The sequence below is a fragment of the Loxodonta africana genome, chromosome 3, assembly GCF_030014295.1.
Source record: "Loxodonta africana isolate mLoxAfr1 chromosome 3, mLoxAfr1.hap2, whole genome shotgun sequence".
NCBI lineage: Eukaryota > Metazoa > Chordata > Mammalia > Proboscidea > Elephantidae > Loxodonta > Loxodonta africana.
Window position 1 is genome coordinate 34,645,839 of NC_087344.1, and position 102,613 is coordinate 34,748,451.

At 56.9% G+C, this 102,613-nt stretch overlaps 5 protein-coding genes across 10 annotated transcripts; 3 read left to right on the plus strand and 2 right to left on the minus strand.

Annotated features, from left to right (window-relative positions):
• The first annotated feature begins 25,445 nt into the window (after positions 1 to 25,445).
• On the plus strand, positions 25,446 to 44,101 carry SAMD11 (sterile alpha motif domain containing 11). The gene is made up of 14 exons (XM_064281040.1): positions 25,446 to 25,962; positions 26,954 to 27,045; positions 30,897 to 31,078; positions 31,759 to 31,809; positions 35,251 to 35,375; positions 38,105 to 38,194; positions 38,384 to 38,518; positions 40,696 to 40,852; positions 42,002 to 42,117; positions 42,295 to 42,373; positions 42,445 to 42,947; positions 43,132 to 43,256; positions 43,569 to 43,679; positions 43,835 to 44,101. Exons 1-14 carry the CDS (start codon positions 25,446 to 25,448, stop codon positions 44,057 to 44,059), a joined length of 2,508 nt encoding a protein of 835 aa, XP_064137110.1. The 3' UTR covers positions 44,060 to 44,101.
• A 52-nt stretch (positions 44,102 to 44,153) lies between these two features.
• Positions 44,154 to 56,432, minus strand: NOC2L (NOC2 like nucleolar associated transcriptional repressor). Of its 4 annotated transcripts, none has more exons than XM_064281044.1 (19): positions 56,375 to 56,432; positions 56,072 to 56,224; positions 54,531 to 54,705; positions 54,307 to 54,438; positions 53,626 to 53,743; positions 53,440 to 53,530; positions 52,911 to 52,989; positions 52,719 to 52,829; positions 52,128 to 52,238; positions 51,693 to 51,881; positions 51,368 to 51,507; positions 50,428 to 50,539; positions 48,441 to 48,554; positions 47,999 to 48,100; positions 46,710 to 46,853; positions 46,505 to 46,618; positions 45,433 to 45,568; positions 44,935 to 45,039; positions 44,154 to 44,702 (listed from the first exon to the last, which is right to left on the minus strand). In XM_064281044.1, exons 1-19 carry the CDS (start codon positions 56,398 to 56,400, stop codon positions 44,593 to 44,595), a joined length of 2,262 nt encoding a protein of 753 aa, XP_064137114.1. In that variant the 5' UTR covers positions 56,401 to 56,432; the 3' UTR covers positions 44,154 to 44,592. The 4 variants fall into 4 exon arrangements, with proteins under 4 accessions (XP_064137114.1, XP_064137112.1, XP_064137111.1 ...); XM_064281042.1 differs by having other exon boundaries at positions 44,154 to 44,699; positions 53,626 to 53,746; XM_064281041.1 differs by having other exon boundaries at positions 53,626 to 53,746.
• Positions 56,433 to 57,658: 1,226 nt separating this feature from the next.
• KLHL17 (kelch like family member 17) lies at positions 57,659 to 63,865 on the plus strand. 3 transcript variants are annotated; one of them, XM_064281047.1, is made up of 12 exons: positions 57,659 to 57,863; positions 58,904 to 59,163; positions 59,250 to 59,371; positions 59,655 to 59,876; positions 60,147 to 60,263; positions 60,497 to 60,710; positions 61,486 to 61,630; positions 61,709 to 61,876; positions 62,126 to 62,214; positions 62,315 to 62,388; positions 62,625 to 62,806; positions 63,024 to 63,865. In XM_064281047.1, the coding sequence occupies exons 1-12, from the start codon at positions 57,754 to 57,756 to the stop codon at positions 63,250 to 63,252; spliced, it is 1,932 nt and encodes a 643-aa protein (XP_064137117.1). In that variant the 5' UTR covers positions 57,659 to 57,753; the 3' UTR covers positions 63,253 to 63,865. The 3 variants fall into 3 exon arrangements, with proteins under 3 accessions (XP_064137117.1, XP_064137118.1, XP_064137119.1); XM_064281048.1 differs by having other exon boundaries at positions 61,486 to 61,556; positions 61,677 to 61,876; XM_064281049.1 differs by lacking the exon at positions 61,709 to 61,876.
• A 417-nt stretch (positions 63,866 to 64,282) lies between these two features.
• PLEKHN1 (pleckstrin homology domain containing N1) lies at positions 64,283 to 75,855 on the plus strand. The gene is made up of 16 exons (XM_064281046.1): positions 64,283 to 65,030; positions 65,127 to 65,226; positions 68,241 to 68,387; positions 68,471 to 68,551; positions 68,729 to 68,801; positions 69,098 to 69,225; positions 69,298 to 69,429; positions 69,559 to 69,639; positions 70,761 to 70,836; positions 70,959 to 71,095; positions 71,268 to 71,417; positions 71,612 to 71,758; positions 71,928 to 72,059; positions 72,311 to 72,529; positions 72,952 to 73,000; positions 73,090 to 75,855. Exons 1-16 carry the CDS (start codon positions 64,867 to 64,869, stop codon positions 73,221 to 73,223), a joined length of 1,950 nt encoding a protein of 649 aa, XP_064137116.1. The 5' UTR covers positions 64,283 to 64,866; the 3' UTR covers positions 73,224 to 75,855.
• PERM1 (PPARGC1 and ESRR induced regulator, muscle 1) lies at positions 74,160 to 79,506 on the minus strand. Its single transcript, XM_064279912.1, has 3 exons — positions 75,862 to 79,506; positions 75,148 to 75,422; positions 74,160 to 74,898 (listed from the first exon to the last, which is right to left on the minus strand). Exons 1-3 carry the CDS (start codon positions 78,036 to 78,038, stop codon positions 74,741 to 74,743), a joined length of 2,610 nt encoding a protein of 869 aa, XP_064135982.1. The 5' UTR covers positions 78,039 to 79,506; the 3' UTR covers positions 74,160 to 74,740.
• Between the last annotated feature and the right edge of the window lie 23,107 nt (positions 79,507 to 102,613).

The following is a 102,613-nucleotide window of genomic DNA, read 5'->3' on the forward strand; positions in this document are numbered from 1 at the left end:
AAATAAATTTCTCTTTGTTGAAGCTATCCACTTGTGGTATTTCTGTTATAGCAGCACTAGATGACTAAGACAGTATGTAACCACAGATGGGGCAGGGTCCCTGGTGACCAGGGTACTCGTTTTTGAGATCAGGTCTCTGGATGGGGCCCAGGTGGAGGGAGTGCCTGTGGGTGACCATGTGTGAGGCAGGTGTTAGGGCAGCCCCTGGAGCATGACTTCCTGTCTACAGGAGCCTGGAGAGCAGACAGCAGGAGTCCTGGGGTCATCTTCAGGAGGCCAAGGTCCAGCCTGTCTAAGAGGAGGACTTGACCTGCCCACCCAGGACCCTACAGCCCACAGAGCCACCTCCTGCTCACCTGCAAGGGCAGAGGTGAGGTGGGGTGTTCAGGTGGGGCACGGCTGTATGGCCCCTGCACTCCCCTTAAGGTGGACCTGCTGGGACTCCCAGGGAGAGTCCTGAACCACCTGAAAAGGAGACAGAAACCATCAATGTTCAGAATTTCTGCCTTTGAAAGGTGACCCAGTTGGAGAAAGTGGTGTGTGTAGAGTGAGAAAAAGTCCAGTGTGACCACACCAGGCTCACACATAGGTTGCTGAGCTGAGAGTCCCTGGACAGCAAGTATGCACTGGTGGGCGGGACAGAGATGAAAAGCGCCTGTAGCCCAGGGCCCAGTCATCCTCAGTGGCCCTCCCTGGGGGCAGGAGGGGGTGTGGCCCCTACAGAGGGGCCGCAGGTACACAGCCCCCGGCTTCTTGTCAGTGTGTGGTCTCAGGGTGAGCCTTGTTCTTTGAACAGAGATCTCACTGCCCTGCACCAGGCCTGGCTCTGCCCCTCAGGGCCCAAGCCTCCGAACAGACCAGCCTCTGCCAAGCCATTAGCACACTGGCACTCCTTCATGAGGCAAGGGGGCCATGAGGAAGAGGCAAGAAATGGGGCTGAGTGGGGCACAGACAATCTCCTGCCTCCTAGATCACACAGGCTCTGGAAACGGATTGATCTCCTTTTAGCCCTTCAGCTAAGGAACTATTTGCTCTTAACAAAAGCCAGACTGAAGCCCACCCCACCTGGACCCCACCCCAGCCCCATGTCCCACCCCCACTGGAGGTCTCCATTGCTCACCCTTTCCTGCGGCCTCCAACACCTTGCCTTCTGTCCTCTGGTCCGGGCCCCCTGGCACCCCTAGGTCCAATCCCTGCCATCCGCCCTGCTGCTGCCCCCAAACCCCTCTTTTGGTTTCTCTCTGAAAAGTCCTCCTAGAAGTGAGACTGGAGGCTAGGGGAGGGGGTCCCTCATGCCCAGGGCAGGGAGAGCAGGAAAAGAGGGCTATGATGTCCCCCAGGCTGCGCTCTGGGTCACAAGCCGAAAGGCTCGTTAGCTATTCCACTGCCAATTAAGCACGGTGCTAATTGCTCATTAATGCTGAAGGAAACTAAAGCTGGAGAAGAGAAGGGGCTTTCCACTGGGGGGAGTGAGGACTGACTGGCTAGGACACCTGGGGCAGGTGCATGCACAGGCCTCCCAAGGGCAGCCCAGCAATGGTCGTCCCTCCGGATTTGGGGCCAAGGCCAACCCCTCTTCTGACTTCCTATGCAAAACAACTTTCCAGTGCCTGCCGGCACCAGGAGGGGCCCTGGTAGGTCAAAGGGTGCTATTGTCCTGGTAGGGGGAAGTGGGGGTCTGGGGCTCCGATGACCTCTGCAAGCACGTCCAGGCACCACTGCAAATGTGGCTTCTATTGGGGTGAGAGGGTGAGGCTGGAGGCTGAGGTACCCAGAGGACAGAGAGGAGACATGGGGACAGCAGGAGGGTGGCTGCTGTCTGCTTGGGCGTGGCCTGAAAGGCTGGTTCCAAGGGTAAGAAGCTGAAGTTGTCTTTATGGAAACATCCAGAGGCTCTGGGCACAAGCAGGCTTCAGGACCAGGGAGTCTGTAAACCTCTCCTGACATCGCCACAGACCTGCCAGTCAACAGCGGGGGAGACCCAAAAAGTCCTGAAATACAGAGGAACCTGCAGTGGGAGGGGCCTGAGTCCCGTGCGGGGGGTGGGGCCAGCAAAGCCCCCCCAAGTAGCTCTGCAATTCCTCAGTGGGCGGTGCCTACATCCCTGGGAGCAGGGCCTGAGGCCTCTGGAGGCGGGGCCTCCAAAGTCCGAGGTGCTTGTCACACTTGGGGGCCCTGTCATTTACAGACCTCCCCTGTCTGCTTCTCCTTCCTCCATCACAGCCTGTTTGATGTTCTCCACCTCTGAACATTTCAATTCGGCACACTTTCTTCCGTGGCTGCGCGCCCGGTTTGGGGGTTTGAGAAGGCTGCCCCTGGCTCCAGTGCCCCCTCACTTGCTTTGTACGTCCTCATCCTGGGGAGGGGGCCCTTCCTTCACCTTCCGCTCTCCCACCACTGCCGTTCCTCAGTGGGGCGGAGCAGTGGCCCGCACGGCGACTGGGGCTTGGGGGACCACGGAGGACGCTGAAGTCCCGTGGCCCTGACACTGGCCTTGATGCGTGTCCTCAAGTCCCTCCCTCCCAGGGTCTAGGCGAGGAGCTGGGACAGCAGCAGGATAAGGTGGGCGGGGTGGGGAGACTTCTGGTCCTCCTTGGCAGGTCACGACCTCGCTGAGACCAGAATTCTCCTCTCAAAGTCAGAAGGGCAGAGACCCCTTCCACCCCAAGTCTGTGAGGCCTCAGCCTGGGGAGGGGGGGGGCGGAGGTGCAGAGGGACCTGTTCCAGGGACTTGGTGAGACCCGTCCCCCTCCTGGACCGAGGAAACGGTCCCACACCAAGCCCCTCCCTTCTGCCCACTCCCTCTAGATAACCCCGAAGTGGGGCCGGGATGTGGGCGGTAAGCTTCCTCACGTGGGTCTCCCTACTGCGTCACCTGGGCCCCTCTCTGCCTTCTGGCCCTGGGCCTGATAGCTTGAATGCTCGCAGTCCCGTTGAGGCCCCGGTCAGTCTGCGCACACACCGCAGCCCCGGGCGCACAGGGGTCTCCCCGTAGGGCACTCAGTTCTCAGTCCCCTCATTCCCGGTCCAGTCCCACAACTCCCGGTGCACAGGTCCTCCAGTCTCCGCGGGGCCGCTCGATCCCAGAGTCACCGCCAGGGGGTGCTGCTCCTCCTCAAAACGGTCTCCACTTTCTGCGTTTCCAGGAGCTCTGCAGAAATCAAGCCGTTCCCCAGACTTGTGGAAACTTGTTGCTGTTAGGTGCTACTGAGTGGGTTTCGACTCATAGTGACCCTATGTACTACGGAAGGAAACACTGTCCGGTCCTGCGCCATGCTCACAATCGTTTTTATGCTTAAGCCCATTGTTGCAGCCACTGTGTCAAACTAGGGGTGAGCAAACAGGAGCTTTTACAGAAGGACAAACTCCGCAGTATGCTCAGTTCCAAATTTCTGGGTTTGCTCTCGTCCCCAAATCCCTGCAAAGAGGCTGATGTGGGAACTTCCTGCCCCACATCCCCTGCTGCAGGTGAACACAGCCACCAGGGACTGGACGGACCATGGCCACAGACTTCATGTCCCTCCAGCCTCTCCCAAGTGCCTACTGAATCATCAACGGGGGTCCAATGCCCAAGCCCTGCTGTGGGGGCCACAGAGTTCACTTGCTTATTCAGCAGTGACTGGCTCAATGTCCCTGAGACAACTGGTCCCTGGGAGACCTCTGCACAAAGGACGAGCCTGTGCCCCACCCCTACTGTTGACCGCACTGTGTCTGCCCTGCCCTCTGAGATCCTTGTTCCATTGGGAAGACAAACAAACCACTGCAGCCATGTGATCGGCTGGCCAGCCTCCATCCAGCAACCCCCAACCTCTCCATAGACAGGGCAGCTGGTCCTGGGTCAACTCACAGCTCAGAGCCCCCTTACCATTTGGACCCCCTCGTCCTCCTCCAGCCCAACGCCAAAGATTCCTATCTTTGGCCTGGGGCTGGGGTCCCTCTGTCTAAGATGGCCTCACTCCATCATTCGGACACCCCTCCTGGGCCTCCACCCACCTCTGAAACAGACCCTCAGCCCTCACTGCTCAGTCTCCCCCAGTTGGAAGAGAGAGTCAGCTGATCCTGGGCCCTACCTTGATCTTTCCTCCTGAGCCTGTTGTCAGGCTGCTCGTATCTTCTGGGGGAGATTCTTCTTGGCCTCTGCATGGTCCCACTCGAAACTCGGCCTTCAGGCCTCTCCAAGATTCCATGGCCTCCTACCCTTGTTCTACTCCTTCCCTAGGATTCCACCACTGCCACACCCTCCATTGATGGGGTGGGCAAACACTGGGATCTCAGCAGGTGACCCTAGGCTGGCCCTTTCCTGAGACAAGGCTCTGTACAGTGCCTGGCCTGCAGCTCCCTGGGACAGCCAGGCTCCTTCCACCTCACACCATAGAAACTGAACCTCTCACCTCTCCCAAAGTAGCACAGCAGGAAAGGAGGCCCACACTGTCAGCCAGTGCCTTTGCTGAGACCCCGGGCTGCTGCTACTTCCCCTTTAGACACACCCATTCTACAGTCGTCCATCCCTGCAAGCAGGCGGCACCCACTGGGCCAACCTAAAGCCTTGGAGCATATACAACATCATAAGCCAATTCCCACCTGGAGGCACCTCACATCCCCGGTCCCAGATGAGGGCTAAGGTAAGTTCCAGAATTAAAAGTCTGCTCCTTAGTCATCTTTCAAAGTCTGGTCAGTGACCAGGATGCTCAGCAGGAGGCTTCCTCTAACAGGACTGTTTGCTGGGTCCCACAGGAACACCCCCACCACTGAGGGTCCACTACCTAAAGGCAGGCCCTCATCCTGAGCCCTGGGACTTGGGGTCTCCTCCCCCACAGGGCCATGTCACCTCTCTGCACAGTCTGCTTGGAGGCTGAGAAGACCCCAGGTGAACACATGCCCTCAGTCCTTGCCAACAGTGGGGCACAGGCCCTCCCCAGTGAGGTGACAGCAGTGAGAGTCACCTGTCCTGGCTGCTCACTGGACCTCCCTCCAATTCTAACTCTCTGGGCCTCTTCCTGGTCCTCTTTTATGGGTTGGAGGCTGCAATAAAGGAGGGCTCTTGGTTCTGTCTTTGTTAAGTTCTGCCAGGTGGTCTGTATCTCACTTGGGACTAGTTAGCACCTATTGTTCTGGCCCTGAGCTGAAAGGAAGACTAAGAACTTTCATCCTGGCATCCAGCTATGAGGTCTGTCTCCTCTGCCTGAGGTCAGGCCAGCGGCCAGGAGGCTGGGGGCACTAACCCCGCACAGCTCCAACACCTGAGGTGGAGCGGGTCACGCCCCTCCTTGCCTGTCCTCAACTTTTGTTCAAAGCTCAGTCCAGGGGCAGGGTGGTCTGGCCTGAGCTGACCACTACCTGTGAGTGGTGAGGGCCCGCCCACTGTGCGCACAGCTCCTGTGGAGCCTGCACGTCTGAAATTTTGCATGTCTGAAATTTAAAGTTATCCCCCCTTCTTCCCAACCCTGCCCCCCCACTCCACCTAAGTGAATGGCACACAATCCACCTGTCACCTTGTTGCCCAAGAGGATGGAGTAGGGGATTGGGCAGGGCAGGGACCCCGAGGACCAGATGGTAGCAGGGCTGGAGTCAGTAGCCTAGTGAGGGTGGGGGCCAGCCCCTGGGTCACGCTGGGCCTCTGCATCCCCCCCCCACCCCCAATTCAGAATGATCACTCTGGGAACAGGCATCAAACCTGGCTCCTGGCAGCCTGCCTCCTGGGTCTGAGCCCAGGCCTGCACTGGGGGGGTGGTCTCTGAGCCCCAAGTTTCCTAAAGACCCAGGCTGTGATGGACACTTACCATGCAGGGATCCCAAATCACATATGTGTGAAACATGTAATGTGTGATTGAACATTTAAGCTAAGCTGTAACCAACGTAAAACTGACTTCTCTGGCATAAATAACCCCCAATTTATAAGCAACTACCTTGTCATGGGTAACTGCCTTGCTGTGACATGGTGCGACATAGCTCTTAGTTTATCTATGTTAGACACCTCAAGTTGCTCTCCTGATCATGCACCTATGATGTGAGTTACCCTGATATGAGGTGAGCTGGACGCCCTCAGTAAGACCTCATCATGCAAGACCAGGGGGGCTAAACCTCACAAAAACCCCAGGCTTGCGCTCTTCCAAAGAGGGCAAGGAAGAGGCAGAACAATTCTGTCAATCAAGTCTCTGAAGACGGAGGCTCTGCCTGCCACTGCTGACCTCAGGCACCAGCCACCAGGAACCTCCGCCTAGGAAGAGGGACCTTCGTCTAGGAGGAGCTGCTGGTCAAGCCTTCCTCCCTATAAAACTCATTAAATGGGAACGCCTGAGGCTGGAGACTCGGACTGTGATTACTGCACTAACTTCACCCACCCTGATGCTCCAGGTCTACAGGACTGTCTTGGGGTCTTACCTGTGTACTGTGCCATGATGCCTTGCAATAAACTAAATAAGCTTATGCATGACAAACTTGAGAATTTCTCTCCTTATTTTAAAATAAAATCCCAACAGGGCACAGGTTTAGCTAACCCCACGGAGCTCCAACCCTTCTGGGGACCCCAGAGAAGAAGGGGTGCCCTTGGAGCCCCAAAGTCCTCCCTGTCAGCCTCAAGTGGAACCAGATTTGTCCCAATTTCCTAACAATAACCCATCCCCAACCCAGGGAGCCTCCACCGTCAGTGGTTTCCCTGTTGTACCTCACTCCCCACCATCACAGCAGGTCCTGGGGCTTCACCCGGGCCCTCCTGAGCCACCCTGAGAAAGGCCAAGTGGGGCTCTCAAGCCTGCGCCAGTGTGTCCTCCGCAGCCTCACTGGAGTCACAGACCAGGTGGGGTTTTTCACCCCCAGCAGCCGGGGAGGGGGGAGTCCTTTAATACTCAGAATCTGTCCAGGCTACAGAAAACAACACAAGAAGCCTCATGCTGGCTGAAGAGGAGACACGGTTGCCCCCAGCTCGGGCTGGCCTGTCCCCTCCTCACCCAGGACCATCTGGGCCCTGTCCTAGCCAGGGTAAGCTGAGGCTGTTCTCACAGCAGCAGCTCCCTGATCGGTCAGTGGGCGGGCGCTGTTCCCCAGGCCCACCAAAGCAGAGTGGGGGGTGGCGGGTCAAGCCCAGACCCAGGTCCCCGGGCTCGGCCAGCGTCCGGGCTGGGCAACCAAGTCGGGCGCATAAACCCACGGCGCGTGTCGGGGAGCGAAGGGTTAAGCGGCCGGGCGGCCGGCCGGGCGGGGGCCGCCGGCGGCGAGGAGCGGCGATTGGCTCGCGCGCAGGACCCGGGGGCAGCTGCGGGCGGGCGGCCGCCCAGACTTCCCGGATGCGCCTGGCGCCTCGGTTGCGCCGGCGGCGGCCTCAGGGGACGCGCTGCCCGGCTGCCTGGGGACAGCTCCGCTCTCGCGCCAGCCCCCGTCTCCCCCCCCGGCCGGGGGGAGGGGACACGGGGACTGTCTCTCTCGTGCCTGTCAGCCGCAGTGACAGCGCGGCTGTCAGCGCTGCGACAGTGGCCGCCGGGGACGGGACGGCGCCCACCAGCCACGCCAGCGCCTCCCCGGCGGTGGGCGGGGGGAGGACAGGGAGCCTGCCGTGGCGCTGAGTCCGTCCTGTCGCCCGGCAGGCGGAAAGCCCTCTTTTAACTGATCACTTGGGGAGGGGCTGGGCTTGTTGACCACACCTCGGGGGCTGGCCTGGCTGACCACCCCCCGTGCCTTTGATCTTTGCCTCTTCACGGAATTGGACCCCCTTCTTGGCCGATGGAAGGTCCCGCTGACACTGGCCTGTCCTGTTCCCTCCCACGTCCCAGGAACCCTCCATCCCCTCCTGTGGTGCCGCCATTCACTGGGGGAAGTGTGGCCCCTTTTCCTACCTCTGCTAAAAGATATCGCGAACAGGTGGGATAAGAAAGCACTCTCCCGAGTGGAAAAACTGCTCCCGCGGCCCTGTGCCCACCAGCACCTCCGCCCCCCGCCCCACCGCCGAAACGTGGAGATGAGTGGGCCGAACCCCCATCCCCATCCACGGTAGTGTGGCTAGAAATGGGGAACATGCTTCCCTACTCAAAACCTGAGCGCCGGAAGAAGGCTCTGGAAAACCCACACCTGCAACCCCAGACTTTCCTGGCAAATGTCCATAAAACCCTCACTTGTTATTTTGAAAAAGTGTAGGAAAGATCCCAACTCCTGGAGGATTTGATTACAAAAAAAAAAAAGAGTTAGATTCTCACCCCAGAAACGGACTGGAGTTTTTCAGAGGAAGGTTACTCCACTTAGTCCTCTGGACACTGAAGCTTCATGCCTCGCTCCCCACCCTCTCACATAGGACCCCCGGACCTCAGGCTTGGGTGGTGACAATAGGACCTGGTCTTTTCCTCAGCCCCACCCCCGCCACCCCCCTCACTACCATCCTACCTGAGGCTACACACCCGCTCCTGGCCTTCCTTCCCTGTAAAAGGCCTGCTCTCACTCTTCCTGACTCCTCCTCCTCCTTCTCCACCTCAGAAGGGGCTTGGGGAGCAGCACCCGGCCTGCTCCCTCATCTATCACCCTGAACTGTGCTTCTTGATAAAATTACTCATCCTCAGCCAGTGATAAATGAAATCCATTTAGAGACCACTGGGTGGGTGGGGGTTGGGGCTCCCCGTTCAGTGTTTCTGGCTTAGGTAGGGGACCCTGCATGAATGTGTCCCTGTGTTGGTGCACGGGCTGGTGAGGGCCGAGGATTTGTGTCCTGTGTGTATCTGCCTGCTGGTGAAAACACAACACGTATGTGTGATTGCAGAGTGCTTGCACTGAGCCAACCTGTCTGCCAGCAGGGTGATGGGGGGCTAGGGCCCGAGCTCCACTTGTGGCAGTGAGGGTGGGCGCTGGATAGACGGACAGGAGGCTGCATCCTGGGGGAAGGGGCCTGGGGGAGTGGGAGAAGTGGGATGAGCCACCGAGTGGGGTGCAGAGGGGGCAGACAGGAGGAGGAGCTCCAGGCTGGGGCCGAGGGTGTGGAAGGACTGGAGGAGGTAGTTTGTGGCCATGGGTGCAGAGGCAGCCGGCCTCCACAGGGCTGCCGGAGCAGCTGGGAACGTTGAGGTGCCCAGAGGTCAGGCCACCCCAGCACCGTCTGGGTGCTTCTGGTCCTGCTGGACTCCCCTAGGTCTCTTCCATCCCAGCCCAGGAGCCCCTGGGAATCCTTAGCTAATAACTGAGCGGTTGATAGTAATCAGAGTGACTGGTGAGCAGCCTTGGCCAACAGCAGCTGTGGGCACTGGCTGACCGACACGTGGACTCCAGCCAGCCCTGGCCCTACCTTCTCTGCCACCTGCCACCTGTCACCTTGCAGCCTCTGGGTCTCGCCCTTCTCCCCGTAAAAGACGTTTGTAAAAGCGGACTTGCCCCATAGGTTGCTGTAGGGGTTACCTGGGCTTTTGCTTGTACAGTGCTGAGCCATCGTGGCACAGTGCCAGGTGGCCGGGAGCAGAGGAGACCCCAGGGGGGCTCACAGCCCAGGTGAGAAGGTTCTGGAAATGTAGGCATTTGTGCTCCCCCAGTCAGCAGTCCGGGGGAAAACAGACTCCTGTCTGGGGCCCAAGAAGACTTCACAGTGGAGGTGACATGTGAAAGCTTCTCAAAGCGTGAATAGGATTGGGGATGGGTCGAGGGGACAGTGACCCAGAGAAGGAGCCAGCATCTCTATCGCTGAGGCCTGGGCAGAAGGCTCTAAGGGCAGGGGGCCTGGCGGCACTGGCAGGACTGGCAGCCTCTTTCTCGGGTCCCCACACCAGGAAGAGCCAGAAGGAAGGGGGCTGTCTGAGCCCCCACCCTCCCGTCTGTTTACACACAGTGCCTAGTGTAGAAGCAGCTCAGAGCTGCTGAAGAAGCCCAGAGAAATAAGGAATGTGTGCTCACTGGCAGGCAGGCGGTGACCAGGAAGTTAATGAGTTGGGAAATGACAGGTGATGCTCAGAGCACAGTGGTGCTGGAGGGACAAGCAGGATCCTGGGGAGGTCAGCCCAAAAAGGCCTCAGGCAGGGAGGAGACTGAGGCCCGGCCACCAGGGAAGGGTGGCCGTGGGACAGGGGAGGGGAAGCCGGGGAGAGGGTCACTGGGGGCCTTCTACTGGGCCCCAAGCCTGGTAAGGAGGGAATTGCCACCCAGGGTGACCCTGGATGTAAGCTCCACTGGGAGGTGGCAGGAAGGCCACCCATGTGGCTCTGGCTTGGGTTCCCAAGGTTCTGCCCTGATGCTAGTGTCACTGAGCATGGGGGCATTCTGAACCCTACCCTGTGCCCAGGTTCTGTCTGGGAAAGAGACTTGGTCAACGCACCCATGGCCTTGTTGGAGTCTCTGGGTCAGGCCTATCCTCAAACAGAAGAAACAAAGTTGGTTCAAGACCAAGACCCAGGCAGATGGCGCCCTGCTCTCTCATCCTGCCTACCTTTCTTCCCACTGCCCCTCTGCCTTGCTCTGGGAAGGGACCTAGAGCTGGGACATGACATGCTTGGCTCCACCTGCCCATCCATCTGCAGAGCTGGGAGCCTTCAGGGGACCTGAGAGCCAAGGCAGGTCAGAGGTCAGCCCCTTCCCACAGCACACCCTGGCCACTCCTCCAGCCAAAGGCCAGCCCTGGAGTCAACACCCCCTTGTTGGCAACACCCTGTCCTCAGGCTGGGCAGTGGTGGGCCAAGACCTGAGCCCACCTCTGGCCAAATGTGCCCACCTACCTGTCCTGCACACCAGCAGATGTGTGCCCGTGCGGGCAGCATGCGTGTCTGAAGCTGCTGAGGGAGGGCCCAGACTGTGGAGATCCAGCCAAGGGTTTACTCCCAGACAGTAAAACAAACCCAGCTTCTCCCAGGTGCTGACTCCTCTCCCAGGAGCTTTCCCAGATTAGAGTCCCTCTTCCAGAGGTGGTACCCTTGTCTGGGCCACTGTGAGGAGCCCCAGGGTCCCCTAAGAGGACTCGTCTCCTCTCCCAGATCCGCTGTTCCAGGCATGGGACACTTTTACCACTAATGTTCTGTGGTCAGCACCCTCCCTCCCTGTCCTCCTGGTTCCCACAGGAAAGCCACCAGCAGCCACGGGCAGCAGGGCGTTGGCCTGAGGTCATGGAAGCAGAAAGTGGCCAGCAGAGGCCAGGCTGGGCTGCTGCAGAGAGCTGTGCCCCAGGCCCCCGACCTTGGGGCCCCAGGCACACTCAGAAAACACTGGGGCCCCTTTGTGCCAGGCCTGCACCTGGTACAGGGTACCAAGGTGAGCACATACATGAGGACAAACCTCTGACAAGATGGAGTGGCCAGGTGTACCTCCACCAAAACAACTCAAACACCAGACAATGACCCTTAAGACACTGGATGTCAGGTGGCAAAGGACAGTGAGCCCCAGGAGACCGGAACCAGCCAGGTGAGCCCTACGATAGCCCTAGCTCATTGCCTTAAGAAAGCTTCTGGGCTGTGGCACAAGGAGTGGCCTAGGTGAGTTTGGGGGTCTCCCTGAGGGGGAGACAGAGCTGGAGTCGAGGAAGCCAAGGAGCTAGAGTTTAGCAGAGCACCGGTCAGTGCAGACGCTGGGGACACTGCTCGGGGCCAGGACAGAGCCATCCGACAGGATCAGAGGGAACCTTGGTCAGAGAACACGCAGGGCTGAGAATAGTGCTCGTTCCCAACAGCCAGGGCGGACACCTTAACTCATTGGGGAACAGCACCCAGAAGGGGCTTGCCGCAGGGGTAGGACCAAATTAGCCCTAGATTAAGTGCTGCTCTGGCCCTCCTAGCAAAGCTTAAAAGCAAGGCTCGGAAGCTGCAAAGACTCCTTCCAAGTAACTTAATGGTGTCAGTATGGGAAAAAACAAAACCTGTTGCCGTCAAGTTGATTCCAACTCACAGCAACCCCATAAGACAAAGTAGAACTGCCCCAGAGGGTTTCCAAGGCTGTAACCCCTAGGAAAGTAAGACTGCCACATCTTTATCCCTCAGAGTGGCTGGTGGGTTCGAACTGACTACCTTTCTGTTAGTAGCTGGGCATTTAACCACTATAGCACCAGGGCTCCTTAGGTGGCAGTGGTGGGAAGAGGCTGGGAACTCAGGGAAGCCTACAAGTGACAGAGTAAGGTCTAGCCCAAGGTGGCACTTGAGCTCCGGGACCCCAGGGTGCTGCAGGAGGCCTCCCTGAGCCTGCAAAGCGGCCCTGGGACTGGAGGGGCCTCCTCTACCTGCCCTACACACCTGGGACGCCTGTATAGAGTGGTGCTCAGTAAGTATTCATTTTGTCCCACTTAATTCTCCCCCCATTTTACAGATTGAGGTTCAGGAGAGGTTAAAGGTCTTCACTGAAGGCAGAAAGTGGGGGTGCAGTTCAAGCACTCTGTACTAGAATGCCCTTGCTCCCAGACCTCACCAACCTCAGGGGACCCCCTCATAAATGTGCTGAGATTGGGGTGAGCCCAAGAGGAGTCTGATCCTGAGGTTGTGCCCTGGTTCCTTCCCTCTTTTCTGAACATCTGGTGTCTGGAGCCCTCTTAGTTCCCCAACCCTGTCTGGGCCTTGGCCTCACCTCCCACTTTGGGGTGGGGCAGGGAGCGGTAGACTGGCTGGGAGCCCAGCGGGAGGCGCTTATTTCTGTAATTACCACAATTGCCATAATCACCATTCCAGCTGGAGCACCCTGGGGTCTGTGGCCTTGGCGTTCAGCCCCCACCTGCCACCTCAGAGGCTGGGGGAGGCGCTGCAGATGCACAGCCCAGGCCTGGCTCACGGCAGGTGCAAGGAATCTCACATGCCGCCCTCCCAGGACTTGCCCCTGCAGCTCTGGGCACCAGGCACCTATGTGGGGCCTCTTTGCTTGATGCCTCCTCACTGACCAGAGCCCCTCCAGAGCTCGGCACCAACCCCATGCTGAGTACAGGTGTGTGTTCAGTCCACACCTGCAGGAAGACACAAGTAAAGGAGTGAAGGCCATCCCTGCATGTGTGCACACTTAGGTACAGGTGCTCCAAGCCACTCCAGAGGGCCACAGGTGCCCAGCAATCACCCCAACGGGCACAGGTGATCTTTCTCTAGGTTGCACTGCTCGTGGGCACAGATGACGCTATGTCGATGCTAATTCTGATCACCACCATTCCTGGGCTCCATGCAGGTTACCTTCCCAACCTCGTGTGGTTTGGCTTAGGCTGCAAGTGAAGAGGGTCTGAGGCTGGTGCGGGAGTGCCAGCCACAGGTCTTTCTGGCTGCAGAACAGCTCCCACCAGTGCAGCACCCAGCCTGGGAGAGGGGTTGGGGTGGGGGCCGGGCCGCCCAGACTGCACAGCAAACAGCTGCTGATGCAGGGCCGAGGCAGGCGGGACCCGCCACTGGCTCCTGCCAGACCCTGGCAGCATGAGCGATGGCAGGCAGAGCGATAAGAAACTAATAATTTATGTTTCCAGCTCCTGTGGCCGGCGCCGGGGAAGGCTGGGCCCCGCCCCCCGCGCTAAGCGCCCGATCCTTTATTGCAGGAATTATTAACGACCAGAGAATGAATGAGCCTGTGATCAGATCAGGCCCAGCCCTTTCATTTCACTGATTTGTATAAATTCCGAGGTCAGGGTCTCCTCAAGCTTCCAGGCCCTAGCTGCACAGTGGGTCGTGCACACACCCCTTACCCCTTGCCCACCTGGAACCCTGTCTGAGCCAGGGTCTCCAGGGCAGGGGCTGAGGGAAGTGAGGGATGGGGTGCGGAAGAGAGGGTTGGGTCTCATCCAGGGCCAGGGAAGGTAGGCTGGGCCAGCAGCCCTGGGTTTGTCTGCATGCATGGTGACCCCACCGATGATAGTCCCCGGTCTGGGTCAGGGCTCCATCCTCAAATCAGCCTATCTCAAGTCGTCTCGTCATGCTCTCCAGAGCCAGGGGCCTGCTCAGGGGCTTGAGGGTGGGCATGAGGCTGGGAGAAACCCCCTCCACCCTTGGAGGAAGGACCCTGCCCCCAATCTGTCATCCTTCCCCCCAAGTGCTGCCTCATCACAGAGACTCAGGCTCTGCCCAGGCTCCTGGGCCCCAGGTGGCCCTCTGCCCAGCCTGATGCCACCTCGCGTCTTCTCCCACCCCCTCCCTGGACCTCGTCCCTCCTCACCTCTTGCCCCCTTCCTGGCCCTAACCCCCTCCCTAGCCCTTGCCCCTTCCCGAGCCCCCTCACTCCCTCCTCTCCAGGAGGGTCCCTCCCTGCCCTCCCCTCACGGGGCCCTCAGCCTCATAGCAGTGCTCCGAATGGCTCTCTCTCGAGCCCACTTTTAATCTTGTTGACCTCTCGTTATACTACGGCGCATAAATTCAGATTTGGAGATCTTATGTTCCCTCATAAATTGGGCTGGCAGACTTCCGATCAACAAGATAAAGCTGTCTCCTGTGAGGTGTGTTTTATTGGCCTCGGCCGCTATGCTGCAGTCAGGGGGGCATCTGGCCTCAGCTTGGGTCCTCCTGGGGTTCAGAGAGGCTGAGGTGCCCAGACCTCTGAGTTCCTCCTCTGGCGCCCAGGCGTCCCCTTGACCTGGGCTGCGACTGCCTCCACAGTCCCCCCACAGTACTAGAGTAGGCCTGCTCTTGGCCACTGCTGGACCCCCAGGCAGATGCTCTAGGGCCCAAGGTCAAAGCAGAGACCTGTGTGTGCATGCAGGCGTGTGTGTAGGCACATGTACGCAAACATGGGCACATAGGGCATGCTGGTAGGCATGTACATGTAGACATGTGCACACAGGGGTGTGCCTGTAGGCGTGTGCACACAAGTGTGTGCATGAAGGCATGTGCTTATAGGTGTGTGCAGGCAGGCATGCCCCTGCCCCTTCCTCTTCCCTCCTCCCTCCATGGTAGACTGGTGGGAATCAGACCAGAGCAAGAGTGCACCATGGTGCTGGTGGTGGGTGGGAACAGCTGGACTTGCCTGGGAGCCCTGGGGTCCAAATGGCTGGAGGAGGGGAACCCAGAGGGAAGAGCACAGAGGTCATGTCTGCCAGCCTTGCCTGCCATCCCTACAGTCAGGTCTTTCTTCAAAACTTGGATGGCCGCCAACGCCCCCTTCTCCTGCAGCCTACTTGTCCAAGCCCAGTTTCTGTGCAGACCAGCCTGCCTCAGGAAGGCCGTCCAAATGAGCACACCAGGGGCTCCCCACCTCAACGGCTGCTTCCCCTACTCCTCTAAGCTGCAGCCTCCCTTTCCTCATCCACCCTGATCTTAGCACAGTTGAGCGTCTCTGAGCCCGATTGCCCAGGGCCTTAGGAGCCCAGCAAAGCCCTGGGGCTGGGGCCTGCACTGGTGTTCTGGGGCCCTGACAGGAAGGAGGGCGCTGGCGGCTTCATGGTGGGGGAGGGAACCACTGCTGAGGTTTGAAGACAAGCAGATGGTAACCATGAGGCACTGCAGGTACAGCACTTGGGGCCCAATACTTTTGGGGATCCCCAAATGTTTTAATTTCAATTTAAGAACATAAAAAATATATATATAATAATCTTAATGGTCTGACTGAGACTAGAAGGACCCTGGTGGTCCTGGCCCCCAGACCTTCTGTTGCCCCAGGACAGGAACCATTCCCAAAGCCAGCTCTTCAGACAGGGATTGGACTGGACAATAGGTTGGAGAGGGATGCTGGTGAGGAGTGAGCTTCTTGGGTCAGGTGGACACTTAAGACTATGTTGGCATCTCCTCCCTGGAGGGGCGATGAGAGGGTAGAGGGGGTTAGAAGCCGGCGAAATGGACGCGAAAAGAGAGAGTGGAGGGAGGAAGCAGACTGTCTCATTAGGGGGAGAGCAACTGGGAGTGTGTAGCAAGATGTATATGGGGTTTCGTGTGAGAGACTGACTTGATTTGTAAGCTTTCACTTAAAGCACAATAAAAAATTTAAAAAATATACAATAATAATGAATATACAATAATGAATCCAGCATGGATTATATTACTCTATTACCAATTGTGGTGCTGGTGAAGAATATTGAATCTATCATGGACTGCCAAAGAACAAACAGATCTGTCTTAGAAGTACAACCAGAATGCTCTTTGGAAGCAAGGATGGCAAGACTACGTCTCACATACTTTGGACATGTTATCAGGAGGGATCAGTACCTGGAGGAGTATGTCATGCTTGGTAAGGTAGAGAGTCAGTGAAAAAGAGCAAGACCCTCAACGAGATGGATTGACACAGTGACTGCAACAATGGCTCAAGCATAGCAACAATTCTGAGGATGGCGCAGACCAGGCAGTGTTTCGTTCTGTTGTGCATAGGGCTGCTATGAGTTGGAACTGACTCGATGGCACCTAACAGCAACAACAAAAACATTACCAACCCAATTGTAAAATACAGTTTCTAGCATTTTTTGGTTGGAAGAGGAGCCCATGAAGGCAGACATCCACAAGATGTCATCATGGCGCCCGGTCGCCGCTGGGCAGTGTTGTTGGAGTGGGCTATGGGCACGCTAAGTTGTGCACGGACATGGGGGAGGACGACTGGGCCTGGGGCAGAGGCAGGCCTTGGAGAGCCACATGGCCAGATGTTCCCATCAAGAGGACACAGGGCTTCCAACCAGTTCCAAAGGATTTAGGAACTGCTGACGTAAATGAAAGCAGTGATGGCCGCCAACCGTGCAGCTTTGAATGTGTGTTGCTCCTCACAATCCTGCCAATAATTCAATCCCGTTTCAGGCTCCTGAAACTCGGAATCCATGCAGGAGATTGGATTATTGGCAGGACTGTGGAGAGCAACACACATCCAAAGCAGCTCACTTGGCCACCATCTTTGAGCAAGGCACCACTGTTTATTTCCTACTTGGGTCAAAATCTGACCAGCAACAGATTTGTTTGCTATGCAACGTGTACATTGCCCTCCTTTACTTTGGCAATTACTGAAACACTCTGAACCAGTTTGAAGCCCTGAGAGGACAGCTCTGGCAAGGCGTAAGCGGGGACAGATCCTGGGGCATGATAGAGACAACTTTGGGTGAGTGCAGTCCAGGCCAGGTCACCAGAGGGAGGGCATTCAGAAGACTGGGCTGATGAGGCTGCTTGGTTGGTGGGAGAAGTCTCTGGTGGTGCCAGCTTCCTGAGTGCCTGAGGGCCAGATGGTGGTGCCAACGAGATGGCAGGTTTGGCCTAAGAGATTCGTGGGAGGAGAGGTGGACATGTCTGACAGGCTGTAGACTCTCAGGTGGGCAGGAATTAGAGATCATGGTGATCATCTATAAAGAAAATCATAGACGTGCACACAGAAAAGAAAAAGGTCTAGGGTGGAGCCCACCCATCCACTCACCCATCCATCCATTCACCTACCCATCCATCCATCCATCCATCCATCCATCCACCCACCCATCCATCCATCCACCCTGCCCGTGGGGCCCCAATAGAGGGCCCTGCCCAAGATGTGCTGCACTGTTCTGTCAGCCCCTGAGGCTGACATGGTGACCCAGAGTGTGGCCTCCAGGGCAGCCTGGGGATGACTGAGACCCAGCACAGAGCCCACGTGTGGTGACCAGGCCTGAAACACGCAGGTGAAAAGGGCACCAATTCCACTTGGTCCTTTCCAGGGTATTTAGCAAGATTCTGCTTTGTCCCGGGGGATGAGGAAAGAGTTTGGTCTTCCCAGAAGTGAGGAGCTGGGCAGACGCCATGGGGGCCCTGAGAGGAGGGAGAAGAAGAGGAAGCCAACAGGATGGAGCAGGTCTGAGGGTGGTTTTAGCCCTTTCATGCAGGGGTGTGGGCACTCCCCAAGTGGGGCACCCTCAGGCCCTGCCCCCCACCAGAATGGGCTCAAGCCTAGCACCCACACAGACGCCAGCATGCTGCAGAAAACAGACATTCTACTGAACAGATGGCCTGTGGAATCTGAGTTCTGCCTCATGCAAACAGTTGAATACCAGTATGTCTGAGGCCTAGGGGCTATGTGGGGGCTCCTGAGCCCCAATTGTGTGGTCATCTCGTCTTCCAACCAGGTACGTGGCACTCAGCAATTGTGCCATCTCATGCTTCATGTTGATATTCTGCTCTCTGTTTCTGCCCTATTCTGTCTTCAACACATTGGGATTTTCCTTCGTAGTGCTCCAGGTGGTGCCTTCCTGCATATTAGACTAACCATACTCATGGGCATATGCCCTGAAACCCTCCTCTCAAAGCACCTCCCATTTCTTCCCTCACAGTCCTCTCTTGCTGCACCCACCCCTCAAATATGCTGATGAGTGTGTGGTAGATGGTTGTATGGATGAATGGCTGGCTGGATGGGTGTATGCATGGGTGGGGCACTATGGGTGGCATCCTATGAGATGAGGCAACACCATGGGAGGCTCAGCTCACCCCAGTACCAAAGTCACCCTTGCACGCAGACAACCCTCACTCACCCGCCCAGATGTCAGTGCGCCCCAAGGATGTGATTTACTCCACTTGCCCTCTGGGAGACAGGTCAAGGAGGACAGAGTTTTATGGCCATCTGACATGCCCCAACACCAAGTACCCTCATGCTCACGGGCAGCCGCGCAGGACATGTGCTTCTGTCTGTTCAAAGGCTGTGGATTGGCAGTGGGGGTCCAGGCCTTGCCTGGGAGGGAGTCAGGCTGAGTCCAGGCCTCAGAAAGTCAGTCTGAGGCTGGACTTGTGGTAGGAAGCAGAACAAACCCACTGCCCCTCTATGCTTGCTGTCTCTGAAGACCCTGAGATGACAAAGAGCCCAATGCTGTAGGTAGCTGTGTGGCCCTGCAGGTGCCCAGGTATGAGATGGTGTGGCCTTAATGGCGTGGTCTGCTTGGGGAGGCCAGGACACCCCACCCTTTCCCAGGGACAGGTGGTTCATGCTGTGGCATGGGGTGAATGAAGGCCTAGAACATGCAATCGCTACACAGTGGAACCCTGTACATTTTATTTGGGTGCAAGTTTCATCAAATAAAGAAAAATGGTAAGGGATCCAGAGCAACTGGGTTTACCTGGGGGTCTCCTGAGTCAACACTAGCATCCCACCCCTCTCCCTGCTAGTGAGGTTCCCAGAGGCCGCAGGTAATGTGTGAGAGGGTATATATTCCACATCATGTTCCCGTGTGCTCCCTGCCTTTCTGTGTCATGCATCCGAGTGCCCACTGTTGTTCCGTGTCACACGTCTGTGTCCTCCTTGTCCACTGGCCACACTGGGATAAGGGCATGTGCATGTGTGGCAGGCTCTGGAGTGCACTGGGCCCTGCCCATGCCGTGGGTGTGGGGTTCTCGGGAGCTCACGGTGAAGGACACCTCCTGCAGGTGGCCTCTGGCCCTCTTCCTGCGCCTCCCTGGACTCAGAGCTCATGGCACCGAGGAGCTGATGTTGTTCCCAGGCAACTCTGCTGTTTTTCTTTGTTTTGAGGCCCCGTGTTTGTGTCCCAGGCCTGAGTTCTGCCCAGAGAAGGTGCCAAGGGCCCGGGCAGCAGCTGGCTGCACTTGAGCTGTGGGGCCTGGAGGCCACTTCACAGTGGGCATCCCAGGAGGGGCCCTGGCGGTCCCTGCCCTCTGCCATGCAGGTTCCTCAGAACAGAGCACCCCACCCTCCATCCACATGTCCATGCTTCCATGTGTCTGAGGACTCCACTATGGCCTCACTTGTTGCTGGGCAGCACCCCACACAGACCAAAGACACCCCCCAGGCCAGAAGCATCTCTGGATTCTCCTGGATTGCAACCCTTCTCTCTCCCCAGTGAAGAGGATACCTGTGCTCAGCTCTTAAAAAGCTTCTGGGGTAGGAGGATACACTGTCCTGCCTGAGTAGGGGCCCTGGGGGGCAGCTGTGGGGCACCATGTTGAGGCCTTTGTGGGAGTTGAGCAGAGCAGGAGCCATGTGGGTGGCAGGGCCGGGGGCTCAGGGAGAAAGGTGCATCTGGCTGGGGCTGAGCCAGGCCTGTATCTTGTCCCCTGCCCCACACCTGCCAGCACAAACGTCCACTGGGTGCACAGTTGGCCCCGTCCTGTTTTGGTTCCCAGGGCCAGAGATGAGGCAGACACAGCCCAGCCCTCACAGAGCTCCCAGAACCCTGGTTGCCTGGTGTGGACACACAAGAGCACCCCTCCCACACACACAGTGTGGACACACAAAAGCACCCCTACCCCTGCACAGAATGTGGACACAGGAGAGTACCCCCCCACAGTGTGGACACAGGAGAGCAACCCCCCCACACAGTGTGGACACGTGAGTGCACCCACCCACAACACACAATGCGGACACGCGAGAGCACTCCCCCGCAAATATAGTGAGGACACATGTGAGCACCCCCACACACACGTGGGCATCCCCCCGCACATAGTGTGAACACGTGAACATACAGGCTTCCCCACATGCACAGTGTGGGCACATGAGGGCACATGGGTGGGCCCCCGCTCCCCCCTCCACACCTGTGCACACCTACACAGTGTGGAGGACAAGGGGCCCAGAAACAGCTCTAAAGGACGCCTGGCCTTGGGCGCCAGAGGAAAGGCCGGGCTGAGCTGGGTGGGGCAGGGCCTGAGCCAAGGATCCAGGACCAGCCAGAGGAGAAGGCAGGGGGCCAGTATCTTCTCACGGCCCTCACATGCGGCCAATCACCAACACATACTGGGCACATGGGGGGATGAACGCAGGACGCAGCCTGAGGCCTTGTCTGGGCCCCGGCTGTGCGACCATGATCTGGTCCCCTCCCTGATCTGGCATTGGGAAGAGAAGTGAAGGAACTGTGCCACGAGGGTGTAGATGGCATCCGACCCCCTCTTCAGGCTGCAAGGTGGGCTCCTGAACTTTGGGCCGGGATGCAAGGCTGTCGGCCCATTCATGGGAAAGCATCTGGGCTGTGCTGGGCCATGGTCATCCTACCTCCTGTGCTGACCAGCCATAGCCTCACCAGAGCCCTGGCCTTTGCTCCAAGTAAAAGGACCCTGTGTCCTTGGAGACCGTCATTGTAAAGCTGGGGAAACGGAGGTCTTGAGCAGGGGAGGGTATGCTAGGTGCGCAGCCAGGAGGAGGCAGAGCTCAGACCACCAGCTGGGGTCCTCCCTCAGCACAAGCTGCCCTGGCCTCTGCCCCCTCCCCACCTCAGAGCCCAGCTCAGGCCCCAGGCCGCAGGCCTGGGGCAGGTGACTGTCACTGCACAGGAGCTGAGGGGTGGCAGCGTGCACCTGCAGATGTCTGCCGGGTCCCAGTGTATGTGTGTCTGAAAGGGTCTGACCTGTACACCCACAAGGGGCAAGGGGTCAACCCCAGCCTGTGTCTCTGCAGAGGTGTCACCTCACCATCCCCTGGGAAATGGTGGCCAGAGGCCAACTCAGACTGGCCAGAGACCCACTTCTTGGGTCCCAGTAGGGCAGCCCATCTGACAACAAGCCAAGGGCAGTCCCTTCCCGAAGGCTCTGGTCACCGGTCATCTAACAGAGCCCCACTGACCTCTGACCTCCAAGGTGAACACTTCCTGGCCCACAGTGCTGCCAATGGGACTCTGGCCCTGATGTGTCATTTGGGCAGGTGGAAGTGTGGGCCCGTGTCCAGTGTGTGCATCTGCACCTCTCTGCACCCCTGGGAGTCTGTGCACAGGTCTTTGTGTTGTGTCTGTGTCCATCTGCACCTATGAGAGTGCACATACGTGTCTGAGTGTGTTTGTGGTGAACATGTCTGCATCTGTGTGTGTGTGTCCTGGACAGACAGGTTTGGTAGGTGCCGTGCACGCATGCATGAGTTCATGGGGTGAGCACACGTGGGATAGGTGTGCTTCTGAGGGGTGCATTTGTTGGTGGCTATGGGTTTTTTTTTATGGGTACACGTATGTGTGTGAGAGGTGTGTGTGTGTGTGTACGTGCTTTTGTGTGTCTATGTACGTGCATATGTGTGTGCACAAGTGTATGTCTGTGCGTGTGCATGTGTGTGGACATGCACGTGCCTGTGTGTGCACGTGTCTGTGTATGCACATGTGTGAGTGTCTGTGTTTGCAAGTGTGTGTGCATGCACATGTGTCTCTATGTGTGCATGTGTGGGAGTCTGTGTGCATGTGAGTGTGCCCGTGGCACCCTCCCCTCCAGAAGCTGAGCCCACACCTGGACCTGAGTGCTCGGACTCTGCATCCCCGTGTCTGGGAGGGTCTGGGCCTGCTGGTGGAAGACCCTCAGCACCCTCAGGCAGCCAGAGCCAGGAGACCGCCCTGGTCTGCTCACCTGAACCCCCAACTCCACAGCTTCCATCTGAGGGACACCTGCTTTCTTTTGCATCTGCCTCTAACCTTCCAGCCTCACCTCTGGACCTCATCTCCGGGCCTTCACTATTCCTTGGGTTATACAAGATCTGGTCCTCAATAAATGATTGATCCATTAATGAATGAATGAAAAGGGGAGTGTAGGGGAGCAGTGCGCAGAGGAGGGTGGGCAGGAACTTCAGGATAAGGAGTGGGTGCAGGGATGGTGAGGGGTAGTCAAGGCTGGCAGAGCCTGGGATGGGGGCCCTGGGGCCAGCGGGATGCCCCATACTCCCCTGGGATGTCTCCGGTCACCGTCTGGGCCTGAGGCTGCAGCCTGCAGGTTATTTATGACCCCTCCTCCCTCCACCTCCCTCCCCTGGCAGCAGCAGCAGCTCTGGCCTCAGAGCAGCAGCGGAGGGGCCCTGAGTGGGGGATTACGAGCAGCGACTGCTGTTGGCGCCCAAACATGGCCTGTGGAGCCTCAGCCAGGGCCGGGTCCAGGCTGTGTCCAGGGTCCAACTGGTGCCAGACAGAATGCTGAGCTGAGCTGGGGACAGCACTGGCTCCAAAACTCTGCCCCTTTGGCTTCTGCTTCCAGCTCAGGAAGCAGGCAGGAAGGTGCAGAGTCAGGTATTCCAGATCAGGACAAAGGTGTGAGAGTCCCTAGGGGTGAGCAGAGGGCTTGTGACTGCTGACTGGCCAAGGCCCTGTGCAGCCCCTGGGATGGTCTTCTGTGAGTCTAGGGGTGGCCCCGTGAAGAAAGACTCCTGCAGGGTGCTCTGCACCCAGTTGGGGACTTTCAGGAAGAGATCCTGCTGCTCCAGGAGGGGTGGAGCTAGGCTGGGGGAACTAGGTTAGACTCCACACTCCAACCCCTCTCCCTGCAGCCAGGTGGACCCCTCCCCTGAAACCAGAGTCAGGCCTGTGCCCTGCCTAACAGTACTGTGGGCTAGTGTGTGGAAGCAAGGGTGGTCCTGTCCAGAGAGCGACAAGGCCCCCACCTGCCCAGGGCTGCAGGCCTGACCCACCAGGCCCAAAGCTGAGTGTCACGTGCCTTCTCAGGTGAGGGGACACTGGGGTTAGGAGAGCTGTGGACACCAGTCCTCCCTCCCAAGTCACAGTGTTAGGGTCAGGGGTCAGGTGGGCCTGTTCCTGCTGGTGCTCAACAGGGGTAGGTGAGCACGGGGTGGGAGGCTGTTTTCTGGCAGCAGGGTCAGGGCTGTGGCCAGGCCGTGGAGATGGGAACCATGTGGCCGACACCTCTCCCCTCATGCCACAACCTCCACCAAACCAGACAGTCTCTCACCAATCTCAGGCATCATACCTGAGAGCAAGGCAGGCTGACCTGAGTCTTCTGTCACGGCTGGGGTATCCACCTGCAAGTATTCAGGCTGCCAACGGGCGGCAGTGTGAAGGGTCATTATGTCACCACCCACATGCCTGCCTGGGATGTGGGTGAGCTGCCCCAACTCCAGAGGCTATGGGCTGGAGCCTCAGACGCAGCCCCCTCTGAGCAGCAGCAGCCCCCTGGGCCCTGTCCTTGCTCCGGGTCAGCCTTGGGGTCTTGGGGCCTCAGCTACTGAGAGTGAGTCTAGCAGAAGAATCCTGGTGGTCAAGCCACCTGCCTGGCTGGCACTGGCCTCTGGTAGGAAGTGGGTGGGTGGGGTAGAGGCTGTTTCTGGGCCTGCCCTCTACTCCCAGCCCCTCCTGACAGAAGGTGTTTCTGGGCACAGGCCTGTGCAGAGCCTAGGTCAGAGAGATGCCCACATGGACACCCTGCCAGGGGCACCAAGCAGCCAACTGTCTCAGAGGGGCTGGGCAGGTCAGGGTCCTGCTGAGGGAGCTTGGCCAGACGCTGGGTGGTCTCTGTCGTACCTTCCAGACTGTTCAGTGTCACTTGCCCAGGGAAAGACAAGCAGGTCTCATCAGCTATTATTGGGTTCCTTTCCTAACATGCCCCAGCAATGCTGGGGTGAGGGAGATGTGGGTGGGCAGACCACCCCACCAGAGGACAAATGGGCCCCTCATTCTAGGCTGGGTGGAGGCCAACAGCTAATCCACCCTCCAGTCATTTTTGTTTTGGGGTCAGACTGCCTGGGTTTGAAACAGCTGTGTGACATTGGGCAAGTTGCCTGACCTCTCTGTGTCTGAGTTTCCTCATCTGTGAAATGGGATAATATGGAAACCTCAAAGTGGGTGGATCACAGAGCTAGTATCAAGTGAAGAGTTGGGCTGCAACGACTGACCAAATTGCTCTTATTATTCACAAAACATGGATCTTCGCTAACACGGTCCTGAGGCCACACACCACAAATCTCAGCCTCCCACCCTGCAGATGCACGGCAGAGACCACCAACCGGCACACCACCCACAGCCACCGGCTCACACACACACAACCTCTTCTGGCTGAGATGGCCATGTGTGGCCCCTGCCCTGCCCGCGCCCCACGTGGAGTCCTGGGCTCTAGCTTTCCCAGATACCGATACCAGCTGCTGGCCAAGTGACACCAGCTGCTGGCCAAGTGACACCAGCTGCTGGCCAAGTGACCCCAGTCGACAATGGCGTGCTCCGCGTTTGCCGCCGTCTCGCCCACATCTGCCTCCCGGGGTCTCCCTTCCTTATGCTCTGAACCCCTCGAGAATAGAGCAGGGTGTACAGACCGGTCTCTTCGCCCCGGTCCCCGCCTATGTGAGCCTGGTCGGCCGTCACGCGCCCCCCGCCGGAGCCCGCGCCCGCCCGCCGCGCCGGGGCCGTTTAAATGGGCCAAGTTGTGGCGGCGGCGGCGGCGGAGGCGGCGGCGGCTAGAGTCTTCCAAGTCCCCGCCGGGCAGGCGGGCGGGCGGGCGCGCGCCAGTGTGCGCGCTGCGCGGCCCCGGGGGCAGCGGGCGGGGGCCTGGGACCCCCGGGCTGGGCGGGGCGCGGGCCCGGCGACTCCTCACTGCCCGGCTCTGCCGGGCGGGCGGACCAGCTAGCTGGGCGTGGGGCAGCCCCCCGAGGGCGCGGTGCAGGTGGCCGGGGCGCTGGACTCCTGGCGGCCCGCGGAGCTCCAGAGCCCCGGAGCTGCAGCTCTCAGCGGGTCGATCGGGGATCGATAGCAGCTTCAGGCTGCAACATGTCTCTGGCCGGGGAGCCCCCGCCAGCTGGCCGGGAAGCGGTCCGGAGCGGCCCGGCGGGCGGCGCGGCGGTGGCGGCTCCGGGCGCCCGGGCGCAGTAGCGGGCAGGGCGGGCGCGAGGCCAGGCGCCTCCCGGGCCCCCTCCCGCCCCCGCGGCCCAACTCCAGTCCGGGCCAGAACAAGTTGCGCCAGCGGCGGAGAGCCGGGCTGAGCGGCCGCCGGCGCACCATGCCGGCGGTCAAGAAGGAGCTCCCGGGCCGCGAGGACCTGGCCCTAGCCCTGGCCACTTTCCACCCGCCCCTGGCCGCGCTGCCGCTGCCGCCGCTGCCCGGCTACCTGGCGCCGCTGCCCGCCGCCGCCGCCCTACCCCCTGCCGCCTCGCTGCCCGCCGCCGCCGCTGGCTACGAGGCACTGTTGGCGCCGCCGCTCCGCGCTCCGCGCGCCTACCTAAGCCTCCATGAGGCCGCCGCTCACCTCCACCTGCCCCGGGACCCGCTGGCCCTCGAGCGCTTCTCGGCCGCCGCAACTGCGGCGCCTGATTTCCAGCCGCTGCTGGACAACGGCGAGCCGTGCATCGAGGTGGAGTGCGGCGCCAACCGCGCTCTGCTCTACGTGCGCAAACTCTGCCAGGGCAGCAAGGGCCCGTCCATCCGCCACCGCGGCGAGTGGCTCACGCCCAACGAGTTCCAATTCGTCAGCGGACGTGAGACCGCCAAGGACTGGAAGCGCAGCATCCGCCACAAAGGTGCAGCCACGGTGGGGCACGGGCCGGCCGCCGTCCCTCCTCTCGGCTCCCGGGGGACCCGAGGGCCGGACCCCCCTCACTCTGCCGCTAGGGAGGCCGTATCGGCCCCGAGGGGGCGCTGCGGGTCCGGGGCTGCGCAGGAACAGCCTCCACCCGACACGGTCGCCCTGGCGGGCCCGGGCAGAGGCCCAGGGGAAGTTGACCGGAACTCTGGGGAACCGGCAGGAGGCCGGCGGGGCGGGACACCTTCCTGCCCGAGCGCGGTAAAGTCCGACGACAGTAGAGGGGCGCACGTGCAATCGGAGTGCGGGGGCGCGCTCGTGTAGGGAGAGGGAAGGCGCGGGAGCGGTGAGGGCAGGTGGGGGCGGCGCGCGGGCGCGCGTCGCCGCGGGGGCGAGCGCGGAGCCTGAGTGACCCGGCCAGGCGCAGCGTCTTCGGGCGCCGGCGGGAGCCTGGCTCCAAGGGCGCGACGTGGGAGGACTGAGCGGGGACACCGGGAGCGCGGTGAGCGCCAGGCGCAGTAAGGCAGTTGGAAAGTTAGGAACTGGGTGGCGCTCGAGTTTGGGGTTCGCGGCTCCACGGTGGCTGTCCCTTCCCTCTGCGGGGGTGGGCGCAGATCCGGATCCCTACGACGTCGCTCCCCAGAGCCCGGACTAGGCCTTCTTTGGTGCGGCCCCCAACTCCCGGAGGAGGGAGGCGGCCTGGAGTGGGTGGAGCGCGGGGAGGAGCGCGAGGGCGGTAAGGAGGCAGCGCCTTGAGCAGGAAGGGCGCTCGCCTGGAGTTGGGTTTAGAGTCCTGCAGATATCCGTGGCGGCGTCCGCGGCAGTGGGCAGGGAGGCGAGTTGGGAAGTTGGAGCGAGGTTGGAAGCGGGATGGTGTGCTTCGTACACGTGCCGCTGGCTGCCCCCGTGAAAGGCGTGCAGCCGCGCGGGCTTCTCCCCTGCCGGTCGGCCTGTCCCTCAACTGGTGCTACCTCTGACTCTCCCCACAGGGAAAAGTCTGAAAACGCTTATGTCCAAGGGCATCCTGCAGGTGCACCCTCCAATCTGTGACTGCCCGGGCTGCCGAATCTCCTCTCCGGTGGTAAGAAGTGGGAATAGTTGGGAGTGCGGGGTCCCTTCCTCCCTGCAGGCTTGTGCTGTGTTTTCAAGGATGGGGAGATGTGGCCCCAGGGTGTGCTGGAGGGCACCTCGGAGGGAAATGGGGGGAACCTGAGGGTACTACGGAAGCTGTGCAGGAATCCTGGGGTGCCCCAGCCCCAGCCCTTTTTGGATGCAGGAGACCTGACTGTCCTGGAGTCTTCTTCTGGGTTTCCAAGCTGTTTCTCCGGATGCCCAGGGTGTGAGATCCTCTCCCTGTATGGTGTCACCTGATTGAGCAGGGGACTCTGCCCTTCTCACAGGTCTGGGGGTCACCGTGTTTTCTGGTGCAGCCATGAACGGTGCCAACTGGGGGTAATAATGCCTTGAGTATGAGTGACATGCATCTCTGGGGTGCTGGGGGTTGGAGCCCTGCCTGGGAAGAACCTGGACACCTAGGAGTCCTGGGAATGCGGTCTGATTGGGGTGTAGTCCATGTAGTGTGGCCTTTGGTGACAAGACAGCAGGGGCGGACGGTGGCAGCCTGCAGGGCCCAGACCCAGAATAGAAATCTGTGGACCCCTCATGGAGGAGTGGGAGAGAGTGGGTGCTGCCCGGAAGCACTGCCCCCACCCCAGCAGTTCCCTGGGCAGGAAGGCAGAGGGCCCAACCTGGAGCCCCAGGGAGAACTGATTGGGGCAGGGAGGGGGTCCTGTTCATGGATCCTTTCAGAAGCCCCATGTCCAGGAAGGGGTGGGAGCAAGGGGCCCTGCAGGCACCCACCTGGGTGTTTACTGGGACTGTCAGTGGGATGGGGAGGGGAGTGGACACAGCAGACTGGGTGTGGGTCAGTGCTCACAGATGCCCCCTTCCTGGGCAAGGCTGTCCCCCACTAATACTCCACAATACTGCACGGCAGAGGGGACACCCAGAGCTCACCATGTATCTACCCCAGAGGTCCTCATGTATCAGCAGATACAGACCTGCCAGACTCAGAGCTCACAGAGCTCCTCTTTGTGCAGGCCCCCACCCCACTGGCCCTGCCCACTACCCCTTAAAGCAAGATGCCTGTTGGGGAGCCCCGTTAACCCTCCACTGCTCTACTCTCTCTTTGCAGCCAGTGCTGGAGCAGGGTCCTCTGGGGCACCCCGGGCTGGCCTAGGGTTTCTGTGGGGAGGGGAGGGGCCCGAGGCCTCTTATAGGGCGTCCTGACCTAAGTTTCAGTTCACCACCCCCTCGTATCACTGTAAGGGGGGCAGATTTCACCTCCATCTTCAAGGGGAACCCTAGACTCGGAGAGGCATGGAGCCACAGCCTGGAGCTGCCTGCCCTGAGTGGCCCCTCTCTGAAGCCTGGTTCCTTCCAGGCTTGCCCTTTTTCCACTCTTGGGAAAAAGCCTTGCAGGCCCCCTTGTTGTTTTCCCATCTTCCACTGTTGTCACTCAGAGCTTTCCCCCCACAGGCAGTCATACACACCCAGGCCGCACGTGCCACACACTTCATGGTCACAGATACCCCAAGGGACAGAGTGAGGTCATGCCCCCTCCCCAACATCTTGGCTAGCCCCCTCCCCAGCCATCTGGTCTTGACTAGGGTAGTGGTCCTGGCACCCATTGTCACGTTTGTGTACTGTTTGAGGGGAGGGATTTGCAACCTTGGCCTCAAGCTCCCAAGGGCTCTGAGGCTATCCCAGGGCAGTCAGCCTCATCCTCAGCACCCCCTCCAGGCTGCCCTCAGGGGGCCAGTCTTACCATAGATACCATTATACCCAGCACAGCACAATGGCGTGAAGCCCCAGAGGCACTGTGGCCACATCCTGGCCTTCTCCTGAGGGCAGTCCTGTTGCCTCAGCCCCTTTTCTCTGTCACACAAACCAGGCAGGGGGCACGGAGTCAGACAGGGAAGAAGAAGGGTGGGGATGAAGGTGGGGATGGGGACCTCTGGAGGTCCTTCCCAGGCTGAGGCTGGGTCTCTTCCTGAGGCCAGGTCCTGGTGCCTGGGCTACAGCAGGCCGGAGAGAGGCAGAGCCGAGCAGGGACTTCCCAGAAGAGTGCACCCACCAGGCTGCTGTCAGGCTACTCCCCGAGCCCATAGCCAGCCCACATCCACCAGGCGTGTCCTCAGACCCCGCTACCCCACCCATTCTTGACCCAACACTGCCAGGTCAACTCGCAGAGTGTGCACTGCAGAGAGGGAAACGAGGGTGTCTCAAGCAGGTATGAAGGCTGTAGTTCCTGGACCTTGTGGGGGAAGATCAGAGCCCCTGGATCCCATATAGGGTGGGGGGAAGCCACAGCCCCCGGATCCATGGTGGGCGTAGAAGACTGTAGCCCTGGATCCCATGTGGGGTGCAGGGAGGCTGTAGCCCCTAGATCTATGGGGGAGGGGGGAGTCTGTAGCCCCCAGATCCTGTGGAGGGGACAGACCATAGCTCTGGGTCCCACCTGGGGTGCTGCTGCTGAAACCCGTTGCTGGGGTGCAGGTTGCTTCTGGGGACACGTGTCTGGAGGTGACAGTGACTCGGTATGGAATATGTTTTACCTGGAGAGTAGGGTGGAGGGCTTCAGGGGCTGCTGCAGGAAGAGCGGGACTCTGTGAAGCCCTCCTCCTCAAGCTCATGGATTGATGGGACCCGTTGTCCTGGCAACGGGAGACAGCGGGAGGAGGGGTCTGGGAATGCCCCAGGTCACTGAAGAGATGAGAGAAATCAGAAAATTCCAAGACCCCACCACCTCCTGGAGCCAGCAGCCCACGAGAGATTGATGAGTAACTTTGCTTCTTTGCCCCAGGGGTGGTGGGTTCCACAGACACCTGCAAAACTGCCTTTCTCTGCACAGGCACCTCCCACACGCTTTCTCTGTGCACACGTGTGTCCTCCACACACATGGGCTGTGACATGACCACACTGTGTGAGGCCTCGTGTGTGTGTGTTCGTACCCGTGGGAGGTGCCTCCTGCCGCATCCCTACATGCCCCCCCACCACGCACACACTATGTGCGCAGTTAACCATGGGCCGGGCCTTGGGGAGAAATCTGAACTCCTCAATCTTGGGCCCTGGGAATGAGGTTGGGGTGAGCGCGGAGCTGGTCAGGCTGCAAAGAGGGCTCCTTGGGCTACGAGGCTCATCAGGGACCGAGAACGCTGCTGTGTGCATGGCCTGTGGCTCAGGCGGTCACAGTTCCACCAATTCCAGGCCTAGGCCTGGCTGCAAACCACCTGGAGCTGGGCCCTGCGTGACGGCAAAGGAGTGGAAAGGGGACATGCTTGTCGATGTTGGCATTAGTTTGAGGTTCATGCTGGATTGTGCTTGTCGACATTGGCATTGCTTTGGGGTTCAGGTTGGGCTGTTCTTGTCAACGTTGGCATCGGTTTGGAGTCCAGGTTGGACTGTGTTTGTTGACATTGGCATTGGTTTGGGGGTTCACACTGGACTGTTTGTTGATGTTGGCATTGGTTTGGGGTTCACACAGCAGGAGACACTGGGAAACCCAAGAGGAGCTTAGAGTGAAGGACATGCTGCTCACACCCCTGCCCACAGTCACAGGCTAAGTGCCCATTTGCGGGGAGGTGGGACAGAGTCTGGACAGAGCGGCCCCCAGTGCATCCGGCCCTGCCTCACACCCCCACAGTCCTCCAGCTGTGTGGGCTGTGTCTGACCCCAGGCCCTGGTCCAAGCCTTCTCTGGCCAGTTGTGGCTCTTAGGGCTTGTCCTAGATGCTGAGGGGTCCCCTCCATTGCAGACTAGGGGAGGAGGTCCCCTGACTGCACCTATTTGTCATCAGTGGTGGCCCTGAGGGCTTCTGTAACCCTCAGGCTTGGGCAATGGCCTAACCGTCCTCTTTTTCCCCCTGCCCAGAACCGGGGACGGCTGGCAGACAAGAGGACCATCGCCCTGCCCCCTGCGCGCATCCTGAAGAAGGAGCCAACACCCAGCCTCCTGGCCAGTGATGGCGCCAGTGACGGGAGTGGCCTGGCCTACAGGCGGCGGCCAGGTGTGAAGCGGGAGGACGACCTGCGCGTCAGTATCATGAAGAGAAGGTGCGTGGCTGGGATGGACCACCAAGGATGCAGGGGGGAGGGGGGAGGGGAATGGAGGGGACAAGAGGGAGTGGTACAGGGGAAGGGGATAGGCAGGGAGGGAAGGGGGAGGGGCAGGGCCTGGCTCCTTGGTCCCATCTCAGAACAGAAAGCAGAGCCTGGGCCTGGGGTCCACTTGGTGGGGTGCTGCCTTGCCCCACGGGGGCTTTGTCAGGGGTTCTGTTCTCACTGTCCCCCCCAGGCTTTAGCCTGACCTTCCTGATCACTGCCGTCCCTGCTTCCGGAAGAGGCACCTTCAGTTGTCCACCCACCTGTCCACCCACCCATCTGTTCATGGATCCACCTATCCATCCATCCATCCATCCATCCACCCACCCATCCATTCATTCGTCCATCTATTTGTCCATCTGCCTCTATCCATGTCTGTCCATGCAACACATGCTTCCAGAGAACCTATTATACATTCCCAGCATTTTCAGGCCTTTTCTCTTCCTACTTAGCCTTTTAAGATGTTCCCATTTCTTCCCTAAAATAATCCTCCTGGGCCCCATGTCTGGGCATTGCCCACCCTGATTGCCCACCCCTGTCCACACTGACTCCTGGCCACCATTCCCTCGAACCTGGAGTCTTTTGGGGGAGACCTCTCTCCCTGGCCCAGGTGCTGGCCTCTTTCCCCACAGGGTCCACACCCACTGGGACGTGAACATCTCCTTCCGAGAGACATCCTGCAGGTAGGAGCATGTGCTGGCCCCTCGGTCCGCTCTGACTCCTGAGCTGTGAGTCTGTATCTCTCTCCTTTGTTTACCATCTCCTGCGGTTCTAACCCTGGCCCGGGGAGGCAGACTTGGGCTCTGGTCTACCCAGCACAGCTGCCTCTATCTCCACCCAGTACTGGCTGTCAACCACTCCTGTTCTCATGGGGAGAATTAGGAAGGCAAGGATGATAATGGTGAGGGTCTTGAAGGATGCATAGGAGTTTAGTAGGTAGACAGAGGGGAAAGGGGAATGTATGCAGAGCCATGAGATGGGCTGGCAGGTCTGGCTAAACAGGGACCTTGGGTACTCCTGGCAGTGGGAGCCACCTAGAAGTTCTTCAGCTGATGGGGGGTTTGATAAGGTCCTTCTGAAGGCCCCTGGCCATAGGGCGTCCTCTGGTGTATGCGGACTCAGGCTGTAGAAGCTGGGTGAGGAGGAGTTAATAATGGTTTCTGGTCTTTGGGGTCAGGTACAGTACCAAAAGCTCCATCGCAGCAGGGCATTAGGTTGGGCAGGGCAAGGTCCCCTCTGAGCTGGCCCTCTCAACCCCCACCCCCAGGCCTGGCTCAGGCAGGACGTGTTGTTATTTACAGCTCTGAGACAGTGGCAGGGTCCTGGAGCCGAATTACAATAAAAACATCTTTAAACTTATTTCCACCTCATTTTGGAGTTGCCAGCTCAACTGATCATTTTTATGAACCGTCATGAGCATTGATGACATTTTATAAGCCTTTTACCCGAGACATTACAAGATAAATTTGTCAGCGAGGCTTGAAGGAGATCAAAGCACTGCCCCCACCCAGGAGGGGCTCCTCCTGCTGGCTGCTCCCACCCCGGCCCTGGCCAACAGAAGCAGGGGGTGCTGATCACTGATAGGGGCCAGGTCTGACTGCGGGAAGCCTGTGTCTCTGTCCAGGCCATGAGGGGCTAGACAACGTCCTGATTTCACCAAGGGGAGCTGGACCAGGGAAGGCAGTGCACCCTGCTGAGGGCTTTTGGGATCTGTGCCCAGCCTCCTCAATGCCCCCCAGCTCTGTTTGTCTCTGTCTTCCTGCCTCTTTCTGGTCCTGCCTGTCTGTCCTGTCTCTGGTCTCCTATCCCTGTCCATCTGTCTCCATTCTTCTCTCTGTCCATCTGTCTCCATCATCTGTCCATCTATCTGTATCCCTGCCTTCACCCATCTATCCATTGGTCTCCATGTCTGTCCATCTGTCTCCATCCATCTGTCTGTCTGTCCCTCTATCCATCTCTACCTGTCTGTCTGTCTGTTTCCATCCCTCTGTCTGTCTGGTTGGAGTGGCTGGGGTGAGCAGAACCCCGTTTGCAGGGCTCTGCTGAGTGTGCCCCCCCTGGCCCGGTACAGCCCCTCAGGCAGCAAACGCTTACTGGCCCCCTTGTTTTCATGGGGTATGTGGTCCCTGCCCTCCTGAGGCCCCAGCCTGGTGGGGAGGCTCCAAGCCCTCCCTCTCCCTGGCTTCCTTGGTGCAGTGGGTTCAAGATTATTTTGTGGTTCTTTACATAGCACCTGGCATAATATGCGCAGTGAGTGATCAGACAGGTTTCCTTGGGGCCAGGCAGGTCCTCATGGATCAAAACCCAAGGCAGAGAGGCAGGAGATCCACAGGGCAGACATGGTCTGGGTCCAGGATGTCCTTAGCTTCCCCTTGCCAGGGTCTACGGCTTCTCAGACATCCACTAGAGCCAAGACCCAGGTCCCTGTATGGGCACTGGGCTAGGGATCAGGGAGCGCAAACCAGGGGGTCCTTCCTTTCTGAGTCCTTGGGAAGCAGGTTTGCCTCCCATGGGAGTCTAGGAGGAACCCCTGGCAGCAGGAGAGCCCTGCAGTCTGGACTGCCCTCCCCCTCCCCGCTGCTGAGAACAGCAGTTCTTGCGCCGACATCCCCCTTGGCCCCCGCATTGATGAGGATGATGGAGGGGATGAGATTCGCTGCCAATTAATCCCATAAAGTACTTACCCGACCCCACCTGCCCTCCTGTTTGCTTGGGGGGGTTGGGAGGACCCGCATCTGGGTCTCCCAGAAGGCTCCGGAGCCGGCTCCAACCCAGCCTTCGGTGCTGAAACGGATTTGATTAGGGCCCAGCTCGGATTAGCCCCAGCCGTGGGCCCAGGCCAGGGAGGCTATTTAATGAGGTTTAGGGTCGGGGTTCCCTGGTCACTCGTGGAGGCTCTATGTGTTTTGGCCCAACCGGGAGGCTGCTTCATCACAGGTGGGCCAGGCAGGTGGCATGGGGGGCGCAGTGTGTGGAGGGTGGGGGCCTAGCCGTGTGCTTGATCAGCAGGCAGCCTTCCTGTTCTCACGCGGTTGTCCCTGGGTTCTTCTCACCTCCTCTTGTCTGGGGTCTGTGTGTGTGGGATTGAGTTGATTTAGCAGGAAGAAGAAAAGCTGAGGAACAAAAGAGTTAAGGCACATATTTATTCCAAGTTCACACAAGCTTGGCTTGCTGCAATTCTTAGACCCAGGCAAACCTGGGGCCCCTCCGTGTGCAGCTGTGCACGTGTACATATCCGTATGTTTTCCTGTGCATGCATGAATGTGCCTGTGTCCCCATGTGGCATGTGTGTGTCCCTGTGTGTGCACGTGTTCCCTTGTGTCCCCGGGTGTGTGCATGTCTCCACATGTGTACTGTGTCTGTGTCCTCCCTTGTGTATGTGTGTATGGCCTCACGAGCATTGCGTCCCTGCATGTGTGTTCATCTGTGTGTACGTGTCTGTGTCCCCACATGTGTGTTCCTGCATGTGTATTATGTCTCTGCATGTGTCTGTGTGCTCACCTACGTGTATTCCCACATGTGCATGCATACGTCTGTGTGCCTGTGTCCCCATGTGTAAATGTGTCCCTCTCTGTGACCATGCGTGTTCCTGTGTGTGCGTGTGTGCATGCATGTGTCTCATCAGCCACAGGACTTCTGTCTGAACCTCTTTTCCTTATTAGAAGAAATTGGGTATCGTATCTACTTGGGGGGCTGCAAGTTTTAATTCAGGTGATTCAAGCCGTGTTGCTCATGTGGCAGAGTGGGTGGTGCCTGTGGCAGGTTTGTCCTTTCTGGGTCCCCATCCTGCAGGAGCAGCCCCCGCCCCGCTGGGAGCCAGGACACAGCCGAGTCCTCTGGAGAGAGGAAGGGCAAGACTGTCTTGGAGACGGGGCGGATCTGAGCGTGAGGTCTTGGCCGTGAAACCTTCATGCCTGCTGGGAGATGCAGTGCTGGCTGCTCCATGGGTGCCACTCCGTGGGTGCACTCATGCATGCACGGTGTCACAGTGCCTGCAGGCCTTATACACTCTCACCGTTGCTACATTCGGGCCTTGTGCCCAGGAGATTGGGCCTCGCTGTGCCCAGTCTGGGCTCTTGGGCCGCCCCAGCCGCCTGTCCACTGTCTCTCTTGCTTTGCCACAGCCAGGACAGTGATCTCTCCACCCTCATATCCAGTGTGCATCGAAGCCGCCACCTCGTGATGCCCGAGTCCCAGAGCCGCTGCGAATTCCAGAGAGGCAGCGCAGAGCTCGGCCTGGGAGCTGCAGGTGAGGGTTGAGGGGTGGGAGGCAGGCAAAGCGCCATGAGGATAGCCCCGCCCCGAGTCTGGGCCTCTGTGCTCAGCAGCCTGGACCCACCACCCCCAGCAGCCTTGGCTGGCGGCCAGGAGGCCAGCGAGGCGGAGGTGGCGAGGCCGCCTGTCCCCCGGGGCGCCTCGTGATGGTAATTGTGTTAATCCCGGCCAGGCAGACAGGAGGCGGGGCTGTGACTCCACAGCCGCTGCTGTGGGGGGTGGGGTGGGGGGGTGGGGGCAGGCTTGGAGCCGCCAAGGCCGCCGCCCTCCTCACGGGACGCAGGCCCATGGACCTGCACACGAAGCCCTCACAGAGGCCCAGAAATCCCCAGAACAGCTCACGTGGGCCAAGACCTGCTCACTCACAGCCTGGGGCGCCCACACCTGCCTGGAGGGGCCTAAGCCCAGACCCCGGCAGGAGGAGCTCAGAGGGAGGGCCAGTCCTGAGGACACAGCCTCACCTGAGGAGGCACCCTTCAGAGCATGGGGGTGGGACTGGAGTCCCAATGACTTGGCCACTCTCAGGAAGCTGGGTGGCTTGGCTCTGCACCCCTGGCCAGGTTGGCCTCCTCAGTGCACCCAGATGCTGGCCCTGGAAGGCAGGGGCTGCTCTGAGCCAGGCTGGAGGAGGCGGCCAAGCGGCTGATAAAATCTAATTGCCCCATCGATTGGACTGAGTGGCTCCACCATGATTGAGATGTTCTGAGCCGGCAGAGCCTCCCTGCAGCCACCTGCACACACAAGGTCCCCGGCAGCACACAGGCATGCATGTGTGTGTGTATATACAGCATGTGTGTGCACAAGCACACCCCGCTCCCACTCATACGTGTGTCCTTGTGTCTTCAAGTTCATTTGTACTGAGTGTAGGGTGTGTAGATGCATGCTCAGTGCCATACGCTTTGCCTGAAATATCACACGTGCGATACGTGTGTTACATGATGTGTGCACATTCAGATTTCAAATGTGCATCCATGCCAGGGTCCCCTCCCAGGGCTGTAACCTCCTGTACAGTTGGGGGTCATCACCTGTTCTTGCTTCCTGGGACCCCAGCTTCAGCCCTTCCCCAAACACAGATGCACTCAGACACAGGCCCCCTCCCATCCCTGTGAGGCACTGGGAGCAGGTCTATGCCAGCATCCATGAAGGTGTGAGCCCTGCTGTGTGTCTTGGGCTGTCGCTGGGGGTGCTCTTGCTGTCCCCAGCATGTCCTGTGACACAGCCTTCCTCAGGCAACTAGTGAGCCCCCGGCCCGCACATCAGCCCTTCCCCCAGGCTGTGACAGCTCTGGGCTTCCCAGTAGTAGAAAGGCCTCCCACTCTTCCCTACCCAGAAAGGGAAGGGGAGGGAGTTCCAGCTGCCTAGAAAGTTGGAAGCAGGTTGCTGCCCAGGGATAGCCTCTGGGTTATTTATAGAACAGCTCCCTCGTGTTGGTCCTAGAGGGGTAGGTGTTGGGGGGGGTGCTGGAGGGAGTGTGCGCCCCACTCCCACATCTGCCTCTCCCACTCTGGGAGACCCGGAACGAGAGCAGTTCCCCATCCCCACCCTTCACTGTCCTTTGATTTGGGGCAGGTCTGGGGCCTGGAACTGGGGGCTGGGATGCCCCGATCAGTGGCAGCAAGGTGGCCGAGATCAATAAGTTATTAGCACCATTCTGTCAGCTGTAATGTGGAGATTGATCGGCTGCTCTGACGCTGCCGCACTTCCCCGGCCTGATAAAAATGACAGATTAAGGGAATAAGAAAAAGGAATTAAGCTTTGTAGCTGACGGCCAGGCTTCCGGGGCGGGCTGGGGTTTGGGAGCCCATTCACCTAGGTGTCATGGTGGGCCTGGGTCCCAGTGGGGGCCCTCACCCCACTCCAGGAGGCTCCTGAGGATGGAGAGGACCCAAGCCCTGGCTGGAGGTGCTGGTGACAGGTTGAGTGGATAGATACGGGAGGTTCTGGACATGGGTTCGAGGTGTCTGTGGGGCTTGCACCAACATGGGAGATAGATTTGGCTGCCTTGGGGCTATGGGCAGCCTTGTGTGGGACTGAAGGGGCAGCCTCAGCCTTGGGAGGCTCAGGATCAGGTGGGCAGGTGGCCAGAGGTACTGCCCTGCCTAGGAGTGGGGTTTCACCTGCAGCCCGGGGGGGTGGGGTGGTGTGCTTTCCTGACATACCTCCCCCACCCCAGTCTGGCAGGGGACCCCACATCACCCGCCCTCCCCTGTCCCTGCAAAGTCAAAAGCATTCCATTCTGCTTCTGTGCCAGGGGAAACCCTGGTGGTGTGGCCGTTAACCAAAAGGTCAGCAGTTCAAATCCACCAGGTGCTCCTTGGAAACTCTATGGGGCAGTTCTACTCTGTCCTATAGGGTCGCTATGAGTCGGAATCGACTCCATGGCAGCGGGCAGTGGGTTTCTGTGCCAGGAGGCTCTATAGCAAGCCTGGTCTGGCTGCTGGGGCAGCAGGCAGCCTGCGGGGGAGTCCTGAGCTGCCCCCCAGCCCTTCATCCCATGCCTCACATGTGCACACAAGTCCCAGAGCCCAGGAACAAGCTGTCCTGAACTCTTGCCCTTCCCCTACCCCTTCATGATGTCACTGGGATCCCGGGCTGAACTGGCCTTGGCCCACCAGGACCAATAGGAGGATGGGGGTATGCATGGGGGGCAGGGGCTGGGTCCCTCCCTTGTGCTGCATGTCCCTGAGATACTCCCTCCTACAGGTGACCTGTTGGGTAAGAGGCTGGGCCCCTCCCCCCACATCAGCATTGACCGCCCTTCAGAGAAGAAGGCCCGAAGCAAGTCCCCCCCAGGTGGGAGCCTGATGAGGGTGTCACTGGAGGAGGGAGGGGGAGATGAGTCCCTGAGCCCTAAGCATGCTAGGACCTTCTGGATGGGGGGTTCGTAGGGCAGGGCCAGCCTCAGCAGCAGGAGAGGCCCTGCTGCTCCCCTTCGGCAGGGTCTGAAGGAGAAGCCCCCTCACCATGTGCTCCCCCAATCAGAAACTTTGCTGCTGCCAGAGCTTGGGCCAGGGATGGCCCCCGAGGAGCACTACCGTCGCCTCGTGTCCGCTCTGAGCGAGGCAGGCACCTTTGAGGACCCCCAGCGGCTCTACCACCTGGGCTTGCCCAGCCATGGTACGTAACCAAGTGACACCCACCCAGAACATGCTGTCACCTCTGCCTGCACGCCAGTCTTGGCTGCTGACCTGAAGGCAGGTCAGTCCAGACTGTCCCTCTTCCTATACCCCATCCCTCTCCTGATGGCCACACCCCACATCTCCTATGGGCAGCCACTCCCAGGGAGTGGATGAGCAAACTGAGTCCCAGGCCCACTGCCTGGTAGACACAGGTCCTCTCTGTCTGTGTGCCACGTCCTTCCCCCTCCTGCTGAAAAGTTAGTAACCCCACCACGGGACCAGGTAGGGGACGTGGACCCTCAGCCGGGATCTCCCAGACCCCAGTTGAGCATCCAGGGCCTGGGGCCTCCAGGACAGGTGTGGGTGAGTGAGGTCAGGAAGACTGTTGAAGGGGAGACTTGGGGTTTGGCAGCGGGAGGCACTGGCATGTCCCTGCCCTTTCCCGCCCCCCACCCTGTGGTCTGTCCAGCTGTACCCTGGTCTCGCCCACCAACCCAGCCAGGAGAGCCTTGGCTTTTTTGGTGGGAGGGGGTGCGCCCGGAAGGGGGGCAGGGTTTCCTCTCTGCACACAAGGCACTGTCCCCCAGGGCAGCTCAAGCACTGAGAGCCTGAATAATTCACCAAATGTTAATAATTTAAAAATCCTCCTTTTTAATTGCTTTCCCTGCCCTGCCTGGGGCCGCGTTTGGCCGGCGAAGGGGAGGGGTGCGGGCCTTGCGCCCGGGGAGCTGGCTGTCAATCACGGTCCCCGCCGCCGAGCCGCCACCCCCGCCGCGGAGCCGACTGTAAATAACCGCGGCCGTGGCGCGGGGGCGGTGGAGGCACCGCTGGGATCGATGCGGGCGGCCGCGCCGGCTAGGCTCTGCAGGCTGGCATCCGGCCCGGGGCAGGACCGGCCTCCGCTTTTCGGGTAATTAATTTATAAACAGCAGCGGCAGAGCCTGGCAAGTAGGGAGTGCTGGTGGGACTCAGGGGCGGCCCTGAGCAGGCTGGAGACCCCTGGGGGCAGCAGTGGTTCAGACATTGTGTGTGCCATGTGCCTGCATGTGCCATGTACTTATATGCGCATATGTGCCTGTGAGTACTGTGACTGCAAATGTGTGTGCTCAAGTGTGCCTGTATGTGCCATGTGCCCAAGCCTGCCATGTATGTCTGTGTGCACATGTGTGCCTGCATGTGCTGTGTGTGCCGTGTGCCTGTGTACACCACATGTGCTTCTGTGTCTTCTCATCAGCCTGATGCCTCTGTTCCTGCCAGCTGTGTGTCTGGGGGATCTATGGCACTCTTCTGCCTTGCCACCTGGGTGGGGGGTCTCCTTAGCAGCAGCCTGAGTCAGCCCAGGGTTGAGGCACCAAGGCCCAGCCGTGTCTGCCCACTCCAAATCCTGGACTCTTCTCAAGCTGCCCTCCCAGCCCCACCACCACACCTGCACCCTCATCTCTGCCCCTGCTCAGCCCCCGCTCCTCAAGGCAGCACCTCTGTCAGGGTGGCAGCTCTGCAGCCTCTACCTCTGCCACCCCACACACGTTCATGCATGCTGTCTCTCTGTAACGAACATCTGAACCCCTGTCAGTATCTGGTCTGTACACCTTTGCACACCTGGCTCCCCTGCCTGCGGCTTCCTTTTCCTCCATCCAGCCTCACTTTGGTCAGTGACATCCCCGTGCCCCTTTTGAAGGATCACCTGACTCCACCCCACCCAGCCTCTTCTAGCCCTTGTTCCACTGTAGTGATTTGTCTGTCTGCCTTGTCCTACGGTGTGCTACTCGTCTTCCTGTCCTGTTGACCAACCAGCCCAGGGTCAGTGTCAGAATCTGGCCCACAGTAGCACCAGTGTCTAGAGAGCTCGTGCACAGTAGGGTCAGTGTGAGGATCTGGCCCACAGTAGCACCAGTGTCTAGAGAGCTCGTGCACAGTAGGGTCAGTGTGGGGACCTGGCCCACAGTAGGGCCAGTGTCTGGGGTATTGGTGCACAGTAGGGTCAGTGTGAGGACCTGGCCCACAGTGGGGTCAGTGTGGGGTGGAGGGCTGGTGCACAGTTGGTTCAACGATCTGCTCTACTGGCTCCTGATCCCTTTGGTGTCCTTGAGTGAATATCCTATGCTCACCAGGGTAGGGGGGAGTGAGAGTCCAGGGGGAATCTGGACTCTGGGTCACTTCTACTCTGCTCCCCAGATCTCCTGAGGGTCCGGCAGGAGGTGGCAGCTGCAGCTGTGCGGAGCCCCAGCGGCCTGGAAGTCCACCTGCCATCTACAGGAGGTCAGCGTCGGAAGCAGGGCCTGGCCCAGCATCGGGAAGTTGCCCCAGCAGCTACCCCTTCCTTCCCGGAGAGGTACTGGGCTAGGGACTGGATTGCATTTTCCCTGGGAAAGAGCAGCCAGAAGAGGCCTCCTAGGCGTTCTTTGTGCTTGCTTCTGGGGTGCAGAGGTGGTGGGTAGGCCTGTTAGGTCCAACAGCCAGAACTCTCCATACTTTCTTGGCCGCTTTTACCAACTGCCATTCGTGCAGGTATTGGCACATGCCCCCTCCCACCATCGTGCCATACATGAGTGGGTATTGAGTGTGTCCGGGCTCAGGGTTCTGGGCAGGATGTGCCCAAGACTCCCACTGAGCTGGGAAAGGCCAGGAGCTTTTCTGGGGCAGAAGGGCAGGGGTGCTAGGGACCACACCCTGGGAATCTGACAGACCACTGACTCCAGGTGCCCTGGGATAGCTGAAGGCTGAGCTCCCCTACAGGTAGGCAGGGGGCTCCGGGCAGAAGAGGGGAGCAGTGCAAGATCTGAACACTCCCAAATTGGGGAGGATGTTGGCCTGGGGACTCTAGAGGTGAAGGCTGTGGGGCCCAGTCCCAGGAGCTATGGGTGGCTCAGATGAGGCCTCACGGGCCAGCGGGAGACCCCAGAAGACACCCCAGGAAGCTGGCAAGTGGGTGGGAGGGGCTGGCGCGGCTCCTAACCATCCCCTGCCCTGCCGTGGAGGTACCCAAAGAGCGGGGACACCTACTCCCACCCCAGCACCCACCCCACTGCCCGCCGACCCCCTTCGGCCGCCCAGCGGCACATCTGCAGCTGCCTCAGCCGCCTCCCGGACTGCGGCTAATTACGCAGCGCCCGGGCCAGTGGAGTCCGCGGGGGGCGGGGAGAGAAGAGGGAGGGGAAGCGGGAAGGGAAGCGAGGGAAAGAGGGGAGGAAAGGGAGGGGGACGGCGGGGGCTCCCCTGGCGCGCCCCGCGCGGTAATTACCGCTGCAGTCGCGCCCGCCGCCCGCCGGGTCAGCGCCTCCGCGCCGCCGCCCGAGATTAATTGGCGCCGCCGGCGGGGGCGGACGCGACCCAGAGCGGTAACCAGCGGCGCATCGACCGCCTGGTCGGCCAGCAATTAGCGGAGGCGGCTGGTGGGGGGGTGCGGTTCCGGGAATTGGGGGCAGGCAGGGCGGGGACCCGGGGCCACTGTGCGCGCCGCTCACTGCCCCGCTGTACACAGGGAGCTGTCGCAGCCGCCTCCCCTGCTGTCGCCCCAGAATGCCCCGCACATCGCCCTGGGCCCCCACCTCAGGCCCCCCTTCCTGGGGGTGCCCTCGGCTCTGTGCCAAACCCCAGGTGAGGAGCGGGCGGGTGTGCGCAAGGCCTGTGTGTCCTGGAGGCTGTGAGCGCGCGTGCCCTAGCGCCGGGGCGACCCTGGAACGCGAGTGCTCTGAGCCAAGGACAGACCAGGGTTGGGTGGGCGGCCCGGACCACTGGGCCACCTGGTCCCCGTGACTTATCCCCTTGCCCCAGGCTACGGCTTCCTGCCCCCCGCCCAAGCGGAGATGTTCGCCCGGCAGCAGGAGTTGCTACGGAAGCAGAACCTGGCCCGGTAGGTGCAGCCACCCCGGTGTGGGAGGGGGTGGCGCAGCTATGCCGCTGACCCCCGCCCTCCCGGCCCAGGCTGGAGATGTCGGCCGAGCTGCTGCGGCAGAAGGAGCTGGAGAGCGTGCACCGCCCTCAGCTGCTGGCGCCCGAGCCTGCCCTGCGCCCGCCCGACGGCGCCGAGGAGTTGCAGCGGCGCGGGGCCATGCTAGTGTTGAGACACAGCTCGGCGCCACTGCTGGCGCTGCCCTCCCAGGGTCCCTCCACCCCTCCTCTGGAGCCTGCTCGCCGGGCTGCCCAGAAAGGAGGGCCAGGCCCCGCTCCAGCCCGACCTAATGAGTCCAAGGAGACCACGGGGACTGGGCTCTGGGCACAGGATGGCTCTGAGGATGAGCCCCCCAAGGACTCCGATGGAGAGGACACAGAGGTGGTGGCTCCAGCCGTCCAGGGCCTCACCCCCGGCCACACCTCAGCTGGAGGAGGGGCTGGTGCAGAGGGCAAGAGGCTACTGTCTGGGCCCACGCTGCCCCCTGCACTGCCCCAGGGCCTCCCCTATACCATCAGCCCCTATTTCCACACAGGTGGGCCTTACTCTCTCATGGGGGGAAGGAGACCTACCCTGGCTGATGGATCTCAGGGAGGAGGGGTCCATGGGGAGGTAAACCCCTTCCAGTCATGGCTCCAACATCTTTAAGTAACCAGGGCAAAGGTGGGGGTGCTGGAAGGAGCCTGCCCTGAGCCCCAGTGATGGCCCTCCCCACCCAGGCACTGCAGCAGGCCTCTTCGCAGACGGGGAGGAGGCCACAGCCCCCGAGGATGTCAGCAAGTGGACGGTGGACGATGTGTGCAGCTTCGTGGGGGGCCTGTCTGGCTGTGGGGAGTATGCACCGGTGAGGGGGGCCAGGTGTGGCTGGGAGCCCCTGGCAAAGCAGAACCATGTGGCCCCAGACTCCCAGAAAGCCGGGGTGGGGAAGCACAAGTCTAGGGTGCCCTACCGCCATCTGCTCCCAGTGCTGGCACGTGCTCAACATTAAGGGAATTTTTCTTCATTTAACAAATTTTCTGCAAGTTGCACAGAAAGCTTCATCTCATTCCGGAAACACTTGGGCCACAGCCCCTGGCTGGGATGGAAGGATTCCAGGGGGCGGGCAGGCACTGTTCCCTGCACTCAGGTCCTGACTCCCCTCCACCCCCTGCCACAGATCTTCAGAGAACAAGGGATCGATGGGGAGACCCTGCCCCTGCTGACCGAGGAGCACCTGCTGACCACCATGGGGCTGAAGCTGGGCCCTGCACTCAAGATACGGGCCCAGGTGGGCTACGGGGGGAGTCACCATGGGGGGAGGGGTGGCCTTGATAGGTAGGCAGCAGGGGAGGGTAGCCCTAGGAAGGAGGGTTAGCCCCAGGGGGCAGGCACCACCCCCACCCCTTCCCCAGGGTGCCTGCCCACCCAGACCTGTCTCTGCAGGTGGCCAGGCGCCTGGGCCGAGTGTTCTACATGGCCAGCTTCCCTGTGGCTCTGCCGCTACAACCACCACCCTTGCGGGCCCCTGAGCAGGAGCTCATGGCTGGAGAAGAGTCCCCATGCCCAGAAACTGCTGCCTCCCCCTATGGCCGAGCCTCACCCCAACAGGAGAATGAGACTGCCGCCCTCCTCCCTGGGGCTGCTGACCGCTCCCAGCCCCTGTGCTGAGCCCGATGCCCAGACCCCCGCAGAGAGACTGTTGCAACGGCCCCTCCCCCGAGGCTTACTTTTCCTTTTGGATCTGGATGCGAAACACCAGACGTTTTAACAGTGAGGAAACACGTGACTTAGAAAAGGAACACGTTCCAAAGACTTATGGGATTGCTGCAGAGTAGAGCAGCCAGCTTGTGCCTCGATTCCCTGGGGACCAGATCTGAGGTCCCCGCATCCCAGCAGTGGCAGACAAACCAAAGACGGGAGGCACAGAGACTGCCATGGATCACATGGGCTCCAGCCAGGCCCTGGCTCCCCTGGAACTGGGGCTGTTCCTGCTTTGGGGCCTTGCACATCCCGCACTCAGGAGGAGGCAGCTTCCTTCCTGAGGCATGGGGCCCGCAGTGGGCAGGCTCTGCGGTGTGTTTCTGCCCCAGGGCCGCTGGCTGAGGAAGTGGTCCAACTTTTGGTACGTTTGGTCTTTGATGTTGCAAAAATAAAGTCCTGTCCACAGTCTACAGCCTTGCCCACTGGTGTCCACGGTGGCCTCAGTCCTCCTCAGAAAGCTGTAGGTCCTCGAGCTTGTCCTCCGGCCCCTGGGCCAGACGCTGCAGCTCCCTGGGGCTCAGCCCCGCCTCGGTGTCTATGCCTCCATCTGCTGGGGAGCAAGGCCACATAAATCCTGCTCTACCAGGAGGAGCCAGCCTGGAGGTCGCTTATCACTAGTTAATCATGGCACTAATTAATTTATTGGTGCCGCTGTGCTGGCTGCCAGAGCAGCTGGGCTGGCCTCTCGGGACGTGGGTAGTCGAGGTCTGCCTGCTTGGAGCTGCCCTTGGACAGCCTGCCCCCTGACCCACCCTAGGCCCCACTAGCCCAGGGGCACTCACCCTCTGAGTCGCTGACTTCTTCCTCTCTGCCGCTGCTGCTGTCGCCACCATCTTCATCTTCCTCCTCCTCTGCCCCCTGTAGAGCTCTCACGGACCCAGGCGCTCCTGGGGAGCAAGAGGAAGGGCCATTGAATGACCACCAGCCCACACAGTGGAGGCTGAGGGAGGCCGGTCTGCTCCCAGCCTGGTCGGGGAACTACACGCAGGTGGGAGGACCCAGAACTGCCCTACAGGGGGTGGAGCCAGCACTGGGGCCGTGGCACCCACCCCAAGGAAGGCTCGAGCAGGATTTTAAAACTGAGCCCCCACTTCAAAACAAGGAAAGGGACCAGTGAGAGTGGAGGAGGCGGTGACAGCAGCCATGGGCAAGGGAGTACAGACCCCCCCATCCTGCCTAGTCTGGAAATCGGCCTCCCCTGCCTGCCCAGCCCTGTCTGTGGCTCGCCTGCCCCTACCCTCAAGGATGCGGGGGGCAGCCCAACACTGCCCACCCAGTACCTGTCCCTGAGAGACCAGAGGCGGCGTCCTCGTCATCACTGTCCAAGTCAAAGAGGTCCTTGAACTCCTTCCTGTCCTCTTCCTTCCTGCCTTCTGTTCTCTGCCGCTTTATTTCTGGGAAGTTTAAGTCTTCCAACTAGGAAGACCACCAAAGTGGGTGTTAAGAGAGCAAAGAAGAGCCTGTGACAGCCTGACCCTGACCCCCACACTCTCCTGACCTGTTGCCCCCCTCAGCAGGGCCATCACACAAAGAGACCCTCGAGAAACACCAGGCAGGAGCCCACTCTGACAGCGGCCACCTTCTGCTCGCGCTTTCCAGACCATCTTCCCTCAAACCCAATGTCCCATTCACCTCCCCTGCCGTGTCCCCTCCCCCAACCCCCCATCGAGAACTTAGGGAAGCATCAGTCACCCTTCCGAGCTGACTCCTACTCAACACTGTTTTAGGGAACCCCTGGACAGGGCTGCCCCCCAGGTGGGCAAGGGGAACCCTGGGCACACTTTCCACTGGCCATACATGTTACAATCATTTCTATTTCCCTCTTGAGAAAGTGGTGCTCCAACTCACTAGAAGTCTAGTCACAACCCCCTGCCTCCCTGCTCCCAAAACTGTCACACCCAGCAGGACAGGGAGGCAGGTACACTCACAGAGTCATGGGCATGCCACCCACAGGAAGTCACCCCGCCCAGGCAGGCCCCAGGGTCACAAGACAAAGCCCACCTTGCCATCCCTTTACTTCTGAGTGACAAAGGCCCCAGCCCACCAGGCCTGAAAAACGGGCGCTGGCTGGCAGAGACCCTGCCCTGCCCAGTTATGCGACATTGCCCACCCCCTCTACAGACTCAGTGGCCAGTCTCTGCTCTGTCACCCACCCGCAAGCACCAGGATGGTGGTGGCAGGGAATCCCCACCTACCTTGGCCCTGCTCAGGTATCCCAACTGTCCTCTTACATGGGGGGCAGGTTGGGGGGGCATCCCTACACCATGTCAGCTGGTGGCCAGCATAGAGACCCAGGGTTCAGGCCTGATGGCTGTCATGCCCCTGGCCTGCCCCAGCCCCGCCCCTACACACCCGCTCTTTGCCGCTGATCTCCAGCTGGATCTCCCGGTCCCGCAGTTTCCTCCAGTGGCCGTAGTACTTGGTAAGCGGGGTCCCCTCTGCTCGTGTCTGCTTCTCCCAGGCATCCTGGGGGTGCAGGAACCTCAGGGTCACACCTGCTGTCAGCAAGCCAAGGAGACTGAGCCCACATACCCCCGCCCCCTGTCTGTGGACTGACCACGGCCTGCTGGTCAGACACACTGAAGGAGACAGCCTGGCGGCGGCAGCGCACATACTCCGCATTCTCCTGCACCTTCTCGAGTAGCTGGCGCACCTGCCGGCAGTAGTTGGCCACCTTGCACTCCCGCAGGAAGGACTTCAGCTGCAGGAGTAGGATATTAGTCCAGCTCCAGCCCTGGTTGTCCCACCCCACCAGCTCAGAAGGGGTCTGCCACTCAACAAGAAATGGGACATGGGTCCTATCCCAGGGCACGCATGTGCATACCGGTGGCGGGGGGGAGCTGCAGACAGGGCAGCACTTGTGGCAAGGGCCCCTCTTGGGGCCAGGGACAGCAGAGAGCATCAAGAATCCACCCTCCAGGTCAGATCAAGTGGCGCCTGTCCACGAATACAGTTTTCTCACTCACTCATGTGTTCTGTGGGGTTATTCTTGTGCTACACAGGAGCTGAGCAGTCCTGAGAACCCCTGTGGCCTGTACAGCCTGTGGGACCTGCTGCTAGGCTTTTACCAAAAACCACTTGTGGTCCCTTGGGACTCCTAGCCCAGAAACAGATATTCAACTTCCTGGTGTTACTAACCAAAAGTACACTGAGTGTGACTGCATATGTGTCTGACAGTGGCTGTGCACACGTGTACAGGCGTGATCATAGAGGCACGTGACTACACGTGTGCACGTGTACATGCAACTACCCATTTATGTATATAAATACGCGACTGTGTTTGTGTGTACTGTGCTTGCTCGCATACACACATGCACACATGTATCCAGGTGGGCATCTGAGCCCCATGTGCAGTTTGAGTCTGAGGAATAGCCCCCCACCTCCCCACCAAGGGGCCTGTGATTCTTGAGGCTGATCCCACAGGGATGGCAGTGCCATTTTCCCTGGGGGCGGCACAGGCCTCCCTGAGACAGGAAACATCTAGCCTGGGCAAACGGATCTCCATGGGAAGAGGTGTGGGGTGAGCTGAGAGGGGATCTACAGATGAGGGAGGACCCCCACTCCGACGTTGTAGTTCAAGACAAGTGAGGCTGACACAAGATCTGCAGCAGAGCTGGTCATCTCCTTGCCCCACCTCCTCACAGTACCCATAACCACAAGGGGCTGTGCTGGGGGACGGCCCTGACCAAGGAGAGCCCTCATGTCCACTCCAGTCCCTGGGGAGTCTTCTAAAATCTGCAGGGGCTCGCCAGGCCCCCCAGGTCCCAAGTATTCTGTGGAGAGTACCCGTGCTCACACACTGGGATCCCACCCTCCTGCCCGGTGGGGTGGGAGAAGAGCACGGACCTGCAGGACAGCAGGCAGCACCAGCTCCGGGAAGGCAACACTGTGGGCCTGGCCCTGCAGGTACTCCAGAGTGAGGTCGCAGAGCTGCTCCAGCAGGCCATCCTGGGGGTGGGGGGCACATGAGAGTGGGCGGTCAAGGAGCATCAGGGTGGTAGGGCATGTCAGGGCAGGTGGGGGGAGCACATCAGGACAGTGGGCCATCAGGCCAGGTGTCAGGGCACAGGGCACATCAAGATGGCAGTAGGTCAGGCTGAGCATCAAGATGGGGGGTGTACATCAGAACAGGGTGGCATGTCACGGCTGGGGGGGGTGCATCAGGGCAGAGGGCGGGCATCAGGATGGAGGGCTGTTGGGGTGGGGGGCAGTGGGCATTAAGACAAGTGGGGGGCATGTCACGATGGGCAGGAAACCAGCACCCCAGGGACCACCCCGCCAGCCTCACCCGGTAAACCTTCTCTTGCAAGTTGACATTGGACAGCTTCAGGATCACAGCGAAGTTGATTGGCTTAGAGCTCATACGCCCCGGCTTCTTGTTAAAGTTGACCTGCTGGAAAACCTGCCAGGCAAGCAGCCTCAGGGCCCTGCCGCCTGCTGCCCACCGTCCTAGGGCAGAACCTGCAAGACCCCAGCTGTAGCCTCCTCAGAATGCCCCCCATGGCCATCACCAAGAGACATGTCCACCCTCTGGGTCCTCAGACCAGGGGCAGGTACCCAACGGTTATAAGCCCACAGCCCCAGGCCCCCCACCCAGCAGCCTGAGTCCTCAGGCCTCCTAAAGCCCAGCCTCGTGCCCGACGGTGGTGCCCAGACTCTCTGGCAACAAGCAGGATGGGCAGCATGACTAGGGCACATGTGCTGCACACAGAATCAGAATCTTCCCCCAGCACAGCTGAGAAGCAAGGATAGACCACTGCAAACAAAGGGGTCAGGGGGCCACCATTGCACCAGACCTCAAAGTGCATGTTTCCTGACATGCACTGCAGGGCTGCTTGGTGAAGGACCTGCACCCTGGTGGTGCTGGTGGCCACAGGCCCAGGGGACTCCACGGAAAACAGGAAAGGCCGGGAGGGGAGGGGCAGCAGAACTTGAGTGGCTAGGCCTATGACTAAGCGGCTGCAGCCAGGAGCTGGGTGCTCCCGCAGCACCACTGCCCACCTCCCAAGACCTGGCTTCCCCCAGACCCGATGGCCCAGGCTGCCCAGGGATAGAGGTGGGGCCCACCACCTGAGGACCCCCTGGGGGGTACACTGCGAGAGGAAAGGCACCTCTCAGGTGAAGATGTGTGCTGGCTGTACCCACTGCTTTCAAAAAACAGCCATGTCTAGATGTACAATAAACCTGTGCCCGGGTGAGCACTGCCCTTTCTCTAGCTAGCTGGCCGAGGGCTGGGGTCTGACCTGCGCTGCCCAAAGAGACCAGAGACGGGAAGAAACGGAAGGCCCCATGGGAGAGCATGAGGGCTCAGGGAGACGCCAGGTAGAAAGAGACAAATGGAAGCAGATGCCCAGAACACAGACACAAAGACGAGGTTGGGGTAGGAGCCACAGTGGGGGCACTGAGCGAAGGGCCACAAGCCGGGTGGTCGGGGGTCACTGCGGCAGCCACAAGCAGAGAGGATGTAATTTCCAAAGAGTGTTCTTGACAACACGAAACCACAGTGGCTCCCCTCAGGGAATCAGTGCAGAACCGTCTGGGTTTCCTCTGCCTCCTCTCCCTCCCCCAGTCAGCAGCACCACGGCAACAGCCCACAGGACTGGGCTGGCCTCCCTGTGGGCGCACACTGACTGCTGAGGCTTCTCCAAAAGGAGGGAGGATGGATTCCTGAACACATGCCAGCCAGGTCTCATGCCCGAGGCTCCTTGGCTTTGGACTCCAGCCTCTCACGTGCACCACACACACATATGCACACTACATATGTATGCACACACGTACACATACCACACACGTACACGCACATGAGGCACACAAGTACTCACATACACGTACCACACCACACACGCACCACACAGGCACAGGTTCGCACACTTGCCGACTCCGCGCCAAGGCAGACTCATGAAGAGAAGATATGGAAGCTCTGGCCTCTCGGGCCTGGGGCTCCATCCAAGCTGGGACGCTAACTCTCACCTCAAGCAAAACAACTACCGCCCTGGTTGGCCCTGACCTTTGAGTGACACCATGGGGCCCATAGAGCGAAGGCCAGTTCATCATGGGCAGACGGAGGGGGCGGGGGGGCAGCAAGGCAAACTACATTCCTGAGAAACCTATGAGGTCCACAGAGCCATTTCCTGTCCTCAGGTGAGGACACTGGGGCGCTGGGAGGCTTGTTGAGCCCAGGGCCAAAGGCGAAGCCACACAGGCAGACGGAGCAGACAGACATGCTGCTGCTCTCCCTCCCCCAGTAACCACCCCCACCCTCGTGGCCCACTCACCTCGAGAAGGAAGGGCAGCACAGGGATGAAGGTGCCCGTGCTCTCTGAGAGCAGTGTCAGGACGCGTACGCAGTGCAGGCGCAACGGGTAGAAGCGGGCAGTGGGGACCAGCCTGGGGGTGGTAGGGAGGGGTTAGCGAGGTCCTGAGGCCCATAGGGCAGGCCCACTCGGTCTACTGCCACCAGGCTCCCCCAGCCACACCTGCCCAGGGATCCCTCCACAAGGCAGGACAGAGACCCCTCTCAGTCACTAGGGCCCGCTCGCCCACCTTCCGCCCCAATTTCACGTTACCAAGGGAGTTCCTTCAACTCTCCCCTTCCCTGCATTGGCAGCCAGGGCTATTCCAGGTCCACCTCCCTCTCCCTCCCACCTAGCCGGAGCCCGTCCCCCTTCAGAGGAACACAGACGCCCCCTCCTGGCTGAGAAGTGCACAGAGCTACCTGCCACACATTCTCTGAGGACACACCCCAGCCCCACATTACAGAAAACAAGGCTCCCCTGGAACATTTATGTCCACAGGCGGCAGACCACCCCAAAGTGCTCTGTGCACATCCAACCCGTGGTCTGGACTCCTACAGGCCTACGCTATACTCTTGACCCCAAGTCTCCAGGACACGTGTGTGTGCTCCCCTGTGGAGCTGGGGCCAACAGGAGCAGCTGGCACAGCCGGCTGCCCATAACGATGTTTGGAGTGGCCTCTCACAATGGGCCCAGGGGCCAGAGACCACCCCCAGCCCTCCCCAGGAGCTGCTTAAACATACACCCTGAACCCTCCCAGAGAATTTACCCTTTCTGGCCCTCCAGATGCCCTGTGTAGCCCTGGCCACCCAGGACACCTCTCATAACCCCGACCCTGACCACCCAGGACACTCCGTGTAATCCTGACCCCGGACCTCCTTGACAATCCATGTAAACCGGCCTCAACCCAGCCCAGACTTACTTGATGCAGCCGATAATAACCTGCGCAAGCGGGTAGATCAAGGGCTCAAGAGCCCCGTTGGGGCAGAGAGTGCCCAGGACACGGCACCACAGGTGGAGGCAATGCACAAACTGCCAGTTGTACACCGACTGGTACGTCTCCTGGTCAGAGGAAAGACACACCACTAGGAGAGCCGGTCCAGCTCCAAGCAGTAGGGGTAGCTTCTCATAAGCCTGATGGGGCCCAGGAGCCACATGGGGCCTCTCCTCTAGCAGCACCGAGCCCCCAACCCCATGTTTCCCACCCAGGGCCATGCCCCCAAGTGCGCCCGTCAGCTGGCCCACACCTTCTTCCGCATGACCATGGCATTTCGCAGGTGGACAGCGAGCTGGCGAATGTAGAGGAAGGCATGCTGGTAGGCAGCACCAGTGTCTAAGGCAAGTACTTCTGTGAGGGTGCGCTGCATGAAGGTGATGGTGGGCAGGGCGCTGGGGGACGTGAACTTGCAATTCTTCACATACGTAATGTACATTTGCTGCGGGAGAACCCAGTCAAAGCTCGTCCTGAGCTCCGGGAGCCCCGTGCAGCCCCCACTCCTGCCCGGTGCGTCTTTTCCCTCTGCACAGGCCCCCAAGAGCCACACTGCTAGGAGGCCACAGCCCAGCGAGAGCACTACCCATACAGGGCACTTGCCATCCTCAGCAAAGACTGTCTACCCAGACCCTGAGGGAACCTCAGCTAGTCCCAAGAGAGCCCACCCGGGCCAGCCATGCCATGCTACCTTGAGGATGGGACCCAAGAAGCTGTCCTTGTGCCGGCAGACTTTGATGAGAACCAGGAAAGCCAGCACACGCAGGGTCTCCTCGCCAGTGCCCCACAGGACCACCATCCTCTGTGGAGGGCCCGGAGGGGGTCACTGCCCACCCAGGCTCTCCACCAGGGGGCCATGCCCAGCCCCTCTCTGCCCGGGTGCGGCAGACCCCCTGCCCAGGGCCAGTGGTGCTTCTGGCCACTCCTGAAGACAGATCAGCACTCTACGAAGTGCCATGAGCGGCAACTATGAGCAGTCAAAAAATCAGAGACAAAGAACTTGAGACCAATCCCACCACCTCTAGCGAAGGCAGCACCACAGCGACATGACTGTGTGTATGAGTGCTGTAAACGCTGTCACCTCACGACCTCACAACAAACAGAACAAGCCTAACGTGGTTCTGTCTAAGAATAGGAGGTGCCACCCGAGCCAAGTCACCCACACGGGAAAGGAAGAGCGATAAAGGGCGAAGGTGTCCTACACGCAGCAGGGAGGGGCTGGGACAGGCTGGGAGCAGGAGGTGGCCGGGGGGACGAGCCTGGACTGTGATGGCCAGCCTACCTTCAGCAGCACACGGCACTGCTGTGGGAAGGTCAGGTAGTAGGGCACCGCACTGCTGATATGCTGGACAACAGCTGCTGCCACTGTCGCCTCGGTCAGGCAGCTCGCCAGCTGGGGGTCAGCAGGGGACAGTAAGGCCCAAACCCAACCATCCTCCAGTCCAGCGTACCCCCACCCTTGCCAGGACCATACCTGTGTGACTGAGTTCAGGTAGGCCTTGATGTCCAGACGGAGCTTCCCCCACAGTGGGCTGCTGGACGGTGGTGCCCCCCTACAAAGATGCCCCATGTCTGTGACTCCCCTGACTGTGACCCTCCCATGACTATGACACCCCCCGCCCCAACACCTTCCTAAGGGGACAGGCTGGCACCAGTTTACGGACCCCATCTGGGAGGCTCCCTGAGACCATGAGCAGAGCTGAGGCAACGAGAGTCAGCAGGACCCAGCTGTCAGAGACGATGGAGACAGTCTGGCCTTATAAAACTGGAGTTCAAAGCCCAGCGGCAGGAACACACACCACGCAGCCTGAGAAATTTCAGGCAGAAAATTCCTTCTCAAGAAGAAAGAGAAAGGATGTGCCTTCCCCCCAACCCCGCCAGCCCTAAGAGCCCAGCCTTTCCTAGGGTCCTGCATGTTCCTAGCTCTCCAGGTGTCCACAGAGCCTACCCCATCCCCACCACCCTGTCCCAGCTGTGTCCAGAAGGACTGCCAACCTCCTCACCTGGTGCCGTCCTTTCGGGCCTTGCCAAACAGCAGCTTCTGGAGGCAGCCCAGGAGGTCTCTGATGCAAAAGGTCACCACAGCATTGAACACTACAGGACAGGGTGAACACAGAGGCCACTGGGGTCTACTCTTGGGAGAGGATACACATGGAGAGCCTGGGTCCCGGGCCCCTCACCAGGCTCACCTGCGCTGTCCGTGACCTGGAACCTGCCAGCCTCGGCACCCTCCTGGTCTCCTTGGGTGGTGGCCACAGCCGCTCGGAACCCCTGAACAATCTCATGCAACAGCTTCGGCGTGAGGTGCTGCTGGAAAGGCGAAAGAGAGAGAGAACCCAGGGAGGCACGCAAAGTGACAGAACTGCTCTCAGAAAGGCACCGTGGCCCAGCCACAATCTCAGATGCAGGGGCGGGGTGGGGGCCGGGGTTGCTGAGCCAGAGTCCAGGACCCTTCAATAGGACAGGGGCCTCGAATGCCGGCTCCTGGACTACAGCAGGCTCCCAGGTGGTAAGGGCGGTTTTCTCTTCCCAACATCTCCTCACAGAGACCACCATGAACCCCTCATAAGGACCTACACTTCCCAGACCGACAAGGCAGAGAGACCAGGTCCCACCCTCAGTAAACTTTAGGCAGCAGAAACCTGAGAGGAGACAGAAAAGGCAGCCCTGGAGAGGAAGGGACAGGCCAAGTGGGAAAACACAGTCCTGGAGCTGCCTGGCACACAGGAGGAATGCTGGAGCTGCCCCATGCCTCAGGGAGGAGTCCTCCCAAGACGATGCCTGTGCAGCACTGGGCACCTCTGACGAGGGGAGTCGAGTGCAGACTCCTGCCTCTGGGAAGAGGGCCTAGTCCACACGCCACTTCTCACCTTCGTTGCCTGTTTCCACTGTTCAACCATGGCGAGGGTCACAGGGACCGAATCCTTCCTCTTCCCCTGCAGTCCCCTGGGGACTTTGTCCCCAGCCCCTGCTCCATCCTCCTCTTCCTCCTCACTTGCTTCCTGCACAGACACAGAAGAGCCAAGGTAGGGCAGGGCATAACGACCACAGGTGACGCCCCCCCCGCCCGCCCAGTTCTGCCTGGCCCCCTCACCTCCAGCATGTTGGGCAGGGAGTGCAACTGCTCCTCTTCATCCTCAGAACTGTCCGACTCGCTGAAGTTCAGCAGGCTCTGGTCGTTCTCCTGCAGGAACTTGTAGAACTCTGGGTCCTTGTCCTTCAGCCGAGACAGCTGGTCCTTGTGCTCAGAGGCACAGCCTTTCCGCCGGCTAAGAAGACAGGTCAGCAACCCCAGTGGGTAGGCAGAGCCAGTTGCAGGGCTTCCTGTCCCTACCACACTGCCTGCTTGCTGGTCTCCTGAGAAATTACAGGGGTAGGTCTGTTTGTTCCCTCACAGCAGCTACAAACAACCCGAGAGAAGGGGTACTTCCAGGGATACAAAGCTAGGAAGAGTTCAGCTGACCTGTCTGTCTCCAGAACTCCAGAATCACACAGCCAGTGGCCTTTCAACACCTCCGCACGTGCACTCTGACGCCGTATTCAACCCACACGCTCGTGTCCTGAACTCATGGTCTCCCTGAATTCATTCTGCCTGGACTCTACTCTACTTCAACTGTTGTTAACTTTGTCCCTCCAGGTGTTCCGGTGAAAATGCCTGGGCTGTCCTTAAGCCTCTCTCTTGCACCTGCTCTGTCATCACTCTAACTCAACCACCAGCACTCCTCAGCTACTACAGCAGCCTCCAAGCTGGTTTCCCTGCTTCCATTCCCAGGACAGTACCCAAGGAACCCTGGTGCTACATGTTACGTGATGTTACTTTTCTGCTCAAAACCCCAAAATAACTTCCTATTTTACCAGCAGGCCTGACAATAGCCTAAGACCTGGCCCCTTGTCACTTCTCGGGGCTCATTTCTACTACTCTCCCTCTCACTCCCTCTGCTACATTCATCTCTCGCTGTCCTCAAACATATAAAACACACTCCTATTTCAGGGCCGTTGCTGTTCCCTCCACCTAAAACACTAAGACTCTTTTCCTTCTGCCTACAAAACTTACTCATTCAAGTCTGTGTTTAAACATCACCTCCTAAAATGTCATTGTCATTACCTGCTATCGAGTCAGTTCTGACTCACAGCGACCTTCTGTACAACAAAATGGAACACACCCCGGTCCTGTGCCATCCTCACAACCGTTGTTATACTTCGGCCCTTTGTTATAGGCACTGTGTCAATCTATCTTGTCGTCAAATTACCTTTTTCATTTAAAACAACGTGACTCCTCTTCCCAACCTCCCTTTAATTACTCTAAACCCTTCTCTTTATTTCTTTCACTCCAAAACACTTCTTTCTCCTAACACACTATGAATTACCCATCTTAAAACTAAAAAAAAAATACCTAAAACCAAAATCTTTGTACAGTACAATAGCGTATATCGTCTACTCAAAATACAACTTAACAGAGTACGCAAAAACAGCATATACTAAACAATAACACAAAAAACTAAAAAAATTTAGGACAGGAATCAGAGGCCCCTGGGCCTCAGCCCCGAGGACCCAGCGGAGGTTAGCATCCCAGAGGCGAGGCGGATCTGGGCGAAGAGGTCCCTACGCACGTTCAGTGGGAGGCGCCGCGCTCACCTGGCAGAGGAGCTCCCGCCTGGCCCATGCGGATTCCGGGCAGCTCCGTGCACCGTCCGCGCCTCCGCTCCGGGGGCGCCCTCGGGCTCCGATTCGGAGTCGGAATCAAAGCCCGAGGCTAGGAACTCATCCACCGTCAGCTCCTCCAGGCGCCTGTGGGTCACGACGTCGCAGTCACAGCCGTCCACCATCCCGGCTCGCCCCAGCCCCGTTGCCCCAGGAGCACGGACAGGGGCGAGGAGAACCCCTTTGGATACCCGCAGCCGCCGGTAGCCCGACAGGCCCTCGGCCGCTCAAACTCACCTTTTCCGACTCAGTGCCGCCGCCATGACAGCTAACCCGCAGCGTGTACCCCGCTTCCGGGCCCAGAATGCAATGCGTTGCCGCACTTCCTCCCTCCCACCCCGCCCCCAGACTCCGCCCCGCCCCGCCCCGCCCCGTGATTGACTCTGAGGTTCTCCGACCTTGGCGCCGGCGGGCTAGAGGCAGGCGGGCACATTCGCTTCCCTGATCCAGTCGGTCTCGCGGCAAGGGGCTGGGACTCTCCGGGGTCGCCCGGGGACGCGGTTCAGTCTCCGCACACGCACGCATCCGTTTAGTGCGGGTTGCGGGGCCTCAGACCGCCGGACCGCCTGGGTCGAACCCTAACGTGCCTCTCACAACTCTGTCAGAGGCGGTAACGGTGGTGCCGTCCCCGGGTCGACAGCCCGGGCGCCCACCTTCCCCCCCCAGCCGCCTGCCCAGGGCTCCGGAAGCACGTGCCCCCGAGTGCTGCGCGTCGATGAATGACACCCGGGGCGGGAGAGGTGCGGCAAAGGCGGTAATATACAAAGAGCTTTCACAAATCAATAATGAAAATCCAGAGATCCCGTACGAAAAACAAGGGAAACAGACGGCGGTGTAGTAAACAGACAGATCACCAAAAAATGCTGCCCTAAAGCCAGGCCACGCCCGTGTGAGGCGCCTGGTGCAGCGGCACAGGAGGCGACCGACGGACTGTGCTATGCAGCGCGGAGGGCAGGTCCGTGGGCTGCCCACAGCGCGCGCCCGTCCTCAACCACTTGAGCCCCAGCTGGACGGGGCTGGACGGGAATGGCCGCTTCTTCTTTTCCTTGTCTGCCCCAACAGCAGATGCAAAGGCCCGGAGGACCGAAAGTGGCCCTAGGGAGAGAAGGAGAGACGCGAGCCGCCCGGATGTGCTAGACCCCACGACGGGCTAGCTCACAGGCCCGGGGGTGTGCAGGTCAAGCCCAGGGCAGGTCTCTCCCATACGCCCTCTCCATCCCAGGCTGCCAGCGCCCAGAGCGAGGCCTGGTACTTAGAAGGATTTGGAAAGCCTAGGGGCTAGCAGGAGGGGACGGCCGTGAGCTGGCTCAGGGCCTGTCCAGGGTTGCCTCCGGAGGAGGTCCTGGTCGGTTCAGGTCCTGCCCGGGGACCTCCTGAAGGAGGAGGAGGTGGCAGGCAGGACACCTGCTCCAGGACATCGGGATGACCCGGGTCCCACGTTGCGTCTCCGAAGCGGCCGGAGAGCCGGAAGGCGGGGCGGGCGGCGCCGAGAAACAGAGCGCTGCGGGCGGGCGGCGAAAGCAAGCGGGGAGCTGGCCGCCACCGCCGAGCAGTCCTCCAGCATCCGCGCGTCGGTTGGTTCGTCTGCAGGTCCGGCGGGTCCGACGGCCGAGCCCATGCAGCCGCGCAGCGAGCGCCCGGCTGGCAGGACACAGAGTCCAGAGCACGGCAGCCCAGGGCCCGGGCCCGAGGCGCCGCCGCCGCCGCCTCCACCGCAGCCGCCGGCGTGAGTGGGTCGGGAGGCCGGGAGGTGGTCGTGACGGGCCAGGGGCACGGGGGTGGCCGTGAGGGGACACTGAGGGTCTAGGGCACCGGAGTGGCCAAAGGAAGTCTCTAGGGCGGCGGAAGAGGGAGAGGACCAGCGTGGCCGTGAGGGTGCCCAGGCGCGGTCCTCGAGGCCCGGCTGGCGGGGGGGGGGGTGCCAGCCAAGGCTCCGACCCGACTTTGGAGGCCCCGCGCCCGCAGACCCGGTTCTGTGGAGGTTCCGCATCTCCTACTGCTCCCACTCCGTCCTACCACTGCTCTCTCCGCTCTACCGGGTTCTCACACCCGGTATCGGCACACCTGAGCCCCCACCCTTCCATTCATCCGCGAACTGGGCGGGTTTGGGCAGGCGTCCTGAGTGGCCATCCCCAGAGGCTCTGTCGCCTCCTGGCTGTCCTTGAACCCCAGCGGCACGGCACACGGAGACTCAGGCAACCCATGCGCAGGATGCGGGTGCAGTGTGCGTGGAAGGGGTCCAGTTCAGGGAGTGGCGGAGGGAACACTGGCCACCTTTACCCTGCATGCATCTCCAGTGCGCTTGGCCGGTGTGGAGGGGGGCAGACTCCTATCCTGAGGGAACCGTGGGCTGATGGGGATGGAAAGGGTGGCCAACAGAGAACAAAGAGTCCCAAGGAGCATCAAGGGAGTCTGGTTATTGTAGAGTACTCTGGGCCAAGGAGGCCTGGTGCCCAGATGGGACCTGGTCAGAGGGAGCTGTGTAGCTCAGCTATCAGGGCACCAGGTCCATGAGGGACTTTGGTTTGGCTGTGTGCCAAGAGAAGGTGTGAGACAGGGTCCTGCTTGGGCTCCAGGGAGGCTCCTGGACACGAAGAGCAGAGCTGGGCAGGTAGGGGCCAGGCCTGACACAGGGCTGGGAGGTGGTGGGAGATGGGGAAGGGAGCAGGGTGGGTTGTGAGGGGCTGACTGAGGCTTGGGCCACTGAGGGCTCTGCCCAGACGTGGCGAGGCCATGGGCAGCTCCCTGACCAGCCACCCCCCACAGCCCTGAGGCAGAGCGAGCACGTCCCCGGCAGCCCTGGCCTGCGGCCCCTATGGAGGGGGCAATGCAGCTGCTGAGCCGCGAGGGCCACAGTGTGGCCCACAACTCCAAGCGGCACTATCATGATGCATTTGTGGCCATGAGCCGCATGAGGCAGCGTGGCCTTCTGTGTGACATTGTCCTGCACGTGGCCACCAAGGAGATCCGAGCGCACAAGGTTGTGCTGGCCTCCTGCAGCCCCTACTTCCATGCCATGTTCACGAGTAAGTGCACAGCCCATAGTTTGGGGGCTGGGGGGCATCCGCAGGTCTCCCAGGGAGAGGACGGGCCTGATCCGCTGTCCCCATAGATGAGATGAGCGAGAGCCGTCAGACGCATGTGACGCTGCATGACATCGACCCACAGGCCCTGGACCAGCTGGTGCAGTTTGCGTACACGGCTGAAATCGTGGTGGGCGAGGGCAACGTGCAGGTGACGTCACTAGCCCTTTGTGTTGCTGAGATACCTTGTCCCAATCCCCACGTCCCCCTTGTACCTCTTGTACCCCCCGTGCCTTTCCCCACATCCCCCCGTCTCCCCTCATCCCTGTCCTGTGGCCCTGACCCCCCCCGTCCCATGTCTTGTGGCCCCAGTCCCCGCTTCCATCCCATCCCCTGGCCTGTGGCCCAAGCCCCTCTTCCCACTCTGTCCCCTGTCTCATGGCCCTGGCCTCCCAGTCCTTTCTCTCACCTTCTCCCTGTCCCTGTGCCCACAGACTCTGCTCCCAGCCGCCAGTCTCCTGCAGCTGAACGGCGTCCGAGATGCATGCTGCAAGTTCCTGCTGAGTCAGCTTGACCCATCCAACTGCCTGGGCATCAGGGGCTTTGCCGACACACACTCCTGCAGCGACCTGCTAAAGGCTGCCCACAGGTACGTGCTGCAGCACTTCGTGGACGTGGCCAAGACTGAGGAGTTCATGCTGCTGCCACTGAAGCAGGTAACACCACCGGCCAGCCCTGACCCCTAGCCTCAGACCCCACCCTAAGCCCAAACCCTCCCCTTTGACTTCCAGCCCTATCCCAACCCCCATCTCTGCCTGCATCCCTAGTCCGTGGGCCCCGGGGAGCTGGACCTGAGGCTCCACGCCCTGCTTGACCCCTCCCCCAGGAACACTGGGCCCCTGGCTGGGCAGATTCTCTGTCCTGGGCACCCTCAGGGCTCCCCACCTCCTCCCCCAACCTGGCCTAGCCTGAGACCCCACCCCCAGGTGCTGGAGCTGGTCTCCAGCGACAGCCTGAACGTGCCCTCCGAGGAGGACGTCTACCGCGCTGTCCTGAGCTGGGTCAAGCACGACGTGGACGCACGGAGGCAGCACGTCCCTCGGGTGAGGCTGGCCCTAGGCTTCTGCCGGCTGGGAAGGGACACAGGTGGCTGAGAGCCAGGTGTGCCCAGTACCCTGTAGATGGGGAGGGTCCCATGATCAGGGCTCCTGATGCCAGCCCCCATGTGTCCGGGTGGTGTCATGGCTGAGGAGGGATGTGGGAGCTCTCAGGAGGACCCAAGCACCGAGATGTGGGTCCCCTGGTCCTGCCTGACCTGGCACCCCCCCCACCCCAGCTGATGAAGTGTGTGCGGCTGCCCTTGCTGAGCCGCGACTTCCTCCTGGGCCATGTGGATGCAGAGGGCCTGGTGCGGCATCACCCGGACTGCAAGGATCTGCTCATTGAGGCCCTCAAGTTCCATCTGCTGCCCGAACAGAGGGGCGTCCTGGGAACCAGCCGCACGCGGCCGCGCCGCTGTGAGGGCGCTGGCCCGGTGCTCTTTGCTGTGGGTACGCCCGTGCCCAACACATCTCCGCTGCATCCATACTACATCCCCACACCTGCAGCATATCCTTCTGTGACCACCATGTCACCACCTACACCTGTCATCTCCCCAAATGTGCCCACAATGTTCCCTCTACGTATTCATCTCATCTTCATCCCTCGTTTACCACATCCCTGCTTACACCCGCCATGTCTCCACCACATCTCCTAATGCATATTTCCTCCTGTGACCACCACATCCCCACTTGTGCTTACTATGTTCCCACCACATCCCTACCATGTTCCTTCATATTTCCCCCATGCCCCCAACCCATATCTGTTTCCTGTGCATGTGCCTACCATGTCCCCCCCCGTGTTTGTTATCTTTTTGTATATTCTCACCACATTCTCATGCCCGCAGCATCTTCTCTGCCTACAGTGTTCCCTCCACGTTCACTATGTCACTGCCACATCCCCCTACACAGGCCACATCCCTGTGGCCACCACATTCCTGCATTCAGTGCAGTCCGTCTCCAGACTGCCACCTCTTTTTCTGCACCTGTCATGTCCGCACCTCACATCCGCCACGTTCTCTTTTTGCACTCTCTGTGTCCCCGCACCAGCCATGTTCCTACAGCTGCTACGTAACTTGTCACGTCCCCACCACATCCCTGCGCTGCACACCTGCCCCCATTTCCGCTCTGGAGTCTCAAGGACCCTGCGCTGGGTGGCCCACCCCACCAGACCCTGCGTCAGGCCCCTAACCCTGTTGTGCCCACTGGATCCCCCTTCTGCCCTCAGGTGGTGGGAGCCTCTTTGCCATCCATGGAGACTGTGAAGCCTACGACACACGCACAGACCGCTGGCACGTGGTAGCTTCCATGTCCACACGCCGGGCCCGGGTGGGCGTGGCAGCCATCAGCAACCGGCTATATGCTGTGGGCGGGTAAGCATGGCACAGTAGCGAGTCGGGCTTGGTGTGCGCCCTCCAGGCCAGCTCTGACTGCAGCGGGGCTCTCCCCAGCTACGACGGGACCTCGGACCTTGCCACCGTGGAATCGTATGACCCTGTCACCAATACATGGCAACCTGAGGTGTCAATGGGCACAAGGCGCAGCTGCCTGGGTGTGGCCCCCCTGCACGGGTTGCTTTATGCAACTGGCGGCTACGATGGGGCCTCCTGCCTCAACAGGTGGGTGCACCAGATGAGGGCTGCCCAGGACTACAGGGTGATGGCCGACCAGAAGCTGAGAGGCCCCCAGTGCCACTCCTATCCCTCTGGCCCAAACCGGCCCTCCCCAGGGTCAAAGGGCAGCCCATGCTAGTGGGGTCTGGGGTCAGGGCTTCACCAGGATTCAGTTCATGGGACCAAGAAGGCCAATCCTAGGCCTGGGTGGCCTCCCTACCTGCACTCAGGGTCTGTGAGGTCCTTTGTCTGCAGTGCTGAGCGTTATGATCCCCTGACGGGAGCGTGGACATCCATTGCCGCCATGAGCACCAGAAGACGCTATGTGCGTGTGGCCACACTTGGTGGGTGACTCACCACTGACGTGCAACCTACCTGTCCCCGCCCCCCCTTCCCTTGGGTGCCCCAGCATGCATAGGTGCTCAGAGGCACTTCTACTCGCAGACGGGAGCCTGTATGCCGTGGGCGGCTACGACAGCTCATCACACCTGGCCACTGTGGAGAAATACGAGCCCCAGGTGCGTGGTGTGCCCTACCGTAAACCGTTGTCCCCTGACCACCACCTTCCAGCCACCGTTGCCATCTCCCCCGACTGTTGCCCAGTTCTGACGGCTGGCCCCCAACCGCTATTCCCTGGATTGCTGTTCCCCTCTACCACCCCCCCGGCCACTGACCCCCACCATTGCTGCCCCCACCCTGGAGCTCTGCACTGTGGGAGGTGGAAAGCCCTCAGCCTAGTGCCTGCCACCTGCAGGTGAACGCATGGACACCTGTGGCCTCCATGCTGAGCCGGCGCAGCTCAGCAGGTGTGGCTGTGCTAGAAGGCGCGCTCTACGTGGCCGGGGGCAATGATGGCACGAGCTGCCTCAACTCAGTGGAGAGGTTCAGCCCTAAGGCCAGCGCCTGGGAGAGCGTGGCACCCATGAACATTCGCAGGTCTGCAGGCACAGGCTCACGGTCTCTGGGGGAGCATTGCCCTATGGGGTGTCCATGGGATGGTGTCCCAGGGTGATGTCCACGGGGGTCCCCAGGGAGGGGCGTCCATGGGGGATGTCTCACCCCATACAGCAGGTCTGCCCTCCCAGAGACAAGCAGAGGCCCCTGTGAACCTACCCCTGGCTGGACACCCACCCACCCCCCCGTGGCCCCCCAGGAGCACACATGACCTGGTGGCAATGGACGGCTGGTTGTACGCCGTGGGAGGCAATGATGGCAGCTCCAGCCTCAACTCCATCGAGAAATACAACCCGCGGACCAACAAGTGGGTGGCCGCGTCCTGCATGTTCACGCGACGCAGCAGCGTGGGTGTGGCCGTGCTCGAGCTGCTCAACTTCCCCCCACCCTCCTCGCCCACTCTGTCAGTGTCCTCCACCAGCCTCTGACCTGCACAGCGCCGCATGCCGGCGCCCAGATGCCTTAAGCGCCCCCGGGCGGCCCCACCTGCTCCCCTCCTTGCCCACATGAGTTGGGGCAGGGTCCCTGGCCACCCCACCAGGGATGCTGGGTACCTCCATCCATGTTTCTCGTGTTGGTGTCTGTCTGTGTGCATCCTTGTTTATTTATTTAGTTAATCGTTTATCTGTTCACTTATTTATTGCCCGGCAAGCACCGCCGCAGCTATCAGTTTGTCCCTTTACTCTCGAAGTGTTTGGGACCCCACGTCTCTGGGACCAAGCTGCCCTTCCGGGAGTCCTCCTGCCCACTCCTGGCCTTAGGGGCATCAGTGATGGGGAAGGAGACCCGCCCTGCCCCAGGGTCTCAGACCTAGAGGCACAGACCGAGAGCTGGGCTGTGGAAGCCGGGGGCCATGGAGTCCGGCTCTTCTGAGCAGGTGCGGGCCTCACCTCCCCACTGAGCGCCTCCTCCCAGTGTCCACGTCTGTCTTCCTGGGCTCGCACTGAGCGGGGCCATGTGCACGCCTCCGTGCTCCGTGTGCACAGACCCACCGTAGCAATACGCGCCAACTCAGTTAATAAACATGTCTCTTGGACTCCTCGGCCTGTGTCTGAGCGTCCGTCCCTGGGGGACCGTGCAGCTGGAGGATGGGTCTAGTGGGGGCTGCGTGTGTCCTGTCTCCCCAGGGTGAATGGGGAGGGTGCATTGGAGGGTACCCTTGGGGGAGAGGTATTCTTGGGGAGGCCCGTTGGGAGTGTCCATGGCGGAGGTCTCTGGCAGCAGTGGCATCTGACACTTTATCCTAGGGTCCCAGCACGTGAGGGGAGCCCCTCAGGGGGGTCCATTGGGGGGTATCTCCGGGGGAATGTCCACGGAGATCTCTGACGGGAGAGAAAGAGATGTCAGCAGCAGCATCAGAGACACCCTCCCAGGATCCCAGGCGCATGGCAGTGGGAGCACAACCTTTCTGGATTCTGCATCAGCCAGGCGGGCGGGGGTGGGGTGGGGGTCCTGGTCTTGGCAGAAGGTGGGGGTGGACCTCAGGAGTGGTGACTGGGAGGAGAGTTCCAGCTCTCCTCTGTCCCCTCCTCATGGGGCTCACTCCTGTTCCGGTGGCTGAGGGTGAACACGCTCCCTACAGTCACCAGTGACTCAGAGGCTGGGGATTTAGGTGGAAACAGGATGTATGCTCAGGAGGGGGGCTGGGAGAGGACCTTGACCAACAGGGGTCACTGGGATCCCTGGGGGATCACAGGACTCACCTGGCGGGGGAGGTCACAGGGCTTTACAGGAATCACTGGGGGTCACCAAGCTCTCTGGGGGTCATTGGGGATCACTGGGCTCATGGGGATTATCGGGCGCTCCAGGAGTCACTGGATGACACTGGGCTCTCTGGGAGTCACCGGGTTCACAGCACCCCCCAATGTCCCCACTCTAAGCTCAGGCCATTGTGACCTTTTCGGTGCACTGAAAGCTGAGATGGGTCTTTGGTCCAGGCCGATGGGTGCCTCGGGCTGGCCGCTCTGTGTAGACAGAGACTTAAGTTCAGGTAGACCCAGCCTTCCCAGACTGGGCTCCGCCCTCACCGGCTGCTGGGCAGGATGTCCCAGTCCCAGCCCCACCCGCAGCAGGAGGTGGAGGCTGCTCAGATCAAGGACCCAGCACTGCTCGCCGGCCAGCCCATGGGGAACAGCCAGTGCATCCCCCAGGCCCCCCGGAGGTTCCGTGCCTCCTTTTCAAGGAAGCCCTCGCTGAAGGGCACCAGGTGAGGGGAGGCAGAGGGGGGCAGCCTGGCTGCAGGTGATGGGTCCTGGTCCCCCCTCCCCGTGCCAGGCTGTGAGCCCTCCCTCCTGGTCCCCAGAGAGGATGGCGCGAGAAGGCTGGCTGGCCTGTTTGGCAGTGAAGTTGGCCCCGACTGGGACACAGCGGCCGACAAGATCCTCTACTACATCCCGGGGACGGTGAGCAGGGAGGGGTGCACCATGGGGGAGCTGGAGACAAGAACATCCACTACATCCCAGGGACAGTGACTGGGAGCGGGAGGGGGGTAAGCACAACCCCGTGGTCGTCACCACTGAGGTTGTGGTGCCACCCACCAATGTGGCTTAGCTCAGGGGCTCCTGCCAGCGAAGGGGGTTCAGATTCAAAGATAAGGAAGCCAGACACCGCCCGCTGGGCCCCATCCGCCGAGAGTCTGGTGGAGAGCGAAACCGGCTGACTGAGTCAGGGTGTCGTGAGCAGCACCGGGAAGGGGCGGGCCAGCGGGCAGGGCCGGGAGTGTCCCACAGCACCCAGGCCAGCGTCCAGACCTGCAGCCCGCCACCAGCCCAGCCTGCACTTGCCTGTACACCCAGGGTTTAGAGAACAAGCACCCACAATCTGTGTCATTGCTCTTGGACATGGGCACCAGGTTCATGGTGTGGCCATGACCCTCATCCCGTCGTCACTCAGAGATTAATGGGGACAGAAGCCAGGGGCAGTGACAGAGTGTCTCGCCTACACTGGGGCCACAGGTAGGCCCTCCGGTACCACTGCCTCACCCCCAACAGGCCCCGGGGTCCATATACTCATTCCCACTACTCCCTATATCCCCTTTCCCTCTCCCACCCTTATGTTAGAAATGGAGAGCTGGGCCCCAAGGCCACACCACAAGGAAGGGGCCCCCAGCCACCTCTTGGTGGGGGGAGCTGGAGACCACCCCCACCCAGCTCCTACGTGGCTAAGGGTTAACTAAGCACCAAGGAAGGGAAAAGATGCCTACAGATAGGCTGGTGCAGAGAAGGGGTCTCCAGAGCTGCTAGGGACCCCCCACTACAGATGCTTTGGCAGGGGGCCCACGTTGATACTGGGATGGAAGAGGCAGAAGTTCCTAGCCAGACAGGGGCAGGCTATGAAGGAAAAAAAAAAAAAATTTTTTTTTTTTTCTTTTTAAGGACCCCCCAAGTTCTTGCCCTGGAAATGTCTGGGGAAAGATCGAGCCTGCTCTCATTCCCACCCCACTCCCTGCCCCCTGTGTCCCTGTGCTGTTCAGACAACCCCCCTCCCATCAGGCCACCCTCTGTGGTCCTGGCCTCCAGTCAGGTGCAAGCTGCTGTGATGTGACGCCATGGGGCAGCCCAGTGGTGGGCCTCAGACACCTCACCCTGTGTCCAGGCCCAGGACACCTTTGGTGGCCCTGGCAGTCCTCCCTGCCAGAACATGGTGGCTGGAGGGGGATGAGCTCGTTGAACCTGGGCAGGTGGGTGGGCAGACAGGTCTGTGGGTGGGTTCCTGGTTCTGTGGCCTATTTTCAGGTGTCCCAGCCTGGCGTCAGCTCCCACACTGGGTGTGGGTGTGGAGGCCCCACCCAGGGGCAGGGTGGCCAAGGAAGCTGCGTCTGTCTGTTCACATTCCTGAGATTGCCCAAGGGGTGGCTCAGCTTGGCCAGGGCAGCAGCCGTGTGGCAGGCGCGCAGTACCCAAAGGAAGCACGGCCCCTGCTGGACACACAGAGCCCCCTCCCCGCAGGACGGCTCTAGCTCTCTGCTTCCCAATCTGATGATCAGACCCCATTTATGCAGTACTCTCTGTGCAGGGTGCTGGGTGGATGTGGGTCCACCTCCCTGTCCTCCCTTCTCCTTCCCTCCCCTCCTTCAACAGACAGGATGGACCCCCCTAGCACTCCCCAGGCTCTGACCAATGCCCTGAAAATTCAGCAGTGAACAAAATAGACAAAGACCCCTATCCTCCTGGTGTTCACATTTCCACGGCAGACATAGATGACAAGTAGAAGATGTACAAGTTAGCTTTGGCCAGTGCTAAGGAGAAAAGTAACAGAAGAAAGGACTGTAGAAGATGTCCCTGAGCAAAGCCCTGGGGGTGAGGGAGGGTGTGGGCTGAGTAGCCAGGCAGAGGCAACAGCAAGTGCAAAGGCCCTGAGGCCAGCTTGTGCCGGCGTGAGGGTGTGAGGGAGACAAGCGAAGGTCATGGGGAACCCCCCAGGCTGTGGCCAGGACCTTGGCTTTTACTGTGCGTGAGGTGAGGGAGATGCTGTGGTGTGCAGAAGCCCTCATGTCGTCTTGCAGAGGAGAGCTGACTGGATACACGTCTTCCAGCTCCATGTTCATGGACATCATTTTGGTAGCTTGAAATGGTGGGAGTATTCACACCACAGAAATTGGCAAATGCTAGAAACCAGGGCCAGTTTGGGGGGGAGGGAGGAATCCGGTGTTAAACCTTTACGAGCCCACAGTGGAGACATAGGAGGATTGGAGCATGATCTCACCAAAACACCCCAAAGCCCCTTTGACTGACACATCTTGACAGGTTAAGTAGCCAAACCGAGGTCACACAGCTGAGGAACTACTGCAGGGAAGAGCGGAATCCGTTTGAGTCCAAACCTCGCTGTCCCCACCATTAGACCATCTCACTCTGGGTGTGTGAGTGTGTCTGTGCATGTGTGTGTGTGAGTGTGTGTGTGAATGGCTTTGTGTGTAGCTGTGTGCATGCATGTGAGGTAAAGGATGATGAGACTGACCCCACGCATGTCTGCCTGTCAGTGCAGCTCGCACACCTAGCCGCTCTCTGTGGGTTGGTCTGTGTGTCTGTGTTTCCACTTCACCCTCTGTATGTGCACTGTGCCATCTTACCAAAGCTGCCTCTGCTGACCCTGTCCAAACTCTCAAACTCCGCAATATCCCCAAGCCTCCCCCCCTCCCCGCCCGTTTCTAACTAGTTTTTTGCTGCCTGAAGTCTTGGAGCTAAGGCTGTGCTTGTCTCGTGCCACCAGACTGGGAGATGGGTCTGTCCCAGCACCTAGGTCAGGGCCCGGCCAGTGGCAGGTGCTGAGGAAGTATGCGTTGAGGGAGGGGTCTGTGAAACACTGGTGCAGATAAGCATGTCATCAGGCTGTTGCAGGCCCTGGGACACACGTGGGCCTTGGGCCCAGGCCTAAGCCTGGGGTGGGCTGCTGCCCCTGAGCTCTCCCCCACCCCCAGGACATCCCAGGCCTGGAGGGCCAGCGAGAAGCCCTGGACCAGCCATTCCTGAGTGTGTTCAAGAAGGGGCGGCGAAAGGTGCCTGTGAGGAGCCTAGGCAAGGTGCTGCACTACGCCAAGGTCCAGCTGCGGTTCCAGCACAGCCAGGTGAGGGTCCAGCCAGGTGGGGCACCCTCAGGACCAGACTCCCGCTGCCTCCCAGACCCTCAGACCACCTGCTCTCCCCCCAGGACACCAGCGACTGCTACCTGGAGCTATTCGCCTCCCACCTCTACTTCCAGGCCCACGGCTCTGATGGCCTCACATTCCAGGTGAGGGAAAGGGTGGGTAGTGGGGCAGGCTGCCCTGTGGACAGCTGAGGAGAAAAGGAAAGAAAGGACTGTGGAAGGTACCTCAGAGCAAAGCCCTGGGGATAAGGGAGGATGCAAAAAGCAGGCCCACATGATCCCCAGAGACCCTCCATCCTCACCACCCCCATGTCCTGGCAGGGCCTGTTACCACTGACAGAGCTGAGCATCTTTCCGGTGGAGGGGTCCAGAGAACATGCCTTCCAGATCACAGGTGGGGGAAGGTGAAGTCAGCACGGGAGCACACTCTACCCTGCCTGTGGTACCCCGCCAACTACACTGACCCCCACGGGGCTATTCAGTGCTCTTGGCATCCAATCAGGGTTGATGGCCAGTCCCCATAGGTGGACATTGGCCCTGGGTGCATTGACGGGGGTCCTGGGTGGTCCCTGGGTGGCAGGGCAACAGGTTTGGGGATCCCCAGAACTCTGGTGTGGCTACCTCCGCACCCGGGCCCCTCCTTTCCTGAAGCCCGGCACTTCCGGCCACCCACCACTTGCCTTACTGCAGGCCCGCTGCCCTCCCCCCTCCTTGTGCTCTGCCCCAGCGCCGCTGAGCGTGCCCGCTGGCTCTACCACCTGGAGAAACAGACTGCCCTTGCTGGGGGGCTGCGGCGCTGCCACTCAGCACCCCCACAGGTCAGTGCCTGACCCCCACTCCTGCCCCACCCCAACCACCCTCCTTGGACTGTCCTAACCCCCCTTTGCCAGGGCCCCCCCGGGGATGAGCTCCCCTGGACTCTACAGCGCCAGCTGATGCAGCTGCGGACGGTGTCAGGACACGAGTCGGGGGGCAGTGCCATCTGTGCCTCGAGAGTCAAGCTGCAGCATCTGCCCTCACAGGTGGGCAGGGCTGAATGACAGGGGGCTGGGCGGGGGATGTGAGGACCCTGGGGGATAGGGTGGCAGATGGCCTGGCCCTTGGTGCCCTGCAGCTCCAGCTGTGCCCCCCACCCCATGCCCCACTCGCAGGAGCTGTGTGACCGGCTTCTGGTCCTTTACCCGACCTCCCTGGCCATCTTCTCTGAGGAACCAGATGGGCTCTGCTTCAAGGTGGGCCCCTCCTCTCTTGGGCGACATGCCCAGGGAAGCGCCCTGTGTGTGGGGGTGGGAGGGGGCAGCAACTCAGGAGGAACCTGTATTTCGAGACCTGTTGGGACAGAGCTCGATGGCCCCACCCGCCCTGCCGTGCTGCCCTGGTCAGTCTGGTCTCAGCTCAGACATGGGCACAGAGGAGCCTCTGCCTAGGGCATCTATGTCATCCTAGGGGGGTCCTCAGTGACCAGCCAGATGGTGCCCTGGCTCCCAGCACCCTTACCTCCCTGAGGGCAACCTGTGCATTTGTGATCCTGTAAGTGCAAGTGTGTGATCCTATGTGTGTGTGCAGGTGTGTGTGTGCTCCATGTGTGCATAGGTGTGATCCCATGGGTGTGTAAGTGCTCACATGTGATCCCATGTATATGTATGTAGGCACATGTGATCCTGTGTGCATGTGAGCATGTGTGTGATCCCATGCGTGCCTGTGTGTGATCCCATGTGTGTGCAAGTATGCATGCCTGTGTGTACACAGTCTAGCGTGTGCCTATATGTGACTCAGATACATGTACATATGTGCATGCATGCACATGCAACCACATATGTGTGATCCTGTGTGTGTGCGCGTGCCTGTGTTGTGAACACGATCCTATATATGTGCATGTGTGTTGCATGATCCTGTGTGCAAGCCTGTGTGTGTGTGCATGCAAGCCTGTCCTCTGGGGTCTGAATGTGTGTGAATTCACTGTGACTTTTCTCCTTGTGGGGGACCAAGGCCTCCAGTCACTGAGAAACACATGTAGAGGTGGGGTGGGGCTTATCTCTTGATAGGAGCAGTGAAGGTGCCTGAGGGGGCCACCATGTAGGTCTGTCTGCCCTCAGCTAACAAAGGCCCCAGAGGCCAGGCAAAGATGCTCTCAGGACAGACCCAGAGTCACTGGCCTCCCTCAGGGGGTCAGTCTCTCTTGATGGCCCTGCTTTGCCCTCTGCGGAGGCTCCCAGCCTGCTCAGTGTCCTCAGAGAACCTTCCAGCACCCTTACCCCCCCTTCAGCTCACACCCTCCATCCACTGCTCTGGAGGGCGGGGCGGAGGGTGGGCCATGCAGGGGTGGGGACTGATGCCAACCTCTGCCCAGCAGGGGGAGCTCCCACTCAGCGCTATCCATATCAACCTGGAGGAGAAGGGGAAGCAGATCCGCTCTTTCCTGATAGAAGGTGGGGCTGACCCCTGACTCCTGCCCCCAGGTCCCTGCCCCTGCCGGGTGGGCATGTTGGGAGGGGACGTGGCCTTTGGTGGGCTCTGCGGGGCCCCTCACCTCACTCATGTCTGTGTCCAGGACGCCTTATCAACACCATTCGTGTGGTATGTGCCAGCTACGAGGACTATGGCCACTGGGTGCTCTGTCTCCGGACTGCTGCCCTCAGGGACAGGGGCCCTGCCCTACCGGGACCAGGGCTGCAGGTACCCACCCAGGTGAGGGGCCCACATAGGTGAGGGGTTTGGCAGGAGAGATGGGGCAAAGGCAGCCCAGTGTCCCCTGTGGCTTGAGTCCCAGTAGTGGTTAACAACGGGATAGAAGGGTGGGTCCAGACATGGGTAGTTGGGAGAGGGGCCAGCTGCCCAGCTTACCCCCCAGGCTGCCCAGGTTGCAGGAGACGGCCGAGGCTCCCTCTCCTCAGATGGACGGACCAGCTGGGGTTCGGGGTGCCCTGCGTCCCATTCCACCCGCACCAGTCACTCCCTCCCTGAGACCATGCTGCCGCCCCCTGCAGGCTGCCCCATTCAGCCTGCACCTGTGAGTACCCTGGGGCAGGAGGCCACAGCAAGTGTATGTTGGGGAGCCTGGGTCTCCACAGCACTCCATCTGGAGCCTAGACCCTGGTTCCTCATGGGAGGGGACCCAATCAGAGGGAGCTCTGTGCAGCCTCAGAGGGTTGTGTGGGGGCGGGGCATGGTGGGAACCTTCTGGAAGGTCCTTGGTCCCCACAGGACCAAGCTGACCCAGGCTCCACCAGCATTAGCCGTCGGAGGTCACAGCTGAGACGAGGGGGCAGCAGCAGGTCACCCAAGAGCAAGGGCCAGGGAGCAGGGTCTGGCCTAGCCACTCCGCTGCACCTAGAGCTGGACCTGACCAAGGTGGGCCCGGCACCCCCGACCCTGGCCCTGACCCCAGCCCTGGCTCTCCCTCTCTCCACTTCCCTGGCTTCTGCCTCTCAGGGTCTCCCAGAAGCCTGTTACAGGGAAAGGAGGGCTCAGACCCCTTCCAGCTCAAGAGAACCTGTCTCTTCTGGCCTCTTCACCACAGTTGAGCAGGCTGAGCCTGGAGGGGGACCCAGACAACCCTGTGGAGACACCGCAGTCCCCACTCTATGCCGACCCCTACACACCACCTGCCACCACCCACCGCAAGATCACAGACATCCAGAGCCTGGATGAGGTCAGTCTCTTGCTGGCTGAGAAGGGGCTGGGAAATGCCCGCAGGCTGAGGTTTAGAGTATGCCCAAAGCCTAAGGTCTGGGTATTGTCCATGGCCTGGGGTCTGGGGTGTGTTCCACACTTGGGGCCTGGGGCGTGCTCCTGGCCTCCTAAGGTCCAGGTGCCAGGAAAGGGCCGGTCCATGGTCTGCTAGGGCCACGATGGGAGGCCAAGGGAGCCTCAGCCTCGGGTCATCCAGGCGTTTTCTGGCAGTTTCTCAGCGCCATGCAGAACTCCCCCAGGCCGGAGCCATCAAGCGCCTTCCCTGCTGTCCCTGTGTCTGTGCCTGTCTCTGACCCCAGCCCGGGCCTTTCTGGCCACCTTGGCCCGCACCTGCTGCCCAAGAAGGGAGCTCCACAGGGCCATACCCCTCAGAGGCACCGACGCTCCTTCAAGGGCCGGGGGCCAAGGCCCCCAGACTCCCCTCAACTTGTGAGTAGCAGCCCCAGCCTGGCTTGAGGATGGTGTGGGGAAGGGGTGATGCAGGAGGAAATGGCTCTTGCAGGGGAAGGGTAGTATGCAGGAGGGGAGGGAGGGTCGCATGGGGGAGGGATGGTGTGGGGGAAGGGTGGTGCAGCAGTGTGGTCCAATGGGGACCTTCCACAGCCCAAGAGAACAGGGGAGACAGTATGGGTGGAGGTGGGTGGCAGAGACAAGGAGCACAAAGGGCAAAAGACATAGGGAAGGGAGACTAGGGGGTTGGGTGGGGAAGAGGCAGGGCTAGAGGACAAGGGCGATCTGGCAGATTGGAAGGGTAAGCCTGCCCCCAGGCCCCTCCAAGCTCCCCCTCCTCCTGGGGGCTTGGCCAGGGAGGCTAGAATCCTGGCCTTAGATTGGCTGTTTGGGGCCCCCAGGTCTCCCCTTCGAGGGAAGGCTCACCTGACCCCCTGCCGCCTCCTCCAGGTGAGTGAGGGGCCTGCTTCCCCCTGGGCCTAGGGAGGAGCTCGGGCTTCCTCAACCTCTCCACCAACACATCTCTGCCCACCCCCCAGCCCGCTGTTCTCCCCAGAGACGTGCAAGCCCGAGCTATAGCAGCGTCTGGGAGGAGGCTGCAGTGCCCTCCCACCAGAAGTGGCCCCGGCCAGGCGCACCTGAGGCCGAGGGGGCCCTGACCCAGTGGATCTGACAGCATCACAGTGCTGGGACTGTGGGCGGCTGCTTCAAGACCACCCATACCAGCCACCAGGCCTGGAGGGGGTCTGCTGCAAGGCCTGGGGCTGTCTCTGGGGGGCCCATGGTTGACCATCTGTTGTCCCTTTTGATCCGTTAAATTCTGGGCCAGGGTCTGCACCCTAAGGCCCCCACCTCTGGGCGCTGGTTCCTGGGTGCCTCCAGCAGCTGGAGGGGCCGGGAGGGGGGCTGGTCCTTGGGGTGTCCTAGCCGGCATGGCCAGACCGCAGATTGGGAGGGTCATCAGGGCATTCTCTCAGCCTGCCCTCTGGAAGGAATGGGGCAGGGGAGTTGATGGGAGCTGACCCTGGGGGTCAGAGGGCAGCACTAGTGTGAAGTCAGAGGGCTGAGAAAGTCAGGTCAGTGAGGGTCAGCGTATGTGAGGTCAAAGGGCATATGTGAGGGAGGGGATGTGAGGGTCAGAGGTCAGTAGGTTGAGACATCCCAAGTGGAGGGGTGAGTTGTGTAGCAGCAGGGAGGTTGGAGGTCCCAGTTTTGCTTGGGCCTTTGTGAGGGGGGGTAGGACCGTCGGGAGAGACTGGTGGAACTAAACAAGAAAGAAAGAAAACGAGATTTTATTGGTTCTCTGTGTGTCTACATGTTCCCTTCTCTATGGCCATCATTTGGAACCCAAGCTCACGGAGCCCTGTGTCCCACCTCACAGGGTGCCCACTGAGCCTGGCCCCACCCTCTGCCCCCAACCTTGGACTCCCCAACCACCACCACGCCGCCGGTGGGAGCCCTGGGACAATCCCAGGTGCCTAGCCCCCACTTGATGCCTGTATCCACCGCTGCACCCTCTGCCCAGGGCCCCCCAAAGTTGGGCCAAGTCTCCACCCTGCAGACTGCTGCCCTACAGGAGCTGCCTGCCATCTCTTTCACCCTCAGGTCCCTGCTCCGTGTCTCAGCCTCTTGGACGCTGCCTTGGCCACAGCCCTTGGGGCTCAGAGTGGCCTCAGATGCCCTTGACAAGCCCCCTACCTAGAAGCAGAGCAGGGAATCCCGGGACCCCCGGCCTTGTGGCCCCAGCCTCCCACCTTCCTTCTTCACCAGACCTCCCACTGGGTCCTCAATGCTGCTCTCACCCCATCCTGCCTGTCCCCTGACTCGGGGTTGCCAGGTGGCCTACAGCTAAGCAACAGGTCACTTTCTGGTATAAGTACATGTTCCACTGGGCACACTGCATTTCACTTGCTGAATCAGCTGGCCACTCTCCCACCCAGCCCCTTGCTCCGCCTGAGCCCAGCGTTCCAGAACTGCATCTCCCAGGTGGGTGGAGGGGGGCCTCAGCCTTGGTCACTGGCTGGCCCCTCTGGTGGAGTCGGGGGCGGGGGCCAGGACCAGGACGCTGGCTTCTGCCTAGACGCCCTAACCATGTGAGAGACGGGATCCAAGGTCCAAAGGGTAGCAACGTCGTTCTGGCACCTGTGGCCGGTTCCTGGTCCTGCTGTCTTCCTGGGCAGGGCCTGACTCCTAAGAGCTATGGCTGTGGCTGTGGCTGTGGCTGTGGCTAGGGCTGGGGCTGCGGCTGGGGCTGGGACTGGGGCTGCGGCTGGGACTGGGGCGCCCCCGGCTCACCTGCCGGCGGAAGTACCGGATGGCAGAAATCGTGCCAATGTTGGCCAGCAAGACTGCAAGAGAAGCGCCAAGCCCCTGAGCACTGGCTGCAGCCTAGGCACCCCCTTTCTGCCCACAAGGACGTTCACTTCCTGTCTACAAGGCTCTGCCCTCAAAGGGTCGGAGCAGGTCAGCAGTGAGAGAAGCGAGTTCAGGGGAACTGTCCCACCTCTCCCCCAGCCCCGATGGGCACAGCACCCCAGGTAAGGCCTCCTCTGACTTCTGGGTACCAGCCCCCCTCCCTCCTCCAAGGGCCCCCAAACCTGTTTTCCAGGCATCTGGGGTGTGTAGGTCTGATGTCCTCACAGCCCAGGTGGCAAAGGCCACAAACACCAAGCACATATCACTCTGGCTGAAGGAGAACACGGGGAGGGAACTCCAAGGCTCCCCTAGGAAAAGAGGCACATATCTGCTCCAGCTGCTCTGCTCAGAGGCGCACTTGCCCTGGACATGGCCATCCACAGCATGCCTATCCCTGACACGTCTGTCCTTAATATACCTGTCCTGAGTCACGTCTGTCCTCTGCACATCTGTCCTGAGTCACATCTGTCCCTGACATGTCCCTGACATGCCCGTCCCCAACACATCTGTCCCTGACATGTCTGAGTCACATCTGTCCCCAACACATCTCTCGAGTCACATCTTCCCTGTGATGCGCCCTCACGAGACACTGAGTAGAGAGTGCGTAATTGAGTCAGGGTGACTTGGGGAAGTCCCTCTTATGAACCTTCCTTCCTGATAAATGCCTTCCAGAGGCTACGGGAGACCAAGCATGTGAGGATAAACACACCTGGCGTGGGCAGGCAGCTGGGCCTGAGTAAAAGTACCCCCAAAGGCCATGATCCTAGTCTTCCCCCTAGCTCAGGACCTGGGTTCTTCTGCCCCTCTGGGTCTTGCCCAGCCCTTCCCCAGCCACCCTCCTGGCTGAGCTCCCTGGACAATGTGTTCCTGGGCCTGAATATGGGGCCGCCTAGCACGCACCTGGCTGCCTGCCCGCCAGGCCAAGCTCCTTCGTGATGGTGGCCACACTGGGTTCGGGTGGGGGAGCCAGCTCCAGCACTCGGTCCTTCCTTTCCTCCTCAAAGAAGTGCTCATATACCTCGGGGACAGAGATGTGTGCAGGGTCTTCAGGTGGAGGGGCTGGCGCAGGCTTGGCTGGCAGGCAGGAGGCTGGGGTACAGCCCCCATGGGGCCTCCGCCTCTGGGCCCTGCAGTCCTGGAAGAAGAACTCGCAGACGTCTGGCCACTGCATGTCTTCTGGGGCCTGCCCAGCTGCCCCCTCCTCAGCATCCTCCTCCTCCTCCTCGATGGTGTCACAAAACAAAAACTCATAGGCCTCGGGGAGGGTCAGGGAAAATCTTCCGGACCTCGGGCCCCCCGAGGCAGAGGGGGCAGGGGGAGGCAAGTGCTTCAGGATCCGAGGCTGTGGGGGCCGGGGCCTAACTGCCACTGCGTCCCAGGCCCCTGGAGCTACCCGGGCCCCCCAGGCCCCTGGAGCCACCTGGGCCCCCGCTTCCATCCTGGTTGGTGAAGGTGGGCCCGAGGCCACTCCCACTCCTGGCTCCTCAGGGCTGGCCGCAGCCATGGAGAATCGCACTTTCTTCCTCTTGGGAACCTGGGTGGGGCCTGCGGGGGGCTCTGCTGAGAGGTGTCCAGCGGTATCTGCTGAGGGCTCGGGTCCTTGTGGAGACATAGCAAGGCTCACATCCAGCCTGGCCGCAGGCGCAGGCTCCCCTACACCAGGCAGGGCCTCAGGGATAGAGGACCAGGAGGGGGCAGCTGTGATCACTCTGTGGGCAGGCATGCACATGTCCTGGGGAGCGGGGTGAAGCAGAGCTGAACGTGGGGTAGCCACTGCAACAGGTGTAGATGGGTCCACATGTGGCTTGACCTCTGGGACCACCATAGGCAGATCTACACCCACCCTAGGGTTGGAGGTGGGTGCAGACAGAGTCCCGTCTGATGGAGGCTGAGAGACAGGTGTAGACAGAGCCCCACCGAGTGGAGGCTCAGAGTCAGGTGTAGGCAGAGACCCATCTGAGGGTGGCTCCGAGTCAGGTGTAGATAGAGCCCTGTGGGGTAGAGGCTGGGAGTTGTGCGTAGGTGGAATCCCGTGGGAGGATGGCTCAGAGTCAGGTGCAGATGGAGCCCCATGGAGTGGCGGCTGGGAGTTGGGTGTAGATGGATCCCCATCGGGGGATGTCTCGGAGTCAGCTGTAGACAGAACCCCATCAGGGGCTAGCTTGGAGTCAGGTGTAGACTGTGCCCCGTCAGGTGAAAGCTGGGAGTCAGAGGTAGCCGGAGCCTCGTTGCGGGGTGGCTCAGAGTCAGCGGTGCAAATGGGGTGCAGTTCAGCTCTGGGGATTATTCTGACCTGGTCTGCACCTGACTCATTCACAAGGGCAGGTATGGGCAGCCCCACACCCAGCTCTCGCCGGGGAGCTGGAGTCAGGGTGCCAGCCCCAGCCCCAGAAGCCTGCACGAAGTCCGGCCCCTGCCTGGTGCCTGTGGCCGGCTCTGCAGCAATGAGTGGGGGCCTGGCTTGGGGGCGGGGCGGGGAGTCGGGCTGGGCTGGGACTCCTGGGCGCCCACCCCCCTTCGTGCCTGTAGCACGCCTCTTCTTCCTGCTGGGGCTCCGCAGTGGGGCCCCAGGGCTGCTGGGGGACCTCTGAGGGGGCTCAGGGCTCCGAGGGGGCTCACCAGGGGGCCCAGGGGTAGGGCCACGGACAGCTGAGCCCTGCAGAAGCCTCTGCATCTCGCCTCCTGAAATCACTGGCCTCAGGAGGGACGCAGAGTGAGGGCCAACGCCAGAGCTGAGGGGCTGCTGGACTCCTGACAATGTGGACGTGCCGGGCGTCTGCTGACAAGCACCAAGAGCCAGGATGGGTTTACACCTGCTGACCAGCTGCTGGGTGTCCACATCTTCTTCCTCGTAGCCCCACCGGCCCCTCCCCCCCAGAATCTGCTGCCCAGTGAGGAGGGGTGGGGGCCTGGGGGGACTGCTGCCACTGCTGTCCCCTTGGTCAATGTCACTGGACAAGGGCTCATCCCCAGATGCCAGGTCGGCCTGTAGGAGGCCACACTCATCAGCAGTGGCTGAGAACTCAGCCCAGTCCTGATCACTCAGCTGGACGCTGTACTGAAAGTTTTCCATGTTGAGTCAGTGCGGCACCAGAGGAGGTGGTAGACCGGGGACCTCCTTCCCATGGGCTCTGGTGGCTGCCCCCCAGGCCCCTAGCCCGGGGACCTGTGCTCCATCCCCGCCCTGAAAGAAAACAGAACAGGATATTCCCGCGGAAACAGGGTGTTTCTTCCAAACCTTTTTGATTATTTCCTCCGAGTTAGAAAATCTTCCATTCCCACTCTGCCTGTTTCCAAGTGGAGCCTGCAGTGATTGTATAGAGACCAGATGACGTTCCCGACGTTAGACAAGGCTTTAGAACAGCGAGGCCCCTCATGCTGGACACCCTCACCCCACGGTTCCTGCACGTCTTTGCACGTATCGGAGGCTCGTCCTCCCCGGTCCTTATCCTCCAAGGAGTCTCTGTCTGTTCAAGGGCCCCGAGGGTCAGCCAGCCCTGGCCTATCCCAGCATGCCCCAGAAGGCAACTGGCCAGGGAGGCGGCCACAGTGTCTAGCAGGTGACCAGCCCTCAGTGACCTTCCACTAGCTTTAGTGGGGCAGGCTGAGCCAAGGTGGCCCCAAGCCGGGCTTCCTCTCAGCTCACCAAGGTCACGCTGGGGTTGCCAGATCCAGTCCAGGGCTCGGCAGGGACACCTGGCTGTGGCCCTACGCATGCCTGGCCGAGGTCACTGGATGCAGGAGCATGTCCTGACCCCCCGCACCCCTCAGGGCTATCCCTAGGGTCTGTGCCCCTACTCAGGCCTGACTGCTGCCTGGCCCCTCCTCTGCTCATCTCATTGAGCCCAAGGCCTCCAGCGTCTTGACTCCCTGGGGCCACCACCACCAGACCCCAGCTGGGTGGTCACTCTGGCTGGGACAATCCTGAGACGAGATAGTTCAAGACCAGGGCTGTGGCTTCCTGACCCACTTTCACCCCCCTAGCCAGCACCTGGAGAGGTGCCTACGGAGGCTTCCCACATGGGGGACCCCATAGGACGGGCACGAGGACCAACTGTGTCCCACCTGGGACCCCACAGCTGGGAGGGGCTTGGAGGGGCCTTGAGCTCAGCCTGTTCCAGGCGACATGGTACAGCCATGAAGGCCCCACCCCCACTGCCAAAAATACCACATACTATCGGTCACATGCGCCTCCTGCTGCCCCAGAGTCCGGGCCACAAATAGATGGCATTTGAGGAGCCTGCAGCTATGTGAGGGACACCTCCCCCAGCGCCTGGGCCTGGTGCTGGCATAGGCTGAGGGAGGACGGAGGCCAGCCAGCAACCTATGTCCAGCAACCTAGCCTCCAAGGCCTCCCTGCTCAGGCTAGAGACCCCTCTGCCCTTCCTCTTGCACCCCTTCCTCCTCCTACAGCCCCTTTCTCCTCCTCCTACAGCCCCTTCCTCCCCCTCCTACAGCCCCTTCCTTCTCCTCCTACAGCCCCTTCCTCCTCCTCCTATAGCCCCTTCCTCCTCCTACAGCCCCCTCCTCCTCCTACAGCCCCTTCCTCCTACAGCATCCCTGCCCTGCTAGTGGCCCCTAAGCCCAGCCCAGGTCCTGGGGGGAACAGAGAGTGCTACAAATAACCAGATTCCAGAGTATTCCTAAGGGTTCCTTGGAGGCGGGCCACTGCCGACCCTAGGAATGGAGCTGGTACCGTCTCTGTCTGACCTCAAGAGGCTTACCCAGCAGCGTGGCTGAAACTGTGGGTGGGGCTGGGGGCATCTGGGGGCACTGAGGGCTCTCAAGAGTCCCCCGAATGAGTCCGGGCCCTGGACCTCAGTCTGAAGAGGGTGGGGAAGACCCAGAGGAGGAAAGTAGGTTCACCACCCCAGCCTCGCTCCTGACCTAGGCTACCTCAGTCAGGGCCCAGACAGGCAGCAGGAAGGAAACTCTCCCTTCACTAAGTGGCCTCTTGGGGAAGGGGGTTTGGTGCATCTAGCCTGGTGAGACTGAGATGGGCAGGGCAGGAGGGGTCATGCCTGTGCCCCAATCAGTAGCTCTGGAGGACTCTGTTTCTGCAGTAAACATGGTGAGCACAGAGAGGGTGAGTGACTTGCCCATGGCCACACAGCCCTGCAGAGCCGGGTCCCAAAGCTCTGCCCTACCCCTCCCAATAACCACCCCCACCACAGAGCCTGGTCCTGGTGCCTGGCCCCCCAGTACCCCTTCGAGGCCACTTGGAGCACCCCTGTGGCCTCGGTCTTAGGGACAAGACTAAGCAGAGGGCTGGACAGTAACCACCTGAACAAATGGGGAACTGAGATCATTTCTGACTGCGATGTGTTCTGGAAGGCAGGGAGGCCTCCAAGAGGCAGCGCTGGGCATCCCAGTGAGACAGTGACAGGCAGCGAGTGTGAGGCGGGACAGGTGTGAGAGTGCAGGGGATGGAGGGAGGTGGCATCAGACCGAGCCCCACCTAGTCTTGGCTCTTATTAGAGTTGCACACACCTGTGCAGAAAGCGCACACCTCACAGGAGAGCAGGTGTGGGTTTTCAGATACCAAGCGTGAAGGTGGGCCTGCACAGTCCTGACTCTGCCCAGCCTGCCCCACATCTGGGCACTTTACACCAGGGGTCACAAACCCACAGCGCCTGGGGTCTGAGTCTTGTGCTGCACATCACGCTTTCGAGGCTCTGTGGGGCGGCCCGCTGTGTGGACATCTACACTGCATTTACCTGGTTCACTGTGGATGGATATTGAGTCATTTCCAAATATTCTATATAGCGCATCCTTGAGCACTTCTACCGACAGACGTGGCACCTGCAGGAGAGGAGTGGGGGTCAGGGGCAGGTGTTTGGCTTTAGGGGATGCTGCCCTGTGGTTTTCCATAGAGCCGTTGCAACCACATGGGCTCTGTTGCTCTATGTTGCAGCCACACCTGGTCTGTCTCTGTCACGTGTCGTACTGAAGTTTTAATCTGCATTCTTCCACAACAGTGAGACTCTTGGCCATTGGTGTCTCTTCTTTGTGAAGTGTCTGTCCAGTGCATTTGCCCGTTTTTCTGCAAGCCACCTGCCTTTTCCTTACGATACGTAGGGGTTTGTTATGCATCCTAGGTAAGAGTTCTCCATGGAATATTTGTCCTGTGATTACCTTCTCCCTCTCTGTCCTGCTTTTTCACTCTTTTAATGGTGCCCTTCAATGAACAGTTCTTACTTTTAATGTAGTCCAATTATCAAAAATCTGTCCTTTAAGAAGTTGTTGCCTGCCCCACGGCATGAAGACATGCTTGTATTTTTTTTTTTCCTAAAGGTGGATGGACCTCCCTCTCACTTCTAGGTCAGCCGCCACCTGGTGCTAACTTCTGGGGGGGAGGGCTGCACGATCTGTCCCCACAGGGGACACATCCCTCCCTGCACTGTAGTGACACTTACATGTGGATCTGTCTTTGGAGGCTCAAGTTTCACCTGTCTGTCCACAGGGGCACAGCCGCCAGTCCCCCACTGACTTTCTTGAGGGTTTGGGGCAGGGGAATGGCAGAACCCTGTGGAGGAGAGCAGATGGGGTCAGAGAGGAGGCAGAAGGTCAGAGGCAGTGGACAAGGTGCTGCTGAGAAGGGTACTATGGTGGGCCAGGGGGAGTAAACTGTGACTGGAGGTCACCATCCTCACTCCTACCTGCCATTCTGGACCTCCTGGGGGGATGTCTGTGTGCTGTAAGGTTGAAGACACCAGGGGGGCTCTGTCATGAATGTGGCGTGGCAGTCCCTCAGTCCAGGGAGGGAGAATGTGCCAGGCTGATAACCCACCTCCACTGGTCCGCCTGGGCCAGCGGACATGACTGGGCAGCTGAACGGATGGATGGGAAGACAGACAAGTGAGGGAACAAATGGATAAACAGGTGACTGTCTGAAAAGACTGATGGAAGGATGAAGGAAACTTGCAGGGTTGTGGTAGGGGCAGCGCAGAAGGGTTCCACAGGCCAGTGGAGTGAAGGGAGACGCAGCCTGCTGTGCCCCTGGCGGCCACGAGAGGGCAGCAGGACTCTATTGGACGTAGTCCAGCCTGTTGTCCCCAGGTCCCACCCCCTTCCTCCCAGGAGGGAAAGGATGGGGTGGATACTCCCTAGGGGATTGCCAGGCCCCTTTCTTAAAACCGTGTAACCTCCCCACCTCAGACCTTGACCTCCACACGGTCAGCTCTCAAAAAAGAGCCAACTTTCAATAAGCAACTATTAAACACCAGGCACAATCCTAGGTGCTCTACACAGATTATGGGTTTCTTCCCTTTCCATTGTTTAATAGCTTTAATAGTTTATTGTATAATTCACATACATTAGACTACACACACTTGAAGTGTACAATTTGCTGAGTTTTGAGATATACATACACGTGAAACCATCATCACAATCAAGACAGTGAATATGTCCATCACCCCAAAAGGTTCCTCGCACCGCTTAGTAGTCCCCCACAAGGCAGTCATTAATCTACTTTGTCGATATAGATTACTTTGTGTTTTCCAGGATCTTATATATGTCAAATCAGAAAGTATGCAAGGCTTCTGTCACTCAGCATAATTATTTTAAGATCCGTCCTTGTTGCTGCATGTATCAATAGTTATTTTTATTGACAAGTCGTGTACCACTGTTGGAAATACCACAATTTAGCGATCCATTCACCTGTTGATGGATATTTGGGTTATTTCTAGCTGCTGTGAACGTTCCTGTTTAAGTCTCTGTATAGACATACGCTTTCATTTCTCTTGGGTAAATACTTAGAATTGGAATGGCAAGGTTTATGGAAGGTGTATTTTTAATTTAAGAGACTGCCAAACTCTTTTCCAATGTGGTTGTACAATTTTTCATTCCCACCAGCACAGTTGCTCAACATCTTGACCAACACTTGGTGTGGCAAGCCTTTCTATTCCGACATTCTAATAGGTGTGTATGGTATCTTGTGGTTGTGATTTGTATTTCCCTAATGACTAATGATGTTGAGCATCTTGACATGTGCTACATGGTATCGTTAGTTGACATGGAGTTGGTTCCCACTCATGATGAAACCATGTGCTTATTGGCTATCTGTCCTAATGATCTAGTGCTGCTATAACAGAAATACCACCCGTGGGTGGCTTTAATGAACAGAAATTTATTTTCTACAGTTTAGGAAGCTAGAAGTCTGAACTCAGGGGGGCTGGCTCTAGGAGGAGGCTTTTTCTCCTGGCTTTTGAGGAAGGTCCTCGTCTCTTTTCAGTTTCTGTTCCTTGGCTCCGTGGTGATTTTCATGTGACATGACATCTATCTTGCCCTATCTCTGCCTAATCCACTCCTTTATATCTCAAAGGTGATTAGTTTAAGACAGTCCTTACACTGATACGGCCTTACTGACATAACAAAGAAACCCTATTCCCAAATGGAATTACATGCACAAATATAAACAAATATAGGGCTTAGGATTTATAACACATATTTTTGGGGACACAATTCAATCCGTAACACCATCCATTTATCTTCTTTGGTAAAATGACTGATCAAATCTTTTGTCAGTTGGGCCGATGTTCCCTTGTTATTGAGTTTTGAGAGTTCTTTATGTTCTCTGGACACAAATTCTTTACCAGATTTGCAAATGTTTTCTTCCAGTCTGTGGCTTGTCTTTTCATTTTCTTAACATTAACTTTGAAGAGCAGAAATTCTTAATTTTGATGAAGTCCAATTTACCCATTTTTCTTTCATGGATTTGTCATTTTGGTGTCATATCTAAGAAATGTTTGCCTAACTGAAGGTCACGAAGATTTTCTTCTCAGTTTTCTTTAAGAAATTTTATAGTTTTACATTCGGTTCTATGATCCATTTTGAGTTAATGTTTGTATGTCGTTGTTAGTCGCCGTACAGGCCGTTCCAACTCATGGCAACCCCATGTGTATGTTATACAAAATTGTATGTGGTATGTATGGTGTGAGGTATGGATTCAAGTTGATTTATTTGCATTTGCATCTATATGGAAATAAGTATCCAATTGTTCCAGCACTGTTTCTTGAAAGGCTCTCTTTTCTCCACTGACTTGTATTTGTACCTTTGTTGAAAATCGATTAACCATATATGTGTGGGTGGGCCTATTTCTGGATTTTCCATTCTGTTCCATTATCTATCTTTATACCAATTCCACACTGTCTTGATGATAATAAGTCTAGTCTTGAATTAAGGTAGTATTAGTCGTCTGACTTTGTTCTTCTTTTTCAAAATTGTTTTAACTGTTTAAGTCCTTTTCACTTCCATATGTATTTTAAGATGAGCTTGTCAATTGCTACACATACACAAAAAAATCCTGCTTGACTGGGATTCAATTGAATCTATAGATAAATTTAGAGAGAACTGACAATAATATTGAGTCTTCTAAACCATTAGCATAATACATGTATTTGTTAAGATCTTCACTTTCAGCAATGTTTTTTACTTTTTAGTATACAGGCCTTGTACATCTTTTTTGTTTCCTTCAGATTTATTCCTAAATATTTAATATTTCTGATGCAACTGTAAATGGTATTTTAGTTCAATTTCCAATTGTTCATTGCTAACATATAATAGAAATACAATTTTTTTTTAATTTTTGTGTGTTGATCTTGTATTCTACAACCTTGTTAAACTCACTTATTAGTTCTAGTAGCGTCTTTGTAAATTTCATTGGATTTTCTACATAGGTAATCACGTCATCTATGAATCAAGACAGTTTTACCCTTCCTTTCCAATCTGGATGCTTTTATTTCTTTTTATTCCTTTGTTGCACTGGGTAGAGCCTCTAGTACAACGTGGACTGGAAGTGACATCCTTTCCTTCATTCCTGATCTTAAGGGAAAAACATTCAGTCTTTCACTATTAACTATGTGGTTAGCAGGGTCTTGTATAAATAGCTTTTATCAGGTTGAGAAAGATCCCCTCTATAGTTTGCTACAAGTTTTGATCAGAAATGGATTTTGGATTCTGAGCTGCCACTGGACGGGTCTCTGTCTACACTGTTTCCAAGCCTAGGCTGGGTGTGGATCTGCCTACACTGGTCCCGGGGGTCAAAGCCACATGTGGACCCATCTACACCTGTATCAGAGGCTGCCCCACATTCAGCTCTGCCTCACCTGGTTCCCCAGGACAATCTAGTGTGGTTGCATGCACGGCTGCCCCTAAAGCAGATGCAGTAGCCCCCACCTCCAGTCCCTCACTGAAGTGGATTGACACAACAGCTGCAACAGAAGACTCAGACATACTGACGATCATGAAGATGGTGCAGGACCGAGCAACATTTTGCTCTGTTATACTTAGCAACCTTGTGTTATGATAACGTTGCTATGAGTCGAAACCCAATAGGAACAACAAGTGGGTGTGAAGCGGTATCTCACTGTGGTTTTGATTTACGTTTTCCCGATGACCAATGATGTCGAGCGTCTTTTCATATGCTTACTGGCCATCTGCACGTCTTCTTCAGAGAAATATCTATTCAGGTCAGTTGCCCATTTTTTAAATTGTTATTTATCTTTCAATTATTGAGTTGTAAGAGTTCTTTAGGTATTCTAGATACAAATCCCTTACCTGATACATGCTTTATAAGTATTTTCTCCCATTCTGGGGAATGTTATTTTTTTTTTAATTGATGTTCTTTGAAGCACAGAAGTTTTGTATTTTTTTCCTCTGTCACTTATGCTTCTGGCGTCACGTGTAAGAAGGCTTTGCCCACAATCCTTCATGACTCAAAGTCACAAATATTTATTCCTATATTTTCTTTTAAGACTTTTATAGTTTTAACTCTTACACTCAGGTCTACGATCCATTTTGAGTTAATTTTTGTGTATAGTATGAGGAATGGGTCCAACTTCATTCTTTTGCACGTGGGTATTCAATTGTCCCAACATCATTTATTGAAAAGACTTTCTTTGCCCATTGTATTGTCTTGGCACCTTTGTTAAAAATCAACTGACTATAAATATGAAGGCTCATTTCTGAACTCTCAGTTCTATTCCATTACTCAATATATCTATCCTTATGCCAGTACCACACTGTCTTGATTACTGTGAACTTGTAGTAGATTTTGAAATCAGGAAGTGTAAGTTCTCCAACTTTGTTCTTCTTTCTCAAGATTCTTTTGGCTATTCTAGGTTCCTTGAATTTCCACATGAATTTTAAGATTATCAATTTCTCCAAAAAGTTAGCTGGAACTTTGACAGGGATTGCACTGAATCTACAGATCAATTTTGAGAGTAGTCCATCTTAACAATATCAAGTCTCCTAGTCATGAAGGTGGATGTCTTTCCCCTTATTTAGGTCTTTAAATTCTTTCAACAATATTTTCTAGTTTTGAAAGTATAAATTTTGTACTTTTGTTAAATTTATTCCTAAGTATTTTATTCTCTTTGGTATTATTGTAAATGAAATAGTTTTTCATTTTTAAATCCCATTTTTGGACTGTTCATTGCTAGTACATAGAAATACAGTTGACTTTTTTATATTGATCTTATATTCTGCAACCTTACTGAACTCATTTATAACTTCTCATAGATTTTTGGGTTTTTTAAATGGATTCCTTAAGGTTTTCTATATACAGGATCATGCCATCAACAGAGATAATTTTACTTCTTCCTTTCCAAACTGGATATATTTTATTTCATTTTCTTGCATAAATGCCCTGGCTAGAACTTCCTACAAAATTGATTAGAAGCGGCAAGAGTGGGTATCTTGGTTTCATTGCTGTTTTCAGCAACTTAATAATGATGCTCCTTGGTGCAGTTTTCTTCAAGTTTCTTGTGCTTGAATTTCACTGAGCTTCTTGTATCTGTGGGTGTTTATCTTTCATCAAACTTGGAAAAATTCTTTCCATTATTTCTTCAGATATTTTTTTCTTTCTCCCCCTTTCTCTTTCTGGAGCCCCAATTGTACGTATATTAAATGATTTCAAAGATGTCCCACAGCTCACTAATACTTGTCTTTTCTTTTTCATTTTTCTCTGTGTGTTATATTCTGGATAGTTATGTTATTTCTTCAAGTTTGCTAATATTTTTCTCTTACGTGTCTAATCTGCCATTCCTCCTATCCGCTGTGTCTCTTATATTAGACATCATAGTACACACCTACAGACATTCAAGTTGGGTCTTTTTTACATCTTTCATGTCTCCTCAATACGTTCAATTTTTCTTCTAACTTCTTGAACATATGAAGCACAGTTACAATAACTGTTTTAATCTCCTTCTTTACTAATTCTATCATATGGATATTTCTGGGTTGGTTTTAATTGATTGACCTTTCTCCTCATTATGGGTCATATTTTTCTGCTTCTTTGCATGCCTGGTAATTTTTTATTGGATGTCAGATATTGTGAATTTTATCTTGTTGGGTGCTGGATAACTTTCATATTTCTATAAATATTTTGGGCTTTGTTCTGAGGTATAGTTGAGTTACTTGGAAGCAGTGTGACCTTTTCTGGTCTTGTTTTTAAGTTTTGTTAGGTGAGACCAGAATAGTGGTTAATCTAAGGCTAATTATTCCCCCACTACTGAGGTGGCTGTAAAAATGGCCTGGCAGGGACATTTGACCTCCTCTAACTTTACAGTGGGGAAGGAGAATTAAGATCAACAGACCAAGGCTGATTCTGATGAGGCAGAGGTCAGACATACCTCCTCTCTCCAACCTTTTTACCATCCTAACGCTAACCATCCCCTCCACGGCACTCTCTACTTCTCTGCTGGGTTTGGTAATTCATTGCAACGGCCACAGAGAACTCACAGACCATATTCACGATTATGGGGCTTACTAGGGAAGTAAGAGGTTACAATTCAGGATCAGAAACAACTCAGGATACAGTTATTCAGACTGGCCTTTGCCCTGCTCGGGCAAGTGTTACAAAGCTCTTTAGTTCCACTGACAAGTGCCCAGAGGCACTCCACTCCACGAGCAAGCCTCCTTCCCAAAGGTGCTCAGCCTTCTCCTTCCTTGGGCCAGGAAGCCCACTATGCTATCTCCTGCCGGTCTCCTGGTTCTGCTGCCCCTGTTGCCACCATTTGTCTGCTGATACTTCTTGCTATCTCTTGCCGTCTCCTGTATTGTAGCTCACTCTCTCTCTCTCTCCTGGATCTAGAAAGCTCTCAGAGCAAGGATCCTGGGTCCAAAAGATGCTCTCCAGTCCTAGTTTTTCTTGGTGGTACTGTGATCCATCTCTCACTAGCAAAGTGGTCTTGCATCAGTTTCCCCATTTGTGAAATGGGGAGAACAAGGGTACCTACCCCACAGGACTGTTGTAAGTAGTAAACTAATGCTAACTCATGTAATGCTCTTAGTATTGAGGTAGGCACAAAGGGAACCTACAGCAGGTACTTGTTAATCCTGTGACTGCTTTCAAGATTCAAACCCTTCATCCTCTGTCAGGCTGGGGTTGGAGTGGAATTTACTGCAACCTGACAAGTTAGAGCTGAAGTCATCACCACCCACATCAATTGTAGAAGACATTGGTTACTTTCCCATCTGCCCTAAATGTCTTCCTTTTGGGAACTAATCCACCCCTTCTTATGTATTCTGAATGAAAAAAACAGTTCTTTTGAAATTTGAGAGTGGCCCTCTGACCATACATTTCTTCCAAAGCTACAACCATTCTGAAAAATTAAAATCGGCGTTGAAGAAGCTACATTACAGTTTATTGTGATCCTGATTTCGTTCAAGGTGACTACTGACATCATCCCTACTGTATTTTACATTTCAAGGGCAGTACCATTTACAGTCAGCTACTGCCTTTTTAAAATTCATGATTCCAACATTATGAAATTTCTATTTCTCTATCCATCATTTTAGGGCATCTTGGGTTGTATGACTTAAAGTCAGATAAATTCCTGACTTTGGATTCTGCTCTCAAACATCGGGTGGGCGAGGATACCTCCCCAGACCTACATCCTTAGTGCTTCTGATGTTCTCCCAAGGCCATCTTCACTTGTCCAGTGAGGCCAGGTAGGCATACCAGAAAAAAAAAAAAAAGCCACTGGTCTTCTGTCAGTTTGTTGTACTGTCGTGGCTTGTGTGTTGTTGCTGTGGTGCTGGAAGCTATGCCACCAGTATTTCAAATACCAACAGGGTCCCCATGGTGGACAGGTTTCAGCAGAGCTTCCAGGCTAAGACAGACTAGGAAGAATTATCTGGCAATCTACTTCTGAAAAAAATTGTCCAGTGAAAACCTTATGAATAGCAGCAGAACTTTGTCTGACAACAGTACCAGAAGATGAGCCCCTCAGGTTGGAAGGCACTCAAAATATGACTGGGGTAGAGCTGCCTCCTCAAAGTAGTGTTGACCTAATGACATGGATGGAGTAAAGCTTTCAGGACCTTCATTTGCTGATGTGGCGTGACTCAAAATGAGGAGAAACAGCTGCAAACATCCATTAATAATCAGAGTATGGAATGTACAAAGTATGAATCTAGGAAAATTGGAAGCTGTCAAAAATGATATGGAATGCTTAAAGATCGAAATCCTCCTAGGTGTTAGTGAGCTGAAATGGACTGGTATTGGCCGTTGTGAATCAGACAATCATATGGTCTTCTATGCCAGGAATGACAGATGGAAGAGGAATGGTGTTGCATTCATCGTCAAAAAGAGCATTTCAAGATCTATTCTGAAGTACAATGCTGTCAGTGACAGAATAATATCCATATGCCTACGAGGACGACCAGTCAATATGACTATTATTCAAATTTATGCATCAACCACTAATGCCAAAGATGAAGAAACCGAAGATTTTTAAAATAATTTTTATTGTGCTTTAGGTGAAAGTTTACAAATCAAGTCAGTCTCTCACACAAAAACTTACATACACCTTGCTACATACTCCCGATTGCTGTCTCCCTAATGAGACAGCCCACTCCCTCCCTCCACTCTCTCTTTCCGTGTCCATTTCGTCAGCTCCTAACCCCCTCTACCCTCTCATCTCCCCTCCAGATGGGAGATGCCAACATAGTCTCAAATGTCCACCTGATCCAAGAAGCTCACTCCTCACCAACATCCCTCTCTATCCCATTGTCCACTCCAATCCCTGTCTGAAGATTTGGCTTTAGGAATGATTCCTGTCCTGGGAAAACAGAAGGTCTGGGGGCCATGACCTCAGGGGTCCTTCTAGTCTCAGTCAGACCATTAAGTCTGGTCTTTTCGTGAGAATTTGGGGTTTGCATCCCACTGTTCTCCTGCTCCCTCATGGGTTCTCTGTTGTGTTCCCTGTCAAGGCAGTCATCGGTTGTATCTGGGCCCCATCCAGTTCTTCTGGTCTCAGACTGATGTAGTCTCTGGTTTATGTGGGCCTTTCTGTCTCTTGGGCTTGTAATTACCTTGTGTCCTTGGTGTTCTTCATTCTCCTTTGGTCCAGGTGGGCTGAGGCCAATTGATGCATCTTAGATGGCTGCTTGCTAGCAAAACTGAAGATTTTTACCAACTCCTGCAGCCAAAAATTGACCAAACATGCAATCAAAGTGCATTGAAAATTACTGATGATTTGAATGTAAAAGTTGGAAACAAAGAAGGATTAGTAGTCGAAAAATATGGCCTTGGTGATAGAAATGACGTCGGCAATTGCATGACAGAATTTTGCAAGACCAACCTATTCATTGGAAATACCTTTTTTCAACAACATCAATGGCAACAATACACATGGACCTCACTAGATGGAATACACAGGAATCAAATCGACTGCATATGTGGAAAGTGATTAAGGGGAAGCTGAATATCATCAGTCAGAATAAGGCCAGGGGCTGACTGTGGTACAGACCATCAATTGCTCATATGCAAGTTCGAGCTGAAGCTGAAGAAAATTAAACAAGTCCATGAAAGCCAAAGTACGATATATCCCACCTGAATTTGGAGACCATTTCAAGAGCAGATTTGATGTACTGACCACTAATGACTGAAGATCAGACAAGTTGCACGATGACAACAAGCACATCATACATGAATAAAGCAAAATGTCATTAAAAAGACAATAAAGAAAGAAAAGACCAAAATGGATGTCAGAACAGACTCTGAAACTTGCTCTTGAATGTAGAGTAGCTGAAGGGAATGGAAGAAAGATGAAGTAAAAGAGCTGAACAGAAGATTTCAAAGGGTGGCTCGAGAAGACAAAGCAAAGTGTTTTATAATGAAATGTGCAAAGACCTGGAGTTAAAACCAAAAGGAAAGCACATGCTCAGCATTTCTCAAGCTGAAAGGACTGAAGAACAAATTCAAGCTTCAAGTTGCAATATTGAAGGATTCTGTGGGAAAAAATGGAATAACACAGGAACCATCAAAAGAAGATGGAGGGAATACACAGACTCACTGTACCAAAAAGAATTGGTCAACTTTCAACTATTTCAGGACGTAGCATGTGATCAAGGACCAATGGTACCAAAGGACTAAGTCCAAACTGCACTGAAGGCATTGGCTAAAAACAAGGATCCACCCAAGAGACAGAAAGGGCCACACAAACCAGAGACTCCAATAGCCTGAGACCAGAAGAACTAGATGGTGCCCGGCTACCACCAATGACTGCCCTGACAGGGAGCACAACAGAGAATCCCTGATAGAGCAGGAGAAAAGTGGGATGCAAATCTCAAATTCTAGTAAAAAGACCAGACTTAATGGTGTGACCGAGACTTGGAGGCACCCCAGAGGACATGACCCCCAGACTCTGTTAGCCCAAGACTAAAACCATTCCTGAAGCCAACTTTTCGACAAAGATCAGACTGGACTATAAGACATAAAATGATACTGGTGAGCAGTATGCTTCTTAGCTCAAGTAGACACATGGCACTATGTGGGCAACCCCTGTCCACAGGTAAGATGAGAAAGCAGAGGGGGACAGGAGCTGGTTGGATAGACACAGGAACTACAGGATGGAGAGGAGGAATGTGCTGTCACATTATAGGGACCGCAACTAGGGTCACACAACAATGTGTGTATAAGTTTTTGTATGAGACTTGACCTGACCTGACTTGAATTGTAAACTTTCACTTACAGCACAATAAAAAAAAGAAAAGAAAAACAAGTCTCCAGGAATCGACAGAATACCAATTGAGATGTTTCAACAAATGGATGTAGCACTGGAGGTGCTCACTCGTCTATGCCAGGAAATTTGGAAGACAGCTACCTGGCCAAATGACTGGAAGATATCCATATTTGTGCCCATTCCAAAGAAAGGTCATCCAATAAAATGCAGAAATTACTTAACAATATCATTGATATCACATGCAAGTAAAGTTTTGCTGAAGATAATTTAAAAACGGTTCTATCAGTACATTGACAGGGAAGTGCCATAAATTCAAGCCAGATTCAGAAGACGTGGAACAAAGGATATCGTTGCTGGCATTGCTGATGTCAGATGGATCTTGGCTTATAGTAGAGAATATCAGAAAGATATTTACCTGTGTTTTATTGACTATGCAAAAGCATTTGACTATGTGGATCATAACAAATTATGAATAACATTGCAAAGAATGCGAATTCCAGGACACTTAATTGTGCTCATACAGAACCTATACCTAGACAAAGAGGTAGTTGTTTAAACAAAACAAGGGGATACTGCGTGGTTTAAAATCAGGAAAGGCGTGTGTTGGGGTTGTATCATTTCACCACATTTATTCAATCTGTATGCTGAGCAAATAATCCAAGAAGCTGGACTATATGAAGAAGAATGCAAAATTACAGACCTATAGCCCTCATAAACTTAGCTGCAAAAATCCTCAACAAAATTCTAGCCAATAGAATTCAACAACATATCAAAAAAATAAATCACCATGACCAAGTGGGATTCATACCAGGTATGCAGGGATGGTTCAGCATTAGAAAAACAATTAATGTAATTCATCATATAAATAAAACAAAAGACAAGAACCACATGATCTTATCAATTGATGCAGAAAAGGCATATGACAAAGTACAACACACATTCACGATAAAAGCTCTCAGCAAAATAGGAATAGAAGGAAAATTCCGCAGTATAATAAAGGGCATTTATACAAAGCCAATAAACAACATCATCCTAAATGGAGAGAGTCTGAAAGCATTCCCCTTGAGATCAAGAACCAGACAAGGATGCCCTTTATCACCACTCGTATTCAACATTGTGCTGGAGGTCTTAGCCAAAGCAATTAGGCTATATAAAGAAATAAAGGGCATCCAGATTGCTAAAGAAGAAGTAAAAGTATCTCTACCTGCAGATGACATGATCTTATACACAGAAAACCCTAAAGAATCCTCAAGAAAGCTACTGAAATTAAGAGAAGAGTTCAGCAGAGTATCACGATACAAGATAAACATACAAAAATCAGTTGGATTCCTCTACACCAAAAAAAGAACATCAAAGAGGAAATCACCAAATCAATACTATTTACAGTAGCCCCCAAGAAGATAAAATACTTAGGAATAAATCTTACCAAAGACATGAAAGACCTATACAAAGATAACTACAAGACACTACTGCAAGAAAACAAAAAAGACCTACATAAGTAGAGAAACATACCTTGCTCATGGATAGGAAGACTTAACACTGTAAAAATGTCTATTCTACTATGCATCGATAAAGAACAGTGATGAATCTGTGAAACATTTCATAACATGGAGGAACCTGGAAGACATTAAGCTGAGTGAAATTAGTCAGTTGCGAAAGGACAAATATTGTATAAGACCACTATTATAAGATCTTGAGAAATAGTTTAAACTGAGAAGAACACATTCTTTTGTCGTTACGAGAGGGGGAGGGAGAGAGGGTGGGAGAGGGTTATTTACTGATTAGATAGTAGATAAGTCCTACTTTAGGTGAAGGGAAGGACAACACTCAATACAGGGGAGGTCAACACAACTGGACTAAACCAAAAGCAAAGAAGTTTCCTGAATAAACTGAATGCTTTGAAGGTCAGCAAAGCAGGGGCAGGCGTTTGGGAACTATGGCTTCAGGGGACATCTAAGTCAATTGGCAAAATAAAATCTACTAAGAAAACATTCTGCATCCCACTTTGAAGTATGGCATCTGGGGTCTTAAATGCTGGCAAGCAGCCATCTAAGATGCATCAATGAGTCTCAACCCACCTGGATCAAAGGAAAATGAAGAACACCAAGGTCACAAGGTAATTATGAGCCCAAGAGACAGAAAGGGCTACATGAACTAGAGACTACATCATCCTGAGACCAGAAGAACTAGATGGTGCCCGGCCACAACCGATGACTGCCCTGACAGGGAGCACAACAGAGAACCCCTGAGGGAGCAGGAGAACAGTGGGATGCAGACCCCAAATTCTCAGGAAAAAACCAGACTTAATGGTCTGACTGAGACTAGAAGGACCCTGGCGGTCAGGGTCCCCAAACTTTCTGTTGGCCCAGGACAGGAACCATTCCTGAAGCCAACTCGTCAGACATGGATTGGACTAGACAATGGGTTGGAGAGAGATGCTGATGAGGAGTGAGCTACTTGCACCATGTGGACACTTGAGACTATGTTGGCATCTCCTGTCTGGAGGGGAGATGGCAGGGTAGAGGGGGTTAGAAACTGGCAAAACGGTCATGAAAGGAGAGACTGGAAGGAGGGAGCTGGCTGACTCATTGGAGGAGAGTAAATGGGAGTATGTAGTAAGGTGTATATAAGTTTACATGTGAGAGACTGGCTTGATTTGTAAACTTTCACTTAAAGCACAATCAAAATTATTAAAAAAAAAAAAGAGTGAAAAAAAAAAAAGCCTATTCTACGAAAAGCAATCTATAGATACAATGCAATTTCGATCCAAATTCCAATGACATTTTTTAATGAGATGGAGAAACAAATCACCAACTTCATATGGAAGGGAAAGAGGCCTCAGATAAGTAAAGCATTACTGAAAAAGAAGAACAAAGTGGGAGGTCTCACAATACCTGATTTTAGAACCTATTATACTGCCACAGTAGTCAAAACAGCCTGGTACTGGTACAACAACAGATACATAGACCAGTGGAACAGAATTGAGAATCCAGAAATAAATCCATCCACATATGAGCAGCTGATATTTCACAAAGGCCCAAAGTCCATTAAATGAGGATAAAACAGTCTCTTCAACAAAGGTACTGGCATAACTGGATACCCATCTGCAAAAAAAGTGAAACAAGACCCATACCTCACACCATGCCCAAAAACTAACTCATAATGGATCAAAGACCTAAATATAAAATCTAAAACGATAAAGATTGTGGAAGAAAAAATAGGGTCAATGCTAGGAACCCTAATACACGGCATAAACAGTACACAAAACATTACTAACAATACAGAAGAGAAACTAGGTAACTGGGAGCTCCTAAAACTCAGACACCTATGCTCATCCAAAGACTTCACCAAAAGAGTAAAAAGATTACCTACAGAGTGGGAAAAAGTTTTTAGCTATGACTTTTCCGATCAGCATCTGATCTCTAAAATCTACATGATACTGCGAAAACTGAACTACAAAAAGACAAATAAAATTAAAAAATGGGCAAAGGAAATGAACAGGCACTTCACTAAAGACATTCAGGTAGCTAACAGATACATCAGGAAATGCCCACGATCATTAGCCATCAGAGAAATGCAAATCAAAACTACAATGAGATTCCATCTCACTCCAACAAGGCTGGCATTAATCCAAAAAACACAAAATAATCAATGTTGGAGAGGTTGTGGAGAGACTGGTGGGTATGTAAAATGGTACAGCCACTTTGGAAATCAAGTTGGCGCTTCCTTAAAAAACTAGAAATAGGACCACCATATGATCCAGCAATCCCACTCCTTGGAATATATCCTAGAGAAATAAGAGCCTTTACACGAACGGATATATGCACACCCATGTTCACTGCAGCACTGCTTACAGTAGCAAAAAGATGGAAGCAACCAAGGTGCCCATCAACGGATGAATGGATAAGTAAATTATGGTATATTCACACAATGGAATACTACACATCGATAATGAACAATGATGAATCCGTGAAACATTTCATAACATGGAGGAATCTGGAAGGCATTATGCTTCCAGATTAGTGAAATTAGTCAGTTGCAAAAGGACAAATATTGCATGAGACCACTATTATGAGAACTTGAGAAATAGTTTAAACACAGAAGAAAATATTCTTTGATGGTTACGAGGGTGGGGGGAGGGGGGAGGGAGAGGGATTTTCACTAATTAGATGGTAGATAAGAACTGTTTTAGGTGAAGGGAAAGACAACACACAATACAGGAGAGGTCAGCACAACTGGACTAAACCAAAAGCAAAGAAGTTTCCTGAATAAACTGAATGCTTCGAAGGCCACTGTAGCAGCGGCGGGGGGTTGGGGACTGTGGTTTCAGGGGACATCTAAGTCAACTGGCATAATAAAATCTATTAAGAAAACATTCTGCATCCCACTTTGGAGAGTGGCGTTTGGGGTCTTAAACGCTAGCAAGTGGCCATCTAAGATGCATCAATTGGTCTCAAACCACCTGCAGCAAAGGACAATGAAGAACATCAAGGACACAAGGTAATTATGAGCCCAAGAGACAGAAAGTGCCACATAAACCAGAGACTACATTAGGCTGAGACCAGAAGAACTAGATGGTACCCGGCTACAACCGATGACTGCCCTGACAGGGAACACAACAGAGAACCCCTGAGGGAGCAGGAGAGCAGTGAGATGCAGAGCCCAAATTCTAGTAAAAAGACCAGACTTAATGGTCTGACTGAGACTAGAAGGACTCCGGAGGTCATGGTCCCCAGACTTTCTGTTAGCCCAAGACAGGAACCATTCCCAAAGCCAACTCTTCAGACAGGGATTGGACTGGACTATGGGATAGAAAATGATACTGGTGAAGAGTGAGCTTCTTGGATTAAGTAGACACATGAGACTACGTGGGCAGCTCCTGTCAGAAGGGGAGATGAGAGGGCAGAGGGGCTCAGAAGCTGGCCGAATGGACATGAAAAGACAGAGTGGAGGGAAGAATTGTGCTGTCTCATTAGGGGGAGAGCAACTAAGGAGTATATGGCAATGTGTATATAAATTTTTGTAAGAGAGGCTGACTTGATTTGTAAACTTTCACTTAAAACACAATAAAAATTAAAAAAAAAAGAAAAGGGAGATAAAAAAAAGAATGCAGCAACAGAACTGGAGACTCATTAACAACCTGCAATATGCAGGTGACACAATCTTGCTTGCTGAAAGTGAAGAGGACTTGGAACACTTCCTGATGAAGATACATACATACAGCCTTCCGTATGGACTGCACCTCAGCATAAGAAAACACAAATCCTTACAACTGGACCAATAAGCAACACTGTGATAAACAGAAAATATTGAAGCTGTCAAGGATTTCATTTTACTTGGATCAACGCCCATGGAAGCAGCAGCCAGGAAATAAAAGGACATATTACATTGGGCAAATCTGCTGCAAAAAGGCCTCTTTAAAGTTTTAAAAACTAAAGATGTCACTTTGAGGACTAAGGTGTGCCTGATCCAAGACATGGTATTTTCAATCACCTCTTACGCATGTGAAAAAGCTGAACAATGAATAAGAAAGACTGAAGAATAACTGTTGCTTCTGAATTATGGTGCTGCATGGACTGCCAGAAGAATGAACAAATCTGTCTTGAAAGAAGTACAACCAGAATGCTCCTTAGAAGCGAGGATGGTAAGACTTGGTCTTACACACTTTGGACATGTTATCAGGAGGAATTAGTCCCTGGAGAAGGACATCATGCTTGGTAACATAGTGGGTCAGCCAAAAAGAGGAAGACCCTCTACAAGATGGATAGACACAGTGGCTGCAACAACGGGCTCAAACAGCCAACAACTGTGAGCATGGCGCAGAACTGGGCAGTGTTCTGTTCTGTTGTACATAACCTGTTGCTGTTGAATCGATTCGGACTCATAGCGACCTTATAGAACAGAGTAGAACTGCACCGTCGAGTTTCCAAGGAGCGCCTGGTGGATTTGAACTGCCAACCTTTTGGTTAGCATCTGTAGCTCTTGACCACTATGCCACCATGGTTTCCTTTGTTGTACACAGGGTTGTAGTATTTTGTACTGTGAGCTGGAATCGATTCTACAGCACCTAACAACAGAGGCAAGAGCCTTCTGAGTGCTCCACCCTTCTTGTTGTGTGCCCTTGAGTCAGATTCAACTCATAGTGACCCTACAGGTCAGAGTAGAGCTGCCATATAGGGTTTCCTAGGCTGTAATCTTTACGGGAGCAGATTGCCAGGACTTTTCTCCCCTGAAGCCGCTGATGGGTCAGATTGCCGGCCTTTTGGTTAGCAGCTGAGTTCTTAACCATTGTACCACCAGGGCTCCTTACTCTACCATATGCTTTATTATGAGGTTTTCCACTTTGGCTGGTGGGAACTGGTACTGTCTGACCCTATGTGAGCTCAGAAAATTTTCCCTCTAACCCTTTTGAATGGTAATTTCCCTGGCTTGGAGTGGTTTCCTTGCATGTATGCTTTGAGCACACCCGAGGGGCACCCCCTGCAGTTCCCTGGAGTCCTCTGTCTCTCCTCTCTCTGGTACTCTGTCCACGGAATCCCAACCACCTTGCCCTCCCCGTTTTCCCAGCTTCGTCTCCTAAACTCGGGGAGTTTGCTGGGCTCCACCTGGCCTCCTTCCTGCACATCTGAAACGCTACAGGCGGTCTTCTGGGGCAATCACAGGGATCACCTCTTGCTTCCCACCTCCCAGGTGCTGCCTTCACACATTTTGTCCAGTTTTCCATTGTTTTAGGGAGGGGGATAAATTGGTTGCTGCTATTGCATCTTGGCTGGAAGCGATCATCTTCACACAGATACTTATCTTAGTTAACCCTTCCAACACCACAGCACCACAAGGCAGGCACTATTGCTGGCTCCATTTTACATTTGAGGCTTTGTGACTTGGCCAAAGTCACACAACTAGTACGTAGCCGCAGAACCAGAGTTCCAACCCAGTGGTGCTAGAGGTCTGCCCTAAACCACTTAAGGGCTTAACAAAAGCCTGATGCTCCCCGCTACAGGGGTCGCAGGTGTAGGATGTGTCTTCAGGAGGGAGGGCCCTGGGCGTCTGGGGATCTGGGACGATATCTCCATCTGTGTCCGAACTGGTGTGTCTCCCGGCCCCAAGACTAAGTCTGAGTCCTGTGTCTCTGACCTGGTGGCTCTGCATGTGTCTGACTCTGCACGTGTTCTGAGTGTCTCTAGTCATGAGATTGTGTGCCTCTGGCTCTGCTGTTTGTCCTCCTGAGTTTACCTGCACACGGGAAGCCTAGTTCTGGGTGGGGTGGTTCCTGGAAGCCCAGAGGCAGGTGAAGCTCTAGGAACAGGTGGCAACTGCTGCCCTCTCTCCTTCCCTCTCCCAACCCCCTCCCACCACATCATGGACCTGGGGGACTGTGCACCCCGGATCTGTGGATGGCAGCCAAGAACCCTGCAGCCTGGTCACACACACCCATGCAGACAGTCACAGCCCATGGTCACAATTGCTCTGAGCTGTAAGCCTGGGATGCTACAGGCACTCACAACACATCCCTTTCCCCTAATTTTGCAGATGGAACTCAGTCAACAAGTTTAGATGCCAGAGGTCAATCAGCAGAACCAGGACCCAACCCAAGTCCCTCTGATTCTGAAGCCTGTGCTTCTCCAGGACACCACATTTATTCTCTACATCCACCAGCCCTGAACCCATACCAACGCACCAAACACGTGTCACACAAAGGCAACAGGTCAACACACGTCACACATAGGCATGGCATGTCAATACACACAAGTATGCACGCCACGTTGATACACACACGCATTACTGGGCACCCTGACATGGGCATACAGGACACTGCATGCACACACATAACAGTGCACTCGTGTGTGCACACATGCACATGGAAGATATACACTTACTTGTGAAGGTGAGCATTCCCACACACCGAGATGCTCCCCAAGTGCTTGGACAGCATCTGTGTGCACAAGCATACCATGAGCCTTCTGCTCCTTGCAGGTTCACAGATGATGAAGTCAATGTTTCCTGAAGTCCTGGTGTCCTGTGCACTAGGAGAGTAATGTGTGTCCCGGCGGTAGGGTCCCTGTATGTCTTATGCATTGAGAGGATCCCCTTGTGTCCTGGGGAGGGTCCAGACACACAGGGGGCCTCAGCCTATTCTCCAGGAGGAGGGGGGCGTCTAGGTGAAACCATAAAGGCAGTGAATAACCCTACACTGGGTCTCTGTGGGGTCACTGACCTCTGACCCTCTCCCAACAGCCCCATCAGAAGCATGTGGGAAGAGGTGTAGGAGCTGGAAGGGAGCCTAACGATCAAGGGGCCCTGCCCACTGAGGCCATGGGAGATGACAGGGGTCAGGAGTTGGGGGTGCTCAGGCTGAACACCCAGCCAGCCTTGAGCCCTTGGTGTGGGAGTCCCCCAGTCCTTTGGGACAGGCCTTGATCCCCTGAAGTTGGGGGGAGGACAGCATGGCCTCTCCACACCCAGGACTCCCTCACATTCATCTTCTCCATGACGGACAGGGCAAGGGTTGGTACTGGGGGGGTACCTGGGCCTGAGCAAGGGGCGGAAATGGGGGATGGGGTGCTCACGTGTGCACAGGGGATTCACTTCCCTGTGAGTACCTGGGACAACCTCAGCATGAGGCCAAGGATTGAGGAGGGCACGAATCAAGGGCTCCAGAGCTTCAAACCCTGCCCCAGGAGGGCTGAGCTCTACCTGCCCCAGGAGGGCACTGGACTCTCTCACTAGCAGTGGGGAGCCAGGTGAGCTCAAAGCTGCCAGGTGCACTGGGGAAGGCAGATGCTGGCTTTGTGCTCCTGTGAGGCAGCAGAACCCAGGTGACTTTTTGGTCACCATAGATTCCTGGCCACCCAGCTGATCTGTCACCACAGTCCCTGTACCCTATTAGGACCTAGGCAGTGTGACACGCATGCACTGTTAGAGAGTGTGACCCTGACAACCACCACGCAGCCTGGGTGTCTGTGCCTCAAGGACATCCGTGCCGTGAGGCGTCCGTGTGTGAGAGAATCTGTGTATCTGGATGTCACTAGGGTACCAAGCTGACAAGAGGCTGGGCCACAGGGCCCACATGTCACTTCCCACCCCAGGCAAGGGCCTGCCAGGAAATCACTTCCAGGTCAAGCCCACACACTGATGATCAGGGCTGGAGGGTGGTCAGGGTGTCAGGTCAGCTCCACTGCTGCTACCAAAAGCTGCTCCAACCAAAGCCACATGCCCTGTCCCTGACTTCTAGGCCCTCTACCCAAGTGCAGGGGATGTGACCCTGGGCAACCCTGGCAAGTTACCGAGCCTGGGAGGTCGGTATTCATTATTCATTGCTGAGTAACAAATCAGCCTAAAACATGACGGCTTAAAACACACCTTTATCGTCTCACTTGGGGTTTCTGAGCCCAGGGATCTGGGAGCAGCTTCTCTGGGTGGGGCTGGCTCAGGTCCCTTCACACCTTCAAGATGGCAGCCAGGGCTGCCTGCCGTCTCATCTGAAGGATCCACTAGGGCTGGAGGAGTCACTTCCAAACTCACTCTCACTGCTGTCTCAGGAGGCCTCTGGTCCACATGCCCTCAGCCTCCTTGTGGAAGAGGACAGCTGGCTTCCACAAAGTGAATGATGTGAAAGAGACAGAGATACACATAGAGACACAGAGGGGGAAGAGGCAGACACACACAGAGACACAGAAAGAGAGAGATGGGGGAGAGAGACAGGGATAAAGAGACCAAGACACAGGGAAGCAGAGATAGAGAGATAAAGACTTAGGGAGAGAGACATAGACAGAGACCGGGAAGAGACACAGGGTAACCCAGAGATAGAGACAGAGTGAGACAGAGACAGAGCTATAGGAAAAGATACAGAGAGAACATGAGAAACAGAGATAAACACAGATAGACAAAGAAAGCTCACACTAACAGCTTAACCTTGAAGTGACCCCATCACCTCTGTGGGATCCTACTGGCCACTTAGCCAACCCTAGTACATTCACAAGGTGTGACAAGTATGAGGGCAGAGCATGCGGAACCATCTGGGAGGCTCTGACCCCAGGCTTGTTTCCTTGTCCATCTTTGGCGTCCCTAAGGATAGGAGCTGCTTCCATAGCCCAGAGAGCAAAGGGAGGGCAGCCAGGCAGAGCCAAAGAACATTTTAGTCTCAGCCTTCTCCTCAGTAAAGGGAGGCAGCCTTGGGAGGAAAGCGGACCCTGGCCAAGTGGTGAATCAGGGGTGAGGCCCCACCTCTCATGTGGCCCCCAGCAGTCCCAGACTTGTCCCCAGAGCCTGGAGTTTAAGGGGCTTGACCCCTGACTTCTGTCTCCATCTGTGTTTTGCTGTCATTGCTCAGTGCCCAGTCTGGCCCCACAGGCAGGGCAGACCCAGGCACACAAGGCTCAGAACCCACAGATGCAGACCAGCTGGCTGCCCACAATTCAGCATATGTGTAGTGACATCCATCCCAGCCAGACACTCGGCTTTGGATGAGTGTGACTCTGAACCAAGGGGAAGGGACGGAGGCCTACTAAGCCACACCCCCTGCCTCAGGAGAGGAAGTCTGGATCCCTCCCCGCCACCCACCATTGCCTGGGGAAGGCCATTCCATTTATTATTCAGCAGAAGTGTCTGTAAGACAAAAGCCAAGATAAAAATAGCTGTGGGGGGGGGGGAGTGGAGGGAAGGACCCCCAAGCTCACCC

Bases quoted from the DNA above. Each gene is read 5' to 3' on its own strand.
- SAMD11 (XM_064281040.1), top strand. From the start codon at position 25,446: ATGCCGGCGGTCAAGAAGGAGCTCCCGGGCCGCGAGGACCTGGCCCTA. The intron at 27,046-30,896 runs GTAAGAAGTGGG...CCCCCTGCCCAG, and splicing joins GCCGAATCTCCTCTCCGGTG to AACCGGGGACGGCTGGCAGA. The intron at 38,519-40,695 runs GTACGTAACCAA...TCTGCTCCCCAG, and splicing joins CCTGGGCTTGCCCAGCCATG to ATCTCCTGAGGGTCCGGCAG.
- NOC2L (XM_064281041.1), bottom strand. From the start codon at position 56,400: ATGGCGGCGGCACTGAGTCGGAAAAG. The intron at 53,747-54,306 runs GTGAGAAGTGGC...TCGCCTTTCCAG, and splicing joins AGTGGAAACAGGCAACGAAG to CAGCACCTCACGCCGAAGCT. The intron at 50,540-51,367 runs GTAAGTCTGGGC...TACCACCCCCAG, and splicing joins GTTATTATCGGCTGCATCAA to GCTGGTCCCCACTGCCCGCT.
- KLHL17 (XM_064281047.1), top strand. From the start codon at position 57,754: ATGCAGCCGCGCAGCGAGCGCCCGGCTGGCAGGACACAGAGTCCAGAG. The intron at 60,711-61,485 runs GTACGCCCGTGC...TTCTGCCCTCAG, and splicing joins CCCGGTGCTCTTTGCTGTGG to GTGGTGGGAGCCTCTTTGCC. The intron at 61,877-62,125 runs GTGGGTGCACCA...CTTTGTCTGCAG, and splicing joins GGGGCCTCCTGCCTCAACAG to TGCTGAGCGTTATGATCCCC.
- PLEKHN1 (XM_064281046.1), top strand. From the start codon at position 64,867: ATGTCCCAGTCCCAGCCCCACCCGCAGCAGGAGGTGGAGGCTGCTCAG. The intron at 72,060-72,310 runs GTCAGTCTCTTG...GTTTTCTGGCAG, and splicing joins ACATCCAGAGCCTGGATGAG to TTTCTCAGCGCCATGCAGAA. The intron at 72,530-72,951 runs GTGAGTAGCAGC...TGGGGCCCCCAG, and splicing joins CCCCAGACTCCCCTCAACTT to GTCTCCCCTTCGAGGGAAGG.
- PERM1 (XM_064279912.1), bottom strand. From the start codon at position 78,038: ATGGAAAACTTTCAGTACAGCGTCCAGCTGAGTGATCAGGACTGGGCT. The intron at 75,423-75,861 runs GTGCTAGGCGGC...ACAGATGTGACT, and splicing joins GCGGGCAGGCAGCCAGGTGC to CAGGACAGATGTGCAGAGGA. The intron at 74,899-75,147 runs GTTTGGGGGCCC...CTTCTCTTGCAG, and splicing joins CCCAGATGCCTGGAAAACAG to TCTTGCTGGCCAACATTGGC.